Source organism: Chenopodium quinoa, unplaced genomic scaffold (genome assembly GCF_001683475.1).
Source record: "Chenopodium quinoa cultivar QQ74 unplaced genomic scaffold, ASM168347v1, whole genome shotgun sequence".
Classification (NCBI taxonomy): Eukaryota; Viridiplantae; Streptophyta; class Magnoliopsida; order Caryophyllales; family Amaranthaceae; genus Chenopodium; species Chenopodium quinoa.
Genome location: NW_018744845.1, coordinates 45,247 through 189,425, shown reverse-complemented (window position 1 = coordinate 189,425; position 144,179 = coordinate 45,247). Strand labels below are relative to the sequence as shown.

The 144,179-nt window shown below is 38.5% G+C and overlaps 5 protein-coding genes and 1 pseudogene across 8 annotated transcripts; 2 read left to right on the top strand and 4 right to left on the bottom strand.

Annotated features, from left to right (window-relative positions):
• Positions 1–27,547: 27,547 nt before the first annotated feature.
• Positions 27,548–33,555, top strand: LOC110704551 (ankyrin repeat domain-containing protein 13A-like). Its single transcript, XM_021882351.1, has 3 exons — positions 27,548–27,930; positions 28,144–30,057; positions 32,643–33,555. The coding sequence occupies exons 2-3, from the start codon at positions 28,486–28,488 to the stop codon at positions 33,030–33,032; spliced, it is 1,962 nt and encodes a 653-aa protein (XP_021738043.1). The 5' UTR covers positions 27,548–27,930; positions 28,144–28,485; the 3' UTR covers positions 33,033–33,555.
• Positions 33,556–33,955: 400 nt separating this feature from the next.
• LOC110704552 lies at positions 33,956–39,419 on the bottom strand. 2 transcript variants are annotated; one of them, XM_021882353.1, is made up of 8 exons: positions 39,054–39,187; positions 37,805–38,207; positions 36,359–36,717; positions 36,006–36,255; positions 35,514–35,679; positions 35,324–35,426; positions 34,984–35,112; positions 33,956–34,682 (listed from the first exon to the last, which is right to left on the bottom strand). In XM_021882353.1, the coding sequence occupies exons 2-8, from the start codon at positions 38,034–38,036 to the stop codon at positions 34,182–34,184; spliced, it is 1,740 nt and encodes a 579-aa protein (XP_021738045.1). In that variant the 5' UTR covers positions 38,037–38,207; positions 39,054–39,187; the 3' UTR covers positions 33,956–34,181. The 2 variants fall into 2 exon arrangements, with proteins under 2 accessions (XP_021738045.1, XP_021738044.1); XM_021882352.1 differs by lacking the exon at positions 39,054–39,187 and adding an exon at positions 39,264–39,419 and having other exon boundaries at positions 34,182–34,682.
• Positions 39,420–55,689: 16,270 nt separating this feature from the next.
• Positions 55,690–57,846, top strand: LOC110704550 (DNA polymerase alpha catalytic subunit-like). The gene is made up of 4 exons (XM_021882350.1): positions 55,690–56,103; positions 56,213–56,319; positions 56,408–57,437; positions 57,563–57,846. The coding sequence occupies exons 1-4, from the start codon at positions 56,008–56,010 to the stop codon at positions 57,653–57,655; spliced, it is 1,326 nt and encodes a 441-aa protein (XP_021738042.1). The 5' UTR covers positions 55,690–56,007; the 3' UTR covers positions 57,656–57,846.
• A 680-nt stretch (positions 57,847–58,526) lies between these two features.
• On the bottom strand, positions 58,527–66,158 carry LOC110704549 (peroxisome biogenesis protein 12). 2 transcript variants are annotated; one of them, XM_021882349.1, is made up of 10 exons: positions 65,930–66,158; positions 64,390–64,495; positions 63,639–63,787; positions 62,952–63,201; positions 60,974–61,008; positions 60,809–60,883; positions 59,656–59,742; positions 59,441–59,527; positions 59,103–59,240; positions 58,527–58,870 (listed from the first exon to the last, which is right to left on the bottom strand). In XM_021882349.1, exons 1-10 carry the CDS (start codon positions 66,035–66,037, stop codon positions 58,799–58,801), a joined length of 1,107 nt encoding a protein of 368 aa, XP_021738041.1. In that variant the 5' UTR covers positions 66,038–66,158; the 3' UTR covers positions 58,527–58,798. The 2 variants fall into 2 exon arrangements, with proteins under 2 accessions (XP_021738041.1, XP_021738040.1); XM_021882348.1 differs by having other exon boundaries at positions 60,974–61,083; positions 65,930–66,157.
• Positions 66,159–68,032: 1,874 nt separating this feature from the next.
• On the bottom strand, positions 68,033–75,686 carry LOC110704548 (myb family transcription factor PHL13-like). Of its 2 annotated transcripts, XM_021882347.1 has the most exons (9): positions 75,551–75,686; positions 75,384–75,467; positions 73,017–73,808; positions 72,452–72,641; positions 71,844–71,920; positions 71,726–71,765; positions 69,502–69,559; positions 68,748–68,817; positions 68,033–68,505 (listed from the first exon to the last, which is right to left on the bottom strand). In XM_021882347.1, exons 3-9 carry the CDS (start codon positions 73,656–73,658, stop codon positions 68,311–68,313), a joined length of 1,272 nt encoding a protein of 423 aa, XP_021738039.1. In that variant the 5' UTR covers positions 73,659–73,808; positions 75,384–75,467; positions 75,551–75,686; the 3' UTR covers positions 68,033–68,310. The 2 variants fall into 2 exon arrangements, with proteins under 2 accessions (XP_021738039.1, XP_021738038.1); XM_021882346.1 differs by having other exon boundaries at positions 75,384–75,675.
• A 13,246-nt stretch (positions 75,687–88,932) lies between these two features.
• On the bottom strand, positions 88,933–99,711 carry LOC110704546 (annotated as a pseudogene).
• Positions 99,712–144,179: the final 44,468 nt, after the last annotated feature.

The following is a 144,179-nucleotide window of genomic DNA, read 5'->3' as shown; positions in this document are numbered from 1 at the left end:
GTATTCTGTGGTTGTGCCGGCCTAGTCATTTCAACAATGAAGTCGGCAAACGCCTGACCTTTCAATGCCCGCCTAGGTTCAAAAGTTATCTCTAGGCTTTGCATTTCAACAACCCACTTGATCATTCTACCGGATGACTCTATGGTAGTCATTGGACGCTTGAGTGGATGATCAGTATAGACAGTCCGCTTGACTGCTTTGTAAAGAGCCAGCCCAAATTTTTCGATCATTGGGTACCGGAGCTCAGCATTCCCGAGTATATGGCTGATGAAATACACCAGGAGCTGCTTGCCGTCTCTCTCGGCAAGGAGAACGGCACTAAGGGAGTTATTTGAGACGGCTAGGTACATGTAGAGAACTTCCTTAGGTAGGGGGCTCACTAGCCTTGGCAAAGAGTGCAAGTGTTGCTTCAGCCTCTGAAATGCCGCCTCAGCTTCTTCTCCCCATTCAAATCTAGACCTTTTCCTGATTGCTTAAAAGAAGTAAAGGCATGTCAATCACCGCCCGCACCTTTTTCCGGATTGGCCTCTATGCCTCTTTGATCAATCAGAAATCCGAGAAACTTCCCAGACTCAACACCAAAGACACACTTCTTGGGATTAAGCTTGACCTTATGCCGCCTGAGGGTGGTGAAGGTTTCTCGGAGGTCGGTTATGTGATCCGCCTGAAGCTTGGATTTGACTATCATGTCATCAATGTACGCCTCTACATTCCTTCCGATTTAATTGATGAAAACCGTGTTTATCATTCGTTGGAAGGTAGCAGGCGCATTTTTCAACCCAAATGGCATCACCGTGTAGCAGTACAACCCCTGATCAGTGACGAAGGCCATCTTTTCCTGATCCTTCTTCCATAGGGGAATCTGGTGGAAGCCTGAGTAGGCATCCATAAAACTCATCAGGGCATGGCCGGCTGTAGAGTCGACTAGGCTGTCGATCTTTGGAAGGGGATAACTATCCTTCGGACATGCCTTGTTCAGATCTGTGTAATCTACACACATCCGCCAGGTACCATTCGGCTTCTTGACAAGGACAACATTTTCTACCCAATCCGGGTAGTAGCATTGCCGAATGAACCCGACATCCAGGAGCTTTTTGAACTCAGCGGATGCCGCCTTAGACCGCTCTTCACCATGATCCCTCTTCTTTTTCCTAACCGGCTTTATTTTGGGATCAACAGCTAACTTGTGGACAGCTAGATCCGGGCTAACGCCTTGCATCTCTTCCACTTCAAAGGCAAAGATGTCTTTGAATTATTTTAGAAGTTGGAGCAAGTCTGCCCCCAACCTTTCAAAAGCAACCGTCCCAATTTTGACTGTTCTGTCAGGGCGACTGTCATCCAGGACAACGTCAATGCTCTCACCAGCCGGCTGGGGTCGGGAGTCATCCGGCCTTTCCCCGGCTAGTGATTGCTATTTTGTTTTTCTGGCGGGGGCCAATTGGTCCGCCTTTCGCTTTTTACCGGCTGCCTTTATGATAGGCGCGACTTCTTCGTGGTCAGCAGGTTCCTCGTTATGACCAGCTGCAGTAACAGTCAGCTTGACGTCTGAGAGGTAACACTCCCTTGCCGTCTTTTGATCCCCATTCAGGGCACCCACTGAACCGTCATCCCTCTCAAACTTGATCAGCATAAGAGATGGGATGATAACTGCCTTGGACTCGTTGAAGGTAGGACGACCCATTATAAGGTTGTAGGCGGTTAATTCCTTGACTACCAAAAACTTGACGACCATGTGTCGTCCTTCCCCCTTGTCCCCTAGCCGGATGGGTAGGTCAATCCTACCCACCGGATGCACTACTCCTCCTCCAAATCCAACTAGGGGGTGGGGAGCCTTGTGCATGCTGCTAGGCTTGTACTTGAGCTTTGTCAAGCACTGGTAACTGATCAGATCAGATGAGCTCCCGGTATCAATTAGGATCCGGCCAACTTGTTGATTGGAAACTTTGCATTCGATGACAAGGGGGTCATCGTGAGGCCGCCTGACCATGCCCCTATCCTTCTCAGAGATGAAGACCTCAGGGAAGGTGTCTTTCGACGCCTGACCCTCATCTTCTGGGCTGGATAATTTCTGGATGTTATCCTTGGCACCCCGGATAGTAGGACCTCCGCTTGCGAAGCCGCCTGCTATGGTGAAGATATGCTCTTCATCCGTTTCAGAGCTAGCAGCCGGTTTCTTGGACGGTTGTCCCCCACTTGGTTTGGGGTTGCCCTTTGATTTCACCAGATAGGATTCCAGAACCCCCTCATCAGCCAGACAATCCAATAGCCGCCTGAGGCTATAGCAACCATTGGTGTCATGGCCGACGTCCTCATAGAATTGACAATACTTGCTTTTGTCTCTGTTCTTGACAGAGCTTTTCATTGCAGCCGGTCTTTCGATTATCAACCGGTCCTTTATCTCCATGAGGATGGAGGAGTAGTCTTTGTTGAACTCGTACTTGGGGACGTACGGTTCCAACTTCCTTTGCTTCTTCTGGGACGGCTGACCTGAGCGGTCATCTGCCCAGACTTCTTTTCTTTTATTTTCTTTTTTGGCCGGCTGGGTAGGCCGGCTGTCTCTCTTGTCGGACCGCTTGGGTTCCGACGGATGTTTGATGGCGCAGAGCTCAGTTGCCTGTATATAGGCCTCTGCCTCCATCAGCGCCTCTTGGAGGGTGGCTACCCTTTTGCGGACCAGGTCAAATTTGAAAGTTGACCCATCCTTCAGACCCTTGAAGAAGTCTGTATATGCAACTTCGTCAGACAGCCCCTGAATCCGAATTCTCATCAGGTTGAACCGCCTGACATAGGACCGAAGTCCCTCCTTGTCACCCTGCTGGATAGCCCCTAGGTTGAGACTTGTCTTTTTGGCAGGGATGTTCATGGAGAAGTTGGACGCAAACAGGTATGCAAGCGTCTTAAAGTTGTTGATGCACCCAGCCGGCAGGTTGCTAAACCATTGTTGGGCTATGCCCTTCAATGTAGCCGGGAAGCATCTGCACCAGGCGTCATCGTCCAACCCCTGTAGGTACATGAGGTTGGTGTATGCCATTAGGTGGTCTTCCGGGTTGGTGGTACCGTCGTAGGCACCAACCAACACATTTTTAACCTTGGACGACTGTGCCGCCTCGGTTATCTCCCAGGAGAAAGCCGAAGGCTGTTCCCCAAGGTTAAGCAGTCGGAGCTGCCAGTCCATGGGCTAGACCTGGTTGGCCGCCTGTCCCCCAAAAGGAGCCGACTGCATGAATGGAGATCCATACGGGGCGTATGGCTGTTGGGGCACATACGGAGCCTGCTGGATCACATGAGGGCTAGTACGGGCAGATATGCTGCGTGACTAACTCCCCTGTTGCGTCTCCGAATGCTTCATTGAAGCATTTCAAAAACTATCTGAGTAGGTCGACGTTGAGGCCGACTGAGACATGCTCTGATTTCTCTTCTCCTGGATGAACAATCGGGCGTCAGATAAAGTCTTCTTTGACCCATCCGGCTGTGTATGCCGGATGGACTTCCGTTGCCCTGATTCGGGGAAATGAAGTTTTGAGAGGTCGATTAGGGGCCCATCCATCCCCTTGGGTTTGGGATGCGGAGTAGGCACCTGGTCTTTGATTTGCTTCTTCCATGAGGGAGAAATCTTCTTTGCCGACTGACCCTTGCTGGAGCTAGCTGACTTCTTGATTATATCCTTGATTTCCCCCTTGAAACTAGTCATGAGATTCATGAGTTCGTCTCTGGTGACGGGGGGAGCACCCTTCGCCGCCTGGGGTTGTCCCACAGGTTTGCCGCCTGGGTTGCTGGGACCAACTTTATCGTGACCTCGTTCCCTTGTTTCCTTGGAACGGGTGCGCCTAGAACGGAATGACCCGTCTGGGGCCATGTAGGTTTCGACGTCGTAGTCGTCCCCACTGCCACTCTCATGGTCCGTATAGACCTCAAGGTCAGCCGGAGGCCGACTGCCCTCTGCATTCGGTACAGCATCAGATGCCATTTCAGTAGCACTCTCCCCACAGACGGCACCAAATGTTTCGGGTGTTTTTAGTCCCTCGGGAGAGTTACAATACGGAGAATGCGCGCCTGTCTTCTGTACCTGCAAAACCACGAAACTCCGTTTGGGTGGAGTTCCGCCTCCGATGATTAAGTTAGTATGATTTACGGATGGGTAATTGTGCAAAAAATAAATTGGTATTTCTCCCTGATTCAGAGATATTCCGCAATTAATATTGCTCAGGTTTTGTGTATGTATTTATGGATGCCCAATAAATGAGGAGGATTCCTCTATTTATAGCAGATGAGAATCTGCTTTCCCATTGGGGGTTCAATGCCACGTGGAATCCTCTGATAGGATCCCCTTGGGCCTGTATGAGGGTGACACATGTCAGGCACTCATTGGACCACGTGGCAGGGGTAATTTTTACGCCAAACATTTACTGAGTAATATATTTGAGCGCGGTCGTGCATTTTCTGAATTCTCCCTCTTTAAGAGACCATGACACATTCCTAATTAAATAGGTAGACTCGATCCAATCTTGTGGCAACCAATGCTCCCACTCAACTTTTGAAGTAACCAAGAAACGCCCTTTATAGTCCCCTTTTACGGAAAGACGTTTTGATGTAACAGAGTTAAATCAATTATTGAATAAAATCAGTGCTCCACTCATGTCTAAGGTATCCACCAATATATCCGGAAGCTCTATACTTGAATTTTAAAGCAGGTTAATAGTTCGATCATGCATCATTCATCCATATCCATGTGATTGACCAAGCATCTCTATGCCTCTATAGCCCATGAAACTGCACTATCAATCAATCTTACATGCCAGACCATTTATTAAATCATTTATGTCCAATTTAATGATTTCAAACTAGGAACTTAAATAATTTATGAATTTAGTTCACCTGTGGGGTTCCATTCACCAAATCACGTATTTGATGATCCCATAAATTCAAAATTATTTTGGACATTTTATTTAATATTAAACCACAATTAAATAAGAGAAATGAAAAATTCTGATTAAACATAATTCTGCAAGTTAATGTATTACATATGTAATAAGTATTCTCAAAACAAATACAACTTAAATTACATAACTTGATTTAATCCAGAAGCCCTTAAGTGAATCTCATGCTTGGGCTGTGGAAGGGGTTTAGTAAGCGAATCAGTTATATGCTTATCCGTATGAACTTTGCAGATCTTGACATCCTGCCCGCCAACGATCTCTCGAATGAGATGATACTTCCTCTCAACATGTTTGGACTTGTAATGTGACCTTGGCTCCTTTGATTGGGTAATGGCCCCATTGTTGTCACAAAACAACTCAATTACTTCTTGAGCACTTGGTACAATGTCCAGCTCAGTCAGGAACTTCTTGATCCAAAATGTCTCCTTAGCTGCTTCTACCGCAGTCAAATACTCATATTCTGTCGTGGAGTTTGCAACAGTGCTTTACTTCGAACTCTTCAGCTCACTAATCCTCCATTCAGACAGAAAATGTACCCAGATTGAGATCTAAAGTCATCTTTGTCTGTTTGGAAACTCGCTTCCGTATAGCCCTTGACAACTAGTTCACTTTCGTTACCATAAACTAGAAACATTCCTTTAGTCCTTCTCAAGTACTTAAGAATGTTCTTAGTAGCTTTCAAGTTTGCTTCTCCTGGCTTTTCTTGAAACCTGCTACACATGCTCAAGGCATATGCAACATCCGTCCTTATACATATCATGTCATACATAATGGACCCTATTGTAGAGGCATAAGATACATTAGCCATACCCTTTAACTCTTCAAGCTTTTGTGGGTACTAAGTTTTACTGAGCATAATACCATGAGACATGGGAAGAAATCCTCTCTTAAAGTCTCACATTTTGAACCTATCAAGGAACTTATAATTATAAGTCTCTTGAGTTAGTCCAATCATCCTTCAATACCTATCTTGATGGATCTTAATTCCTAACATGTACTTGACATCTCGCAAGTTTTTTATAGGGAAACAACTCTTCAACCATTCCTTGACTGACTCAAGCATTGGTATGTTGTTCCATATGAGCAATATGTCATCTACATACAAGACTAGGAAAACTAGGCTGCTCCCACTAGACTTCTTATATACACAAGGTTCTTCTTCGCTCTTAAGGAAACCAAACTTTTGATTGCCTCGTTGAAACGAATGTTCCAACTCCGTGATGCTTGCTTCAATCCATAAATGGATTTCTGAAGTTTGCAAACCTTTCTAGGATTTTTTGGATCCTCAAAACCCTTAGTTTGTGTCATATTGCAGGCGTCATTCAAAGCGCGCCTACTTAAGCATGTTGTGAATATGCTTGACACTCATAGGAAGTGAAAACTAACATACGATTAGGGACAAAGCAAAGTAGGGAGCCGCCAACAAGTTTTCAAGGAACTTGTAAACCGTTCACAAATCATTATAAGGCAACCACGATAAAGGGAAAATAATAGGCAACAACGATTGACTTGTGAAGGTTATACCCCATTCATAATCCATAAGATTACTAACTCCATATGGTTCGGAACCACAAAAGGAGGATCGGAGATGATGGTACAAAGTGAGTCATGGAGTCACATTCGCCCATATTGGCCTCTACTCGATTCTTATAGTGAAAAGTATTTCCAGCGATCTCAAAGGCATACAAACAAAGATTCAATTTGCTCCAAACTATTATTAAGCTAAATTGGTTGAATGTTAATGCAACATATAATTCTAAATATCGTGATCAATTCCATTAAACAACAAGATTAAAAAGGATCCTAAACCAGTCGTCCAACTTATCTTATTAGGCGTTATATTAAATTACATATTCCCTTTAAATATGCAATATGGTGATCAACAATAAACAATAGAATAATCATCAACATTGGAAGCAATTTAACCATAATAACAACGATTAGTATATGAAAAACATTAACAGGAACAAAAGGAACATGATTCCTTACTTTGATTGCTTTTGCTTGCAACTATAAGATAATAAACACTTTAGTAACTTCAAGGAAAATCAATAATAAAATGGGAATTAACTCAAATGAAAGTAAAGTTGATTTGGGGCCAAGCCCTTAAACAGTTCTACTTTTCATGCCTTGGTTTAAGTATAGAACTTCGGGTAACGTAAGGACTCCATGGATGAATTGTGAGAATAGGGAAGGCAAGTATTTAGGCTAGAGCATAAGAGAGAAAGAAAGAATTATTTGGTATCCCGAAATTGTGAAATCAGCCTCGTATTTATAGAGGAAATGAGAGGAGTGAGGTCCAGAACCCTAGAAATGAGGCGCCGCGAAGGAATAAATTGTCGTGTCACGGCATAATTGCCGAGGCATGGTAGAAATTGTCGTGGCGCTGCACAATTGCTGTGGCATGGCAATGCTGACAAGGCACGGTAGCTAACATTATCACCTTAAAAGTCAAAACACGTTAAAAGATAAAGACGGGTCACATAAATTTCCATGGCACGACAATGCCTACCAGGGCGCGGTATCTTTTGCCGTGGCGCGACAGATTATTTTTCTGGAATTCCGTCTAAATTCATTTTAATATTTTATTTCACATTAAGTGCGGGATAATTAGGCGCCGCTTCAGCTATTCTGGGCTTAATTAGGTTTTATGGTTTTAATATTTATTAATCGGGCTCAATTAATAAATAGAATGAATTGAATTAAAAGGGTTTGAGCTAAAATGAGGATTGGACAGAGTTTGAATAAATAGTTGGACTGAAAATGTGGACTAATTTGTATGTGTGTTTGATTGAAAAAGGATTTTAAGCACCCATGAGATTAAATACTCGTACCGACCAATAATGGCGGTGAAAGGTTGTTCATCATCGGGTTTGGTTTTTGGGAGATATTTTTAGGTGTCTACAGAAGCCCCCACTTTGACTGAATTTGTAGAAATGTAAGTTTCAAAAACAATAGTCAAAGTAGTCGATTGGGATGGAGAATGATTTAAGACGTTCTGTGATCCTAAATCACTCTATATACGCCGATATCTGCAGAAAATGTTAATTCCACAGATAAAAGAGTAAGGGATAGAATGCGTATCTGACACTAGCGCGTCAAGCACAAATATGTCTGGTATCTTTCTTCGCCTCGAGAAATCTACCTGGTGATAGTCTTCCGCGCCTCGGGAATTCTATCGTGAACCACTACGCCTCGAGTGATCCACTAGATAAAAGGTAAAAAGCTTTCGCGCCTCTGGAAACATGTCGTAGACTCCTGCACCTCGAGCAGACTACTGAATGATGATCTTCCGGGTCTCGGGAAGAATGATGAATGATAGTCTTCTGCTTCACGGGAAATCTATCGTGAATCACTGCGCCTTGAGCAATCCACTAGATGAAAGGCGACAAGTTTTCGCGCTTCAGGAAACATGTCATAGACTCCTATGCCTCAAGCAGCCTACTGAATGATGATCTTTCGGGCCTCGGGAAGACCGATGAATGATAGTCTTCTATGCCTCGAGAATCTTATCGTGAATCATTACGCTTCGAGCAATCCACTAGATGAAAGGAGACAAGTTTTTGCGCCTTGGGAAACATGTCGTAGAGTCCTACGCCTCGAGCAGCCTACTGAATGATGATCTTACACGTCTCGGGAAGACTGATATGAGATAGTATTCGCGCCTCGGGAATCCTATCATGAGCTCCTATGCCTCAAGTAATTCACAAACGAAATTCCATACTTCGGAAATTACACTAAGTGTTCGCGCCTCGGGACACAATTGCAGACCTCTACGCCTCGAGAAATATGCAACGATTGACCATTTTCCGCGCCTCAGGAAAGGGTGCCTGATGATGAAAGATTACAAGCCTCTACGCCTCGAGAAACTTGCAACGTGAATCGTCCGCGCCTTGGGACAATCACTGAGTGTTTGATAAATGTCTGAATTGTCCCCGAACAAAGGCTGTAGATAATGATTTGTTCAATTATCCCCGAACAGAGGTTGTACCTGAGACATGCAAAATAGAATTTTCCAAAGGACTAGTATAGACTGTGATTGACTTGACCAACTGACTTGACCAAGCTTGACTTGACACGACATGACATGTGTATGACTTGTGATTGTATATGTATGTGCAAAAATTGAGTATGTGCTTGCAGACACATGCAAAAATTTTCCGTCATTTTTTGTCATGAGTGGAGGGTATCGACTTTCTCCCAAAAAAGAAAGACGTGAAAAATGATGGTTTGAAAAAAAGTTTTCAAACTTCCCCTAACAAAATTAATTTCATAAAAGATTTTCAACTTCCCCAAAATAAAAAATGATGAAAAATGGGAAAAAGTTTTGAGCTTCCTCGTCGAGTATGATAGAGCGAAGCGAGGTGATTCGTATGGACTTTCTTCTTGTCGAATTGAATCGCTCGTCTTGAGAATAATTTATGTATGCATGATGAATTTTCTCAGGCCAGGAGACTAAGGACAATTACATCATGTGACACGATCAATTAATGAATATACTTAGGCTAGGAGGCTAAGCATAGCATAACTATCAATGTATGTTGCTTAGGTTAGGAAGCTCGGCATCATATATAGTGTAAAATGTTGTATGTTGCTTAGCTTTGGAAGCTAAGCACGTATATAGTGGTGATTGATGAGTATTACTTAGGTTAGGGAGCTAAGCACAATATGTAATGTATGAATGTTGCTTGGGTCAGGAAGCTAAGCAAATATTCATTAATGCTTTTGAACGATGATGACGTTTGTTGAATGTTATCGTGAAGCATTCGCGGTGTGGGAACAAGTTTTCATGATAAAGGGTTCCTAAGGGGGATAATGGCAATGTATATGTCAATGAAGTGTGTGAATGTGATACTAAGGTGAGGCTGCAAAGGCTATGGCTAAGAAAATTGATGTAAGAAGAGTCTATGGTGACTCTTAAGGCTGGGTAGGCTAAATAATGTGGGGTCAAGCCCCCAAGTCTAGCTCTAGATGGATATAGGGATGAGCATTAGAAATCCTTTTGACGCGATCATGCATTAATATGAATGTGAATATGAATGTGGTCGCACCTCGATGTGAGGTTGCCTACATATTCGTAAGGAATCAGGCCGAACGTAGCATTAGCCGAACTTTGCACAAGTGTATGTATACCTCAAAGAGGTCTTTTAAGGGTTGTAACGTGGTTAAGCTGATGGTTGAAGAAAAAAGGGTAAAAGGCTCAAAACCCAAGATAAGCCCCCAAGATGTGCAATTGTGTTTTTTAAAATTTGAATTGTGAAAGTTTTATTTTTTCATCTTATTATTTTTATTTTGTACTTCTTTTTAATCAATGTGGGAATCTCGAATCATGCGGTCCATCACTCACTTAGCATTCATGTTTCTCAGGCACGGTACCAAGCATTCGATGAGAGACGCAATTTGAGACGTGTTCATATCAAAGACACTGGAATACTTGCCCTTAGACATCGTTTTATAATTATTTTTTGCTTTTTTCTTTGAACTTGCTTTTGAATATTACACAAATTACACACCTTCCCATCCCAAGGTGAGGTAAATGTAGGTTGAATAAATGAAGGCCAAACGTTATACGAGGCTCAAAGTGGTTAATGAACAAGTGTAATATATGTTTGAATGATTAACAGGAATAATGGGTTGCAAATGTGCCTTAAATCATTGGTATACCTTGTGTTTGGTTCGACAATTGATTTTTTTTTTATTTTATGAATGAAAAGTGATATGATCGAGATGTAAAGGAAAAAATGCTCATTTTATTAATGAAAAAGGTGAACGAAACATATGAAACACATAGAAATTCAGAATGGGAAACCTACGCTAGACAAAATGGGGAAACGGAAAATGAATAAAAAGAAAGAAATCATGAAATCTTGCATGAAGGACTTGATGTGTGCCTTATCTTCATTACTTCTTGCTGCCTGGAGCGACAGGAAGTTTGTTGGCATCAACCAAATCTTGAATAGCATCCTTCAAATTCTAGCATTGCTTAGTTGTGTGGCCCCTTCCTTGATGGAACTTGCAATGAGCATTGGGATTCCACTTGGCACTCCTTTATTCATGCTTTGGCTCTGGGAATGGTCTGATAGGTGTAACAATCCTTGACCGTAGAGGCGATCATAGGCAACATCATAAGTCATTCCCAAACGAGTGTAAGTTCTTCTTTCTTTGGAAGGGGAGCATCAAAAGCTAACACTTCATTGCGATCGTACTGGCTTACATCATTAGTAGTATTTTCGGGCTTAGAAGACGAAGAAGAAGGAAGGTCGTTCTTCTTGTTTTTCCAAGTGTTATTATTGTTACTACTAGCATTCGTTATTAGATCATCCTCAATATTGATGCCAATATCGTAAACAGCTTTAAAAGTGTTCAATGGCAGGAATTTGAGATGTTGCCTGTACTTGTGGGTCATAATTTTAATAAAGAAACGAACCATTTCCTTCTCCTTTGGTGGCTCGACCATTTGCGTAGCTGTTTCTCTCCACCTACTCAAATAGGCAGTGAACCCTTCATTTTTCATTATACTTAAGGATATATAGAAAGATCACGTTCGGAAGTCTTAGTTTGAATGTTACACTTGTAACAATTCATGAAACTTTCAATGACATCTTGCCAAGTTGCAGTGTACTTGACATCTAGAGAATAAAACCATTTTTGGTAAGCATGCTCTAAAGAGAGGGAACACTATAGGGAAGAGTGCCACATCTGATCTCTTGAGAGCCATGATGCAGAGAAGGCCTTCAAATGAAACATTGGATTGTTATTAGGTTTGAACTTTGGTATGTCAGCAGTAGAGAACTTTTCAGGGAGCTTGTCCTTCACAACCAAAGCAGTGGAAGGTTGTTCCACATAGGTGAAATCTTCAGAAATTTTGCTCACTTGTTCTTTTATCTTGTCAACTATAGCAACAATGACATTAGTTTGTTCCATGATAGCGACCTTAGTAGTAAGGGTTTGCATCATGGCAGAAAGTGCCTTGATGGACTTTTGAATGTTCTCAACATCTTCTTTAGTGGCAATTGGAATTAATTGATAGTAATTTGAAGGTGATAAGTGATGTGGAGATGACAGAGCTTTCTTTGGACACCTCTTAGGTTTAAGAGGTGGTTGCAGTTGTAACCCAAGTCGTACTAATCGACCCTTGCTCCTTGATCAAGTACTGTGAAATAAAACAAACTCACTTAATGGTTTGACTCACTGCACAAAATAGGAAACGAAAGGGGAGAGACAGGATTTTGAAAGCAGGTGAGAACAACTACACTCATTTTTTTATTATGACGGAAAAAAGAGACACATGCATGAACCTAGTATACAATCATAAACGACATGGTGCAACACTCGAGTCGAAAAAATAAAGTGTGTGGACTATACTTGACTCGTAAGTGATTAAGTGATGTTACAAGACTCGTGGTATGATCGCATGGCTAGACATGTAAACAATGTCAAAACGACTGACGCGTAGACCAAAATAGCACGAAAGACCAAAATATAGGTTAACTGGACTAAACCTGATTACCGTGGCACGGTAACAAGTGTCGCGGCACGACAAATTGTACCGTGGTGCGGTACAGGTACATTTTGCCGTGACACGACACTGATTTCCGTCGGGGCATGGTGATTAGTTCCAAATTTGTTTGTGCATTTTTTCCAGTTTTTATCAATGTCAGAGTTTGCATTCGTTAGTCGTAAATCAAACAAGTAAACCAACATCATAGATAAAGAACGATCGTTAAGGTTAGGATTAAAACAATCAAGTATGCACACATAAGGCATGTAGTCACAATCATGCATTGAAGTTCACAACCTAAGGTCAAGTTATATGTTCCACTATCAAGTTTACTTGGGTGTCAAAAGGGTACCATGGTTAAGAGTTTGGACGCATTAGCAAGGCAGCCTCCCTTGAGGGTGTATGCAAACAGGCGGCTCTGCAAGTTCGTGATGAAATCGAACTTGACTCCATGGTTTAGGTGGATTTAATAACTAGGATGAACCCTTATTGTCATGAACTTTTTTGGGTCGATAAAGCTTAAATCCCCCTGGGCTAAAACGTATGTAGAACACACACGGTTTTCAGAAAAAACGAAGGAAGCCAAAAATGAGAAAAAAGCAAAACCACTGGAAAGATTTAAGAAGTGTCGTGTCACGACAGGGATTGCCGTGCCATAGTACTGGACACCGTGTCATGGTATTTTGTGTCGTGCCACGGCAATTCTGCCGTTGCGTGGTACTCAAGAAATTTTCGCAGTGCCTTTGTTTTTTCAATCGCAATCAGGTTATTCGATTTTTCCTACGAGGCGAACCTAAATACGATGTTAAAACGCCAATGCATATGCAACAATGCCAAGTTAATCACAAGATTACAATTGAAGAATCTTTCAAGTCTCATCCTCTCATCTTAATTAAATACCGATCACTCAAATCGATAAATAACCAAGAATCCTCCCTAGTGGAGTCACCAAATTATAGGCGTTATTCGAAGTGCGCCTAATTAAGCATGTTGTGAATATTCTTGACACTCATAGGAAGTGGGAATTCGCATACGATTAGGGAAGGGAGATGCTAACAGGTTTTTAAGGAACTTCTAAACCGTTCACGGATCATTATAAGGCAACCACGATAAAGGGACAACGATAGGCAACAACGATTGACCTGTGAAGGTTACACCCCATTCATAATCCATGAGATTACTAACTCCATATGGTTCGGAACCACGAAAGGAGGATCGGAGATGATGGTACGAAGTGAGTCATGGAGTCACATTCGCCCGTATTGACCTCTACTTGATTCTTATAGTGAAAAGTATTTCCTGCAATCTCAAAGGCATACAAACAAAGATTCAATTTGCTCTAAACTATTATTAAGCTAAATTGGTTGAATGTTAATGCAATATATAATTCTAAATATCGTGATCACTTCCATTAAACAACAAGATTAAAAAGAATCCTAAACCGGTCGTCCAAATTATCTTATTAGGCGTTATATTAAATTACTTATTCCCTTTGAACATGCAATACGGTGATCAACAATAAACAATAGAATAATCATCAACATTAGAAGCAATTTAACCATAATAACGACGATTAGTATATGAAAAACATTAACAGGAACGAAAGGAACATGATTCCTTACTTTGATTGCTTATAAAACAATAAACACGTTAGTACCTTCAAAGGAAAATCAATAATAAAATGGAAATTAAATCAAATGAAAGTAAAGATGATTTGGGGCCAAACCCTCAAACAATTCTACCTTTCACGCCTTGGTTTAAGTATAGAACTTCGGGTAAATTACGAACTCCGGGGAGTGCTAAAGGGATGATTTGTGAGAATAGGGAAGGCAAGTATTTAGGTTAGAGCATAAGAGAGAAAGAGAGAATTATTTGGTGTCCCGAAACTGTGAAATCAGCCTCATAGTTATAGAGGAAATGAGAGGGGTAAGGTTCGGAACCCTAGAAATTAGGCACCGCGAAGGAAAAAATTATCGTGTCACGGCAGAAATGTCATGGCATGGTAGAAATTGTCGTGGCACGGCAATGCTGACAAGGCACAGTAGCTAACTTTATCAGTTTAAAAGTCAAAACACGTTAAAAGATAAAGACGGGTCAAAAAAATTGTCATGTCACGGCAATGTTTGCCGTGGCATGGTAATGCCTGCCATGGCACGACAGATTATTTTTCTGGAATTCCGTCTAAATTCATTTTTATCTTTTATTTCACATTAAGTGAGGGATAATTAGGCGTCAATTCAGCTATTCCGGGCTTACTTAGGCTTTAGGGTTTTAATATATATTAATCGGGCTCAATTAATAAATCGAATGAAATGAATTAAAAGGGTTTGGGAGAGAATGAGGAATGGACAAAGTTTGAATAAATACTTGGACTGAAAATATGGACTGGTTTGTATGTTGTGTTTGATTGAAAAAGGATTTTAAGCACTCCGGAGATTAAATACTCGACCCGACCAATAATAGCGGTGAAAGGTTATTTATCATCGGGTTTGGTTTTGGGGAGAAATTTTTAGGTGTCTACACATATACACATCCTCCGTCAAGAACCCATGCAACAAAGCAGTTTTGACATCCAACTGCTAAATTTCGTAATCGAAAAATGCAGCAATCGCTAGAAAAATCCGAATAGACTTAAGCATTGCTACTTGGGAAAATGTTTCATCATAGCCAATACCATGTGTAATACCCCGTATTTTTATACGTATTTTAAATTTAAATAAGTATTTCTTGAAGTATTTAAATAATATGAAATAAATTATTTAGGGTTTCTTCAATAAAAAAAAGAATGATTTTAATTAAAAATATATTTTATTATTTAATAATCTTGAAAATATTGCATTTTATGATTTAAAATATTGGGGCACATTATTTTATATTAAATAATTTAAAAAGACAAGTTTTAAAGAAAGTCAAAACCTAATCCGATTAGGAAAGGGATTATTAAGGGAAGTAAGTAGGAGGGCTAAGAGGGAGTATAAATACTCCTCATGTGCCTAGGGTGAAAATTCACCCAAAGGTATGTTCTCTTTCTCCCCTCTTATTTTATTTTTCCTTAATTTTCCCCTTCCCCTTTTATTAATTTATTTATTTATTGTTTACACCACCACCACCCACACGCCGGCCACCACCACCAACATTTTCCGGTGGCAGAAGCCACCAGGCAGCATGGAAGCGGCGGCCAGGTGGTTGCATATTGTGTATTCTCCGTTCGTAATTTTCTTAATCTCGATGTAATCACGATTAAATTCTAACTCGTCCGATTTTTACAAAAAAATAGTGTTTTTCGTGTGTAAACAATATTCTAAACAAAACTCACTACCTATGGTATTGAGCACCACCCTTTCGTGGCCAAATTCAGCCTCTAAATATGGTTTTCGGGCAGTTTTTGATTTAAACAAAAGATATATGTTGTTTTTCTTATTTTAATTAAATCTACCCTAAATCCAATTGTTGTTTTTGGGTTTTGTGATGATTCTTAGGATGTTTAATAACAAGTATTTTAATTATAATTTTTAGATTTTGGTTTTTAATTAAAAAGCCCCAAGATTGGAAACCCTAGGTTTTTAAATTAATGTTTATGGATAGAATTTGATTGTGGTTGATTGAAATTATTAAATTTAATTTTTTTAAACCAAATTACAGCAATTTTATAAGTTTTAATAATGCTGGAATTTTTATATAATAAGTCTAATTTAAGTCTCTTGAAAAGATCTTTAATTACCCATTTAATTGGGGAATAAAGTCAGGGTTTTAGATAAAAATTCAGATTATTTTAAAGGGGTTTTTGAGTGATTTAAAGAGAGTATATATTGCTGGAATTTTGTGTTAGAAGTGTATTAATACTCCTTTATAATTGTGGTTTGTAGGAGACTTCCAAGTGAGTGACTTTGTGTAATCGTGGCTATTTTGAGATCGTATTCGAGGTACGTTCGTGTACTTGGTAAAGTTTAAGTGTATAAAAGCATGCTAGGCTTTGTTAAATTAATTCCAAGTAGTATCATGATAGGTGTTGGATGAAATTTGTTGATTGGATTAATGTTGGTGAATGATTTGTGATGATGAATTATTTATGGTGATTTGGGGATTGGAATTAATTATATTGGCATGTTGATATTGAACCATACTTTTATTATTGGCATGTTAGAAGGCATGTTTGGTTAAACTGGATGTTTATCTTGGTTTGGATTATGGAAGAGGAATTTTATTATGGTTCATATAATTTTTATTGATGCTATAAGCATGAGGAAAGAGCTATTTAAGTGTCTTAGTACACATGGATAAATTATATTGAGGTGCCTATGTGCACTTAAGGTGTTTCTAACACCGAGGGATAGGATTTGCGGTGCCTTATGCACTTAAGGTGTTATTTAACACCGAGGTAGTTTAAAAAGGATTCCACACTAAATTTATATGGTCACTAAATATTCAAGAATTAAATTGGTTGTTTGATTGCTTGAGTGAATTGAAATGTTTGGTTGTGTTGTGTTTGAGAGTCATCACCAAGTCTATAATTTGTAAATCACGTAAAGTGAAAGAGATTACACACCAAAACTCTTGGAACGTATATACCTTGAGTATGAACATATGGGGGGGGGGAGGGGGTATGCGACTTTATATTTGACCATAACTCCTACTGGGGGTACAGGACGCTGTACTTTCCATTTTTATTATTTATTATGCGCAGGATCCAGTTACTTCGTGTGGCATTTGCCTACCCGGTTAGCTCCCGATGTAGTTTACCTCAATTTATTTGAGGCAGGTAGTTGGTTGGAAACCTGTTCGATGTGTAATCAAAATTAAATAAATATTAATTAGTAGTCGAGTCAAGTGATGATTGTTGTGTGCTTGTAAACAGGTGCATCGAGGTAAGTTGTATGTTGATAGGATGAAAGCATGTTAGTGTGTGTTAATTACGCTATGTACTCAGCTTTGCTGATTGTGTGTATTGTGTGTTTGTTTGGCCTTGTCTTTACCTTGGCCCTACGACGACCCATTTCTAATGGCGAGTAGTGGGGACAAGTAGAGAGAAGCTTTTCAGGTGATGAAGCATAATCATGAAGGGGCATGAGTGAAGAGTGAATCATGCTTAGTTCTTGTTAGAATATGATGTGTTTATTGCTTTAATTTATTATTTAATTATGTTGATTGTGAGACTAACGCAAAGAGGTTTTCAAGTGTTTTGGTTTAAGGGCCTACAATGGTTCCAAGTTGTAGATTGACTTTGTTTGACTTTGTTTGACTTTTACTTTCGTTTGGTTTGACTTTTAAAGTTGACTTGATTTTAAATAGTTTTAATGGTAGTCTTCCGCTGTGTGTCTTTGATAATTGCCTTAGCCGTTTTCACGGTGGCGGTAATGATTTAGATTTTCCTTCGTATTTTGAAAAGGGCAAAATAGGTATTTTAAAAGGGAAGGAATTTCTAGGGTGTTACACTAAGAATTTGTCTGAAGCTGTTTTAAACCAGTCTTGCTTTATAGATGTAGGCATTTCCATCTTTGTCTGTTTTGATCTTGTAGACCCATTTGCAGCCAATTGGTTTGACCCCATCAGGAAAGTCTACTAGGGCCCACACATCATTTTCAGACATGGAGTCCATTTCGGATTTCATGGCCTCAAGCCATTTTTCATAGTCAGGGCTCGCCAAAGCTTGCTTGTAGGTTGTGGGTTCCGCACTTTTAAATAGGAAAATTTCGAAATCCTCAGTTAACGGAACTTCAACAAACTATTTGTTTCTGATTCTGAGTGACCTACGAGGGGTAAGAGCAACAATAGAAATATTCTCTTCAACTCTTTGAAGATTTTCGCATGAATTGGATTCAAGTGGGACGATATCCGACGCATGATTTGTCAAATTAGTTGACTCATGTGCCCTCGAATTTCTTTGAGAACCACTTAACTCCCACTTGGCTTTGTAGAAAGAAATTCCCTTTCTAGAAAGACACCATCACGAGCAACAAACACTTTGTTATCTACACGATTGTAGAAGTAATACCCTTTTGTCTCCTTGGGATAACCCACAAAGAAACATTTATCTGATTTAGGGCCTAGTTTGTCGCCTCGTAAACGTTTTACATAGGCTTCACAACCCCAAATCTTGAGAAAAAACAACTTTGAAACTTTTCCAAGTCCATAACTCATATGACGTCTTCTCAACTGCTTTGGACGGGCTTCTATTCAGTATGTTCACAGTTGTCTCTAATGCATATCCCCAGAATGATATGTGAAGATTAGTAAATTAAAGCTCATCATGGATCAAACCATGTCAAGCATAGTTTGATTCCTCCTTTCTGACACACCGTTTGGGGTGTTCTTGGAGGAGTGAATTGTGAAATAATTCCACAATCCCTAAGATGATCATCAAAATCTTGAGTCAAATATTCACTACCACGATCAGACCGTAGTGCTTTAATTGTTTTCATTCCCTAGATGATTTTGTACTTCATTCTGGAATTCCTTGAACTTTTTAAAGGATTTCGACTTTTGCTTCATTAAGTAAATATAGTCACATCCACTTAAATTTTCAGTAAAAGTAATGAAGTAATTAAATCCAACCTTTAGCTTTTGAGTTCATTGGTCCACACACATCCGTATGTATGAGTCCCAAAAGGTCATTAGCTCTTTCACCCTTTTCGGTAAAAGGTGATTTAGTCATTTTACCTAACAAGCATGACTCGCAGTTCTCAAATGATTCATAATCAAATGAGGATAAGAGTCCATCCTTTTGTAATTTTTGGATGCGCAATTGGTTTATGTGACCTAACCTACAATGCCATAGGTAAGTTGTGTTTGAATCATCTGTTTTTCGCTTCTTGTGATCTAAGTATATCCATGTTATAAAACAAAATTAACTCATAGCTAGCAAATGAAAGCAATTTATTACCTTGTCATAGATCAACACTTGCCCATGACAAGTAAACCAAATCAGTATTATTTTCAACAAAAGTACTGAAAATTGTTTCAACAAAATTGAAAATAACAAATCTAATGTTCATTAAAACTGAAATTAATGTATGAAGCATTCTCTGGCCTCTAGAACACTTCTCGTGCACCTTCAAGCTCCATATCCATTCTAGCTTCACTTCTTTGCAGTTTCTGCACGACATAAACAATGTGAGCACTGCAATTTGGTATCACATACCTTAGTGAAAGTTTAAAATTGATTAACACAACAAGAATATTAGGCAGTTCCTTACCTCACACTTCATCATAGCGAGGACATCCTTGTTGAAGCCCTTGTTCATTCCCCTTTCAAATAATTCTCTGCATGATTTTTGAGTAAATCAACTAATTTGACTGTAGAATCCTCATCATCATGAGACAGTTTCTCAAGGTCAAAACCATCATGTAGTGAATGCAGAATTATATCATGAATCTCATGATCATGGAATGGTCTCCTAAACATATTCATGTAATTTAATAGTTGAACCATCATATCCACATGAATTTGTATTGTCTGTCATGGTATAAGCTTTCTGGTAATAATCTCACCAGTAGTCTTGAAAGTTTCATGCCTAATATTTCCAATCCAAGAGTCGTCGTTTCTGGGAACCATGTTAATGATTTCCTCGACGTTTCCATCCGATTCCCCATCACCATGGGATTTTGCTATTCCATTGCAAATATCACGTAAGTAATTGGATAGGAGATAAGGTTCATAGTCCATAAATCATCCAGCCCAATCCTCTGGAATAAAAGATAGTATGACAGACATGACTCAAATAATCGTAATTAAATTAATTCTCCCTCTTAATTGATTATAAAATTATGAACATTAACTTCAAATAATTGTATTATTATAATCAAGCGTGTTCATGCAAGAGGCTAATTGATACCACTGTAGGGATTTAGGTACTCTAAGCGGAATTTCATGAATCATATTCATACGCACCTAAAACAAGATCGCATGCATAACACACAAGAATCACATAATTATACCTTTGAAGCGTGATTTCCACGTAGTAAATTGATTGACAATTAGGGAGAGAATAGATCCCCAAGCGTTGCTCCTCTACTTACGTCCACGGGATTCGAATGAGCTATCCACCAATGCTATATTGGTTGGATGAAAGGGAAACACCACGATCACCACCTTTGCGGACAACCAGCACCACCACAAACCACCACCACCATACACACACCGGCGCAAGGAGAGGAGAGAGAGCCGTGAGAGAGAGAGAATTTGAGAGGGTTGGGTTTCGTGTTTGCTAATTCGGGTTTAATTAACAATAAACTGTCTTAGGAAAACCCTAGGCACCTAGTCTATTTATAATCATATTATAATTAGACTACGTTAGAAAGCCCAATCCACCTATTCTCCTCCATATGGCCGGCCACCTAGAGGGAGAAGGCCCATCATGGGCCTCTTCCTTCTATGCTCAACCTAAACCCTTTGTGTGACCTTATAGGATCCGTTCAGTTGGGCTTTGGCCTATTTTACTAGCCTAAAGATCGTTAGTACCTCTAGTTATGATAAAACGATGATCCAATGAACGAACTTAATCATCTCCATAATTTGATCCATTATATATCTAGTAATTTCACTTGACGAAGACATAAAACCTTCAGTAGGAACATATACTTTATACTGCGCATTTTCTAGTACGGCTGGCCACACCATGTGGCTACTTGTAAAACTAAAAATAGAGTAACTTATACAACACTTATAGAGTAGTCTTATTATACTGACGGAGTAGCCCTTTATTATACTTATTGATGAACTTTTAAATAACCACGTTACCCTTAGATCATTAACTAAGTAACCCCTATAATACTAATTAAGTAACCTTATAACACTAAACGAGTAACCTCGTGGTGGTTAACCACACAGTGTGGACAACCACATATAAAAGTTAGTGTGCTTTTTATATATTGACTTCATTTTTAATACGTACAACTAGGGCTATTATAAGCTCAATTTTGAAATTAGGCTCATTTAGGCCCAAAAATACATAATTTATGTCACATAACTTACCCAAACTATCCAAGTATAATAGTGGGCTGCTGCTATTGTTCTTATTAACTTATTTACTTAATTTAAATGTAAAAACATATAATATTTATTTTTTAAAAAATATCTTGAGCCGCTCGCGAGCTTTTCGAGCCGAGCTTAGCATGGCTCGTGTATCGTCTCGGTTAGTCTCAACCCGAATCCGAACTCGAGCCGAGCCTAGTCGAGCCGAGCTTTAACCGATAAGAACTCAAATAATTCACAAGCAAGCTCAACTTATTAATAGCCCTAATTACAACACTTCCCTAAAATGAAAATGTTACAATGCTTGCAATACATTATCACTAGGGTTTTTTTTTTTTTTTGTGGTGAAAATATCGTTGTACTATGATCCTTATTCAAGCCCATGTGTAACACCCCCAAATCTCCCTCTACGGAAGTACTAGTATAATACGTATAATTATATCGTAGAGATAGACTTAGGCGTATTACCGTCGCGTGATTACGCAAGGCTACTCAAAATACTTAACTCAATAACAAAACTTGCAGCGGAAACTCAACTTTCTTTTATTAATACTTATAAAAATAGTAAAATAGTTATGAGTACTCAAAATAAAGACAAGACCAACATTCTTAAACTAAGTGAAGCAAATCCTGGGACTCCCATATGCTTATTCATGTCTCCACCTGAAAATAGTCAACACTGCTTACCATTACGGTAAACAAGGAAAACCAAAACAAATAGGAAATACGGATTAGCAAAATATGCTAAGTACGATAAGTGCAAGATAAGTAAGTTCAATTTATTTGCAAACATGTTTTTAAAACCCATTCCAATAATTAATCCAATGAATTCCAAAACTCATGTTTCAAAACCAATTCTCAATAATTCAATAATTCGATAAAACAATTTATAAACCAATTCTAATAATTCAATATTTCAATAATCAATTCAATAAAACCAATTAATCTTTTTAAAACCAATTCCTTTTTTTTTTAAACCAATTCCTCACCCAAGTGTGCACACTCCCCAAGCTAGTCTCCTTATATTGCAAGGCTATTCTTGAGGAAAGTCTCTGTCATACAAAGTCCAAAGTCTTATCAACCAAATCCGCTTAGTGGGATTACTAACAACATGCTTGTAAAGCTTTAATAAATAATTCAATAAAATTCCTCTTTAAGAAAATCAACCTTTATAATAGGTTAACTCAAACTCCTCTTTATTTAATTCAACGTGCTTTCAAAATCAACCTTTTAATAAATACTTGAGAATTAAATCTCATATAAATAACTTTTCAAAATCAATAACTCTTCCTTTGAAAAACCTTTTTAAAAACTCTTCAAAACAATCCAATATACTTTTTTTTAAAACCAAATTCCTTTAAACGTAACAAATAATTTCAAACCATTCAAAACATGAAATTAAAATCAATCCTTTAAAAATACATTTATTAAAACAAATATTAAAATCAATTCCTCCAACCATACTTTATTTCATAAATCATAATTCAAAATAATTTAATTCAATCACCAATAAAATCATATAAAACATGCTATTCAAACCAATCACTTTCGAAGGTATCTAGCCACCTAAACGTACCTTGATTCCAAATATCAATCAACACCTCGCACTTTCAAGGTTCAATCACGAATACACCTTGCAATTAACATAACTATAAGGTTATCACAACATCTTTAGACATAAACCCAAATCTAATGTGCATGGACTGTTAAACTCTTTTAAAAAATAATACTTTAATATAAAATTATAACTTTGAAACAGGTATTTATATTTTAGAAAACTAACCATACAAAAAATAAAGGAATGGGATTAAAGAGAATTGAATTTGCGTTGGAAAGAATAGGCAGAACTTGCAAAGATCATAACCCCTTTGATATAACTCCGAATGGGTGATTCTTGAGCCTAACCTCAAGGATATTTCGAGAGTAACAATTGTTTGTGAAATAGAAAAACCCCAAAACTGACCAAAAGCGTCTGAAAATTGGCTCCAAAGATATATGGGCAGATTTTCTTTAGAAAAGAGGAGAAAAAAAGTAGGAAAAGGTTGAGGGAAAACAAGAGTGAAAGAGAAGAAGAGCATTGAGTTTTGTGTGAAGAATATGAGAGGTATAAGGGGGTATTTATAGGCTAGCTCATGCAAAAATTATGGTAGGAGAATGTAGGAAGAATTATGGTAAAAAAGAATTAAGGAATTACTTAGAGAAGAGAATGAAAGAAATATGGAAAGTTTTGATATTAAGGTGATTAAGAATAATAGAATTAAGGAAATTGTGTTGTCATGAAAAATAATATGGCAAAAGTGATTACTTGGGGAATAATCAAGGGAGATATAAGGTGGGAAAATAAGATGATCAAATATTTAGGAGATGGAGAAATAAAATTAAAGAAAATAAGAGATTTTAAGGAGATAATTAAAAATACAATTTTCAAAAAATAAATCACCCAAAATTTGACCATGAGGGCCGAAAATATTGAGCTTCCATAGCTAAAATTTACGGATCCTATTAGTATATTTAAGAGTTATTTTGCTAGATTTAAGGAATTAAAAATAATCGCGTACGTAAATAATATTTATTGTATAAAATAATTAATTAAAAAGATACCAATTATTCACTAAATGAATTAACCTAGAAAATCATATTTTCCACACTAGGAAAATCCGAAAATCTTAGTCAATAATTAGGAATTTTCGGACCTTATTAATTAAATAATAAAATATAGTTTTTGCTTTAATTAAAATATCCAAAATATATAAATAATCCGGTTTTTAAAATAAAATAAATGGATAATAAATCTTATCCAAAATCCAAAATAATTATTGAGTTTTAAAATGTATTTGGCACCAAAATTCAAATATCATTTTGGCTCCAATATTCAAATAGTATAATAAATTAATAAGATACCCTTTTTAGAAAATATTAATTAATTAGAAAATACGTTTTAAAAATACGGGCTATTACACCAAGGCCTACCAGCTTATACTCCTGACAATTTCTCACCCCATTTTAAATGTATTAAATCAAGTAAGACCTACTTTTCTTAAATACCATGAAAAAAGTGTGTTACAACTTGCAAGTATAAAATCGGAGGTGGATTGCTAAACATCGCCCGCAAATCTCCACATAAAGCCCACAAATCTATATTGAATTTACCTTATTGCCCTAAACCTAAAATAAAAAAATCTAACCCATACCCACACTCTAATCACCCGAAAATACGGCAATGTTGAGGCGGCAAGGCAAGGACTTGGCGGCCACAGCGGCGGAGGGAAGGACGGCTCACGGTGGCAGGGTTTTTTTTTAAAATTTTTTTTTAAAAAAAAAACCAGAAGAGGTGGGGCGCCTGGCCAGGACGCCCAGCCCCTGGTGGTGGCGTCTGCTCCGGCCGCCGGAACCAGGGGGCTGGCGTCTGACCTGGACGCCTAGCCACGGTTGTGGCGTTTTTCAGAGGCGCCACCGCCGTGGCTGGGCGTCCAGGTCAGACGCCAGCCCCCTGGTCCCGGCGGCCGGAGCAGACGCCACCACCAGGGGGCTGGGCGTCCTGGCCAGGCGCCCTACCACTTTTTTTTTTTTTTGTCTAATATTTTTTTTTTGGAAAATCAGAATTCTTTTGTTAATGTTTAATATTTTTGTTTTATGTGTTAATGTTTTTATTTCTAATGTATATATTTTTTTTTAAATCAGAATTTTTTGTGTTAATGTTTAATTAAAAAAACAAAAACTTTAAATAAAATTTAAAAAAAAATACAAAAACTTTAAATAAAATTACAAAAAAAAAGAAAAAAAAAGAAATAAATAAATAACAAATTACAAAAAAAAAAATAAAAAAAATTACAAAAAGTAGGGGTGGCGTCTGGCCAGGACGCCACAACCATGGTGGCGGCGTCTGGCCAGGACGCCGCAGCCATGGTGGCGGCGTCCTGACCAGACGCCATCCCTACTTTTCGTAATTTTTCCCCCGGATTATCTCGCTTTCCGGCGACGATGACGGCTCTTCGGTATCCCTCGGCGATCCACTCCAGCTCCACATTCTTCGTGAGAGTGAATTACGGTTTCGGTAAAAATTAGAAAAAGGGAAAAAGAGTCAAAGTAAAAATATTTGTGGCTTTATGTGGAGATTTGCGGGCGACGTTTAACAAATCCCAATCGGAGAAAGTATATTAGTAAAATAATTACTCCATCCGTTTTGTAATAATCGCAACACTAGATATTGTACAAATATTTAGGAAAATTGTCAATTGCAGCATTCAAAGTTTGTATTTTGCAAATTGTAGACATTTAAAAAATTGCAAATTGTAGCCCAAAAGTACCAATAAATTATAAATTGTCCCCCAATTCAATTTTTTCCTCGATTTGCGTGCTAAAAAATGTTTCGTAAAACTTTTAGGGGTCATTCTAGCCCATAAAAATCCGAATTGAGCTCAAAATTGGCAAAAGAATAATGTAAGTGCCTCGTTTTGCATATTAGAAAATGAATTGATTTGTGTGCAACTTTTTTTTGCCGTGAAAACGAGGAACTTACTTTAATTTTTTGCCAATTTCGAGCACAATTTATGTCCTTAAGGACTAAAATAGCCTCTAAAACCTTGACGAAAATTTTTTTGGCACTCAAATCGATGAAAAAATTGAATTGAGTGGCAATTTACAATTTATTAATATTTTTGGGCTGCAATTTGCAAAATACAAACTTTAAATGGCAGCAATTGGCAAAATTTTCAAATATTTAGGAAAATTATAGAGTAGGGACCAAAATGAAAATTTTATAATATAAAGTTTAGTTAGTGGGGATGTATTTAATTGTTAGTAAGAAAGAGAAATAATTAAAAGTAGTATAAAATAATTAACTTTACTAACCTCTTCTCTCTTCCTCTCTTCTAGGGTTTTCTAAAGTTTTGGTCGTTTAAGCCAAAAACAGTCTAATTTCTTCGGAAATTAGACTATTTCCAACCCTTTTCCCTTAATTTTCTCTAATTTAGCCATTTAGGTTTCAATAAATCTATAATAGTAGTGTAGATGTTCGTTTGTCTCCCTAAGATTTATTCGAGATTGCAACGGTTGTCAAATTTTCAAATGCGTTCAATTTAATGAAAATCTTCCTTACGACTACAATAAATCGTTAGACCGTTTTTTCAAAAAGGCTGTATATTCCAACTATGTGTGCGAGAGATGTACCAAAGTGCAAGATCTATTCAATGATCATAGCTTTGATAAAAAAAAACCTTTATTTAATTCAATTTTATGTATTTGTTAATTTAGATTACATTTGTAGATGTCGTATGGATTTTTATTAATGAATTGATTTGTTTCAAAAAATATATATAATTAAAAGTAGTATAAATGTGATTGGTATGAAAGAGTAATAATAAAATAGTGGTTGATCCTTACTAAATAAGGAAGTGTTGTAGTTATTGTGAAACGGGTGTAAAAGAAAAGTGTTGTGATTATTATGAAACATATGAAGTATACGAATAATGCAAAAATTGTTACAAATATTATGAAACGGAAATAATGTGAAAAAATAAAATAAAAAAATACTCCTTTCATTTTCTATTAATCGCAACAGTTTGACTTTTGCACTATTCATATGTTTACTTTTACTATACTTTTTAGCAATATATAAAAAACATATGTTGCTATGTAAAATATTTTTGGATTAATTTTTATGTATATTTTCATGATATTAACCTTTTACTCTTCTTAATACTTATTGTGAGTGAGTGAATTATTATAGTAAAAGTAAGATGGGACCATGAAAGATAAAGTTTGTGAGAGACGATATATATTTTATTTAAGTGTGGATCATAGAAGAGAGAACAATGATAAAATAATTTGATTGAGGTTTAAAGTAAGAGAGAGAAATGATAAAATATAGTATAAAGTTATCAAATATAGAAGTGATGCATTTAAAAAAAAACAATGTGATGCAAATAAAAAAAAATACGGGGGAAGTAATATATAATTAAATATACTTTATATTAATGGTCAAAGTTATATATTGTCATGTTTCACAAAAAATAAAATAAAAAGTAATATATTGGCATATTTGCTAGTTAAAGTGTTGCGATTATTATGAAATGAGAAAAGAGTAAGTAAAATCGTAGGGTATAGAAAAGCTTAGAAAAAAACAGATGGAATAAGGGTGGTCCGATGATAGACAGAGTCCAGTAGAGAGGTTCACCGTGCTGTCAGCATTAATGGGTCACCTCTGTAATCTTACCAGTTAACGTGAAAGAGAGAGAAAAATACTCCCAAAAAAAAAAAAAAAAAAAAAAAGTGAACTTTTTTAACAAAAAGAAAAGAAATTAACACCCTTTTAATTTTTATTTTTTTTCTTTCAAAAGAAAAGGGAGAGCGTGGGAGAATATAGATCCAAAAATCTCTAAATTTTAGAGAGAGAAAGTGAGTCAATCACAGTCATTCTACTCATTTTTTTTACCAACTCTCACCAACTGTAGTTGGGTTTTTGAGGATTAATTCTCAATTTTTTTTGGGAATATTTCAGCTTTTTTGGTGATTTTTTCCAGGTACTTAATCCTAATTTTGTTCTTTGTTTTTCTTGGGTTTTAGTTTCTTGGATTAATTAGTTAAAGATTTTAATTATTGTTAATTTTTTTTTAATCTAGTTGCTGCTGAATTAAAGGTGTTGTTTAATTTACTGCTGTTTGTGTTCTGGGGTGTAATAGTTTGTTTAATTTGCAGGTTTTTTTTTTTTTTTTTTTTTTTGTACCCATTTGCAGATTTGAGGTCTGTGATTAATTTTCTGGTGAATCTGGTGAAAGTTAGGTAAATAATTGAGGGAATTGTTGTTATTTTGTCATTCAAGGCTGAATTAGTTGTGGGGTTGTTCAGATTTGGCAGTTGATTGAGTATTTGGTTCAGATTTGACTGTTGGTTGAGATTTCTTGTAAAAGTTTTGAAACCCTGGAATTTATATTTTACCATAGTTGAGGAAAAGTATTGAAAAGCTTCGATCTTTAAGTGTATTAGATTAGATGGCTGCTTGGAAATGGAAGAATCAGCAAATTAGGTATTGATATTACTGTTGGAAAGAGGGTGAGAGAGGTTTAGATTGATAATCAATGGAAGATTTATCCAAATATGCTCATAGCCCAGCTCATCTAACTGTTATGCGCCGAGATTATGCGGGTTTAAAGCGTATAATTTCGTCCCTTCCTAGACTAGCTAAGGCAGGAGAGGTTACTACTGAAGATGAGTCTATTGCTGCTGAGCTTCAGGCTGATGAGCTTTCTGCTACGATTGATCGACGTGATGTTCCTGGCCGGGAGACTCCATTGCATCTTGCGGTGCGTTTGAGGGATCCTACATCGGCAGAAATTTTGATGGCTGCTGGTGCTGACTGGAGTTTGCAGAATGAGAATGGATGGAATGCTCTCCAAGAAGCTGTTTGTACTAGAGAAGAGCAGATTGCAATGATAATTGCAAGGCACTACCAGCCTCTTGCTTGGGCTAAATGGTGCCGTAGGCTTCCTCGAATTGTTGCCTCAGCATCTAGGATTCGTGATTTCTACATGGAAATATCATTCCATTTTGAGAGTTCTGTTATTCCTTTCATTGGCCGGATTGCCCCGTCAGATACTTATCGTATTTGGAAACGTGGGTCTAACCTTCGTGCTGACATGACTCTTGCGGGCTTTGATGGGTTCCGTATACAACGTTCTGACCAGACGTTTTTATTCCTTGGAGATGGCTACTCTTCGGAGGATGGGAAGGTGTCTTTGCCTTCAGGCTCATTAATTGTCCTTGCTCACAAGGAGAAAGAAATCACCAATGCATTGGAAGGAGCTGGTGCTCAACCATCAGAATCTGAAGTTGCCCATGAAGTAACGTTGATGTCTCAAACTAACACATATAGACCAGGCATCGATGTCACACAGGCTGAGCTTGTACCTCAAGTGAACTGGAGGCGACAGGAAAGAAGTGAGATGGTTGGAAATTGGAAGGGTAAAGTGTATGACATGCTTCATGTAATGGTGAGTGTGAAATCTAGAAGAGTTCCTGGTGCTATGACTGATGAAGAGCTTTTTGCCGCTGATCCTGAAGATAAGCTTGCTAATGGGGGTGAGCATGATGATTTTGATGACATACTAACTGTTGAAGAAAGAAAACAGCTAGATTCTGCTCTTATGGGAAATTCCGAGGGTAATGGTGAGGATGATGAGCATGGTGATGCTGACTGTCATGAAAGTGGATTAGGGTCTGCTTTTGAAAATGGTGATTCAAATGGTAACGGTAAAGAGAAGAAAGGTTGGTTTGGCTGGAACAAGAAGAACTCCAAAAGTGCCAATGATGATGCTGAGGATGCAAAGACATTGAAGAAATTCTCAAAGCTTGCTCCTGATGGAGGCAGCCTAAAACATATTGATTCTCTAAAGGATGACGCAAGTGATCCAAAGAAAGGAAAAGATAAGAACAACAAGAAGAAAAAGAAGAAAGGGCCAACCAGTGAGTCTAAGCATGAGAGTGAATACAAGAAGGGTTTGAGACCTGTTCTGTGGTTGACCCCAGATTTTCCTTTGACAACCGAGGAGCTTTTGCCATTGCTAGATATACTAGCGAATAAGGTTAAGGCTGTTAGGAGACTTCGAGAACTTTTAACCACTAAGCTACCATCCGGGACATTCCCTGTCAAGGTACTTTCACTTACCTCTTCTATATCATCTTTCAATGCTTTCCTGTGCTATTTTTGTGTTTTTGTATGTTTACGTTGTATTCCTCATTTATTACTTTTATATTTGAGAGTTTGTGAAATTGTTATTACTCCGTCATTTATTGAGTGGTATCTAACATGTACCTGTCCTCTAATGTCCATTTTATACTTTCAATTTCAAAACTTGATTTTTTTTTTTTTTTCGGACATTGTCTTTCATTGGAAGAAACATATTTCTTTAGTTGCTAATCTATCATTCACGATTACTAGAATCTTATGGTAAAATCTTGCATCAGCTGACAATGTCATGTAGAACGGGCCACTGATGCATGTTCCTGTACATGAAACAGATGGTAATTTATAGTTCTTCACGATTTAGTTAGATTAGTCCACTGTTGCACCATTCTATTGTAAAACAGTTTGCACATTCCACCAAAATGTGGTTAGCAGCATAATTCAGTGGATTGGGGTTTGTGTGGATTAGGTAACATCGGATGTGAATTGAGTAAAGATCTGTAGCTCATCTATCAAGCCTCTATCTCTCTGCCTTTCTGCCCCCATGAAGAGATAATTGACAAAAAGTGAGAACAAATAATTAAAAAAAAAATGGAAATCAGTATGAGGTTGTGGTTCAGTGTGCTGCAGATGGGATTGGTTGGTTATACCGTATCGTGATCTAATTTTAGCTGATGCTCTGGTCCCATTATAAGTTGGAAGCTGATTTTACTATTAAAAGAGTCCATGCAACGTTCAGGTGCTGTAAGCTTCCAGCTGTATGTTGAGCTTAAATGTGAAATTTGAGTAGTGCAAAGTCTTATGATATTTGAGTTGGTTTAATAGTCCAGGGTACCCATTTTGTTATTGAGGTTCTATTTTATTTTGTATGCCACCCTTAATTTATGTAAGTTGAGCTTGTTTGCTGTGAAAACTAGGCTAGGTATGCACTTATTATTGTCTTTAACGTAGGGACTTGCATTCATTTAAGGTCAAAACTTAGTTGTAGTGCCTGACTTATTGAAAATATTGATAAATTTTTTGGCACCTTTTGTGACGTCAAGCTACCTTTTGTCACTTCTCATGCTTCTCAACTTTTATTGATTGTAATGTTTAGACATAAGAACACTGCTGGAAGTACCCTTGTGCCCTGATGAGATATCAATTATAAGATTAGTGACCTATTGAAGGAAAATAAAGTTTTTTGTTTTGAATTTTTTTTTTTTTTTTTTTTTTTTTTTTTTTTTTGGGAAGGGGGGGGGGGAGGGGGTGGCGGGGGGGTTGATAGGAAAAGGTACAAAAGATGTTAACTGGCGGTCCACCTGGTTGCAGGACAACTTACGATCAAAATCAAAACTGTGATTCATGCAAAATCTTATTGACAAGATACAGAACATAATATTTGTCAATGCATCCTATATCAATAGTCGAAAGAATATCCAATTCATCATTTTACTATTATTTTTTGTGCTAGCCAAAGGACAACAGACCTGAATGACCCATCGGCAATCCCTTTTGATTCGATCATTTTAGTCCAACTCTAAAACTTTGGTGTGGGAGGAAGGGTTGGATGGAGGGAATGATATTTGTCATTGTGTGGTTATCCAATTTGAAAGCGGGGAGGCAGGGTATGGAAAAAGAGGGGTGGGGGCATTTTGGAGGTATTTTGGCATTCTTAAGTTAATATGTTGGCTTTGGATATAAAAGCTAGCTAATCTATTGAGTCACATATGCATAAGCTTAGATTCATGATCATAGTGGCATGTCGATCATTCATTCTGGGCCATTTTGGAGGTATTTGGCATTCTGAAGTTAATATGTTGGCTTTGGATTTAAAAGCTAGCTAATCTATTGAGTCATATATGCATAGGCTTAGATTCACGACCATAGTGGCATGTCGATCATCTATTCTAGTTGCTGTATTCTGTTGTCATCAAGTGTATTTGGTGTTGTATTATTGTTGCAAATTTATTTCATGATATTAAAGTTTGTGGAATGAAAAATGGTCAATGATGCCCTGAAATTTCAGCTAATCAATGTGAGGGCGATTGTACTCTCCTTCATGCTCTCACACACCCTGACTTCCCCCTTTTTTGTTGATGAGATTCTCCATTAGTGGGTGGGGCCTTAGTTGGGGTTTATTTGGGGGATATTCTTAAATGCAGCCCCCTATTAATTTTAATTATCTGCAACACTTAAATAAAATGCAGTGCATAATCGCTTAATAGAAAATGTAATACAGTTTTCTGATCCATTATGTCTCTTCGAATGTAGAATATGGTAACTAATGAGCCTTTTTTGCTATTTTTTGATCCATTCTCTCTTTGAATGTAGAATATGGTAACCAATGAGCCTTGTTTGGTCTAAAGTGCTGTGAAATTTTGTCTATTGCTCTTTACGCTGATTTGACCTTTTTAGGCTTATACAAAGACATATACTTGATCTATGGCTTGACCTTTTGGGACTAAAGCTTTGTTGTTGTTGGTTGTTGTTGTTGTTGTATACTTGATCTATCTTCAGTGAAAAATTTCCTCTATCTAGCTGTTCTAAGCTCCTACTTTTTTCTTTATGCAGGTCGCCATCCCAATTGTTCCAACAATTAGAGTAGTTGTCACATTCACAAAATTTGAGGAACTCCAGCCTATAGAAGAGTTCTCAACACCTCTTTCTAGTCCAGCTCATTTTCAAGAAGGCTCAAAATCGAAAGACTCAGAGGGGTCTTCTTGGATCTCATGGATGCGAGGAAGTCGTGGTGGGCAATCAAGTGATGGTGAGAGCCAAAGTCATCGCTATAAAGATGAAAATGACCCTTTTAGTATTCCAGCGGACTACAATTGGGTTGATGCCAATGAGAAGAAACGTCGCATGAAAGCTAGGAAAGCTAAGAGCAAGAAAAACCGTAGACCAACAACAGCACCCAAAAATGGGGATATCGGACAACAATTGAGTGAGGAAGTGGAGTAATCTCTGCAAGGAATGATGTCTGTATCAAGTGAAGAGACTCCCGTTCAAGGTAGAGGTATAAATCTCTCCTTGTGCACACTCAACATTAGACCAAGTGATGGAAGGTTTCATGCTGTTGTGAGAGAGATGGAGGGAGGCTGCGGGGCAATACTTGTTGACCCCAAATCGCGCTTCTTCATGCTGTCGTGTTCTGTTAAGTGATGTGAAATTCGTGAAGTAAAAGCTACCATGTTTCTTGATAGCTTTGTTTTTGTTCTAACCTTTGTTTTTCCTCCCTTAGACCAGTGTTATGTATCTATTTATTATTTCTCACCCACAAGGTATTTGTTTGTTTTGTAAGTTTTCATTCATCAATGTTGAAATGATCGTTGTTTGTACTTACTTTGAGGTGTAGTTTAGGGATCACATCAATGTAGCTTGATGGCGATAGATCCGCTGATATGTTACTTCGTTGAAAAGCTTGCTGACTGATCTTTCTTGGTGCTGAATTCCTTTTGCAAGTATTGTGAGCTTACGTTGCCAATTTTGTTAAATTTGTGGGGTTCATTTTGTAATTTAGTGGTGAGATATAGAATTAAGTTCTAACTTCTTGGATTAGCACTTTGCAACTTTGCTCAATGGAGTGTTACATCATTCGACACTACTTTGTTTAATGGGGCATTACATCATCTCACAAAATCGCCACGTGTATTGAAAAGGAGAGAAATCCGAAATTACTATAAATCTAATGACATAAACTTTGTCTACAACTGGTGTATTGTATGCAAGACGCTTCATAGCTACTCAACTACATTTATATTTATATACTTGCATAATAACTTGTAGTATACAAGACTTATTGCTTGCAAAGCTTCTGTATGTGCAATCTTCTCATCTTCTGCTTCCTTTTCAGTGTAATAGTAAAAGATCTGGTTGCAAGAAAATCAACATAAAATGTATATAGCTTTATTTAGAGTATACTATTGAAAATCATTAGAGAGGCAGAATGATACATCTCCTGTGTGGTACATTTATGGCCCTTAAATATACAACAATCTACTCTATATTTACAAGAAAATATGTCACCACATATTTGTACACAAGAAAGCAAAATTGTGATTGATTGTAATCTGATCTACAATATAATTTATAAATACCGATCCTTTCTCTTCACCAAAATCTGTCCTTGTTAACACTCAGATATCCGGCCATAACTTTCCCTCCCGTGTTCCTCATACCATCAATCAGAAAACACCATGTGGAACCTAAGGCGCCGATGAAGAAATCAGCCTCAGTGGCCATCAAGAAATTGACCAAAGGATATTCCGTGCTTGTCTTTCTTCCAAGGCTCGCCTCATAGGTTGCCATAGTTATGTTGCTGACCTGCCTTTTAACATTGGTGAAGTAGAAGTTCCATCCAGATGAAGTGTAAAGCTTTGTTAGGTCGATGACTTGTTGCATCTCGGTGGATAACCAGATGCTCCTTAAGTCCGGGAATTGTTTTCTTATCCTTTCAGCTAGGCGCATGTACTCCTTGAACTCCACTACCTTCATTTCACAAGCTTTGTCTCCCATTCTTACATGCATGCTTAGGAGTGGTCTTGGAATCCATGGTTTGCGGTTGGACCATACATATTTTTCTATCTCAGGTGCAGGGTGGTCTGTTTCGTCCTGTTATGAAGGAAGCATAGCGAATTTGTGATTAAAAATTAGGATACTCATAGTCATTGCATATGTTCAAGAGTGGCACATTAGGAATTCCGATTAGCTCATTATAAAAAATGACTAAAAATCCAATCTAAAATTCTTGATGAGCACAAAATCTTTGTCTCGGGGTGAACTAATTGAATCTAGAATGCCAAACAATATATCTGAAGAAGCACATAAAGAAAGGCTCACTAAGTAAATGGGTGTTAATTCATTTTTCCTAGATGTAAAGCAAAATGGTTTAAGAGTCATGTTGCATGCTTACCTTCAGCCAGTCCCCATTACTATTTGCGAGGACCATTTCTGCAGCCTCCTTTCCAAATGCAGCATGTCGAGCAACATTCATTAGATGGCATGTGTAGTCAGTCGGAAATCTCATTAGATATCGTACAGCCTGACAAATTTTGAACCACAGTTAGTAACATGTGTTGATTTATCATGTACAAAATCAAGGAAACTGAATCAAGAGATTAGCTTTCTATTTTTCAGTGCATATATTTAACTCATTCATGAGACGAAGCAGGAGGTTGCTGTCCTCAAGTCAGATCCAAAAATTAGCCTATCTAAGACGAAGCAGGAGCATAACAAATTCATGAACTAGTTACCTGTGCTCGCCACCATCTTCTGTCCATTTTCCGATGAAATGCCACAAAACTTCCGTTAATTTCTGTTGTTGGTTGCAAATAACTCCAAGGAGCACCCCAGTTTCTGCAGTAATTCAGTACGCAGACGAATATTTCACATCGTCCTCAGAAAATAATGTACGAGTACTCAGCAAAAGTTGCAAGAAATTACCTAGGAGTCCGTCCTGCCCATATCTCTTTAGAAGTATAGTTCTCTTTTTCTTTTATGATTCCCTTGTCCCATGCTTCCTTATGATTCATGAGTTCAAAAGCACGATCCCGGCATTCTTGGGATGTCTCCGGAAGAAAGTAGCAAGACCAACTTGCATGAGATGATCCTGTGAAATCCATCAAAGGCACAATGATTTAATGTTCTGCTTTCAATCCCAATTTTCCTCGACTTAGAGTGCCAAGAATTTGCTCTATTATTTATCATTTCAGAACTTTAGTTTTCTGTCTCTAAGAAACAAACATCAGCATTCTTATGCATAACTCCTCAAAAAAGTATTAAATCAAACTACTGGAAATACTTGTATGAGTTTCCACAGTTAAAAAATATGCCGGAACCTTAGCATCATAGCAAACAAGACCTAAGATCTCAGTTCAGCCAAACCCCCTTGATTCCGAAAAATGATAATGCACAACCATTTAATGTAACTATTACCTTCGCAGCCCTCATGATCAGCACGGTTGTAGTAATTTGTTACAAGCACCCTCTTCTCAGAAATGGCCAGAGCAAGAATTCCACACATTCCAGCAATTTGTGCACCTATACCAAATCCGGGGAGTCTTTCCCAATCAGCCACAAGAAACTTCACTTGAGGGTCATGACAGTTCAACGGATGCTGATGAAGCCATACATCACGCTGCACTTTCCTTGTTAAGGGATAATTTTCTTCATCAGATCCCGAAATCTACCAATGCAAAAAGGATACAGATATTAGATCATAACCAAAGGTGTAATTGATATATATAGTTGAAGATAATTGTTAACATTGTTTTCATATAGAAACATACCCAGGGAGGATAAGCACCTTGAGATATATCCTGATGCCTAAAATCATTCAACTGCTCATCCTCCGAAACCTTAGCGTATACGTCTAATGATCCCTTCCAAAGGGTCCAAGGGGGGAATGTTGCATTACCAACACGCGTATCTAGCCTCTTGTTCATCAGGGCCTTCGACTTGCAGTTCTCTAAATGAGGGGCATTCAGGACACTTGATTTCGTGTTTGTCCATGGGTCTACTGATTCATTTAGTAAGGTACTCCAAGTTGAATATAGCATAGACACCTTATCGTCGTCACAACATAAATTTGTTCCCCTTGGATTCTCTTCCTTCTCCACTGTTCTTGATTTAGAGTCACTGTCTCCTACTGTATCACATACATAAAGCAAATTAAAACTCATACATAAGGAATTGGTGTGGTATATTCATATCATAACATATGAACAGTAAGAATTAACATTATTATTGAAACTCGAACTCATCATAACATATGAACAGAAAAATGAGCCCAACAAAAGAAAAAGTCAGTTACTTTAAGTTACCAAGAAACACTACAAATTTGCCTAATTAAAATCTGGATTACTGATCTTGCAATCAATCACGTTGCATTTATACTATCCAAAAAAGGAAAGTTTCAAGGTCTTTACTCTGTTACTTCCTCATTAGGCCACAATGCCATATTTCTATTTTAAGCCGTCCCAAAATAATAGGTCACTTTCAATAATCGGTAACTTAGGATAATGAAATTCATAGAAAGACAACATTGAATATTTGTATGGCGGAGATGTATAAAACTATGGAATTTTGACTCAATCCCTTAAATGTGTACACCGGTACACAACTTGTTACAAATTACAATATTTAGGCACAGAATTACATTGTGATATGTGTATCATACTAATATCAACCTAAAACAAAATTCGTGAGTACAACTACAAAACTTCAAATAATTGAACATTTACAATTCATAACATACATTTTCTTCTACAAAACTACTTGTAATTTCTTCCTATGAAGTACATTAATCCCCTCTCAAATGTCTAAGGTAATGCACCTCTAACAAGCAAATTATTTCATTGCCATAAAATATACTCCCATCCTCCCACAATCAAGTTATCTACTTTTTTGCACGGAAATTAAGAGGGTGTGAAAAAATGTACTCATACCTTAGAATTAATAGAAGACAACCCTACTTCGGCGTAAAAGATGTTCATTTACGGAAAATGTTAAACGTAGCCCTTACGGGTACATCCCAAAACCATACATATAACAAAAGAAAACAGAGAAACTCTGATTTTTTTTACACCTTATGCAAATGCTAGTCATTTTATCACTACACACATTGATCACCAACCACTCAACATATCATCACTAGCCATTCAACAAAACAAACCCAAATTTCGTCACCAAATTCAAATGTAACAATCATTAACAAATCGAATAACTCGACTTACAAGTAATCTGTGGATTAGAACTCCAGGGTAAGATAGCAGCTGAAATCTGATGAAACTGAATGCCATCGAATTCGAAACGGCCGAAAGAAGTAAGACCAGCAAGGAATAGAGAAGTAAGACAAACTCCACAAAGAAATCCAACTACACAAATTTGACATGGAAATGAACTACTCATTGATAATGCTTTTTGTGACAAAACCCTTTCAAGACCCTTATGATCTTCTGCTTCCATCGAAGTTTTTTTATTTTTTTTTTTTTTTTTTTTTTTCAGTGTTAATTTTGATATATTAGACCAAAATAATTGGGATTATATCAAATCTTTTTTAAAGAAAGTGTCACACCCATCAAATAGCAACCAACTTTTTCAACCACTTTATCACATGAAACAGCTTCTCATCCTTTTCTGTGAACAATATAGTACCAAAAATAAATGTTAGCTAGAAATGAAGCAAATAATTAAATTGCACGGAGTATCTCAAATATTAACCAGAAAAAAAAAAAAAGAGAGAGAGAGAGAGAGAGAGAGAGAAATATTATGTGATCAAAATGACGATGATATATATATATTTTTTATATTTTATTTTACTATATGATATTGAAGTAAAATTGAGAAATTAAGACTTGGAGCGTCAAAATTTAAGGTGGGTGTATCAACCTCGTTACATGCAGCATAAAAAAGGGGGGTGGTTTATAATTATGGTAATGTATTTTTACGTATGTTGCTAAATATGGATTAAACATTAAAAAAAAAATTATGATTTTGTGAAGAAATTATATATTTTAAAAAATAAAATAAAGATGAAAAAGAGTAAAGTTTTATACTCCGTATCATACATTAAAAATGAATACTTTGTTAGGAGCTGGAAATTAATCAGGAAGTGCATGAACTTGAAAACTCTGAAATAAAGGAAAGGATAAACATAAATCCCAAAATTATTCAAGAATTAAAAGAATAAATAAATGTGATAATTCTCAAATGAAAATTCAGTGAAATATCAAAATTAAATACTTTCTTAATTGGGTAAATTCAATAGGGAAAAATAAATAAATAAATAAAATAACAGAGGAGAAAGATTAAAATGGCCATGATCATGCATAAAAAATGATAAGAATTTCCAATTCTCATGTAAAATTCAAGAATAAGAGTAAAAATGAAAACTAAAACTACCCAATTTCCATAACTTCATAAAATTTTGAAATCAAATTAAGAAAATTAAATCAACAAGAAAAGATATTCAGATAAAATTACCAGGAAAATCTTTGTGAAAGAGAAACAGATAATTTAGTTTACTGTTGAACTGAACATTTGTGAGAGAAAAAAAAAGAAGAGAAAAGTAAAAGAATAGTGAAGAAGAAGCAGAGAAACACTTGTATAAACAAACAAAATTGAAGAAAAAAACAAAATGAAAAAATGAAATGGAAAATGAATACGAACAAAGAAGGAAAGAATCAGACTTACATAGCATGCAAATAATGTTAGAATGAAGCTAACAAACTAAAGAAAAATGCAGTAATGTATAGTTATGAGAAAAATGTCTGGTATTTTTTTGTTGGGAATTTGGTTGTAGTATACTAGTATATACGTTGGTCTAAGGATGATATTTGTTGTGGCCTTGTGGGGGGGGGGGGGGTAGGACCGTAGGAGGTTATGTATGTGTATATTATTCCAAAAAGCTTACAAATATTATAAAGCCTTTCTTAGGAAGATAATGTACATTTCAATGACCTTTTCTTCATCTCTTTTGAACATTCTTCAATATTTTATGTGGTTATTAAAAAAAATGTGGTTATTGATGATGATTACTTTAATTTAATCAAATCTCGTTTGCATTATTTGTCATTTTATTTTTCTTTGTAAATGAAAGAAAAAATACGTACTCTGTATGTATAGTAGTGAACGAAACTAATGGTTATGTGCAAGTATAATCGGAGTGAAGATTTTGGATCAATATAGGTTTTTTTTATTTTTTTTTTACAAAATATATAAGTTTGTTTATGGGGTTTTAAAATAATGTACGGAGTAAAACTTTATATAGATGTATAATTTATTTATTTATTTATTTATTTTTGGTGCATATAGATGTATAATATTATAAATGGGTCAAAATAGGTGATCTTTAGGTTGTTCAATGTAGGCTTTCTTTTAAGTAATTTCGGGTTGAGTTTCAAATTGAATTAGGTGTTAAACCTGAATGTTGTTTATATTTAAACATAAGAATTACATTTAACAATAGATAATTATTTTGAATAATAATTTAGAAATGGTTAGAAGTACATAACTTGTAGGAAACCTAAGCTATATCAAAACCCATAAGTTATTATTAATTATATTTGTTAGTAGCTAAGGAAATTAATAATGAAGTTTATTCAAAGGGTTTAATGATTATGACTTTTCATTGTTTAGAGAAATTTCTTTCTGGTTGAGTAAAGTACTAAAAGCAATGAGTGCATGATGAGATAAAGGACGTATACGAGAAATGTTGCAAAGGAAGTAGATTCTATCAACTACAAGTCTACAACTAAGAATATATTCTTATAGTGGAGAAGAGGGGACCCCCCTAAATAGTTCTTTGCCAAAAACACTTACATTGATAATAATTTGATAAATAGTGTAAGCTGGCAATTGTTCATTGCTCTAACTATAATTTTCGATAATGCCAGTCTAAAATGTCATTTTTATCATCAATAATTCACTTCTTGCTAAGCATAAAATGGATTGATTGTCTATTTCAGTCCACATGAAACAATTCATTGTATGGTGATAGTCTATAACTTTCTTCTTTGTTGTTAGTTGACAGAGTTATGTGTATGTACAAGTTGTCCTGAAAAGGATTTTGTCGCGTGTTTTTAAATAATAGTCCACATCTCTATTAAATTAATTTATAATGTTAAATCACGTAAAAACAATTCTAAGGTTTTAGGGGAAAATAAAAAAAAGCTATTGTATATAGAATCAAAAGTGATCAATCAAGAATTAAACAATAGGTTAATCAGTCATTCTCCATTTTTTATTGTATAGTAGTTCACGAAATCTTAATGATTATTTTTTTAATTTTTTGTTTGTTTTTGTGTGTAAAGGGAGTCACAAAGGGCAATAATATAGCCGAAATTTGTTCTCATATATTGAGTAACACTCCTAACACTTTAACCAATTAGTCTAATTACCTTTATGATGTCGTTGCCTAACATTTATAGTAAAAAATGTATTAGTTATGGTATTAATAAGTTTTGAGGGATCAAATATCATACTCAATATTGCTAGACATAATCCACACCACATAATAACTAGTGTGAAGGTTCCACTAATTGTATCTTTATGAGTAAGACTGTAAGAGACTAATTTTGATATATGAATATGTAAGTTATTGAAGATGGAATGAAAACCCTCTGGTTTTACGTTCAATCTTAGAGAAAATTTTTTTTTTTTTTTTTTTTTTTTTGAATAGTAGAGAAATTAATTTAAACCTTCTTGTTAGCATGAAAATATCTTATTTAACTTGCTTGCTATTAAGCATTTTTTTTGGGTTAGCAAACACTTTTATCCGCTGCAAGGATGAATTACGTTGGTCCTCGATCAGAGATAGACCTAGATTTTCTTCCCAAATAATATAAAAATAAAAAAGGCACTTCGTTTTGTAGATGGAGGTGTCGATTTGGGTATTAGTGTCGGGTTTGGTGAGGTGAAAATCATGTCGATTTTATTTCAAAATTGAATCATGCTAAATTATTGTGTCAATACGAGTCGAAATATCTGAATTGGGTTTTTTTGAATTAGGTCTGATCGGGTAAGTTTTTGACACCTCTTGTGTATTTGTATCCACTCCAATCGAGAATATATTCTTGTGATGGAGGGGAGGGAGGGGACCCCGTTGAATAGTTCTTTACCAAAAACTTGTGTTGATCAGCAGGCAGTTTATTCATTGTTCAGCTAAAAGTTTAGATGGTGCCATTCTAAAATGTCAATTTTCTTTTATATCATTAATAATCCATGTTATCAAATTAATGAACAGATAAGATTGGATGATGATAGTCTACAGCTTGCTTTTAGTTGATAGTTTTGTGTCTTGTTGAACTTGAACTCACACATACAATCTTGCTTTGAAATAATAGAGCATATGTCCGACTGTCATGGTCCGATGAGATCGTGCAACACGCTCTTGTCTTTTGACAACAAGAGTGCAAGCCTTGTGTAGAAACGGGGCTTGTGAGCACTACATACACAATACAAGCGAGCGTAAGGGTCTCGAGGGACGTTCCTATCTTTTGGTGGTAGAGTGTAGGTGATCAAGGTTTGTAATCGACGGTTGAGCTAGTCGAGAAGAGCACAATCAGGATCAAATCATGGGTTTCTTGTAGCATCTAGTGAGTGGGGGTGCCAATATGCATGCCACAACACAATATCCACTACTTTCTTTCTCTCACATCCTAACTCCATCTTATTAAATTCTCTAATCTGCATTTCCAAACTTAATTGAAAGCTTATTTGTGGGCTGTGTGAGTATGCATTTCCTAGATGTATCATAATTAGGCTTAAGTAATGCAATTTATCTCAATAAGTATTTTCAAACTATTGACTATTGTAATTTGAGATATTAAAGTTCATATACATTGAAAAGTACTCCATGTAAAAGGATAAAGTTCAGATATCATTGTGAATTAAATGAAGTAATATCAATATTTTATAAAAGAAAAATTGCACGCTACTTATCATCCCCTTAAAACCCTTTTTAATTTTCTATAGAACATAAAAATCTTGTCCGACCATTCATTCGGTTAAATTAATTACTTTCCTCTTATTTTATTTTTTTTCTTTTACTTACTATACATATACTCCCTCTGTGTTTAATAAGTGTTATACTTATCAAATCTGGTTGTGTTTAATTAAGTGTTACACTTCCTATTTTGACAAAAAACTACATTTAAATATTACTAGTTTTGTGTCTCGGGCGATGCCCAGGTTGTTTATTGAATTTTAAGATAAACCTTTTGGCTTGAATGTTAAATACGGTTATATAATCACTTTTGATGATGTAGGATATTTAGACATGCGATATCATACTTAAATTATTTTTATTAAACTGAAAGTATTTTTACCGGTTAAAACTTAATTTTACTAATTCTCTATTATCTAAAATATATTATAAATGGATCTTATTTTAAATAACTTTTTAAAATAAATTTTATGCTGGAAATAGAACCGAATTATTAGATTTTTATTAAAATTTATGATTAATTTTGTATATATGAAATATTAGAAGTATATCGACAATAAAACTCTATACAACAATTTTATCTTAAAAAATCTATCCAAAATTCGCTTACTTAGCATCATACGTGTCACAATAATACTTAGTTTTCGCCTACGTGGTTCGACACTTGGCAAAAAATTGTAATGTCAAACGTCGATGTCTCGTGGCCTAGCTGTGAGACCGTTGTTTATTAGTGATATGATATCTCTCTCCTCTCATGGTCCCCACCTAAATCTACTACAACTTTTTTTTAATTATATCTTTACTCTCACATTTATTATTTTTTAATAAACTATTAACCCTCATTTTTTATAATTTTTTAATACTCCAACTACCCTACCACTTTACCTCTTATTTTAATTAAGTTAATTAAATTGCCTAAAATTATGTGTCACTCAAACTGTAACACTTATTAAAACACGGAGAAAGTACTAAAATCGAATTACATCAAAGCACTTGATTATCCATACATACACTTTTTGTTGTTATATATAATTTGAAATAAATTACTTGAGCAAGAAAAAAAGGGCACTTTAATTGGCAAAGACGCAAAGTAGGAAGATTGAACTAGAAGAACTAAAGAAAGAAAAAAAAGAAGAGGTAGAGTAACAAAATTAAAAAGCTAATTAACATGATTAATGATAATTAGGTGGTTTTTCAACAATCGAGAAGGAATGTCTACAAGAATAAATCACAGCCGTCAAATTGGATGAAAAACAATTGAGATCACGTGATTTATACGCGACAAATTAGGGGACCATTGACGACGGTCCACACACCATTTAGCCAAGTCCAAATTTTGGATTTATTTTAATTTAATTTATTTATGGGTTTGGGGTTTTCCAGTCATGTAAAAAGAATTGCAGGGTCAAGTACTTGTCTAATACTTGTTTTCCTCCTTAGTCCTTATCTTATCACACACCTTTATTTCATTCAACATAAATAAATAAATGCATAAAAATGAAGAAAAATTGACAGGAATATTATGACTTTTGACCGATCTGTCATAAATAAAACCACATTTTGATAATCCCCTAATAAAACAACCTTTGCATATGATCTTCCAAATATAGAATAAAAAACCGGTAATCTGTTTCAAAGGTTAAGGTTGGACACGTGTCACGTTGTGGTTGATTAAGATTTTTTATTTTAATTTTAAATATATCCTTTTAAAAATTAACATGAAATTTTAAAAAACTTAATTAAAAAAAAGAAAAAAAAAAATCCTCCCTCCCTCCCTCCCCTTCTCTGATCTAAGCCTGTTCAACACCCCTCCTTCCCCTGTGTTAGGATCCAACCTCTTCCATCATGTATTTTCCTTTCTTTTGCCCTTATTTTGCTTTCTTATGTCTTTACTTAGTTTATGTTAGACTTTCAATGTATTCTTATAAGTAGTTTAGACGCTAGAGGAGATTATTGTGTTACTGTAATTTCAGTGTTCACTAGTATTTCTCCATGTAATCAAAATAAAGCTCTATATGGAGCGAGTGGTTGAATGAATGAAAGCTCCTATTCGTTTTGCCTTTGCTTTAAGACTTGTGTGTTGATTTAAGCCTTTATAGATATTGTGCTTGCCTTGTTTTAAAGCTCCCCACCAAACCAAGAGACCCTCAAAGACGTCTACATCCTTGTCAGTTCCGCTTGTGCCCGCTTCGAAGTATCGGCCGTCACAAGCCCCGACCCCGCACTCGTTGCTAACGAGTGCCTCATTGAGATACCCTTGGTCCGTGTTGCTGTGTGCCCACGAACCTCTCTCACTCTAGGCTTGCGTTCTTGCTTCCAAAAGATAAGAGCGCGCCGCACGATCCGGTGTCAAACCTTTCGGACCGTGACAGTTGGTATCAGAGCCAACGCTGCATCGTTGCCTAGACTCGTGTTCAAGTAGCACACGAGTGATGGGAGATAATCTCGAATACACCATCGAACAACGGCTGGCCTGACTTGAGGGCAAGTCCGAACAATGGGCCTTCCTAGAGGAAAGGATGCCCAAGCTCGAAGATATTGTGATCAAGCAGGATAATGAAATCAGCAATCTACGTTCCATAGTAGATGGACTGTTGGAGCAACTAAATTGTGTCCAGGGACTAGCTGATGAGGCACTCGACAAGTGTGCCACTATGCATGCTCAACAAGGCTTTGGGGGTAGTGGGGGTGCAAAGATAAAGCCGCCCAAGCCCCAACCCTTCGATGGGGCAAGAGATTCGAAGCAAGTCGACAACTTCATCTTTGACATGGAACAATACTTCCGGATTTGTCAAATAGAGGATCCCTTCAAGGTGGATACTGCCACCATGTATCTAGCAGAGGACGCGAAGTTATGGTGGCGCACCAAATATGCCAACATTCAAGCAAAACGAGTCACGCTTGATGGTTGGGAGGATCTTAAGAAGGAGATCAAGAACCAGTTCTGCCCGGACAACACCGAGTTTGTGGCTCGCACGAAGTTAACCACCCTACACCACAAGAATTCCATTCGAGAATATGTGAAGGAATATTGTGCGTGCATGTTAGAGATCCAAGATATGTCAGAGAAGGATCGGTTGTTCAACTTTGTGCGAGGCTTGAAGGATTGGGCGCAACGAGAGATTTGGCGCCAAAAGATAGACATTCTAGCTGGTGCTATAGCAGCAGTTGAGAAGTTAATGGATTACTCACCCGATAAGGGCCCTAATCAGAAGAAGGGAACAATGGACAAGCAACAAGCGCTCCTAGAAGCTAACACCCCGTCTCCCAAGTTAGCTCAAACAATGTTGGGAGTACGTACAACAAGACTGTGGGGGACGACTCTAGAAGGAGTGGAGCCTCCTCTTCATCAAGTAAAGTAAGCACATCAACCTTCTCAATGGGGAATAGACCCCTAACATGCATCCTCTGTCGGGGCCCTCACAAGTGGTTCGAATGCCGTCATAAGGGAGAAATCGATAATCTCCAAAAGAAGTTATCTACAATGACGGTGGAGTCAAAACAGACCGAAGAAGCATGCGAGGTAGAGCCCGATGAGGAAGAGCCATCAAGGTTGGGCGCGGTGCACATGTTGTACGCCATGGGAAAGGAAGAGCCCGAGGGGAGGTCCAAAAACACTGAGTTGATGTACGTAGAAGCGTTGGTGAATGGGAGGAGGGGCAATGCGATGATTGACACCGGGGCCACCCATAACTTCATATCCTAAGGAGAAGCTCGAAGATTGGGGCTGAAGCCGATTCAAGAAGGGGGTAGTATGAAAGCTGTGAATTCAGTCGCCAAGCCAATTCATGGGGTTGCAAGGAACATTCCAACAAAGCTAGGGGACTGGAGCGGAAACCTGGATTTCAATGTAGCCACCATGGATGACTTTAACCTTGTACTCAGTATGGACTTCCTACGTGCAAGTAAAGATGTCTCGATGCCCCACCTGGGGTCAATATTAGTAGCTGGACAACAACCTTGCCTCCTCAAGACTTGCAAGATGAGAAAAGGGTCTAAAGGCCCCCTCCTTTCGGCAATGCAACTAAAAAAAGGGTTGAAAAGGAACGAACCCACATTCCTTGCTACCATATTAGTGAAATAAGATGAAGCACCTCATGAAATTCCCGCAACCTTAGATGAGCTTCTCACAGAATTTGAGGATCTTCTCCCCAAGGAGCTCCCAAAGGTGCTTCCTCCTAGGAGGGTTGTGGATCACGAGATTGAACTTATTCCTGGTTCGAGGCCCCCTGCTCGAAGCCCTTACCGCATGACCACCCCCCCCCCCCCCCCGAGCTAGCGGAACTTAGAAAGCAACTGGAAGACTTACTAGAGTCAGGTTTCATCCGCCCCTCGAAAGCTCCTTACGGAGCTCCAGTGCTCTTTCAGAAGAAACAAGATGGGAGCCTCCAATTGTGCATATCAACAAGATCACAGTGCGGAATCATTACCCCATTCCGTTGTTGGCGGACTTGTTCGATCAACTAGGGGATGCAGTGTTCTTCACGAAGTTGGATTTGAAATCTGGCTACCACCAGGTTCGCATTGCTCAAGGAGATGAACCGAAGACCGCATGTGTGATGAGATATGGAGCATTTGAGTGGCTAGTTATGCCGTTTGGGTTGACCAATGCCCCCGCAACCTTCTGCACCTTGATGAATCAAGTGTTCCATGAATTTCTCGACAAATTTGTAGTGGTGTACTTGGATGACATTGTAATCTATAGCAAGACCTTCAAAGAACACCTCGACCACTTGAGGAAGGTGTTTGAGAAGCTGCGAAAACATCATTTGTTCGTCAAGCGAGAAAAATGTGCCTTTGCCCAAGAAGAAGTTGGGTTCTTGGGACACTTTGTAGGTAAAGGCCGCTTAAGGATGGATCCAAAGAAGATACAAGCAATTCAGGATTGGAAAGATCCAAGGAACACTTCCGAGCTTCGGTCCTTTCTAGGCTTGGCAAATAATTACCGCAGATTTATCAAGGGATACTCAGAGTTAGCCAGTCCCCTCACTGACCTTTTGCAGAAGGATCGTCGTTGGGAATGGTCAGAGAAACAGCAAAAAGCTTTTCAGAAATTGAAAGATTCAGTAGTGAGAGAGCCAGTCCTCGCTCTCCCTAACCCTAACAAACCCTTTGAAGTAGAGACGGACGCATCCGATTTTGCCTTAGGAGGAGTACTACTCCAAGATGGCCATCCCATTGCATTCGAGAGTCGAAAGTTGAACAGTGCTGAAAGGAAGTACGCAGCACAAGAGAAGGAACTCCTAGCTATTGTGCACTGCCTTAGGGGCTGGAGACATTACTTGTTGGGCTGGAAGTTCACCGTCCGCAACGACAACACTGCTGCAACCCACTTTCTCTCTCAGCCTAAGTTGACGGGAAGACAGGCTCGATGGCAAGAATCCTTAGCTGAGTTCGACGTAGAGTTTGCATACAGAACAGGGGCTAGCAACAGGGTAGCGGATGCGCTGAGCAGGCGAGCAGACCTGGCACCCCTACAAAGATTAGCTCCTTTAACTTCAAGCAACGTCGCTACCTTTGTGCGTGATTAAGTCAAAGCTTACCTAGGAGATGATCCGATGACAGGAACCATCAAGAAACTGATTGAAGAAGGGAAAACTAGACGTTTCTGGATGGAAGATGGGCTCGTCTACACAAAAGGAAATAAACTCTTCATCCCGAGAGCAGGTGGTTTGAGAAAAATGCTCTTAAGGGAATGCCACGACACGCTATGGGCAGGTCATCCTGGTTGGCAAAGGACACTCAGCTTACTGGGCACAGGATACTATTGGCCGGGAATGAAAGAGGACGTGATGAACTACACAAGAACTTGTCTGGTTTGTCAACAAGACAAGGTCGACCGACAGAAGTCCGGTGGGCTCCTAGAACCGTTACCAATCCCTACTCGCCCTTGGGAGAGTGTATCCATGGACTTCATCAGTGGCCTCCCAAAGGTGGACCAGCTCTCCGCAAGAATGGTGGTTGTAGATAGATTCTCAAAATATGCTACCATTGTTCCAATGCAAAAGGCCTGTGGCACCGAAGAAACTGCCTCATTATTTTTCAAGCACGTTGTGAAGTATTGGGGACTCCCTAAGAGTATAGTGAGTGACAGAGACACGAGATTCACAAGCATCTTCTGGTCAGAGTTGTTTCGGATGATGGGGTCAGAACTCAATATGTCATCAAGTCATCATCCACAATCAGATGGGCAGACAGAAAGATTCAATGGGTTACTTGAAGAATATTTGCGCCACTTCGTCAGTGCCAATCAGAAGGATTGGGTGAGACTCCTCGACGTAGCTCAACTTTGTTTCAACGCCCAAAAGAGCTCCTCGTTAAACAAGAGCCCTTTCGAGCTGATCATGGGCCAACAACCTCTCTTGCCTCACACAGTAGCAGACACCGAAGCCGGACGAAGTGCTCAAGCTCGAGAATTCACAAGGGAGTGGGAGCAAAACACAGAGATTGCTCGGGCCTACTTAGAGCGAGCAGCTAGGAGAATGAAGAAGTGGGATGATCAAAATAGAAGACCGTTGGAGTTTGATGTTGGGGATATGGTGATGGTGAAAGTGTTACCCGAACAACTGAAGTTCTTGAGAGGAAGAGATCGAAGGTTGATCAGAAAATACGAAGGCCCCATCCGCATCATAAAACGGATAGGGAAGAATGCGTACAAGGTCGAACCTCCAGCATGGATGGAGATACACCCAGTCTTTCACGCCAGCCGCCTCAAGCCCTACCACCCAGATCAAGAAGACTCAAGCCGCAACATCAGCACCCGAGCCAACATCAGGAGCAGACAGCGCAACACATCTTCAGCAGAGACCTAAGGATCAAGAACCTCTTTACTCTCCTTAGTCCTATTTTGTAAGTCGACAAGGACGTCGACAACTTATGTGGGGGAGGATGTTAGGATCCAACCTCTTCCATCATGTATTTTCCTTTCATTTGCCCTTATTTTGCTTTCTTATGTCTCTACTTAGTTTATGTTAGACTTTCAATGTATTCTTATAAGTAGTTTAGACGCTAGAGGAGATTATTGTGTTACTGTAATTTCAGTGTTCACTAGTATTTCTCCATGTAATCAAAATAAAGCTCTATATGGAGCGAGTGGTTGAATGAATGAAAGCTCCTATTCGTGTTGCCTTTACTTTAAGACTTGTGTGTTGATTTAAGCCTTTATAGATATTGTGCTTGCCTTGTTTTAAAGCTCCCCACCAAACCAAGAGACCCTCAAAGACGTCTACATCCTTGTCGGTTCCGCTTGTGCCCGCTTCGAAGTATCGGCCGTCACAAGCCCCGACCCCGCACTCGTTGCTAACGAGTGCCTCATTGAGATACCCTTGGTTCGTGTTGCTGTGTGCCCACGAACCTCTCTCACTCTAGGCTTGTGTTCTTGCTTCCAAAAGATAACAGCGCGCCGCACGATCCGATGTCAAACCTTTCGGACCGTGACACCCTGCCACGGTGCAACCTGGTCAGCTGCCTCCTTCCCCTCACAACACCGCCGCGCAACCCAGCCCCCTCCCCTTCATTCCCGCAACGCAACAACCCAGCCCCTCCCTTCATTCCCGCAGTGCAACCGCGCAACCAATAAACCCCAATCCTGAGGTACCCAACCCTTGCTAGACCGCTAGACATCCTCGCCCAACGTACGCCTACGCTAAATCGAGGGGTTTTGAGCTGCGAGAATCGTGAAGTAGTTGGAGTTTCACCGCCTTCCCCTCCCAAATCTAACAACCCCACATTCCCCTCCAAAAGCCAAAGGTGGTGGTGGTGAGAAGAGAGAAAGTGAGTTGCGCGGAATGTGGTGGGGGTGAGTGGAGAGTGTGGCAGAGGAAGGAGAGAGAATGTGCCAGCGACGATGGCTAACGGCGTGGAGGATTTCGTCTGATTTCCCATCGGCGGTGGTTGGCGTCGGTGAGTCGTGGGGATAAGGTGGGGAGTTTCACGGGGTAGGGGCTGTGGGGGTGATTTAAAAAAAACAAATTAAAAATAATTTTTTTTTATTATTATTTTTAAAATAAGAAAATTGTTTTAAAAAAATAAAAATAAAAAAAGGCAATTAACCAATTACGAAGGGACACGTATCATATTAACCCATTAAACAGGTTATCATCCGGTTTCGCCCCATTTTTAGAAGATCGTGTGCAAAGGTCGTTTTATTGGGGGATTATCAAAATGTGGTTTTATTTATGGCGGACCGGGCAAAGGCCATAATATTCATGTCAATTTTTCCTAAAATTGAAAAAAAAAGGTTTTTTTTTTTTTTGACTAAATATAATTTGTGTGTATATTTATATACCACTTGTTGGGAATTAATTAATACTCCCTCCGTCGCTTATCTTAATGCCTACTTTTCTTTTTGTGGGTTTCAAAACTACATGCCTATTTCTATTCAAACAATGTACTTTTTGACAATATTCCCTCTTTTTGATGAGTTGTCGTCAATTTTCTTTTTTATTTTTTTATTTTTATTTTTTTACTTTTGACATCATTTTCCAACACTTTATCTCTCTATCGCTTCAATAATTACCAACTACCTTTTATTTCTCTCTATCTCTCTCTAACCCCACATACACATTTGTACTTCCCAATCATGGTTTTAAGAAATCTTTAAGTTCCTTAATTTTCGTGAAAATTGGGAAATCGAATGTAAATAAGGGACGAAGGGAGTAGCTTTATAGAGGTATGTTAATGAGCCTACCTAATCCGTGAACTATTCGAGTTCAGGTTGAAACATTTGAGCTACATTGCGGTCGGGAATGGAGAGTAATGCCATCTTTGATTATGAAATGCTCATCAAATGTGTCATTCAATGCCATAGGGAGATACACTAGTAACTCTTACAAAAGGGTGTTCCTAACATTTTAAAAGTATTTTTTGTTGGATTTTTTTTTTACACAATAAGATACATGGGGTGTCACTCCACCTATGACCTATCACATGAGGGGTGGGGTGATGATCAAAACCCAAGTCACTTTTGGGGGAGATGGAGAATGATCCTCTACCTCTAGTATTTCTTGTTGGATGGGTGATTGATTGTCTTACCAAAAAATAAGGTTAAATTAAAGGAAAAATATACTTTAATAATCCTAATTATGGGCGATTTACTTTTAATAATCTCAACCATGGGGTCAGTTTGCCTCCAATGGTCCCAATGACGGTGACCTGCTAAAAGAGTTTTTTTTAATTTGTTTTAATCGCCACGTGTCAACACATGAATGGTCCAAAATTAAGAAAAAAAAACATAAAAAGAATAAAAATAAAAACCAAAGTTCCAGCCACCCTTTCCCCACCCCTAACCTCGGCGCAACCCTAACCCCGCCCCCTAACCTCGCCGGAAACCGGCCTGCCAATCCCAGAAAACCGACCAACCTTCACAACCGAAAACAGTCGGCCGGCCTCTACCATCCATTCCCGACCCTAGAAACCACCCACCCAGCCCTCCCCGACCAATGTTCCTCACTCACAATCCCAAACCTTAATTCAACTCTCTCAATTTCTCTCTCCTCATCAATAATGGCGACTACGAACATCAATCGGAGTTGCGGCTCCACAACAAGACAAGCTGGAGACTCTAATTCCAACTCCAAATCAAGCCGAAACTCCACAACATTGTCGTCTCACCACCGCCGGTCACAATTGGGGAAAGTTTCGGCTGCTCTGTTGTTGCTGGTGGCTGGAGTAGTGGCTGCCGCTGCTCTGTTGTTGCTGTGATGATGCGGTGGAGCTGATTGATAGCCTAGTTGCGCGAATTGGTGGTTAGAGGTGGAGATGGATAAAGTCGGGGTAGGTCAGATGTAATGGTAGTGGGTCGGCCGACCGGTTTCAGTGGTAGGGGTGATGACGATGTGATTGGAGGTGGTGGTGGTGGTGGTTTGATGTGTGTAGCGGCTGTTGTTGTGGGTGGTGATGGCTGCGAGTGAGGGAGTAGGGTTGTGCTCTGTTAGTGCAGCGTGATGGGCTGTTGCTTGGATTTGGTGGGAGCAAGGATGGTGATGTTGGTCAGTTGGTGCGGTTTAGGTTAGGAGTTAGAGTGGTGGAGGTTATGGCAGACAGCGGTCAGGGTTTTTTTTTAGTATTTTTTTTTTTTTTGGACCAATCACGTGTTAACACATGTCATGGTAACCTCTTATAACAGGTCGTTGACTTGGTGTTGACCGGTTAGGACTATTGGAGGCAAGCACATAGCATAGTTGGGATTATTAGATAATAAACTTTAGTTGAGATTTTTAAAAGTAAATCGCCTATAATTGAGATTATTAAAGTGTATTTTTCCTAAATTAAAAAGAAAAAGGAAATTACAGATAGAGGTATTAATTCCTTGGTATCAGAATAATTGCTACATTTTCATAATTTTATAGGTTTATATTAATTGCTAAATGTCTATTCTTAATACAGTTATTGATTAATACACCTAGATACACAATGCTCACTATGCACCTAATAAATATAAAACCTAATTATACTTGTATATTCTCTTCATATCTCTCCACATCAAATGCTCTATCTTTGTAGGTATCTCTTCAAATCTCCCTGCTATGTCATTATATATGACGCGTCAGGTATGTAACAATTTTTCAAAGAAGGATAAAGTAATAATAACACAAAGTATACTTATGTTGAGTACTTGACCCAAACAATTGGCTAAGGAGTACTTGATTACCCACAGAAAAGAAAAAAAAAAAAAGGGGGACTAATGTAGTAATGTTATAGTCCATCCTAGCAGTTAGCAAGCGTGGGGTGTTGGATGGTGGAAAATGTAGTACGTATAGAGATAGTAGTGTTAGTGCCGTCATGCTAGGATTCAATCATCAATGTGCTTTATCTACCTACCATGGACCATGAGAAATGACCAATGATACTTATAATTTTGGACTTGATTACATTAAATTTTACACTTTATTATAAAAAGAAGAAAAAATTATTTTGTTGATCAAGATATAGGTGTGCATCATACGATTGAAGAAAATTTTGTTGATTACAGAATAGATTGTCGTGTCCTTGTAAAATTGTAAGTAGAAAATGCGAATAATATATTTTAGATTAGGCTATCAAGTTTGTAAAATTTGAACTTTACACCTCTAAAATATCAAGTAAACCCGTTACCAAAATAATGGTATTTGGATATGGGGATCCCCTTGCCTTGCTCCTTACTTCAAAGTTTATGGTCTAAAAAAAAAATCATGAAAGATGATGAGGTCTAATCCATTCTTTTTCTTTACCTTTAAAGAAATCCAGATTAAGTTATGAAAATTTAAAGTATGAGTAGGTGATTTTTGCCCATATTTTATACAACTACCCTTTTTTTTAGTATCCTTAATAGATTAATTCATAAAATGTCATATAAGTGCATTTAATTTGTTTCATTTTGCTCTTAATTCAATCAAAATAAAAACAACAAATGCGACAAAATAAGACTACAAGTTATAATAAAAAAAGTTATTTTGTGAGTTTTGCTGCATGGGACGGATTTAAGCTATTAGAGGATATATATATATATATATATTGAAACATAGAGGATATATATATTGTACTTCATATAAATCGTATATAATTTTTGGATATTAAAAGGAATAAATTTTTTAACATTAATAATGTTTTTGGAAATTTTCTATATGATTTTAGACATATCAATTTTTGTAATTTAGAGACAAAGTATAAGTTTTCGGAAATTACATTACAAGTTCTAACTAAAACACAATCAATTTCTAGAATTTTGATGTAAGATATTGCAATATCTGGGTAGGATCTTATTGAATTCATTTTAATTTGTAGTTTCCAAAATCATAATTTTTATAATCTCTATTAATACAAACTTTCATATATTTAACAATAAACAAACACAAATTTTTATATTATTTATAATTAAAATAAACTTAGTAATAAGTTCTTGGAACAACATATCCTTAGGTTTAGTTATAAACTTATAACTTTTTTTTTTTTTGAAACAAATCAATTTATTAATCAAAAGCCATATGGCATCAATAAATGTAATCTAAATTAACAAATACATAAAATTGAATTAAATAAAGGTTTCTTTCATCAAAGCTACGATCATTGAATAGATCTTGCAATGTGATACATCTCTTCACACATCGTTGGAATATACAACCTTTTCGAAGAGACGGTCTAACGATTTGTTATAGCCGTAAGGATGATTTTCGTCTGATTCACTTGAACGCCTTTGAAAATTTAACAACCGTTGCGATCTCGGACAACTCTTTACCAACGAACTGATAATAGGGCAAAAGATGATTACCTTTTTAATAGACCCTGACACACAAACAAAAAAACCCTAAGCAAAAACAAAAACTAACAAAAATTAACGACTCCACCATAGGGAGACGGACAAATATCTACACTACTCGTGTAGATTTATTGAAAACTAAATTGCAAAACTAAAGAAAAATAAGGGAAAAGGGTCGAAAATAGTCTAATTTTCGAAGAAATTAGACTATTTTCGGCCTAAACGGCCAATAATTTGGAGAAACCCTAGAAGAGAGGAGGAGAGAAGAGGAGAGGCAGAAAGGTTTTAGTTATAAACTTATAACTAATGGCAATTATAATTTATAATTGGTTGTACCTTATCCTACTTGCAATATTGGATCTAAATCCGCAGAGCACTTGTGCAACCCAACACAAAGAATAGAAATAAAAACTTCAATATATACTCACTAAAACCTCTCATTCTCTCTTCAACAAATTTTCTTCTCCTCTAAAATGCCAACAACAATATTAAGCGATTCTCCAATCTTCCTTATTTAAGATTAATGCCCAAAATATGCCACAAAGAAATTGCAATTGCAATTTAATAGAGGGAACTGAGAGCACAGACATGGAATAGAAGCCAACTAGCTTAATTATTAAAATCTTAGGGGTGGTACACAATCAAATCTCATCGACATTATTATTGTCGTGATTCTCTCTACACCCAAAGAAACAAAATATTTATCACTTCTTGAATGCATTTATATTGGTTATCTAATTGTATACCGGCCAAAAATTCTAGCTCCGCCAATAATTATACATCATCCTATGTACTTATGAGTTATGATGGGCCTAGCTCGTTGTATGTCTACTATATCGATGAACATCCAAAAACAAAACCCAAAATTAATAGCCCAAAAAAATACAACACCCCACCAAAAAAAAAAGAAAAAAAAATTACGTGATACTTGTATAATCAGCCAGCAACGGCTCAATAGCTAGCCCCCTACACTTTTCCAACGGTCATATTTCTAAACTCAAGAAAAAGACAATTTAATCCTTCAAACTCACAATTCCGAAAACCTTCATCTCCTCCAAAACCCCAGACATTATTCATCTTCATTCACCTCAATTCCTCAATGAAAAACAATGTAATTCTTCTTCTTTCTTTCTCTGAATCTTAATGCAGATTAACCACTTTTCTGGGTCTTCACCATTTTACCCTTTTAAACACTGATCAAGTTGCAATTCACAAGTTCTCAACTTTATCAGTAGTATCAATCAATTCTGGATAAAATGGGTTGTTTTTCCACCTGCTTTGGCAATTGTAAGCGCTCTCGAAGACGTCGAAGACGAAACGGAAACACCAATCCATCTTCCCTTCTTCATCATGTATGTTCATTTTAAGGGGTTTTTTCATCTTGTATTTTTGATGATTTTGTTTTAGTTTTTTATTTATTTATTTTTTTAATGTATTGGTTCGATGTTTATATTTTATCAGCTGCAGACATATGAATCTGTTGAAGGTTTTCAAGTGCCCCATTTGATTAAAGAGCAAGAAGAAGAAGAAAAGGGTGAAAATCAAATTGAATTTACACCTGATTCAAAGTAAGTTTTTTCATATTTTTCTTGTAATTATTTGTTGGTTTTTAATACCCATAAAATCAAATCATTTATTGGTTGTTGTATTGTTTAGAGAAGAGAAAATCGAGAAGGCGAATTCGAGTGAGCGAAAGAAGGTTACATTTGATTTGAATGTGAAAATCTATGAAGATCTTCGTACAGAGGAAGAATTGGATGTCGGTTTCGAGGGAAACGAAGAGGAAGAGAAAGATGAGAGAGTAGAGATTAAAGAAGAGAAATCTGGTTTTCGTAGTCAATGTAGTTCAGATTCAAGCTCTTCGAGCTTATTTTCTTTTCCAACTGATCATCGGTATCGAAATTGTAGAGATAGTGATGATGAATTTGATGAATTATCATCTGATGAAAGTGAAATTGATGATGATTATACTGATGATGAAGAAGATGATGAAGTTGAGAGTGAAAATCAGTTGAAATGTCAAGAACAGTCATCAGAATCTCTGTTTTCTCTGTCTTTAGATTCCAGAAAACAGGGGTTTGAGTCAGAAACAGGGGATAAAGAAGTGAATAGCCCAATGCCAATCAAGAATTCATCTAATAAAGACTCGAATTCGAGTGAATTCGACGAAAATGCTCATAAATACGTCGATTCAGTATTGAACCCGGTTGAGAATCTCAGTCAGTGGAAGTTTATTAAGGCAAGATCAAAGCTTGCATCAAAGGATCAGTCTCAAGCAAAGGAGAATGTGATTTCATTGGGCCAAGATTTCAGCTTTCCTGTAAAAAAGGCGGTTGTTTCAGAACGAGAAATCGGAGTTGATACAAGCCTTTCTAGCTGGCTAATGTGTTCAGAAGGAACACCCAAGAATAACAGCAGAAGCAGCTCAGTTTCAGTGGGAAATTCACCATCTGGCAGAAAAACATGTTCTTGTTCACCCAATAAATTTGAGGATAGACCTATATTAGGAGTTTTAACTCTTGAGGAGTTAAGGCAGCATTCGGCTACTTCCTCGCCGAGGAAATCACCGAGCAAGAATCCTGATGATATCCCCATCATTGGAACTGTTGGAAGTTACTGGAGTCATACAGAACAGACAACTAATTCTGGGTCAAGCACAAAAAGTACCAAAAGCAGATTCAGAGAGGTTAGTCTGACAATATAACTGTCTTTGTTAAATTCTGTTACTTGTTACAATAATTAGTGGATTTTTTTTTTGTGCTTAATGTCTTTTGATTATGGTATTGCTGTGAATTGGTGATTTGATTGCAGAGCGCCGAAGTGATATGGGATGCAACACCGTTCGAAACGAGGTTGGAGAAAGCACTTGAAAAAGAAGGCAGTGAACAGATTGTAGCAATGTGATGGAAAGAAATGCTGTATAACAGAAAAGAAGAAAAGAAAAAAAATCTCCCCCATCCATCCCCAAATTCTTTATTTCTTTGCTCTATTAGTGTGGTCAATTGACTATATCTAATAGTGTGTGATCTATTGTAACTACTTAAATTTGGTTGTGTGAGTTGCAATAAAATGTGTGTTAATTTTTTTGAAGGTCCTATTATCCTTTCTTTTGATCAAACAGCTGAAACATGATTCTAATTAAACGTGAGAATACGTGCAATTTAGCTTACAAATATCCTATATCAGGGTTAATTTGAGGAATAAAAAGGCATTAAAATTTGAAGAACAATGTGTGACAGAGTGACAGTAAATCAAGATGTAAGACTTTAAGCATTTTGTTTGTGAAGTGTTAAAGGCTTAAGCTACAAAGTTATGAACTATCCAGAATTCTAAATTGTGAAGCATCTTTAGAAACCAACCTAATGAATGGTTCATTTTATGAATCATTATCTTATATATCCCAATAAACACCCTGTTGTGTGTACTCATCCCATTTCCTCTCCGAGTACAGAATTAGGCCGAGCTTGTTTCTTTGTAGTCTTGATTTTAAACCATCTAAATCGATGGCTCTTAGGAGTCGAAGGGGTTGCCTTGGTTATTCTCTTCATGCTAAAGTCCTTAACTGCTTTCATGCATCTGTCAGACAAATGTTGGTGATTGCAATGGTTCCTATTCTTTGATGAAACATTTGCATGGAGCCAGAGATCTCATTGTTGTGGGCATCATCTTCAAAGTGTCAATCATATATGCTCGTGAAGCTGAGCATAATGTTCATAATGTTGGCATTGCAAATTTCATAGAGGCTGTTATTATTGTTTTACGTAGGCTACAGATGTATCAACCCAGCAACAACCATTGCGGTGGTCTCTTTCATTTAAGGTTTAACTTATTAACGACACCATACTTTGCCTCAAACATAATCCAGGACTACAAATACAAAAGGAAAGAGATTTACACCAATCTATATCTTTAGAAAATGTAATATATCAGGACAAAACTATTTACAGCATACTTCTTAATGGACACTGAAACATCTTTCAGGTCAGAAAATAAAAGAAACACGGCCAAGAAAAAAGCACATTGGCATATTCCATGTTTTCACATAGTCTACATGTCATGGAAGAGCCGTCTAATGTCCTCGACTTCAGCAGGGATGAGTGTGACTGGGCACAGCTTATACTGCAAAAACATCAGCCAAAAGGTTAAGCATGGATTGCATAGTCATGATATACAAGTTATACAACAAAAAAAGAAAGCCTAAAAAATCAAGTTCAAATTTTTTTTTAAAAAAAAAAAAAAAACAGGAGCTCTATACTGGAAATTTATTTCAAAACAGCAGACAAAGCCACAAGTCACTGTGTTGAAATAGAATCCTGAAATCTGAGAAGCAATGCAAGGGTTCAAGCCTTACCTGAGAAACATACTTGAATATGCAACCATAACAGAAAACAAATCCTGATACCGTAACAACTGAAGGATTTGCACGTCTTTCCGAACACAAAGGACAAACTGTTCTGTCTGATGGCAGTGGAATACCCTCTTTAGCCGCCTGTATAGAGTAATAAGTAAGCTCCAATATTCAAAATAGAGGAAAAATAAGCAAGTAACTCTAAATTCGGGTAGACAAGCACACACTCTCCTTCCGTGATTTTTAAGGGAGAGGTAAGAGAGAGAGAGAGAGGGGGGAGGGGGGGGGGAGATGAGGAGGAGGGAGAGTGCTTAGGATGTAGGTACGAAGATACTGCTTACTTTTGGGGCTGGAGGTGGTGGTGGTGGGGGATAAATAGTCGGTGCAGACATCCTTTCCTCTGCTGACTGGTACCACCACTCCATCATCTACAATCATGATCATTAGGAATGAAGGACAATGATGATCAGTTATACTCAACAAGGCTAAGCTTCTCTGGAATAGAGCTTCAAAATTGTCAGACCTCAGTCATAACATTTTACAGGAATACATTTACCTTGAATACAAATACGGCAGCAATTAACCCTGTCTGTGAATAATCAAGTGCTGCATACATACAGCTGAGCAATGCTCCTTGCAATTTCTGAAATATCATGCATGCTAAATCATGATCACGTAGTCCGATATGATAAAAAAACTAACACAAAAACTTCACATAATTTTTCAATAGAGCAAAAAAAAATCGAAAACCCATAAGCAAATAACAATAGGTGCCATAAATTATGTTACTCGGACTCTTCATTTCACCTTAAGTACCTTTGTTAGATATGGGAACAAGTACTTGACACTATATTTTAGGATCAACCTTTTCATGAATGAGCGGAATGAGCCAAGTCCAACACTTGCACATGTAACCATATCCAACATAAGTATGAGAATATATTGAGCAACATAAGTGATGAAAAGCAACATAAGGAATATTGTTTTCTTTTCTTTTTATTGATTCAACTCAAATTGAAAAGAGACAGATACAATATGCCCTAGATTCTTGTTGTTTTGACGAAATGGATGGGGTACTTTGTTAGCTGTAGCATGTTGATTTCTCAAGCCTTATTTTGGAAAACATGCCCTCTGACTATTTAGACAATATTTTACAGGCTATATTCATTTTTGCAATAGCTCCAAAACACTTGAGTAAATGACCTGAACTTATATTAGAATTGGCTGTTTAGAATTACTGATTGACACGTGAAAACCAGAAAGTGAATGCTCCTGATGAATGCATAGCTCAAGTTTCTTTTGCTGCCTTTTCTGTAGCTGCTTAAGGAAAGCATAACAATGATTTCAAACAATATGAAATCTCGAGTGGACAGTCAATATAAGGAATTTGTTTGAAACAAATGGTATTCGTTTGCAAAGGGAGAAAGTTACAGAAAGTTGAGTTTTAAAGAGACTTTTTCCCCCTTTTGGGTGACTGGGATTAGCTTTCAGCTACTGTCTTCAATGACTTAAGGAGTTCTGGTAAGCCTTTCTGAAATTTAATAACATTAATACACCTCTCTAGCCATCCAATTCCACACGGACCACAGTCACCACACCCACTGCTCATAAAGTGATATAACAGATACAGAAGATACTTGTGTATGGGTAGCAGGAAATTGTGCTTTTCTCCTCATCTATAACTCTGTAAGTATTGGATAGAGCATTACCTTTAACCATGGAGGACCACGAAGTCTCTCACGTTCACGACTTCTCATCCTTGATATTCTCGAAGAAGCATCCATCTACCTTGACATGAAAAAGGTTAAGCTCAACATAAGAAAATACAGATAATCTGCTTCACTGATACAAAGACTCGTGAACAAAAGTAATACCAGTTCCTGTCCAGTAGCCCGACCGACTTGGATCCCTAAAGCATGCAGTCCAAGAGAATAAAATCCAGTAGCATCCAACAGATACAATGTTTGATAAGCAAATGTTAATCCTGGATGTTGAATATTATTCATTATAATGACTAACCAATCATTAAAGAGACCACAGTACAAAAAGTTCTTCAGAAGTCAAATCAACAGGAAGAATTTCATTGCTCAAACACAGAAACATTGTTACCATGACTATAATACTCACCGAGCAGCATTGCCACTATTATGTAGAAAAAAATTATACATATATATGAGCTTTGCTACTATGAATATAATGAAGAATAGCAGCACACAAATTCATGTGCGCGTGTGCGTGTGCGTGTGCGTGTGTGCGTGTGGGTGTGTATGCGTGTGTGTGTGCATGTGTGTGTGTGTGTGGGTGGGTATGCGTGTGTGTGTACGCGCGTGTGTCTCTGCGCGCGCGTGTGTAGGCTGTAATTTACATGTCTTCAAATTTCAACTGTTTATCAAGAAACAAACATGAAAATGATCAACTCCAACAATTATACACTAGAAAAAGGCATGCAAGTGCAACGAATGTCTTAGGCAGCAAGCACAGCAAGCAAAAGGCCTTGATCACATATACAAGAAGAGGGAAGAAAGGACAGAATGCTATGCAAGGGGAAGGAGAAGGGGAGCAGCAATGGGTAGTGTAGCAGCACACCATTCAGGAGCAGCCAAAGGACTGAATTGCAGAGCTGGCAGCATGTCATATTGTGACAGCTGTTGCCTTCCTAATTTTTGTCTTATTTCCTCTAGGACTGATGATGTACATATAAAAAGGGGAAGCAGGAACTTGCTTAGGTATCTTGAGTATTGTGGTGATTTAGATCTAGAGATTTGTGTCCTAAAGACACTAAGGAGAGTGGTGGCCTCAAGCCTCCTTGTAAGAAAGTTGCTCTTTTTAATGAATGAATAGCTGCCTGACTTTCCTCAATCTCTCTTTCAATCACTTTCCTGATTAGTTTAGCTCTTAAAATCATCTAGTTCGTTACAGCAAGTTGAGGCAACAACATTAATTCAGTATTGTTAAGTCAAGATAACTAAAGTAAGCAGTTAAAATAAAGGGGGTTGTGGAACCAGGAAAGTAAAAATCAAAGGGAATTATTTTCCTGGTTCAATTCGTATGTAGTATTGTGACTGTACTACCTTAGTTAGGTCAACTAAGTAAACCAAAGTAACAATAGGACTTCTAGTTCCCTTTCAAGGGGAATTAGATAAATACAAGCATGGTTATCCATCAAAAGCCACCAAATTTCATCTTCTCCTGCCTTCCCAGCCCCCTTTCCCAACTCACTATCCACCAAGCTCACAAAAACAGATATGTGCATGCACAGCGATAAAATACACTCCAACACAGACACACGCCATGCAGCAGTTCACATCATCATTGACAAGTCTCCCAACCAGTCTACTAGCAACCATGCCCGCAGAGAGAGAAAGAGAAATGGAATAATCGTCGTTCTAAGCTTAATAGCTAAATTCTCCATCATTACCCTCAAATAACAAATTTTACCTCATATTGCACTGATTCGATTCACGTCCTCCAGTAATTTGCTGATCTTCTTCAACTTGCAATCGATGATAAAGGATAAAAAGCAGGTAAAAAAGCCCGATTAGCAATGGCAATGGATGGCTATTGTGGACTCCATTGATGTTCAGGGAGAGAAAGGTGAAAGTAGTTTTTGATGGCTTTGAGGTGGCAAGAGGTGGTGTTCAACGGATACCTTTTCCTAATACAAATAAGCTAAAGGATTATGCATTTACCATAATATAGCAGGACAAACATAGGTGAGCCATAGTGCCACTCAGGCCAACAATAAATCAGATTGACTTTTGTCGGTTTATGATCACATCCTTATCAGAAAATTACAAAGCAAAATGCACCATCAAAAGTTAATAAGCAACTCAGCTCTTAGATATAGAGTACCTTCATGGCCAGTATGTATCCAGGGATAACAAGCAGCTATAATTTTCTTTGCTCCTTGCAAGATTCGTTCTCTTGATGAAAGATCTTGATCTGAAGTTCTAGTCTGGTCAACTGGACTCTCTGCCACATCTAGATAGTCAGCATCATCAAAACTTTCATCACCTGGTCCCCATAAGCTAGCACGCACTGCAGTTTCCCTTTCTCTGCTATATATTGAATGCAATTTTGACTTAAAATATGGTAACACAACCTACAAAGATTTTTAAAAAATGGAGAGAAACAATCACATTTTCAGAGGCAAAGAATGTTCAGTCCTTACAAAAATAAGTTTGTGAGGAACTAAAAAATTTCAAACTAGCTAAAGACCCTCTAAATGGATCAGCTCGTAAAGAATATCAAATTTCAAGGCCAAGTTTTTTCATCTCTTTTTATTTTGCATTTTTTCTTAAATAAGCTATAAGAAAAAAAAAATTATATTTAAATTTCCATATACAACTTAATGGTTACGCCCATTTAAAGTGTCGTGAGCTGTACATCTCAGCACAGAGATCAGAAATTCAAAGAGGATTGCAATATATGACAATTTAACTACTTGTTACAAAAATTAAAACCACTCAGTATTTACAGTCACAGTGATACAGATGATTTAATAAATATATATAAAAGTCAAACATACAGAAAGCATACCAGAAAGACAACAGAAAGGACTCTTTGGTGCTTTTCTATCCCAGAAAGCTGAATCCCATCTGTGGAACTGGAATGGAGAGCATCTTTTTTCAATTTCAATTTTACTGTTCTTCTTCGCAAGCCATATAACGACTCTGAGAAAGATGCATCTGAAAACATACCAAGCAAAAGAAAAACTTCAGGGGATCCTAAGAAAGCAATGAAAAGTATAATAAAAAATAAGACCACAACAGATACTTCATTATTAGGATGATTTTAAGAGGAATGAATGTCAACAAAAATCACTGGAGTAAATGGTTTAATCTTACTAGTTACTACCAATAACATTATGATCACTTTCCTAAGACTCCTAACACACTTTCCTTATCAATCCCCTTTTTAAAAGAACACAATCGCTTGAAATGGATCCGACATTAACATGGCCTGGATTATTCTGAAAGTCTGGAGAGGTCAAGAATTCAAAATGAAGGCAGCCTTGCCCCTAAGGATCTTAAAATTGTGACTCAGCCCTATACATTGGAAAAACAATTGCTAGATCAAGTAAATATTGAAAAACAATCTGACACCAGATCAATGGGTCACTTCAAGACGGGCTCTGCAAGCAATGTACTTCTGGGGATTGCCAGATCAAGTATAAGTTCACACATATTACAACACATTTAAGAGAGCTCCAATATCATTCTAAAATTCCTTTATCATGTGAAAGCACATTGAAAGCAAGGAGAATGCAAAAATGTTATATAAAGATCACCCGTAGTTCTCATGCTATGAGTCTCCAAAACTAGCATCAACAAGGCAAAGAACTCATTCTCATAGTCCAACACTTTATGTAAAATTGGCCTTCTTAGAGCCATTACCTGCAAGATCACATACAATCATACACTTATTCTCAAATAAACAAAGACAAGCAACACACCAACGAGTAACTGGTCATAAACACAGAAGCAACAACAGAACAGTTTCTTCATTAAATCATTATAGAAACACGTCTACAGGATAGAATTTACAGAAGGTGCCATATTACCATGTAAAAAAAATAGCTTGATCACGAATATATTGCAGGGACAAAAAAGAGCATATCATAATATCATGATTGACCCCATTCTTCAGAGCACTATTAATGATGTTAAAAACATTAAAGTAAACCAGAAGTAAGCAAATTTTACAATGATCTATAACATATTTTCAGTAAAGGACCAAATGGAAGAGCATGATTTCCACAAAAACCCATCAATCAAGAAATACATGTCATGGAAGGAATTGCATTTGTACTTCACCATCCTAATCTGACACATAGCACGACTAGCACCAGGTTGGACAGGATGTATCTAAGGAAGGAGGGAGAAGGATCAGTTTCCCATATTGATAGCCCAGAAGTAGAAACAAGGCGAAGGAGTCAAGTAGTCTAATATTATTTGTGCTTACCACTTCAGATTTCTCTGACATGTGTTCTCTAGTAATATTGGCAAACAAAAAGCACATTATTGTAATGATAAACCAACACTTAATCCTTTTTTTTTTTTTTTTTTTGGACGAAACCAACACTTAATCCTAGTGGTACCTCCATAGAAATAATCAAGACATATGAATGGTCTCACCCCCCCCCCCCCCTAAGTAAATCTTCTACTCAGGAGAAGTTAACGGAAAATGAAGTCCTTTAGTGCACCCTCTAGTACCCAATTCCTAAAAATAAGTGACAAAATACTTAAAAAAGCGACCTAACACCACCAGTAAATCATGTATCATAGTCGAAAACACCCCTTATCTTCCTTCTTCGAAATCCTCTAATAAATGCTCTTCCTTTAAGCAAACACCGTTTACGGAATTCTTTGATAGATAGCTACCACCTATCATAAACTCAAAATATCCCACAAAATCGACATTCTTTTGGCCTTAAATATCATATTCGCACATATATATCACAACTAATAAATTGGGTCAATATGTGAGGTTATAGTAAAAGAAGATAGGGTCAATTCACTCACCGAACCAACACAAACATGTTTCACTAATCAAAATTCCAATACAAACTACAAATCACAAGCGCAATCTGTTTCTTCGCCGCAATACTTAATCTGACCAAATCATTAGAAACTCAATCAACATCACTACATACCCAAAATCTAACACATTTGATTAAAACCCATCAAATTTTAAACCAATAGAACATCTCAAAACAACAAAGTCACCAATTTTAACCAAAAATCATCAATTCATAAACCCAGAAACGAGTAATTGAAGTAAACAACTAAGATTAGAGATTATTTAAGCAAGAAATGAAAGAAGCATACGCCAATAGAGTAAGTGAGGGCGGCGCGAAGACTGGAAGGAAGCTGCTGAGCAGCCGCCATCTCGAAGAATGTGGGGCGAGTGCCCTGCCCACCCACCTGAAACAACATCTTCAATCTCCGATGAGTTGGGGTTTCAGTTGCTGAACAAGTTATGGTTGGTTGGAGGAAATTGTAAAATTGGAAATTAAAGCTAAATATAAAAGGCAAAAAGCGATGAATGCCCGGAGGAATGGGATTATAAAGATAAGTAAAGATAGATATATTAAATTACGATAAATATTAATTACACCGATTAATACGTGATTTTGTCATGTATTTTCAAATTAATACCACGGCGTTTGGAATGTGGGAATGAGAGTTTGGGGATTAAAAGGTGGGAATGATAATGAGAATTAATTGTTGGGAATTCATGAAAATATGTCAATAGGGATAGTGGGTGAGAATATATAGGGAATAAATAACAATTTTACAAATATGCCCTTACTAATATTTCATTTTCATTGTTTTCATTAATAACAAAAATGTCATTTTAAGCTTATTCTCATTCTCATCTATTTATTAACTACCTTCCCTAGGTAATAAAATGGTGGGAATTCTCCCCCAAATATTCTTATTCTCAAACCTATTTTTATTCCAATTCTCATCAAACAAACAAGGTTTTTTTCTTGAATTGGGATTAAAACTCTTAATCCCACCCTCAATTCCCACTGTAAACACAAATTTTAAATTTGCAAAATATAGACTCAAAATAAATGAAACAAAATATTGATTTTATTAATTTGATAATTTTGGGTACAATCTCTAATTTATTCCTCTTATTCGATCTCCACTTTGACATGTTCCACAAGCTAACTTTATTCTTGATTAAGGGCCGTCGAGGCTTGATCTCGATCGAAGATAGTTGATGTAGAGCTTTAACTTCTTGTTGATGTAGACCTTTGACTTGTTGTTGATGTAGACCTTTAACTTGTATTCTTAACTGAGGGACGACGAGGCTTGATCTCGATCAATGACTATTTGATGTAGAATTTGAACTGGTGATGTTCTTTATGTTTTGAAGTTCTTCTTTTCCTGTGTTGAGGGCCGTCGAGGCTTAATCTCTTCCACATATGATTTTCTAGAGTAGAACTACACGTCAAATGCTTATTGCTCTTCCTCTAAGTTTGAGAGGTTTTCTTTGGAGAGGTTTAGAGTTTTGAGAGGTCTTCTCTATTTTCTGATGTAGTCTCCTTGTTTTCTCCTCTCCAAATAAAATAGAGAGAGCTCTATTTATAGAGTGCGGTACTTCTAAGGTTAGGGTTTGATGTACATTGGAGTTGGGCTTTCAATATTGGGCTAGACTATTATAACCTTAAAACACTTTAATTAAAATGGGCTAACTTAGTTTATTTCACCCAAATTAATTAATTTAAATAAATAAATAAATAGTCAAGCAACCATCGAGTCAATAATTTGACTTTGACCCGTATATATTCAATGTGGTACATGTATAAATTTTACGTGCCTACACCCACATACCAAACACCCCAAGTTAATATGCTTATCTAACATCCAGGGGCATTCGTTAGCAAGATCCAATGTAAAATACTGTTGTCCCCAAAATATTGTTCTCGACTTCTTGTTGCATTTTTTTCCCTTATTTTTGTCTTTATTTATAGCACTACCCAAAATATGAAATTACCCTCACAATTCTTCTTATTATTTGTGCCCTCACTTACTTTACTTTTTATGTATTTTATCCTCCCATTTCTTAATTACCGTGAATTTTAATAAACGATAACTATATTATGGAGTATGAGAATTTGATCTTAAATATATAACTTTTTTTTGAATGGATCTTAACTTATATTTAAATAAATTTTATCGTCAATATGTTTGAAGTTATATTTTTTACTAATAATATTTTTACTTTTTCAAACGAAAGGAATATGTATATAGTAAAAAAAAATCCAACATGTCTAAATATAGGGACGGATGGAATAACTTTATCTTTATTTTCTTAGCAACCTAACTATTTCGCATTTGTAGTAAAATAATGTGTTTTTTGTTTTTGTCGTATGCTATTCTTATTTAACCAATAATATAGGTATCGACACAATAACATTCAATCAGACAACCTGAATCGGAATCAGTAATATACAGTAATTGAACTAAATTATACAACTTGATCACCATTTATCAGTTTTTATCCAACTCGACAATCTCCCTTCATAGAGGGAACCTACAAAAGAAGACAATTCTGTAGCAGAAATCCAGATCTACTTGCTATAGTTAAGAGATAGAGAGAAAAGAGTACAATTCATCCTAACATCATGGGGACAACTTACAGCCCCTTAACAATGGTCAATCTAAAAAGGGCAAGAGCCCGAAGATAAATCATACTAATGCACTGAATCATCTGTCCTAGAACGCTTCAATGGAGGAGAATCTGAACCGCCAGCTTCACTGGCGGAAGCCTCTGATTTGTCTTTAGGAGGGGATTTCGATTTTTCCTTCTCCGCCTTATTCTGATTCTCAAGCATTTGTAAAAGGTACTTCCCCTGTTCTTCGATTTGCAACTGCAGTTTCCGTTGTATCTGAAACAAAGATGCATGAATTTAAGCATTGCAGTAAAAAATAGGAATGTAAAAAAGTGAAACCGTGTTTTAGTAAGATGGAGCGATTATCAACTGTAGAGAGGGGGGGGGGTGCACCAAGGGCAAAGGCAAGTACTAAGCAAATGGTGTGTTTCATGCTTAAGTGGGGGGTCTAATTATAATAATTAGGCCCTTCTCTCATTCAAGAAGCTGTAGCTGTGTCGAGAAACACTTCAACATACCTCAAGTTGTTCATGGAGCTGCTTCTGAACTTCCATTTGCATTCGCAATGCCTCAGTAATTGTAACGCTCCTGTTATCAAATAGACAAGTCTTCCAAATCAGAAAATATAAAACTCTGGACATCAAAATACTGACAAAGGAAAATCCCAAATATAGGTGACAAGAAATCTGCATCAGAAACGTGTGTGTGTGGGGCGCAGGGGACGGGGTGTGGTTGTGGTGGACATAAGCAGCAACAAAGCGAAAAATTCTAACATGTAAATTTGTTACCATGTTATTATAAAGAGGTTGAGCAGAATCAAGAGGCTCAAATGCTAGAAATGTGACGCCATGATATAAACAGTGTTCAAACACACAGGACAACGAGTAATAGTAGGCAAAGACAGCTCAGAATTAGCAAGCAGGCATACACACTACACAGAGTATAAAGTTAACTCCATGGAAAAACAGGATGTTTGATCTTTGATAGATTCCCAGCATCAGAAACTACAATGATAGCCTCCAGATTCTAAATGTGTTCAGGCATATATGCCCAAATATTCTAAAGTTTTGTAGCTAACATTATGCTTTAATAATCATAAATTCATACTTCGTTATGTGTAAACACTTATGTTTTCAGGTCTACAGATGTAAACTTACGTTTTCAAGTAATTATTAACCAAGCATCTCAAACCATACGTGATACTTTATCATAACTAGATGTAACACCGAAAACAATGAGATAATTTAACCCTTGTTATGTGTAAACACTTACGTTTTCAAGTCTACAGATGACACCTGCTCAGTGGAACCACTTTTCTTCTCTAAATCTCCTGCAAAATACCAAACAGCTTTATGCCACTACCTTACCAAGATAAAAATACGATAAACAAGGAGGCCGTAGATACAACAGATAAGCACTCAAGGTCATTAATTTTCAAACCGCAAATTGTCAATTTGGTGCAATATGAAAAAGTCAATCGCTAACTATAACTGCATGACTCAAGAACAAGTATCAAACAGGGGTACACATCTGAGTGTCCGATACAGCCATTTAAAAATTTTGGTTATGGAGACAAAGACACAATCTAAGGGCTCAGTATAAACATTAAATATATTTCCTAAATTGGTTAAATGTAGGAAAAAATCACACACATCGATTAGTGTTATTAATGTTTGATATATGCTTAAATTACACTTCAGCTCCTTATAAATACCTTACGGGCCACAAATCATTTTCCAAAAAGTAATCAATCAATTAGTATATACAATGCTTATGAATTTTCACATTCTAGCTTTTAGACCACGTGCAAGCAAGCAAAAAGAAATATACAGTTGTAATTAAAACTTCTTTCCTTATGCTGAGGAAATATAGTATAAAAAAAGCCAAAGCAATAAAAGGTCATATAGCAATAAAAGCCCAAAACATTATTATTGTAATTTAAGCTACAGACTACACTAGATCGTATAAATCACTTAAAAATTGTTCCAGCATTACAATTTCTGTATGGAGCAAATTGGGTAATCAATGTTTGGCATCACTCCTCCCAAGCTCCCACTGAGAGAAATTTGTAGGAATCTAGCCCATAATTTGTATATGCATCAGTCAGTACACTGGCAAATATGCCATTCCAAGTAACATATAATGATATTGTTCAAAAGTAAGTTGCTCACGATCTTATGTACTTCTCTAGTTGTGTCTAAATTATTCCTTAGGGTAGGAATAAACATACTAGAAATTAGAAAAAGGAATCATCGCATCAATATTCAACAATTGCTTCTATTACAAACCTTAATTATAGGCTCTTTCTTCTAATTTTCAAAAAATTCGTGGGCAGATGACGCTTTGACAAATTGTAAGTTACAAAGGAGGCAGAATAGCAATCTATTACTATTACTTGCAGATTATCAATTTTGAAAAGGAGGAATATATCGGGTTCAGAATATGAAGAAGAATGGTTTTTACTTGCTACAAACTGATTTAGTAGGTCCAATGGTTTAGTAAAATATTGATTGATTGCTTCTATCACTTTCCAACTTGGTGAAACAGTTTATTTTAATACAGTGTCTAGAATCAAGAGAGCCTGTGTAGCTATCCTCAAATCTGATTCCAAGAGAGCTTTTACAAAGATGCAAAGTCATGAAACAATTCTAATTTACATCATGCATATGATGGTATATGCAAGACTATATACATAGAAAGATCTTTTATTTCTAATTTAAACGATTAAACTATGTCCATAGTGTCCTCACACTTCTTTTCAGTGGTTGAAGAAGTTTACAATGACGTAATGAATGAGAGGTTGAGACTACTTCCTTCTGTATTACCTACCCTTTCTAAGATTAAACAATTTTGGATAATAATAAAAGAGGCATTGAGGCTATGTTCAGTTGAACTTATTAAAGAAAATAATTGCTTAATTCAGAAATTATCAGACTAGACTAGAATCACTAGATCATACCGTTACCAGATCACTAGATCATACCAGATCTTTCTATTTGCATTTGCCTATCGCTACAGAGCTTTAATTCCATGAATAAAAAAAAAATGAAAAGGTAAATATATATATTAAATACAAATCTAACGCCCCTAACGGCATCTCATTTAATAATACTTTTTTAAGAATTAGTGTACAATTAAAGTCAAAGTTTAGTCAACTCATTACAAAAAACAAATCAGATAAGAAAATTTCATATCAGATCAAGTAAACTGAACATAGCCCGAGACCACATACAAAATTCCAAGCTCTTAATTACACACCTTCAATTAAAAGATATTGAGTACCTTTCATTTTTTTGGATTAAGCAGAAGACATTTTTTGATAAGAGCACAGTTTTAAGAAACTAGAAATTATCACTTCAAAACAAGACTGTAAGAATGATGTGGCCAGCCACTGGCTTTAGCCCATTGTCAATTAACATTTCAGACTACACGAGGTCATAAGAGGAGAAGGAAGCTAAGACTATCAGCAAATGAAAGAAAAAATTATTAGACTTACTTTCTGGTGATTCTGGTCTGACCCTTGCAGTCCTATATTTCTGAAATTGAAAAAACACAAATCCTAAGCCATATATCCATGTAATATAACTAGCAAAGAAACAAACATAAAGTCATACCTGCAGGTGGCTTTTCACATGGTAAATAGTTAAGCCTTCAACATTCATGAGCTTGAGGACACCTTTTGGAGTAGCTCCTGAAAATACAAAACACTTGTCAACATAGAGGTGGAAAAACTAGAGGGATGGCTCAGCACTAAACCAAGCCAAATTTTACTGGCCAGGCCAAGTTTAACTCGACTTGTTGATACTAGTGACTCAAGCTAGGAAAAGAGTTTGTGGAACCGTGGATCTGTTCAAGCAAGCCCACAGACTTGGCCCAACACACATGTTGGACAAATTTTGCTTGTAGAGAAGCAGTATGCAGGCTAGTGCTGATTTTTTGGGGTTATTGGCTTATTGCTTCAAGTTTCAGACTGTTAACCTAATTAATGAATTGCATGGTGCAATGTGGACTAGCTCCATTAGTTGATGAAACAACCCAATGGCTGAGCCAGCTCAAAGCATCTTGGCTCGGCCCACATTTGCCATAAACCAAATTGACTCCGTAGCTGGCTCAGCCCAGACTGGGCCACTTCCCACCACAAGGTCTGCACAGCCAGTCTTAATAATCCTTACTAACACTAATAATGCTGTCAAAATTAAATGGCAGAAAGTTAGACACGCACTTTCGCTACCACCAAGCTGATTCACAGCATCAACAAAGGATTCATGAAGTTCTGGTGTCCAGCGCATACGAGCCTTATTTTGTGTACTAGATGTTGGATTAGCAGGAACAGACGCTTCTCTAGAAGGCAATGGATGTTGCTGCTGAGTTTGTGGCTGAGGCACTACTGTATCTGTGGAGGACTGCGGCACCTACAAGTTGAAATCAAAATAAAAGATTCATTATGATTTAATTCTTCACTAGTTCACTGAGCAAGATAGAGCATAGTCACACGTGGGAAAGCAATCACTTTCTAAGAGCAAAGTGAATACAGCAAGAAACAAGAACATGCTAAAAAGAATGTATGTGATTCATACATCATTACGGGGAATGTCCAAGGGCGAGAAAATAGACATAAAAAGCTCCCTTTTTTTTTGTGTGTGCGGAGGGGGGGGGGTAAAAATAAGTGAATATTAGAATCCTTACATATAGACTACATTAGCCACCCAAAGCTAGAGGCTTCCTTTGGACATGTTATAAATGACAACAGTAACAGTACAGCTGTCTACACAAGAGCAAAACCATACCTTTGGTTGCTGGTCTAATGTGTTTGAATCAGCCAAAAGCTCATTCCAGTTTGGCTCAATGGAGTCAGCATAAAGATCCATTTCTCGCCAACCAATTCTTTTTAGATGGTTCTCACTCGACATTACTTCTGTACTATTTCCCACTTGACCATTTACAATGGAAACACCTTCAGGAAGATCAAGTAGATCCTGGAGATGACTACTATTCCAAGAATTGTTGTCATCATCTTTCTGATAGTTGATGAAGCCAGTCGACTGAAAATCAGATGCAGTACCGTGACTTGAAGGATAATTCGCTCCACCACCAACTGACTGAGAAATGAAAGGCGAATTCTGAGGTAGCCTTTCACTAGGTGCGAATGAAGGGAAGTGCAGATCAGCAGGGAATCCGCCTACAAATGGAGAAGCACTACTGGAAGATCCAATATGAGAAACTACCGGGTCAGCCTGCATCTGTAAGGGGCTTGCAATCATTTCCCTTGATGATGACACAAAGAACGGATCAGGTGATTTTGGAAAATCTTCTAAAGGATTAGCCAGGACTGGTAGAGGAGAAGTGTATGATCCAGGAACTTTCAGTTCATTGTAACAATTTCCACTTGATGTCTGCATTGGTAAAGCAGAACGCATATTCATCTCCATCCATAAATCAATAAAACCAGCTCCAAAGGTATTAAGTTCATCAACTATCCCCAAAGAACCGATTTTACAGTTCCAAATGAACAGATCAACTGACTCTCATTGGTATCTCAATTCTCAACTGCCAACATGCATATCAATAAGTTACAGACTCTGCAGGAAAAAGAAACAACAGATAACTTTATTAATATTCTGTATATATCAAGATGAAGTATTTCCAACAAAGTTCAACAGAATATATTAAAATGAGTCATCAAATTGCCCATAGTTCCAAACCAAGTTCAGCAGTAAAAGTTTGTTTGGTGTCTGTGTTGATTTTATTTTTATTTTTTTTATTTTTGGGAAACTGCACATCAAGAGGACAAGATATCCCCACAAAGTAACACAAACACAAAGCTACAAACTAATCGGGGAAGCACTAGCCGCCTTTTAACTCATAAAGAACCTAACAGGGTAACTTTAAGGTCTTTAACCCACAGCATCAGGTATGATATATTGTTTCAATTGGATAGTCTCCGTAACATATAGGGTAAGGTTGTGTACATCCATCCCTCCTTGAATTGGCTAGGGTAGGAAGCTTCTTAGAGGCATTTGGACCATGTTGATGTAAAGAACGATACTTACCCCCTTACTACATGGAATCATAGAACAGCACAAACATCCAGGATTTTTTTTTTAACTTAACTTTTTATGTATGTATCATTCAACAAATCATAAAGATCTATATCCAGAATTAGTTCAAAGATGCTACAAATTCATTTACGATAAGGGGAACGGTTAAAAATTTAAGAAAAGCCTAAATCTCCAGAAAATACGTGAAAAGAGTTCACACTTCAAAATCATACAATCCACCATCTGTCCTACCACAGAACAAGATACTTAGATAGTAAAGTTCACCCAGTTGATCAAATTAACAGACATCTCCAGGCATTTGTGGTCTTGTGGAGGCAAATACAAAAAATGGCCAACTACAACAAAATTCATAAAACTACCTAGTAACCTTAAAACCAAAAACCTTGCATATACGATCAAAACTAACCAAACCCAAATGGGGATCCAATACTATGTATCGAAAATCGCCTCCAATCAACAAAACCCGAAAGATACTACTGAGGCGATATACAAACAGAGGAGCATCATAGAGCTACTTGAAACCTATCAAGCTCTCCATCCATCTTTAAACCAAAGTGAATAAGCAGAACATGGTAATGCAGGTCCCACACTAATCAACCATCTAAAATTATTACCAATCAACTGACTCCATAAAAAACCACTAAGATCATATGCAATCAATAGAACTTCTCAATAATGATCAATCATCCAAAATATCATCTAACACCCTAAATCAAACTCTGGCAAAGTAGGCCCCACATGTATGCCCCAAAATCATCTCCCAAAGAAAATTCACATCCAATTTTTTTTTTTTTTTTTTTTTTAATAATAAATCACTGAACTACCCCCTTTATCAATCACTCAAACAGAATCAATCCAACAGTAAAGGGAATAATTAGATTAAACCCCCAAAAATTCAACCTTTTGAAATGGACAAAAATTGAACTTCAAATATACTCATTAACAACCAATAACAAGACATGATTACATGAAAAAAAAAAAAAAACCCCACGAATAATCAATTGATAGCGTAAACAAATTCATACAGATACAATAAATTTACAACAAAATACCCAACTTTATAAAAAACCCAGATTAAGAAAGTTGGAATCTTACCTGGGAGTTCCCAATTAACAAAAAAATAATTGAGATTCGACTCCAGAAGCTCGAAACCCAATATCCAAAATTCCAATTTTTTTGCTGAAAATTATTATACACAATAATTATTTCAAGAACACCATGAAATATAGAAATTAATTTTCCGTACTGTTATTCTGACTTACAATCGGAAATCTTTTTTGGGCCAAAAAATTGGAGCGAGAAAAAAAAAAAAAAGATAGAAGAAAGAATGGCTCCAGCAAACCAAGAGAGCCGCCTTCTCCTTTTTTTTAGGTTCTTTTAAAAACAATATTTTTTTTATTTTATATTTTATAAATGGGTTTCTGAGTAAGATAGAGAAAAACAAATTCATGAATTTTTAAAATTTTCAATTAATTTTAACCGCTGATTTTCTCTTTAATTTGTCCCCTTGTGAGATATTGATTTATATTTTATTTATTATTTATTTTTTGAGAAAAGAGAAAGTGATTTTTTATTTGGTGCGACCATATAATAATATAAAGTTTTTTTTAGTGAAAGACTTTATATTATACGGATTAATGTTTTGTTGTTATGTCAAATTGCCAAACATAGAAGTATGGGTCCCACATTAGAGGTTTTGTGAAAAAAAAAACACAAAATGCAAATATAAATAAAGTAACTAAATATGATGACCTTTTTTTTAAGCAAAAATATGATGACTTAAGCATACCTGATTTTTTTCTTTTTTTTTTTTTTCTTTGCTTATACCTGAAATTTAAGAAATCAATCATAAGATGATGAATTTTTTTTTATTCTTATTTTTTTAATTGAGAAGAGATGTTGAATGAAGGTTGAGATGGAAGTTGAGTAAAGATATTAGTTTTAGGTCATTATCACTTGTTTGTCTTTTTTTATGTGGAAAGCTAAGCGTTGCCTCCAATTAACGCCCGTAAAATAACCTATAATTACGTATTTATCCTTTATTTCGGGTGTTTTTGGTCCCTCGAGAGAGTTACAATACAGAGTATGCGCGCCTGACTTCTGTACCTGCAAAACCACGAAACTCCGGTTGGGTGGAGTTCCGCCTCCGACGATCAAGTTAGTATGATTTACGAATAGGTAAACGCGCGGAAAGTAAATGGGTATTTCCCCCTGATTCAGAGAGATTCCGCAATTAATATTGCTCGGGTTTTGTGTACGTATTTATGAATGTCAATAAATGAGGATGGTTCCTCTATTTATAGCAGATGAGGATCTGCTCCCCCATTGGGGGTATGATGCCACGTGGCATCCATTGGTTGGATGCCCATGGTGCTATAGGAGGGCAACACGTGTTAGGCCCTCATTGGGCCACGTTTTTAGGGTAATTTTTACCCTAAACATTTGCCCCTCACAGGTGCTGACGTGGTTGTGCCACGTGGCGCCTGTGACATGTGTCAACAGGCAGGAGGGCGACGGTTCGCCTCCTTCCCTCTATTTTTCAAATTTCAAACTATGGGGGAGGAGAAGGTGACGGTTCACCTTTTGAGATTTCCTATAAATAGGGATCTCCCTCCCTTCATTCCTCACTTTGCCATTTTTGAGAGAAATTCCTTGAGAGAAAAAGAGAGATCTCCTGACCCCGCCTGCTTGCTCGTGCAAACAGCCTTCAACCTCAATACATCCGGATACCGTTTGTGTTTCGTTGCCCGTCTCACTAAGGTATCCTCCTGACTTAGTCAGTTATTTGGATGTTTGGTTATGCTGAGCCGGCCTTTGCCGTCTAGAGCTTCTTTAGGCAATATTTAAAATAAATTGCATCCATTTAGAATCTCAGCCGGTTTAAACCGTCTGAGGTATCTTCAAGCAACCTCATTGGTGAGCTGCATTCAATAGACCCTCAGCCAGTTTACACCGTCTGGGGCATCTTCAAGCAATCTCATTGGTGAGTTGCATTCAATAGACCCTCAGTCGATTTACACCATCTGGGGCATCTTCAAGCAATCTCATTGGTGAGTTGCATTCAATAGATCCTCAACCGGTTTACACCGTCTGGGGCATTTTCAAGCAATCTCATTGGTAAGTTGCATTCAATAGACCCTCAGCCGGTTTACACCGTCTGGGGCATCTTTAATAAAACTTTCTTTTGAACTACTTCGATGTTCCCTCAGCCGGTCTCATATCGTCTGGGATACGAGCAAGCAGTTCCCTTCTGAGCTACTTTGTTGGCACCCCAACCGGCCGTATGCCGTCTGGGGTATCCGCGAACAGTCTATGGATTTATTACTTTAACAGATACACAACCGGCCTTCTGCCGCCTGTTGTAGTTCCGTTCAATTCTTTTTGCAAGCTGTCTGTTGATGGGCCTCAGCCGGTTTATACCGTCTAGGTGGTCTTTGGACAACCTTTAATAAAATCTCCAGACTACTTGCTCTTCATATCTACCACAACCGGCTTTTCCCGCCTGTGGTATCTTTGGGCAACATTGGTGATTAACTTTTCTTCTCTTTACCAATTTGCAGTTTGCTCAAAGTGATATCGTCTGGGGTATCGTTGGTCAACAAACTTTCGTCTTCTTTCTCCACACTCTTCTTCAATTTCAAGGTAACGTCTCGGTTTCTTGCCTTTTGAAGGTTCTTTATTTTTAAATCTTCTGGCTGTACATATTTTAGAATAATGACCTCACCCATCACACACACGGCACACCACAATTTAGAGGTCAGCCGGTCTCCTGGTACGACAGAGTCTAGGACTAGGGGTGCCGCTTCTGGGTACGGCGAGTCTCCTTGTTCATCTCCGAAATCGACCGTCTCTGTCTCTGTGCAGGACGCAATGGCTCGTACTAAAAAGACTGCCTTCGATCCAGAGTACAGGGGAGAAAACTCTAGGGAGTTGCCGCCTGACCTTGATCAGGCAGAGATGACAAGGGGGTCATCGCATGGCACCCCAAGCACTCCCAGTGATGGGATTTTGGGAAGGGATCAGGGAGACGGTGAAGATACCGCCTCTCCCTCTAGGGTCGAGCTGGAAAACCCAACAGAGAATGCAAGTGATGGCGAGGCCGCCTCCTCATCCGGCTCATAACAAAGCGGCAGTAGTAGCAGCCTCTTGACACCGGATGCTGATAGTGAGGCGGAAGAAAGGCCTACTTGGAACAATAAAGGCGACCCCTTTCTTATTGCCCTCTCAGCTAAGGATAGGGCCAGCATGGCCAGCAATTTAGCAGACTTTGTAAAGATCCGTCCTCTTGGAGAGGATTGGAGAATAATTATGCCGCCTGAGATGGGCACTATCGTTTGGGAGGACGAGCAGCCCAATGCGGATGGGTACTTCAGCTGCTATGAAGCGGCGCTTTTGGCTGGTCTCTGCTTCCCTCTTCATAATACAATCAAGGTCATCCTCCGAGGGTATGGCCCGGGCATCTGGCAGTTAACCCCTAATTCTTGGGTTAACATCTTGGGATACATAGCCGCCTGCGAGATGCAAGACCTCAACCCCGGCTGGGAGGCCTTTGCTCACATGTATTATTTGAGCAGAAGCCCAGGCGGTTGGAGAGCCTGGTACACATTGACTACCTATCCCCAGTACCTAATGACCCTAGACAAACCGTCTAAGTGGTCGGACTGGAAGAACAGGTTCTACTTGGTCTCTGCTCCCACCCAAGAGGAAAACTGGGAGTATAGGACATACAACCGGAAGCCGGACCTCCTGGGCCATAAATGCAAAAAGCCTCGTATCCCGGATGAGGACTATGAGCGAATAATTGAGTCCAAATTCTTTGAACAGACCACAACTACTCTCTCCAATGGGGAGATAATAAGCGTACCCAGAAATTGGGTGCCAAAGCACGAATTTCTTCGTGACGAGGCGTTTTTGTCCGTCTATAAGCTTAGCACTCAGTTTGATAAACGTAGGTCACATTAGCGATTGACCTTATTTTGTTTGTAATGATTCATCATTTTTTTTACCATTCTTTTAACTGGATGGGTTCTTTTGTGCAGTGCGTGGCCTAGCTATGTTGCCTGCTGACAAGACGCCTGTTAAGTCAGTCGCTGAAATCCGCAAGGCTAATGCGGAGAAAAAGCTTGCTGCCCAGGCAGCAAAGAATAAGGTATCTTGCTTTTCCTTTCTTTTTCCTTTGATTTCCGTTTAACTTCTTTGCCGCCTGACCTTTTTGTGCGCTGTTTCAGGGTGGGAGCAAGGTGCCCCACTCCATCGCAAAATTAATAAGGCCTCGACCTGGCGAGGAGCTGCCAACCCAAAATAAAGCGAGGAAGACTTCCTCATTGACAGTACCCAGCCGTCTGACAGTTGGGGGTAAGTCTGTCAAAAACCTCAGCCTGGGTTTGATCTATCCGCCAGGCAGCCGGATGGCCCCGAAAAGGAGACTGCACCGCCTAGGGAATCTGGCATCTCTGTACCGGCTGAGGGCAGTCGCGACCCTTTGCTAGCATCTCAAGGTACTACTGACCCCTTCAACCCTTCTTTGCTTGGCAAGCCTATGCGGGTCAAGTCGCACTCCCAGCTCCAGCCAGAAGACTCTTCTGGCAGCCGGCAGTCCGTAAGAGGGAAGTATGTTGCCTTCTCACCATCTTTTTCTGGTGCAGATCACTCCCCTCGCTAGCCGGATGTACAACAGTACGCCCGGGCTATGCTGAAGGCCGTACCCAGAGAGGAGAAGTAGGCGATCCCAGGGATCAACACCTTCAATGCCGACCAGGTTATGGCCGGACTGGCTGAGGTATATGCTCTTCCAATTTGTAAAGTTATTATACCGTCTGACCCCTTCTAACACTGCTTGGCCTTTTGCAGTCAATGCTGCGCGTGGAGGGGCTCAAGAAAGCCTACACCCGCAAATGCGAGGAGGTAAGACGGGCTAAACGGGATGCGTCTGAGGCATATAACGTTGCCCAATATTCCATGATTATGCATGAATTAAAAACTAAAAGCATAATCATGCAACAGGCGGATTCCATCAAGTCTCTTCAAAAATCTCTCAATGAAGCCCACACCAAGATTTTCAACCTCCAGGCGGCAAAAGAGAATGCTGAAGCGGAGTTGAAGAAGGTGACGAATTCTTCCAAACTTCTGGACTTGGCTAGGAAGGAGAATACGACGCTCCTGGCTCACAACGTCCGTCTAAAGGAGGAGGCGGCCAAGGCTAGTCAGAACTTCAAATCCACGATGGAGGATGATTAAAGCCGGCTCATTGAAGAGAATGAGCAAGACTGCGCCAACCGAATGCAATTGGCTTGGTCCCTGGTGCACCTGGATACAAAGTACGCCGTCTGGGAACTTGCCTACAAATACGCAGATCTTGCCATTGATGCGCAGGAAACGAACCATCCGGCTCCGGAGCCTTATGAAGAATGGGCCAAGAAGCAGATCGACACCATGCAGGCGGAGATCGACTCAGAGGGGGGAGAGAACCAAGATGAAAATCAAGAGATAGTCCCCCCTGCTCCAGAAACCGCCTCAAAGGATCCGGCTGGGCCTCAGCCTTAAGCTTTATGTCTTCTACTTTTTTCTCTCCGGCTTGCGAGCCGTGTATTTCAATGTATATTTCACCGGACAAGGGGTCCGGTTAACACTTGAACAAATTTGATGTTATTTATATATACATATGCCGACTGAGTCGGTTTTCTTTGCAATATTTGTTCAATGTTCTATTTCCTTCATTTTTGCAACTTATTGAATTTCTGCTATTTTGCATGTTGTTAATATTGTCGGATGTGTTGGCTATGTCTGCCCCTAAACGGGTGGTTGTTTAGTGCCAACACTAAGCAAGTAGTAGACCATAATTATTCGGATCAATATATAACCGGTTCAGGCGGATTAGGGTTAGACACATGCTAGGACACCGATTGCCGCCTGAACTGGTCTAGTGACCATTTGCACGGGGAGTTAGGACCGGCTAGGGTGCCTTTGGGCAAGTACCGGCTGACAGCAAAAGTCTGCCTTACTGCCTTTATTGCCTTGGAGCAATGAGCGGTTGCGAGTTGAAATGTGATCTTCCCGGCTGGGTTTCCTTGGGGTAACAGCCAGTTGAGATTTTTTTGATATTACTTGGAAGTCGATGTTTTGAAGTCAACTAATGGGTGCGGTAGCCGGCTGGGATGCTTTTGGGCAACATCCGGCTGCCCAACAAGATTTAATTTAACTTTTGTATTGCCTTGGGGCAATAACCGGTTCTATCTTGTTTGCAATAGGTCAGTCGTACGGCCATAAACTTAACCAAGGCGGTTAAGACCGTCTGAGTTTTTGACGCTTTAAACAATGTACCACCCGGAAGGGAGATGTTCTCTTCGACAAATTCACCCGGAAGGGCGTTGTCGGATGCCTGCTCATGGGTAGAGCAGGCGGTTTAAATATGTTGGCTCTGTGCCTTTAATCGACTAAGTTAGGTACTTAGCTTTTCGTTTTTAGATTGGGCAAACGGATGCCTGGTTGTGCATTGTACAAGTAGGTTTTAGAAAATACCCAGATGTGTTGTTCACATTGGGACTTTGAAACACAAAAAGAAACTGAAATAAAGTACTATTCTCATTCATTTACTCTTTACAAAAAGTATTTACAATCTCCCTAGAAGCATTACTTTTTCAAGTTGTCTACATTCTAGGTTCTGGCTAACTGCCTGCCATCTGATGTTTCCAGGCGGTAGGTGCCGCCTCTAACTTCTTCAAAAATCCGGTAGGGGCCTTCTCACTTGGGGGTTAGCTTTCCTTGTTCATTTGCCCTACCGGTTGCCTCCATTTTTCGTAATACAAAGTCCCCCACTTTGAGGGGCCGCTTGTGTACTCTTTTGTTGTAGGCCCTCGTCATTCTCAGGTGGTATATCTCATGACGCAAGGCGGCGTTGCCCCTGCGCTCCGGGAGAGAATCCAATGCTAGACGCATGGCCCCCAATTAGCCTCTTCGTCATAGAGCATAACTCGGAGTGTTGGCTCATAAAGTTCAATTGGCAAGACGACTTCAGTGCCGTATGTCATGAGAAACGGGGTTTCACCGGTTGCCCCTTTTTTAGTTGTTTTGATGGCCCAAAGGACGTGAGGTAACTCATCCGCCCAAAGACCACCGGCTCTCTCAATCTTCTTTTTTATGCCGTCTGAGATGAGCTTGTTGAAGGCTTCAACTTGACCGTTTGCTTGGGGTTGGCCAACAGATGCAAAACAATGTGAGATCCCCTGATCTTCCAACCAACTCTTGAGGGTAGGTGTTTCAAACTGAGGACCGTTGTCAAACACCATAGACATAGGAACCCCAAACCGGGTGATGATATTCCCCCAAATGAAGGAGATGACATCCTTTGTCTTGATGCCTTTGACCGCCTCTGCCTCGACCCATTTGGTGAAGTAGTCTACAGCCACCAGAATGTATCTTCTGCCGCCTGTGGCAGGCGTATAAGGACCCAAGATGTCCATGCCCCATTTTGCAAATGGAACCGGGCTGTAGATGGCCGTCAGGTCTGCTGCCGGACGGTGTATAAGCCGGCCAAACCTCTGGCACTTGTCACACTTGTTCACCAACTCCATGGCGTCTACCTCAAGGGTGGGACAAAAGTAACCTTGCCGCCTGGCCCTCTTTGCTAGAGACCCGCCGCCTATATGCGACGCGCAGAAACCCGCATGTAGGTCCTCTAGCACCTCTTTTCCCTTTTCCGGGGTAACACACTTCAGTAACGACTGGAGGTAACCCTTCCTGAAGAGTTCTCCCTTGAACATTTCAAAGCTCAAAGCTCGCTTTTTAAGTGCAGTCGCTTTTGAAGAGGCATCCGGCAGAGTGTCGTATACCAAATAATCCCGGATGGGGTCCATCCAGGTTGAGCTTCGGTCAAGAATTCCGATGGGGTCATGCTCAATACTTCTTTTTTCCATGACCTCCCAGAAGACTGACCTAGGCGTATCACAAGTGGTGGATGAGGCCTATTTGGACATAGCATCCGCCTGATTATTTTCTGACCGAGGCACCTGACTCAAATGAAACTCGTCAAGTGATCTTTGACCGCCCTGGAGGTATTTGATCATTGTCGGATGGGTGGCCTCATAGTCACCATTGAATTGGCTCACAATCAGTTGAGAATCAGAACAGGCGTCAACTTTTCTTGCCCCTGCCACCTTACACATGCGTATACCGGCTAGCAGGGCTTCATACTCAGCTTCATTGTTTGAAGCCTGAAACTTGAACCGTAGTGCATATTCATACGTATCCTCTTCCAGAGACTTGCAAATTACGCTTGCACCACAGCCGTTCAAGGTAGAACTTCCGTCTACGAACAACTTCCAAACCTGATCGGTATTCTCCGGCTGTTCCGGCCTAGTCATTTCCACAATGAATTCGGCAAACGCCTGACCTTTCACTGCCCGCCTAGGTTCGAAAGTTATCTCCAGGCTTTGCATTTCAACAACCCACTTAATCATTCTACCGGATGACTTTATAGTAGTCATTGGACGCTTGTGTGGCTGATCAGTATAGACAGTCACCGGATGGGCCAAGAAGTAGGGCTTCAACCGCTTGACTGCTTTGTAAAGAGCCAGCCCAAATTTCTCAATCAGTGGGTACCGAAGTTCCGCATTTCTGAGTATATGGCTGATGAAATACACCGAGAGCTGTTTTTCGTCTCTCTCAGCAAGGAGAACAACACTAAGGGAGTGATCTGAGACGGCTAGGTACATGTAGAGAACCTCCTTAGGCAGGGGGCTCACTAACCTTGGCAAAGAATGCAAGTGTTGCTTTAGCCTCTGAAACGCCGCCTCAGCTTCTTCTCCCCATTCAAATCTAGACCTTTTCCTGATTGCTTGGAAGAAGTAAAGGCACTTATCACCTGACCGGCTGATGAATCTTCGTAATGCCACCAGGCAACCAGTTAGCTTCTGGGCCTCCTTGACGGTGCGGGGTGACTTCATGTCAATCACCGCCTGCACCTTTTCCGGATTGGCCTCTATGCCTCTTTGATCAATCAGAAATCCGAGAAATTTCCCAGACTCAACACCAATGACACACTTCTTGGGATTAAGCATGACCTTATGCCGCCTGAGGATGGCGAAGGTTTCTCGGAGGTCGGCTAGGTGATCCGCCTGAAGCTTGGATTTGGCTATCATGTCATCAATATACGCCTCTACGTTCCTTTTGATTTGGTTGATGAAAACCGTATTCATCATTCGTTGGAAGGTAGCAGGCGCATTTTTTAACCCAAACGGCATCACCGTGTAGCAGTATAACCCCTGATCCTTCTTCCATAGGGGTATCTGATGGAAGCCTGAGTAGGCGTCCATAAAACTCATCAAGGCATGGCCAGCTGTAGAGTCAACTAGGCTGTCGATCTTTGGAAGGGGACAACTATCCTTCGGACATGCCTTGTTCAGATCTGTGTAATCTACACACATCCACCTGGTCCCATTCGACTTTTTGACAAGAATAACATTTGCTACCCTATCCGGGTAATAGCATTGCTGAATGAACCCAGCATCGAGGAGCTTTTTGACCTCGGCGGATGCCGCCTGAGATCTTTCCTCACCATGATCCCTCTTCTTTTGCCTAATCGGCTTCATTTTGGGGTCAACGGCTAACTTGTGGACGGCTAGATCCGGGCTGACGCCTGTCATCTCTTCCACTTCAAAGGCAAAAATGTCTTTGAACTCTTTCAGAAGTTGGAGCAAGTCTGCCCCCAACTTTTCAAAAGCGACCGTCCCAACCTTGACTGTTCTATTAGGGCGGCTGTCGTCCAGGATGATATCAATGCTCTCACCAGCCGGCTGTGGTCGAGAGTCATCCGGCCTTTCCCCGGCTAGTGATTGCTATTTTGTTTTTCTGGCGGGGGCCAATTGGTCCGCCTTTTGCTTTTTGTCGGCTGCCTTGGGGGCAGGCACGACTTCTTCTTCGAGGTCAGCAGGTTCCTCGTTATGACCGGCTGCAGTAGAAGTTGGCCTGACGTCAGAGAGGTAGCACTCCCTTGCCGTCTTTAGATCCCCGTTCAGGGCACCCACTGATCCATCATCCATCTCAAACTTGATCAACATAAGAAAGGGGATGATGACTGCCTTGGACTCGTGGAGGGTAGGACGGCCCATAATAAGGTTGTAGGCGGTTAATTCCTAGACCACCAAAAACTTGACGACCATGTGCCGTCCTTCCCCCTTGTTCCCTAGCCGGATGGGTAGGTCAATCCTACCCACCGGATGCACTACTCCTCCCTTAAAGCCGACTAGGGGGTGAGGAGCCTTGTGCATACTGCTAGGCTTGTACTTGAGCTTTGTCAAGCACTGGTAGCTGGTTAGTTCAGATGAGCTTCCGATATCGATTAGGATTCGGCCAACTCGTTGATTGGCAACTTTGCATTCGATGAAAATGGGGTCATCGTGAGGTCGCCTAACCATGCCCCTATCCTTCTCAGAGATGAAGACCTGAGGGAAGGTGTCTTGTGACGCCTGGCCCTCATCTTCTGGGTTGGATAATTTCCGGATGTTGTCCTTGGCACCCCGGATGGAGGGACCTCCGCTTGCGAAGCCGCCTGCTATGGTGAAGATGTGCTCTTCATCCGTTTCAGAGCTAGCAGCCGGTTTCTTAGACGGTTGTCCCCCACTTGGTTTGGGGTTGCCCTTGGACTTCACCAAATAGGACTCTAGAGCCCCCTCATCAGCCAGACGGTTCAATAGCCGCTTGAGGCTATAGCAACCATTGGTGTCATGGCCAACGTCCTCATGGAACTGGCAATACTTGTTTTCTGTCTCTGTTCTTGACAGAGCTTTTCATTGCAGCCGGTTTTTTCGATTGTCAATCGGTCCTTTATCTCCACGAGGATGGAGGAGCAGTCTTTTTTGAACTCTTACTTGGGGACGTACGGTTCGAATTTCCTCTTCTTTTGGGACTGCTGACCTGGGCGGTCAGCTGCCCAGACTTCTTTTCTTTTCTTTTCTTCTTTTTTGGCCGGCTGGGTAGGCCGGCTGTCTCTCCTGTCAGACCGCTTGGGTTCCGACGGATGATTGGTGGCGCAGAGCTCAGTTGCTTGTATGTAGGCCTCCGCCTCCATCAGCGCCTCTTGAAGGGGAGTCACCCTCTTTCTGACAAGATAAAATTTGAAAGTTGACCCATCCTTCAAACCCTTGAAGAAGTCTGTATATGCAACTTCGTCAGACAGCCCCTGAATTTGAATTCTCATCAGGTTAAACCGTCTGACATAGGACCGAAGCCCCTCCTTGTCACCCTGCTGGATTGCCCCTAGGTCGAGACTTGTCTTTTTAGCAGGGATATTCATGGAAAAGTTGGACGCAAACAGGTATGCAAGCGTCTTGAAGTTGTTGATGCACCCAGCCGGAAAGTTGCCGAACCATCGTTGGGCTATGCCCTTCAAGGTAGCCGGGAAGCATCTGCACCAAGCGGCGTCATCCAACCCCTGTAAGTACATGAGGTTGGTGTATGCCATTAGGTGGTCTTCCGGGTTGGTGGTACCGTCGTAGGCACCAACCAACACATTTTTAACTTTGTCCGGCTGTGTCGCCTCGGTTATTTCCCGGGAGAAAGTCGAAGGCTGATCCCCTAGGTTTAGCAGCCGGAGTTGCCAGTCCATAGGCTGGACCTGATATGCCGCCTGACCCCCAAAGGGGACCGACTGCATGAATGGAGATCCATATGGGCCGCATTGCTGTTGGGGCACATACGGAGCTTGCTGGATCACGTGAGGGCCAGTACGTGCGGACACGCCACGCGACTGACTCCCTTGCTGTGTCTTCGAGTGCTTCATTGAAGCGTTTCGGAAACTGTCCGAGTAGGTCGACGTTGAGGCCGACTGCGACATACTCTGACTTCTCTTCTCCTGGATAAACAACCGGGCGTCAGAGAAAGTCTTTTTTTGACCCATCCAGCTGTGTATGCCGGATGGCCTTCCGTTGCCCTAATTCAGGGAAACGAATTTTCGAGAGATCGATTAGGGGCATATCTGTCCCTTTAGGTTTGGGGTGTGAAGTAGGCACCCGTTCCCGGAGGGAGAAGGCTTCTTTACCGACTGACCCTGGCTTGAGCCAGCTGACTTTTTTATTATGTCTTTGATTTCCCCCTTGAAACTAGTCATGAGATTCATGAGTTCGTCTCTAGTGATGGGAGCAGCACTTTCCGCCGCCTGGGGTTGTCCAGGATGCTTGCCGCCTGGGTTGTTGGGACAAGCTTTGTCTTGGCCTCGTTCCTTCTTTTCTCTGGAACGGGTGCGCCTAGAGCGGAATGACCCGTCTGGGGCCATATAGGTTTCGACATTGTAGTCGTCACCACTTCCACTTTCATGGTCCGTATGGACCTCAGGGTCAGCCGTAGGCCGACTGCCCTCTGCATTCGGTACAACATTAGATGCCATCTCGGTAGTACTCTCCCCACAGACGGCGCCAAATGTTTCGGGTGTTTTTGGTCCCTCGGGAGAGTTACAATACAGAGTATGCGCGCCTGACTTCCGTACCTACAAAACCACGAAACTCCGGTCGGGTGGAGTTCCGCCTCCGACGATCAAGTTTGTATGATTTACGGATAGGTAAACGTGCGGAAAGTAAATGGGTATTTCCCCCTGATTCAGAGAGATTCCGCAATTAATATTGCTCGGGTTTTGTGTACGTATTTATGAATGTCAATAAATGAGGATGGTTCCTCTATTTATAGCAGATGAGGATCTGCTCCCCCATTGGGGGTACGATGCCACGTGGCATCCATTGGTTGGATGCCCATGGTGCTATAGGAGGGCGACACGTGTCAGACCCTCATTGGGCCACGTGTCTAGGGTAATTTTTACCCTAAACATCCTTAATATAAAAAAAAAAAAAATTCAACTTAAAGTTGGTTTCCGAAAATCCTAGTCAAGTAATTAACATAGCACCTCAGCTAATAACCAGGAGATTGAATTGCTCAACAACAAAACCAGGAATATCGTCTGACATACCCAAGGTAGAAAAATGTTATGAGAAGTTATTTTTATTTTTATTTTTATCATTTTATAATACAAAAGTTCTTTTTATCTTCATATTGCCACGTGAAACTTATCAGGGTTAGGAGTTTGGAATTTCCCGTCGAACTCGCCTGCAGAAATCATATACAGACCATTAGGTACTTTTAAGGACCAAAGACAACAGGTTTGGGGGATTAATCGTGCCTTTTGATATTTTTGAATTAGTTTTAACTTAAACGACATAATTTTTTCAACAGATCTAGGCTGAAACGCCTAGCTTTTTCGAATCACCACCTAGGTGTTCGAAATTTCTGGCGTTTCACCCCAACCACCCAGAAATATTGAACACCTAAACGGTGGTTCGAAATAACTAGGCGTTTTCGCCTTGATGTTTTAGCCCATTCTAGAAAATTGAATAAAAAGAACCTTGTCTCCGGCAACTCCATCGACGACGACCTTCCTTTTGTCTCTTTGCATTTCTGCGCGAAATTGTGTAGATCTAGTAGGAGGTGGCTGGGATCCAAAGTGTGCAGAAGCGAAGGCGATTTTGTCTGGATTAGAGCTTGCGAGGGAGCTAGGATTTTCTGCCGTGCAGGTTGAAAATGTTAATGAAATTGTAATTAAAGATTTGAAGAACCATGCAGTTGGGTGCAGCAGCTATCATGTTCTGTTGGAGGATATTTTTCACTTAGCTGAATCTTTTTCCTTAATTTCTTGGAGCTGGGTTCGCAAGGGGGTAATAAGGTGGCTCATGAGCTTGCTCATGTGCTTCCTTGGGTAGTTGGTAAAGCTTTTTGGCAGGAGCTCTTTCCTTCTAATGTTTGTAAATTGGTTTCAAACGATTTGCTTTTAATTAATGAGTAAGTTTTCCCCGTTGGGGCTTCGTTTCAAAAAAAAAAAAAGAAAAAAAAAGTAGGAGGTGGTGTGGGTAGTAAAATGGAAGAGGTGGTGATGGTGGTTGTGGTGATTAAGAGAGAGAATAGTTTTTAAGAAAGAGAAGAGGGAGTGAGTGTGGTTAAAATATGTTTATGATGGTTAATTTTTTGTTAGGGCGGTGTTTATTGGCAAAATTTTAATACATATATTAATTAACATATCTTAAAGGAAAATTTGATTTAAATAATTCAACCTTTGAGCGATTTATTTTTAATAAGCTAACCTTTTCATTATTCCATAATAATTCAAGTTTTATAGGGTGTTTTCTATATTATTAGGCCAAGCAGGTCACTTAACCTACAACATCAGGTCACCTACCACATGTCGCGTTTTCGTTCGTTTGAATATATTTTTTTAATTACATTTTTTTTTTTTTTTTTTTATGAATTTCCTCCTTCCTCTCTAACTCCATTAATGGAACCCCTTACCCTCCACCTCCATTAATGGAAGCCTCCTTCCCCTCCACGGTCCACCTCCATTTTCCTGCAGTCTCCTTCCCCTCCACCTCCAATTTATGGCAGCTCCCTTCTCCTCAATCTCCAATTGCCGGCAGCCCCTCCTTCCCCTTCCCCTCCCTTTTTCGACCACCCATCCCCCTCCTCCTTCCTCCCCCTTTTCGGTCACCCTCCCCTCTCCCCTTGTAACCGCTGCCCGAAACTCACTCGCAACCCCCACCCTTGCAATTGACAACTCTGAAACCCCCACCTCTGAAACTAGCACCTCCTGAAACAGGCATCTCGAAACCCACCACCCCCTGAAACAAGCATCTCATTTGAATTGGATTATGACGGCTGGGGCGGACGAGGATTATGACGGCTGGTTCGAGGTGTTGGGTGGCGACTGGGGAGAGGGAAGGGAGGTGGCGACAAGGACGACGGGCTGCTGTTGTGCGTGTTTGGTGATGGTTGTGTTGGTCTTGGTGCGGTGTGGTGTTTTATTGGGTGCGGCAGCGGGAGATGGGAGGCGTGGGCCAAGGAGGGGGTGGCAGGGGATGGTGGCCAAGGAAGGGAGGGAGGAAGATGGTGGCTGGTTGTGTTCCTCTTTTTTTTTTTTTTTTTTTTTATATATATATATATATATATATATATATATCTTTTTTTTTTAAAAACATTGAAAATAAAAAAAAAAAAATTACTTGAAGAACAGGTTGCAGGTTACTTTGTCTAAATAGAATAGAATACCCCCTAAAGCTTGGATTATTGTGAAATTATCGAAAGGTCGGATTAATAAAAATAAGACCGTGCAAAGGTTAGATTATTAGAATCAAATTTTTCTATCTTAAATTATATATTATAAACAATTGTTAAAAATTACATATTAAATGTGAACCAAGTTCAACGAGATCTCTCAACTATGTTTTGAAGTGATGAAAATGGAGAGAGTAACATTGTTGCAGATGAATGAAAAAGAAAGGTTGTTAAAGCAACTCTAATGGTTGTAGCTAGGGACTTGCTTGCAGTATTAAATAATTTCTAGCTACTAGCTTAACCATTGGAGCTAGAAAATGCAATTAGCTTGACCAAGCGCTTGGAAAAAAACTTGCTAAAATAAAACAAATTAGAATAAATAAAATGAATTTATCAATGTAAATTAAGGAGGTGTGGTCCATTTAAATAGTAAGCTATTAGCTAACCATTGGAGCTAAAATGACAATTAGGTTAAAAACTTATGTGGCATGGCAAGCTAATTTGACAATTAGCTTGCCATTGGAGTTGCTCTATGAACAAGATTATTGAAGAGGATACTTATATCCTCTCTTTTACTCTCTCTCTTAATCTCCTTTATTTTGACACATCATATTCTCTTTCTTCCACATCATTTCCCATTATCTCCTTCCTCCACCTCATCAATATTATTATTATTATTATTATTATTATTATTAAAACTCTAAGGCAAGGAGTGTCATACCGCCATGTGCCACTTTATATACATACATATATATATATATATATATATATATATATATTCAACCACGTCATATTTCAAAGGAAAAATACACTTTAATAATTCCAACTATGGGCGATTTACTTTTAATAATCCCAACTAAGGTTTATTAATCCCAACTATGCTATGTGTTTGCCTCCAATGGTCCCAATGACTGGTAACCTGCTGAAAGTTTTTTTTTTTTTTAAATAGCCACGTCTCAACACGTGATTGGTTCAAAATTAAAAAAAAATAAAAACATAAAAAACAAAGGAAAAATGAAAATAAATAATCTCACCTTTGCGTGGTCTAACAATAACAATCCCACCTTTTGTTTATTACGAGCCAATCTCACATTTGTAAGTCATCTTCTAATAGCTGAGAAAAAAATTCTTCGTTATTTGAAAGGAACTGATGATTTAGGACTCTTCTATCCTAAAATTGACTCATTTGATTTAATTGGTTATACTGATGTTGACTATGCAGGTGATTTGGTTAATAAAAAAAGCACTTTAGGTATGGAACAGGTTTTAGGACCGTGTTTGGTATCTTTGGGTTCCAAGAAACAAAACACGGTTGCATTATCTATAGCTAAAGCTGAATATGTAGTTGCAGCAGCATGTTGTTCTCAAATTTTATGGATAAAGCACCAAGTTAGAGATTTTGGTATTATTTTTTAGTGTGTTCCTATTTACTGTGATAATACCAGTGCTATATGTATTTCTAAAGATCCAGTTCAACACTTAAAGGTCAAGCATATCCACATTATGCATCACTTCCTAAAGGATAATGTGGAACAAGGGAATATTAAGTTAGAATTTTGTCAAACCAAGAGTCAAATTGCAAATATTCTAACCAAGCCCTTAAACAGAGAAAGATTTGAAAAATTGAGATTGGAACTTGGGATGATTAAGCTGACTTGATTGCTTCTAAAGTTCCAAGATATGGCATATTTGGAAATAATGCGAAACGAGGAAAAAGGACATCTAGCACAACCTTGGTGTGCTAAACATAGTTGAAGTGTCACCGTTGGTGAATTTCTAAAGGTTAGTTCACTAATACTTGAATGCGTGTATGATTAGTATTGTACATTGTATGCGTGTATATAGCGTGTTCTAATTACATCTGAATTTGGAGAATCTTACTTTTGGAAATTAATTGGATTTGGAAAGAAAAGATTTTGTTAAAAAATTCATCCTAGTTAATATTGGAAAATAAGTTAAAGTGGTTTAGTTAAATGACTGAACAGTAACCCATTCATATCCTTACATCGCTTCATTTATTATAAAAGCATCTTTAACCCACCTTCTCACTTCACTGTCAAATCACAAAACCCACTCCAGAAAAAACCATCAAACTCTCCAAAACCCTTAAACCTTCAAACATGGAAATTGAAACTTCCAAAAACTCTACTGAAAAAAATCCCATTCCCACAACATTTCGAACCAGAAGAGACATCACCTCTTGCTATGGTGATGTACGAATCTCCATATAAGGGCGAAGAAATTCCTGAAGCAAATACACCGACTACTTCAACCACAAAGAAAAACCTTAAGGAAAAGGAGAAAATTTTTGGAGGTGCTAAAGAATCCTCTTCGTCTGATGTAATGAAGAAGTTGCAAGCGTGGAAAGAGAAAAAAGCGAAAGAAAAATCTCTGGAGGAGCACATCAAGGAGGTAGAGGAATTTACTGAGGGGAAATTGCAATTGAAGACAGAGGACATCCCTATGGAAGAGGATGATGATCAGGATGACTTGGAAAAGAGTGCTGGAAGGTATGTTGTTGGTCATAGGCTTGATTTAACTTAGTGTAGGAAAGCTAGGTTTATAGAATTTCTTGATTTACTGCAATTTCAAGGTTGGGAACATATACTATCTAAGTCTTCATACAATATCATGTATCCATTAGCTATGAATGAGTTCTGTGTAAATTTTAAAGTGAAAGAAGGGATAGTTTCGAGTAAAATAAATAAAATTGCAATTGAGTTTGATGTTAAGCGATTAGGAACTATTCTGAAAGTTCCTACTGAGGGTTATGATGCTTATATCAAAGGGAAGTCTGCTGTAAAAGTGGGGAATTATTTAGGTGGTGACATTATTGAGTTTCTGGGAGGCAAAAGGGGTGTTAACATCATGAATCATAATAAGTTGAGCCTTATGAACAAATTGTTGTTTTATTTCGATAAAAATACTATCCTGACTATAAATCAAAAGAAAAATGAAGAATGTTTGTAGGATATGACTATGATTTTCTGCTTAGTGAAAAAGATAAAAATCAATTTTCCATCCCTAATGTATCAGCACTTAGCACACTGTGTTCCTAATAAGAATAAAGTGGGCTATATATAGGGCTTTAATGTCAACTGTATTTTAGAGTCTTGGTGTGAAGCTTAAGGGAGTGTATGGGGGATTGAAGGACAAAGCAGAGAATGCCATCAATGAGGAGACTCTGTAGGGGATAAGTCTAGTTGTTGTGAATGGGAAGATTTAAAAGGTTGAGGAAAATAAAACTACAGCTAGTGGGAAGAAGAGATAGGGAGCAACATCTTGTGAGCCTGTGAGGAAGAACAGGAGGCTGACAGCTAGTTCCTTTACTCAAACCAGCATGCAGGAATCTCTAGAACTTGATGAGGATGAAAAAGTTATGGCAGGGTAGATTGCTGAACTTTCTGACAGGGCTGAACTTGTAGAGAAGCAGCTTAAAGAAGCCACATGGAAAGTTAAGAAGCTGGAGAAGAGTGTGTAGGGTCTTGAGAAAAGTCTTAAGGGATAACAAGTTGAGTTGCAGAAGACTATCAAGAGTCTGAAAGCAAAGCTATATACTAGCATTGAAGCATACAAAGAGGACAACAAGAAGATTCTTGCCAATCTCGAATCCTAAACCAACTCACCTCTTGCATCCTTTCCCTAGCCTAGCCTTAGCCATTTTCTTCTTTAACTATTTTTGTCATGAACAATTTTAATTCTGTTTTTGGTATTTTGAAAATTTTGGTATGTATGTGTTAAAATAAGATGATCTTTTGGTTTTTATGCTATTCTGGAACTATGCTTATATGTGTGCATTGTATAGTGTGAAAGTATATGCAGGATTGTGTGAAGGTTCTAGCTAAAGGGAGCTAGTCAACGCTGCCTTCAATTTCCCACACTCGATGAATTGCTTGTGGGGTTGTGTTTAGATGTCTAACAACTGAAATTGCAAGACTTTTTTATAATGCCAAAGGGTGGAAAAGAGGAAGCAAACTTGGAAGTGTAGTTGTTCTAGGTTATAGTAGATAAAGTATCAAAGATTTCTTTGATGGTGTATATAATAGCTTAGTTTGTGTGTGTTTAAGTTTTTGTTCTGTTTATTTTTGCTTTTAGTTTATGTGTGTTTTATTTTCTTGTTAAAAAATCAAAAATACAAAAATACATCCTTCTGTTCTATTTAACTTTCCTGCTCGAAGTTTGCTAAGTTTGTCATCATCAAAAAGGGGAAAATTGTTAAAGCTTAAGAGTTTTGATGACGATGAGTAAAAGCAAACTTCAACTAATGCGTTTTCTCTTAGTATTTAATTAGAACAGGTGAAGTTGACTTTGGAAGTCGAAGAGTAGCCTGCCTATGAAGATCCAAGGAGAATTTAAGGAAAGATGAAGAGAATAGAAGAAGAGTTCCTCATTGGAACTAGCAGTGGTCCCTAACAGGAACACGAAGAAGAAGTTCCCTAACAGGAGCTTGATAGCAAGCTAAGAAGACTAGCTTGGACTGCATTGAAGACAACAAGTTCTATTGGAACTTGGTTTGTGGAGTTCCAGTAAGGACCTGGAAAGTTGAAGACAGCAGGAACTCAGTCCCAGTCTGCGTAGAGCCCAAGTATCCATACAATAAAACAATTCACTAGACGAAAAAGATAAAAAGGCACCGGTTCAAACCACCCCTTTGGCACCGGTTTTGAACCGTTCGGTATTTGAGGGATGCCAAATCTATGAAAATTTGGCAGCGGTTCAAAACCGGTGCCAACTAAAGCATTTAGCACCGGTTAACCGATGCTAACTACATGATTTGGCACCGGTTAACCGGTGCTAACTACCATGGCGCGATTTTTTTTTTTATTATTTTCAATACTATTGCACCGGTTCAAAGCAAGAACGGGTGCAAAAAATCCCACTTTAGGCACCGGCTCTTGCTTTGAACCGGTGCCAAAAGTCTCAAAAAAAAAAAATTTACAAAAAATTTTGGCACCGGTTCTAGTCCAAACCGGTGCCAAAAATACCCCAAAAAAATAAAAATATTTTTTTTTTGCATTTTTTCACTTAAATTGATATAGAAACATTAACATATATATAAAGTTACATATTTTCATTAAAAAAAGGCTGTAATATTACAATTTTCGTCAAAAAAAAATTAAATAATTCAGACTGCTCTGCTATTTCTGTTATGCTGCGCTACTGTACCTCTGCATGTTCATGCTGGCTGGGCATCTGTTTGCTTATGTGGCTGTGTCTCTATTATGTTTAGGCTGGCTGGGTGACTGGTTTGAGTTCTTGAGCTACTGTATTTCTGTTCTGCTTTGGTTAGGCTATGCTGGGTGTTTGCTGCTGCTGCTCTGCTGTAGTGTTGTGTTGCTTGCTGGTCAGGCTGCTGTGTTTGCTGGGTTCTGCTGCGTGGTCCTCTGTGTTGCGGTACTGGTGAGCTGCTGTGGTGCTGTGCTGGTGGCGCTCTGATGTGCTCCTGTTTGCTGGGCTGTCTTGCTCGTTATTGCTCTAATGTCCTAATGCAGTGAAGAAATAAACAATATAGGCAAGCTGATTCTTGTCACAAAGAATATCAACAACTTAAAATACCATGAGAATATAAGATATTGTAAAAATAAAATAAAAAGAGTATACCTTCAGCAATATCATGAACTACTGCCATCTTGATACATTTGTGCAAAGCATTGTCAAAAGATGATAATACAGCTCATCAACAAGGGAAATATCAATATGTCCAAAACAAGAATAATTTGTTAACATCCAACCTCTCCCTGTTCACACCCGGAATGTCCCGAGCAATCAAACCCATCAACGCCATTCGATACATATGATCAGCAATAGATTCACGGCCCTTTATTCGATGATTAATACATCCCTGCTCCACTTGCCCCGGCCCCCTGCTGCACCTCCCCCCTCCCTGCTGCAACTACCCCCTTGTTTTATTAATAATAGAAGTGTACTCGTAATTCCCCAATATCATACTTGTATATAAACACGACACAACAACCACAACTTTGAGCCATAGGGTCAAGTTGTTCACATAATTTCTAAAATCAGAAACATGTAAGATTCCAGAATTAGGATAACAATTAAGCACTATAATATAGTACTAACAAGAAGATGCAGTAGAGCTTTCTGGGACAAATCCATAATTGCTTAACTGATTACAAAACCCATGATAATCCCTAAATTTTTCGGCAGAGCAATTCTGTAAATAAAAATTGTCCAACCAAGTAAACTATAGCCAATTCATCTTCAGAATTTGTTGCTCTTCCTTTGCTGTGCTTAAGCACTCAACAGTTTTGCTAAAGGCAAAACGTACACAAAAAAAAAAGAAAAAAAAAAAGGGATGAAGGGGAGCACATAAGGTTATGGAGCAGACTAAGAAATTTGTTGCAAGTGATGCGACTAGCAATAGAATGGCAGGTGTTATGGAATACGGGTATTTGTCATAAGGGAGTTGTATATAATATTGTAGACGGTTCTTCAAGAATGTATGCTAGATTTGTCAAAAAACAACAACAACAAAAAAGAATTTATTAGTTATTTAGTATAGTTGGTTGTTTGATTGGATTTTGATATAAAATGTAGGAGGAAGCAAGAGCAGTAAGGCTACTGAGAAGTGAGAAAATGGCAAATTTAGTTGGGTGTTGTTGTGAGGGTGATGAGAGATTGCTAGTTGCTGAGTTCATGCCCAATGAAACACTTTCTAAGCATCTATTGCTTCCTTACCCTCACCTTGCTTCCACCCAGGTAAATTATACTCATTCATCATAAAGTTACTTATTTTACAGATGAAGTTCATGATACTTGTTGCTAATTAATTATACTAACAATAGTAGTAGCAATTTAATCCGTTTTTTTTATCCCTTGTAATATAATTGTGTATATATGGTAATTATACTAAAAGAAGTGTTTATGTATGTAATACAGGTGACAAAAAATAGCAAATTATTTGTAGAGAACGCGACAGATAGGCTAAAGCTGTTTGCAAGGCATTTTGTGCTAAAGATGATGTATCTTCTCAAGCATTAATCTCTCAAACAAGGTGTTTGGCTGGTAAGGCCAAGATATTTATCTAGTGCATTAAATAAAAAAAAAACAAATGTCTCAAGAGAGGAATTAAAATTAGGCTCACCTCAGTTTCTTTCTGAAGTGGAGTAAGAGCAGTCACAAGAGATCTGGCATTAGGCCTTTCACGAGCTTCATACTGCAAGCAACGTGATGCTAATCGTACTAATTCAGTTCCATCATCATTTGAAAAATGGCCCTCTAAATTAGAGTCGATCAACATCGAAAAGTTTTTTCCACGTATGAGATCAAGTGCCTGGGAAAATCAAGAGAATTCTAAGTTAAAATCTTTTGTATTGTGTTCCCAAAACATCTGATAACCATTTAGATTGGTGTGCCAAGACCTAAGGCAATTAGAGAGCCAAAGTAAGCTAAAGAGTTTACAAGATATATACTTTTTTGGGACAGAGGGGTAATTGGAAGGGTGGAGAGTGTGATACGATACTTAACATGTTTCATAGTTTGACAAAACTTAATATCCAAATCCAATTTCTAAAGTATTGCAAACTTTAAATCATTCATGGGAATGTAAAAAGCTAAGCCAGCTCCAATAAGAGGACTTACAATTTAGCCCTATAATTATTTCATTAAAGAATTTTGATGTGTCTAATAAAAACAAAATCTCAAGGATATTTGGATACTAATATATGAGTTCTCAAGGATTCTTAGATGCTTGTTTCTTTCTAGTTCAAGTGTAGTTACCGGAGTAGCACACTGAATATAGAGGTTAATGAAGCATTAAGAGGGTAAAACATGACATGACACACTGAAAGTTGTATGAAAATTTGAAGTTTACATGGCTTGGCGGTATATGTTTCCCACTTAGAAAGTCAAGCAGTAAGGTGCCAAAACTGTAGATCATGCTCTCTGGAGAAATTTGACCTGCCAATTAGAAAGCAGGGCATTAGCTTCCTAGAGAAAGCATGCTTTCCAAAATTAGCAGCTCCATTGCAACAGCTTTATAACGTTCTCTGCACACATAAGAGATAGACCTTCATCATTGAATATGCAATCAGCAAGGAGATTAGGACAAGTCAATATTGTCATGTTTACCATTCAGCATAGTCTATATTTACGACAAAATGAATCATTTAGAAAGGGCCAGGTACCTATCCTCATGTACTCATGAGGAGTGAAAGCCAAATTTGTACTATAGCTTTTGCCATCTCGGCTGTTTTTCATGAGGCCAAAGCAAGAGAGCCTGGGATACCATCCTGTTAAAAGCTGAGTCACGACATAGAGTATATGGAGAAAAGGATAGAGACAAGAGCAAAAATACAAGTTCAATTGTACCTGGTCAAATAGAACTCTATAAGAATTAAGGTCGTGGTACAATGATCTTCCTTTACTGCTATAATATTCCAAGGCTTGTGCTAAACACAATGCCACTCTTAACCTCATATCCCATTTCAAAGGCTGATTTTCTTCTGAAGTAAATAAACGATTTGAAACTTAAATCAAAATACAATAGCACCATCAACACAACAACTTCACCCATGAATCAAAGTCAACTATACATGGAAACTCTATCTACAAAAGAGCTTTCCTAACCATTTAAGTCTCATAATGAACGTTGTAGAACTGATGTGCACAAACGTACCAAAACCAATCTTAATCAATTAAAAAAACCTTAAAAAATATTTGATTATATTGACATTGCCCAAACTTCTCCTTGTCTATTTGAGAGTCCTAAGAAGATTACACCACTGATGTGGTGCAACCCTTTATTAAGAATACACTGGTTGTACATTGACTGTTGCTAACTCGGCACAAACAATTTAGATAGAACTTGTTTCCCCTTGTCGAAAACATTATACTTTCTCGAAAATTAATAATAGGCATAAACTCTAGCATCTTCAAGCAACGTACCATGATAATCATACCTCATTGATTATTACATATCGAAAACACAAAAGCAATGCCTAATTCAACACGACACATACAAAGTTCCTTTCATAGAAAAATAACAAATGCATAGTCAAGGTCAAAACATTTCAATCTTAAACAAGAAAGTTATGAATTTAGATGATACTCACAGTGAAAGAGATGCTTAGAAAGTGTTTCATTGGGCATGAACTCAGCAACTAGCAATCTCTCATCACCCTCACAACAACACCCAACTAAATTTGCCATTTTCTCACTTCTCAGCAGCCCTACTGCTCTTGCTTCCTCCTACATTTTATATCAAAATCCAATCAAACAACCAGCTATAAGATCATTTTGTACAATTTTTTCTACTAATAACTAACACATATATAAAACTATAAGAGCACTGGAAAAATAGCCACTAACCTTTGAATTTGAACTCTTTCTTGAGGAGTAAACAAACTAGATCTACAATTCCTACAAATGATAGAATAAAAAATATTAAAATTAAAAAACTTAGGGTTTATGGTTAATAAATTGAAACTAAATTAAAAAAAATAGAAATAAAACCAGAACCCTAAAATTACGAAATTGAAAACCAAATCAACGACAAACCCTAGATTGCGAAGAAATTTAGTAGATTAAGAAGACCACATTACCTCAAAGCTGCTTCAGTGGAGGTGAGGAATAAAACTAGAACCCTAAAACCATAACCCTAAAATTACGAAATTGAAAACCAAATCAACGTCAAACCCTAGATTGCGAAGAAATTCAGTAGATTAAGAAGACCACATTACCTCGAAGCTGCTTCAGTGGAGGTGAGGAATAAAACTAGAACCCTAAAACCAGAACCCTAAAATTACGAAATTGAAAACCAAATCAACGTCAAACCCTAGATTGCGAAGCAATTCAGTAGTTTAAGAAGACCACATTACCTTGAAGCTGCTTCAATGGAGGTGAGAAAGCTCAGAATCGGCTTCAATGGAGAATATAGAGCACGAGTTCAATGGAGGCCAGAGATATGGAGAGAGAAGGAGGTGTTGCTTCAATGGAGTGAGAAAGCTCTTAAACCACTTCAATGGAGAAGGTGAAAATTCAAGGTGGTGGAATAGAAGGCGAGAACTAGAGGGAAAACAGAAGATGGAAAAAACGGGGGGAAAGAAAGAAAGAAAGAAAAGCAGGAGCTCGGTTTTTTTTTTTAATAACTTTTTAATAAGTGGGCACCGGTTTGAACCGGTGCTAATTAAATGATTGACCCCAGTTTTGGTTGGAATCGCTGCCAACACTGATTTTTTCAATCCCGCCCATTTTTTTTGGCACCGGTTTTCAAGAACCGGTGCTAAAGGGGGGGTGCCTATTTCATTTTTTCTACTAGTGATTAAAGAGACAATCCACCAGTAAACTAAAAGTCTTATTATTGAGGTTTTTGTTAAGTTTACTTTTACTAGGATTGTTGTAAATATGTTTGGTTAGTTTATGCATGAAATCTATTAGATGCGTGGAAAAGCTTGGCAAGCTTTTAAATATGGAAAGTTTAATAAAAGATAAGTTTTATTTTAGGAAAAGATCTTTGAGAGATTTTATCATATAAAATCTGGTTTTGCAAAATAATAATCTTTTCTGAATTATATCTTTGTAAGGTTTTCCAAAAGATTAATTTCACAAGGGTTTTATAAAACGGCAGTTTTCTAATATTCTATCTTTGTAAAACCCTACTTTACATACAAGTACTTCTTGTATATAAAGGAGAGATCATAATTGAAACAACTTGTGAGTTTATGCGTGAAAAATCTGAAGAGTGGTTAAGAGTAAGTTTTCCAAGTCTAAGCTTTGTCATATTAGTTTCGGATTTCATTTGTAGCTTTCCAATCACATATTAGAGTCAAGAGTTTGTATTGTTTTGGTTTGAGGTGAGTGATTAGCATATTGCATATAGTTTGTAGGCTTCAAGGTTGAAGCTGATGAGTTGTGAGTACTCCGGGAGTGTTGAGTGTATCTAAGTCTGGGACTTAGGTTGGATAAAATAGGGTTCTACTGCGTAGCAAGTTCAGTCTGGAACTTGTGAGAAAGGTCTGATTGTAATAGGCTGTAACTAAGAGTATTTGGCCTATTATATTGGATTGGTTTGGTGTTTGAAATCCCTTGGAGAGTCGAGCTTTTACTTCCAGTTGGGCCCTGAAAGGTTTCCTCTTAAAATCCTGTGTGCATTGCAAGTTCCTCTAATATTCTGTTTTATAATTCCGCAAAAGTAGTCATTAGGAACTCACTACAATTCAGTAATTCACCCCCCTCTTGTAGAAGTTCGTCTCGACTAACAGTATCCTTAAAACAAAAAGTTAGTATAGTAGCCGTGAGTCAGTATATTACAGATTTTATATATTTATATTATAGTTGATATAGTTTTAATAACCATTGTTATAGCCATTAACAAATGTGCATATAGAATCTAAATTAAATTATGAATCTGAGTTTGGCAAACTAATTATATTTATTGGTAAAAAAAATTATTAAAAGGAAAAAATGTCAAAAATAATATAATCTTTAAGCGATCCACCAAAAACAAGGCAACCTTTTGATTATTTATGAATAATACAATTATTATTATTATTATTATTATTATTATTATTGTTATTATTATTATTATTATTATTATTATTATTATTATTATTATTATTATTATTATTATTATATCTCAAAAACAAACAAAGTCATACAACCTACAATAAATTAGTGGGAAGCCCAGATACAATCTGGGCCCCTACTCCTCTAGCTATAGCAAAGCCTATCCTAGTGAAGATATGAGCTGCAGCATGAGCCCCAATGTCTTGTGTCGCCGAGAACCTCTGAACCCGCTTCAGCAACGCAACAGCCTCCTTCTCTAATTCCCCAAGCGAAGAAAAAGAGAAGGGAATGAAACCATATCTAATCAGCCGACAACTAGCTTCATACTTCACCCGCTTCCGATGAGCCGCATCAGCCACAACCCATCCAGGAACAAAGTCAGATAACCTTGTTTGTGTTAGAGGAAAAGACCTTGTTAAGTCCACACATACATCGAGACCACGATCCCATGAATAAAGTAACACATCTGCAGGTCTGAGGGCCCCGTCATGTCCTCCAGACAACCCTATGTCAACCTTCTTTCTTGCTAAAATCCCAGATCTGTAGCAAATATCAACAAGGGTATGCCGGAAAACAATGTGCCGATGTTTAGTACCCACAGTACCAGCACACGACACCGCGTGATCACCGAAAATATCCCCAGTAAAAGCCCGAGAACAAGCAGAGCACGACGTCAAGATAGAGAACAATGGAACACCCAGCTGGTAACACAACACACATCGGTAGGTCTTTGCGTTCATCGTCTGACCCAACCCAGAAAGAGGGACCGCCCGAAGCCAAGAAGAGATGTGATCTCCCAGCTGCAATTTTCACAATGCAGATTGTCGAGGAGTTAAAGAAAAGGCGGATTCTACAGAAGCGGTAACCCTTATGAAATATATATCTGCCAATTTCTTCATGAGTTTAGGGGAAGCGACCTCACTAGGAGTATTCAAAATGTCAGACTCCACCGTTCTATTGAACAAGCTCAACGGCTCGACCAAGGCCAACAATGCCAGTATGTCGTAGAAGCTTGTCTGCAACCCAGCAGACTGTAACCGCGAAGCAAGAAAAGCATAATGACGGACATCACCTGCGGAATAAACACCAACGCCGCCATACGCAAAAGGCAAGGTGGCAAGCCGCCACTGCCAATCACCAAACCTAGGCCCTGAAGCAGTAGCAATACGCTCCAAGGAAGATCGAAGAGCCCCATCGAATGTGCGCTGAGCCGTCTCAAAAGTACTAGGAGGACAAGTACGCAATGCAAAGTAGAGTTTAGAAACTCTGGTACAAGCCCTAAGCAACAACAGCTCGCACCGAGGATCATCAAGCTTAGCAACCCTATCCATAAGCGTAATGGTTTTGGTCACCCTCTGCAGCACAAGCTCACCTCCAAAATCAGAATCAGAACTAGCGGGACCACCAAGCAACTTAAAACCACGCAAGGGTCGAGCAATATTAGGTGGAAAGACACCCACAAGCCTGCTTCGAGGGTCTTTTAAAGGCTAGAAAACTTTAGTTTTTTCCACATTAAGATGTAACCCAAGACAAGGCCCTTTATCCATAATCATCTGCAGAACCTTCCCCACCACCAACGTGTCACCAATAACAATGCTGTCATCCAAATCCCAAACCTGAAGACATACATCAAAAGTGTCTCTGATTTTACACACCAGGGGTTGTAAAACCAAAGAAAAAAGCAAAGGACCAAGGGGATCACCCTACTGCACCCCCTGAGACGACCATAAGGTGTGGTCCCCGTAATAAAATCTAGCTGGATTAGAGTAGCAGAACTCAACCTATCGCGAAAGGCACGAACAACGATGACGAACTTCACGTAACATGGCCGCACGATCAACTAGATTGAAGGCATTTTGAAAATCCACCAATAACATGGAAAGGCCAACATCGGAACCACGATCCTCAATCAACCGATTCACAGCATGAAGAATCGTCTCACCTCCCAAAGAAACCCCAACACCAAATTGGAGACCATCAAAGTAACTTCCTAAAGACTAGTCAACCATAACAGCACCGACCTTCGGAACCAGACGGCGCCAAACAGTACCCAAAGCTATAAGAAGAATACCACCACCAGGCTTGACAAGTGGTGTAAGAGGAGCACTAGCAACATGCTCTCCTAGTTCCATAGGACACTTTCCAGCTAGAAAGAGATTAACCACCTCGGTAATAGAGCCAACTAACTCATCTGATACAGCCACCGCAGCACCACTCAAGCAATCCATAAGGTGCTGATAACGTAAACCGTCCCTACCACATGATGTGCCACGCGGAAAACTCTTAATCCGATCCAAAACAGCAGCAGAAGTAGTAATGAGATGTAGGCCATCAACGGGTATGCCGGGAAAGGATGGAGCTGGAGAAGTAGGGTGTTTAGACTGTAAATCCGCGAGAGTGGCGTCATTATAAGGAGCAACGCCTGAAGAAGAAAGAACTCGGACTGCAGCAGTGTAATGGCCATCACAAATCTTCCTACGACATTGCTTGATATTACGCTCCTCCAAATCAAGGTCCTCATCACCAACCACTGATAAAGTAGAAGAATCCTCTGCCAAAGTATCCCTCACAAGCTGCAAATTACCACCTGGCGCACTCCAAGAATAAATAGCACGAGAAATACTCTCTTCTTAATGCCGACGTTTTGCTGAAGACCTAAACTCAAACCTGCTCCGCGGGCGAAAGGTTTTAAGGGTGCAAAGAGGTAAAACCAACAAAGAGACCCAACTAGAAATGTCATCAGGCCTAGATATGACCTTATCAAGGGCACCTTTGAGAACCCGAGAAAACCCCAAACGACACTTGGGAGGTATAGACTTCACAGTACGAAACCCCTTGGAGAACAAACAATCAAGAAGAGCCACATCAATAACACAATGTTGATCTTGCACCAAACCCCCTATGCGCCCAAGCTGAGCCGAAGAAGAGGGAGCTTGCGGCTTGGAGAAACCATGAAGCACAAAACGAACAATACCATCTCCTTCATCCATGGGTGACACAATCTCACTCGGACTATGAAGACACTTAGTACGATGTGTATGCGTTTTGTAACAAACCCCACATAACACAATCCCCATACGCGAAAAAGTAACTTCAGCCTCAGTATAAATTGCCAAATTAGAAGTAAGAGAATGCCGTGTGATATCCCGCGCACCTCTAAGACCCACAAAGGGATAATGTAACTTCAGCCTCAGTACAAAGATGCTTGATCAAAGAACCTCTAGTAAAGCCATTTCCACCCCCATCTTGACAACCACTAAGACCCACAAAGGGATAATGAAACCTCACGGACATAGCTTCACCACCACCACAGCCAAAAGCACCTAAAACACCAACAAAACCTATACAAAACCACCAAGAATTGCACCAAAAATAGAAGGTATAAGAAGACGCTGCAAACACAAATCCACAACACTACACCATAATTGCACCAAAAGAGAACCTAAAAATGCTCACCAAAATTGCACACCAAAATTACTCACCAAAATTGCAGTAGAAGACCTTGGAAATTGAACACCGATTGAAATAATGATCACCAACAGATATAGTGATCACCGAAATTGAACACCGACAGAAATAGTGAACACCGACAGATGATCACCGAAGATTGATCATCGCTGAAACCACTAGAAAAACCAAAAATCCTTCCCGTAACTGATCAATAATTTGCTGCCAAACACCCTACATACTGACAAAAAAACACGCCTGAAACACACCAGAAACGTTGCCTGAAAACAAACCCAAGTCGCGCCGGAGAACAGCCTGAAAACCGCCTGTAATTGCACCCAAAATCGCGCCCAAAAAGGAGCCTGAAAGTCGCCTGAAAACGCCTGAAATACACCAGAAACGTAGCCTGAAAACAAACCCAATTCGCGCTGAAGAACGGCCTGAAAATCGCCTGTAATTGCACCCAAAAACGCGCCCGAAAAGGAGCCTGAAAGTCGCCTGAAATTGTACTGGCCTGAACCGTACGATGCCGCCGAGATTCCACCGGGCTTTCTGACGCCGGAAAACCCACCGGAAAATGAAATTACCTAAACCGTACCCTTATCGCCTATAAACGGCAAAATTTTTGAGAGAATTTTCTTATTATTATTATTATTATTATTATTATTCTTTAAAAAAAAAAACCACCCCCACCCACCTCCCCTACTAGCCACTGTTGCCACCCTATTCTCCTTCCTGGCGCCCTACCAGCAGCCCCCTTCCCTTTCCTTCGGCACCGGCCGTGCCCAGACCCCCCCTTCCCCCGTCACACGTCGCCCCTTTTCCCCCTAAACCACACCAACCCCCTCCCTCCCCCACAAAACCCCGTAAAATTCATCCCCCACCTAGTACATATGATCTCATATTATATTTTTGTATACATAATATGAGATCATATGTACTAGGTGAAGCAATCATTATCTTGGAAAACTTGATCAACTTTCAACGACTCGAAGGGAACAATTGTAATGCAGCATAATAAAGTGCATTGCCACCGTAGCCTTGATGAGTTTGCTTCGTTCCTAGGCATTGTCTTGTTGATATTGATCAAGAAATGGTTCGACTACATAGAGTGGGAGGCAATATCGCAGAGAAGAAAATATGACAATTAGAACGTCTTGTGGTCCATGAGTGCCCCTATTGACAACGGTGATTTGTGATCGGGTGCCTAGGTGTCGTGGGTCTAGGAACCTAGTCAAATTATACCCTAACCTTTACACTAAAGAGTAGTATAATGGAGTAGGGATTGTATCCACAAGGAAGTAAGTGAAAAGAATTGGCTAAAGTCAAATTCGTTTATCGAGGGTTCTATTATTTTTAGGTTTTGGGTATAAAAGACAACTACAACCTATAAACTAGCAAACAAAACACTAAAGAAGAAATTAAAACAAGAAGTAAAGGCACTAGGGAAAGGGGATCAAGGGAAGTAACGAGATGAGCAGAAACATAATAATGAAAATGGGCATTCTCAATCAATTAGAGGGGGTGTTTACTAACTATCTAGGTCTCTCCCAAGCACACTACACAATCAAGCACTCAACCCCGGCCAAAGGTCGTGATCAACTCAAGGAGGCTTACGTCTACCTAATTAGCTCTTTTCCAAGCAACCAAATAGAGTAGCAATTAGATCATGCATTCAATTAGCCGAAAAGAAAGCAAGCAATAAGCACACCACAATGAGTACATCCAATTGACCAAGAAATACCAAAATACACCATTACATAAGCAGTAATCAATCGCAAACAAACGAACATCAATATTCTAATTGATCAAGTCAATAGAATGGAGAAAATGTCCAATAACCTAGGTCACTCCCGCACACCCAAGATAGTCAATTTCTCAACCCCGCCATTAAGGTCGTGGTCAACTATGCGATAAAATTCTTCTACTAAGCTAGCTCACTTACACACAACTAGCTTAATAGCAATCAAGTCAAGAAATCAATTGGCTAGAAAGAAATCGAGCATTAAAACCATCATCGTTAGTTTAATTGATCAACAATCTCAATTAAATCATCAATAATTATTCATTTTACATCATTAATCACCCATCAACCCTAACCCTAACTATTAATCTACTTAATCATAATTAAATTAACAAAATAAATACAAAATAAAGAGAAAAAACTAAATCACAAAATAATACCAATAAACCAAAACTAATCTAAGAAAATACAACAAAAATAATTAATCTAAGTAAAGCAATTAGAGAAAGCAATAAAAAGCAGCAATAAATGAGGCAATAAATAGAGGGAAGAAAGTAAGAAATCCTCATTAATAGTTGATTCAATCTTCAAATTATTTTGTCACTAAATAATTATCTAAAAGATTCAAACTTTTCCTCATTTTCTCTCTCTAAAAATAAAAATCCTTAGCTAAACTAAACCTAAAACTAAGAGAGAGAAAAATAAAAGAGAGGCCTAATCTAATTCATCGGGAATTAAAAGTTGTTGAGAAAGTATTAACCCAAAGGGGTATTAACCCAAAGAAAATAGAAAAATAAAGGAGATAAAGAAAGAAAGAAAAAAGAAATATAAAGGGAAATCAAACAAAATAAAAATAATAAGAAAACAAAACCCACTAACTCCCCAAACAATCAGACCCCTTCCTTCTCCTTTCGTGGCTGCTCTGATCATCACCATCAACTCGCTTCATCATCATCATCAAGCGCAATCACCAATTCAATCACCTTCATCGAGATCTCAGCCGTTGATTTCAAGGTGCTTAAGGATTCACGAGAAAATCACGTGACTTTTAATGGACAAGAGGAGCGACCGCGCAACCCATCAGAGCGGCCGCTCCAAGCTTCCGGCCTCGAGTATAAAAAATGAACAAAGTCAGAGCAGAATTGGGAGCAGGGAGCTGCTGTTGTTGCGCTACTTCTTGCGGTGGTTGGTGCGGCTGTGCTCGCAGGTGGTTGCGGGTATTAATTTGCGGCTGGCGATGTTGACAGAGGTGGTGTGTGGACTGGTGCGAGGTGGAGTTGGGAAGTTGTTGGCGTTGTTGGGTGTTGTTGCGGTGGAAAGAAAAGGCAAACAGGGGAGTTAGGTGTGGCGTAGGGGAGTTTTGGGTGTGGAGATGCTGCTGTTTTGGTGTGGTGGAGGATAGGTGAGGGAGTGGTGTAGGCTAAGGTGGCAGCAGGGACAGCAAATCAGACCATTGAAACATATATCCCCAAACTTTCAACGCGCACCTACACAAGCTAATGAAACAAGGGAGAAGTCGAGACAAAGACTAAAATAATAAAATCAAGAGAATAACTAAATAAAATAAAATGAAATAACATAAACTACAAACAAAATAAAAGTAAAATATGAGAATAGAAAAGTGAGAAAATTATTCATTAGCTATAAAACTAAGAGATTAAACCATAATTCTAAGAAATATAAAATAAATTATGAAATAAGCTAAAAATTACCAAATAACTAAAATTAAGAGACAAACTAAGAAAATAAGATAAACAAGGTCAAAATTAGATAAATTATTAGAAAAAAGACTAGAAAAGACTCTAAAATGACCACTAAATGTGACATAAATGTCACTTATCAATTTGGTGCTCAAAGCTTTCTATAAATCGATCTCAAGAGGCTGCTAGAAGCCTTCTTCAGTGTTCAACTGTTCATGTTTAACATTTCGAGTTTCTCTGATGTGGCGCTTTGAAGCTTTCTTCAAATCCCTTGAAGAATTTGATGGAGCATTAGTGCTTGACAAAAGAATGGTGGGCCATTGATGCTTAGAAGCTTTCTCTAATATACCTTTTTTTTTTTGGCAGAGTTCTCTGGTGCTTTGGTGGCTTTCTCTAAATCTTCAAATTTGTTGGTGAAGTATTGGTGCTTGACAACTTTCTCCAATCTTCGTGTTGAAAGTTTTGAGTTAATCTCCGGTGCTTGGCAGCTTTCTCCAAACTCAAGAACTTTGGTGGACCGGTGTTGGGTAACTTTCTCCGATGTCCATGTTGAACACTTTGAGTTGATCGTCGGTGCTTGGAAGCTTTCCCGTGGTCTAAATTCAAATACTTTGGTGGATTGGTGCTTGTTAGCTTTCTCCGATGTCCATGTTCAACTTGATTTTTTAATCTATGATGCTTGCAGCTTTATCCTGATCTTCAAGTAAATTTGGTGAAGTATTGATGCTAGAAAGCTTTCTCCAATTTTCAAATAAATGACATCATTCGACTTTGTGAGAACAAATTGAAATTTGCCCCCATCTTGTAGTTTATCATTATTTTTTTAATGGCTGCCCTTAAATAAATTTTTTTACATATCCAAGATGCCTACATACCAATAAGTAATTGAAATATACTTTTTAGATCAAGCCAAACGTAGTTCCATTTGCATGGTGATGATTTTTTTTGTTTTTTTGTTATGCAATTTAGGCTCATGCCCAGGAGCTTTGAGGACCGCTTTTGCATCTTTTTTCCCTTTTTGGAGGTTGATGATCGTCTAATCAAATTTATCTTCACGATTGGCTATCGGAAACTCCATATCATGAGATCAAATCGCCAAGTCTTGGAATGTTTTGGGTTTAATTCCTTGTAAGATGTAAGCAAGATCCCAATGCATACCTTGGGTGCACATCTTGACCGCAGAAGTTTCAGACAAGTGATCTTTACATTTAGACTTAATCCTCACCATCGATTGATGTGGTCCATGATTGGTTCATCTTCCAAATGGTTGGTTTGTGTCAACTTAGTCATGTTAATAAAGCGTCGTGTGCTGAAGAAGCGATTAAGGAACATTTCTTCCATTTGCTCCGAACTATCAATGGATTGTCGAGGTAGATCAGCATACCAATCGAAAGCGATGCTTTTTAGAGAACGAACAAATTGCTTGACAAGCAAATCTCCCAAAGTCCCAACATTGTTGCATGTCTCTATGAAGTGTGCAATATGTTGCTTGGGGTTGCCCGTCCCATCAAATTGCTGGAATTTTAGAGGTTGATAACTGCTTGGCATTCTCATCTTATCAATCTTCTTGGTATAAGGTTTGTTGTAGCGACCATTTTTGTTGACGTCTCTACCGAGCTGTTGTTTAATAGCATTGGCTATCATCTCTTAGATTGCTTGGAAGCTGAATAAATAACCATGGGGCCTTTCACTTTTTGAACTAAGCTTTGTCTTAGTGCTAAGTTCTGACTCGCTTCTATCATATTCACTTTCTTCGATTGGATGCTTCTCGAGTCTTCTTTCGAGTGCAACAATTTTTTTTGCTGTGGAATTGTTTACTTTGTTTGCCATGACATTGACGACATCGTCTTGTGCATCGTCCTTCGTCATCATTTCTTCTAAGTGTTGAAGGTGCTTCATCATTCCAATTTCTGGAGAAAGAGATGAGAGGTAGAAATCATCCCACCGAGCGTGCCAAATTTGTAAACACAAATTTAAAATCTACAAAATATAGACTCAAAATAGATGAAACAAAATGTTAATTTTATTAATTTGATAATTTTGGGTACAATCTATAATTTGCTCCTCTGATTCGATCCCCACTTTAGCTTTGACTTGTTTCATGGGTTGACTTGATTCTCGATTGAGGGCTAACGAGGCTTGATCTCTATCGAAGATATTTGATGTAGAACTTTGTCTTGGGTTTTTTAATTGAGGGTCAATCGATGAGGCTTGATCTAGATCAAAGATTATTGTTGATGTAGACCTTTGACTTGAATTCTTGATTAAGGGTCGACGAGGTTTGATCTCTATCGAAGAAATTTGATGTAGAGGCACAAACTTATGATGTACTTGATGATTTGAAGTTCTTCTTTCCTCCGTGTTGAGGGCCGTCGAGGCTTGATCTCTTCCACGGATGCTCTTCTAGAGTAGAACGACACGTCAAATGCTTATTGTTCTTCTTGGTTTTGAGAGATTTTCTTTGGAGAGATTTAGAGGTTTTCTTTATTTTCTGATGTAGTGTCCTTGTTTCCTCCTCTGCAAATGAAGTAGAGAGCCTCTATTTATAGAGACACCCTAGGGTTACTTAGGGTTTGATATGTACGTATTCCACTTTTAACTTGGTTAATCATAACTCATTTACAATAGCTTAACCCATTTTAGTAGGTTTTCACTATTAACTAAACAATTTAATTAAAATGGGCTAATTTAATTTATTTAACCCAAAATAATTAAATTTAAATAATAGTCAAATAAACATGAGTCAATACTTCGACTTTTGGCCCGTATAATATCCGATATGGAACTTATATAAAGTTTTCGTGCCTACACACATACATCCCCTTAATTCAAATTTAAGATTGATTTGTTAAGTCATCTAATATTTGTTACATAGGAAAACATATCTAACGAAGATGACGAATTACTTATTTTCTATTTTTACCTCATCTTTGCTCTTTTACTATATTAACACTTAAAATTACATAAACTAATCATACGAAGTACAACATCTAGAATCGGTCCACGTAAATGTACATCATGATCACGCCCTCAAATACATAAATTAAAATCCTTCTTTTTATTTTCTTAACAAGTAGAAATGGTCAGTTAGACCTTAGGGAAATTGTACCTTAATTCATTACAAATACAGACTTTGCTCTTGTTAACCAATTCAGAGATCAGTACATTTAGCTTATCATGTATGTAAAGGTTATTTGACTATGTTTTCTGAAAATTGGGTTGAATCTTGAAGTTCATTATGTGAGCAAATTAAAAGTGATCCATAAATTAAATATGCTATATTATGATCATGTATAAATTTGGAATTCATGTATGTTTGGTTCAAATTTTGGCGAAATTTATATTCATTTGTAACTAATTTTTCAACATCGGCTAATTTTAATTTTGTTTTTACTTATGTCCATCTGTTATAATTTCTTTATTTCTATTTCCCCTTCTCTTTTTGTCAATCCTCTTAAAACTACGTAAAGCAAGAATTAGAGCTCATAACTAAGGCCTTGTTTAGTTCAACTTATTTTTACTTATTTCAGAAAAAATAAGTTCAGATCATATCATCGTTTTATGTGCAATTTTTTTATCGCTAAATATCTTTAATTTCGTAATGAAAAAAATTATGAAAATTACATATTAATAAAATACACATTATTACGAATCTAACAAGATCTCACTTGATATATTTTTTTTCTTACAGTACACTTAAGGTCAAAGTTTGGTCAAATCAGACAATAAGATAAGATCAGATCAGATAAGATAAGATTAGATAAGATCAGAACAGAGTAGATCAGATAAGTTCAGATAAGCAAAAATAAGGTGAACTAAATAGGGCCTAAATGCTTTCAATCAATATAGATGATGTCATGAACTCGTGAAAATTGAATTATTGTCATTAGTTATAGTTCTTTCTGTAATTGGAAGGCCAGGTTTTGGAGTTGTTAAAATTGGCTCACCATTTCTTTTTGAAATTATATCATTAGTTTAATGTTTGACCGTTGATTTTATGAATCTAACTCAAGCAACTTGAGCTTTTACAATAATTCATGATTTTCAACATTTTGATTTAGCTCTAGCATTTTTTAACTGAGTTTTGATTTGAATCCAGTCACGCTTTAAAGCTTGAGTTGAGCATCAATATTCAATTAAGATCATAAATTCATGAACTCAAGTCAAATGATTGGATCTTGATCACAAGCTACAAGTTTAAAAGTTGGTCGACATATGTACAAAACAGTAAACACTAATCAAAGATGGAGGGATGGTTAGTCCCTCTATCTCTCCCCCCATGTGATGGGGGTTTGATTCTTCATAGCCTCTCATTCGTATGATAGGGTGGGAGGCCCGCCCGTAGTTTACCGTTAAAAAAAAAAAAAAAAAAAAAAAAACCAAAGTAATGGAATTATCAGTGATAATATATACTCCGTAGTTGGACGTCAATATCTTTAATTTTTATTTAAGTAATTGTAAACTAGAAATCAAAGAGAAAATACAGAAAATTTCAGAGTGAAAACTAACAACTAATGGTGAGAGTTTTTAAGCTCATTTAATTTTTATTGATTGAATTTTGACTTTTGAGAAAATAATGAATCAGTTGTTTACAATTGCTACTGACTGCGTTGTTAACAAACACTCCTTAAAACCAGGAAATTCGTTACAAGAGGGAATTCTGTTTTTACATTTATGTTTTGAAAAAAGATATAATATATGTAATTAGTTGTCATGTAATTAAATATTAAAAATGTGATGTAGTATTTTATCACCTTTTAAAGTAAGATCAATGTTTTACTTATATTTTTAATAAAATATATTTGCAGCGCTGTTAAGGCTTATTGTACTGGTTGACACGCACAATATTCAAGTTGCAAATACAATGAGAATAACCTCCGCCTTAGTAGGGCCTAGACCTGGTTATTGGACGGGTCGGGTCAGGGTCGGTGCGGGTCAGTTGTGGGTCAGGGTCAAAGAGGGTCACATTTTATAGGGTCAATATAGGGTTGGGACAATGCGGGTCGTGGGTCGATAATGGGCGGGCCTGCAAAATATCAATTAAAATAAATATTGGACAAAGCCATTATTAAATACATATGTATACAAATTAATCTATATAATTATTTTTACATTATGTATTTTCTTTATCAACTAAATTAGAAAAACATGTTAGCCCTATATTGACCCTACCCAATAAGGACCCTGTCCATTAATAGCCCTGTCCATTAAAAGCCCTATAAGCTTCGCCCTGACCCTATTATCATTGGGCTACCCTGTCCAATAACCACCTCTCCGGCCCCATGTGGTATTACCCTCATCATTCACTAGTAGCACAAGATTTATGATGCAAAACTACCAAGATGCAATGACTATTTGTCGATGAATCCGGGCACCTAACTGATTTGTTACATTCACGTGTAATCCAACATGGAGTGAGATAAGAGAATCTTCAACTATAATTTCAAGGCAACGACCGAAAGATTGTCCAAGACAAGAAGATCCATAACTGTTAAATATCACAAATTCTACAAATGCAATTGCCGCCACAACATCAAATACATTCAAAGACAATGGAAAGGAAAGGTAAAGAAACACAATGTAAGTATATTTTACTAATCAAGGCCCCCTTAAAAAAAATCCATTCCTAAACGGCTAACATAGTAATTGTTTCGGTTGAAAACAATGGGACCTTGCCGAAGGTCCACTGAAATGGAGAAGACTGGATTCGATCCAAGCTGTGTTGGGCCGAAGGTTTCCTGCACAGTGAACACACGTAAACTAGCCTCGGAGGTGTTTCCGAGGAAGGCCCCTCCGATGCTAAAGTCAGTACAATGTGTAAAAAGGAAGACACTATGCAAGAGAGTTTGTAGCTTGAGGCTTTTGTGGAGTATTTCTCAATGCAAGAATGAGCATATGAATTGGAATAATCAGTGTATGTGATAATGTATGTGATCTCTTCTTGAATGTGTTAATATGAGGGCTTTTATACCTCATCATACTTGGAGAGGTTGGGCTTTAGCCCAATTGGCTTACTTTGTGGGCTGACTTTTGACTTTTGAGCAATTGGAGAGTTGAACCTTGACCTTGGGCTTTTAATTGGATCATTTAGTGCTCAGGCCCAATTTTGACTAAATTGGACCCAAACAACTTGCCCCCCAGACCCGATTTGGAAGAATGACGGGTCGGGTTTGATTTAACTCAGAAAAGGAGGGAAGTAAATGATTTAATTGATCCAAAAATTTGAATTTAAACCGTAATTAATGAGATAACAACGGTTAATGATTTGCGGAAGTTGGACGGATAATGGGCGGTTTAATCACAAGACATGTGTTTAATGGTTACTTAGTGGGTACTTAAGAGAAATTAAAGCACAGACTCTTCGTATCCCGTACCTGGAGATATAAACAGAGGCGCGTCATTCTCCTCACTTATTCACCAACACAAACCCAGAATTCTCCGAGAGAGAAACCAAGAACCCGCATCAAAACTTCGCAAATTCCCCCGAGCATTGAGCTTAGAAACTGAGACTTGCCACTACGAACTCGTAAATCGGCAACTTTCGCTTCAGATTAAGTTAAATTCCTTTGATTTCAGTTTATTTTTCTTCGAATTCGAACTCCTTCCCCTTTTCTTTCGACTTTTCTCTTCGAAATAATCCATGGCAAGAGGAGTTAGAGGTAGAGCCCGTGCTCCAAGAAGAGCAAGGCCGATTCCCGATCCTAGGAATAGGATTGGGACCTGGAATGGTCAAAGGCCGGAGTCTGACCCTGCTGAAGGGATTAGGGCGACTCCCCTTTCCTCGGCTCCTCCTCAAAGAACGGATGAGCCGAGTGCTTCTGGACGGGACGATGAAATTCCCGCTGTCCTTTGGGATATCCTCCCTGGGTTTTCAGAGTGGGAGAATGCCGAAGTCGCTTCGGCCATGATAAAGAACCGCCCCTACTCATGGTGGGTAGAGAACGCCGATCAATATCGATTTGCTGAGCAAATTGAGTTGCACTACGGCATTTTTGAAGCTGATGGATATTGGTGCCGAATGCCCTCAGCATCCGATAGAATCCATCGTCCGCCCCCGGGGTATGTGGGGGTGTACACGAGACAGCTTCAGTATGGGCTGAGGTTCCCTTTGGACGTTTTCGTCCGAGACTTGCTGATCCATTACAACATTTCCCTATGTCAGCTAACCCCCACCAGCATCCGAAGGGTGATGACATACTTATGGGTCTGCAAGTTCTTCAAATACGTGCCGAACCTGCACTGCTTCAGAAAGCTCCATCGGCTAGTGCCAAATATTCAGAGTGGGCACGGAAGCCATGGTTCTGGGTGGTATCGGATTGAGTCCCGGCCCCAATACTTGACCATGTGGCCAAATGACTCTTCAGACAAGGACTGGAGAGGTCAATGGATTTGGGTTAGGGCACCCATAGATCCGGGCCACCCTTGCGTCTTCAGCGCTCCCCGGTACTTAGCTGAGCCTGATCCCGAAATGGGAAGTCTAGGTCCCCCCGCAGATAACGGGGCGGATCCGAACCTGGATCAGCAACATATCTTCGGCAAGCTGCCGAACCCGGGGGGGAGTGGTCGAATGCAGCATATCCCGGAGACTTGGCTCCCCGATACGCATTACGTTTTCCAAGAGAATATGCTAGCAGCTGTTGGCCTCAGCCGAAAGTTTAAGGATGGTAAGCTTCTTCGGCTGGGGCCGAGGCTTTTTAACTACCTCTTTTTCTTCTCTCGCTTTGCTTTTTTATGCTGTGCCAACATATCTGAGCTAAACTTTTTCCCTTTCCTTTTTTCAGAGCGGGACGAGACCAACGTTGGTATTAACTACGCTCGTCTTGGTGTTAACCGAGAGCGAGTTGTAACTGAACGGGCCCCGTCTATCACTGAGCCGAGGCATAGGGAAGTTCATCTGGACTCTTCCCACTTCCAAATTGAGGTTGTTGCTCTGTATCAGAGGCAGAAGCCTTGGTGGAAGAAGAGAGACCCTTGGTTTCAGCTGCTGAACGAAGAAGCTGAAGCTGCCCGCACAGCCGAAGAGGTTGCACGGGTACTTGAGGCTTGTGAAGGAGGAGAAGGGTCCTCCAGAGCTGCTGAAGCCGAAGCTGCAGCTAGAGCAGCTGAAGAAGACGAGGCTTTGCTGAAAACCTCGGTGAGTTTTTTTTTTTTTTTTTTTTTTTTTTTTTTTTTTTTTTTTTTACTCACACTCTTCTTCCCCCCTGTCTGTTACAGTCTGAAGAGAGTAACAGACACAGAGAAGGCAAAGCTCCTGTTCGTCCCGAAGATCAAATACAAGAGTCTTCAGACTCAGATATGGACGAGCAGCCCCTTCTGAAAAGGCGCCGAAGGATGGCCATCATCGGCCCTCATGATTTTCAGCAGAGGCCGATGACCATCGGCGTCGCAATTAGGGAACCTGAGGAAGGCAATGGATCGCCGAGGGTTCCCCAGCCAACACCCCAATCTCCTCAAAAGACCCCTCCGCCACCTCCTGAGATGGAGGTGGATCAGAGAACTCCCGAACCTAAGGGAGGGGTCCAAGAAGAAATCAAGGAGAGTGCTGCTGAGCACGAAAATAAAGATGCCGTGATGTCAAGTGCTGAAGGCTTCACGGCAGATATCGCAAGAGAGGTTGAGGCTTTCGTCCTCACCCCTGAAGAAGAGGAGGTCATAGTACTTGACTCCTCTGAGAAGGATGATGCTGAGACAACCAAAGCTAATCAAGCTCCATCGTCGTCCTTCCCTTCTTTCCAGACTCTGCATTCTGGAGAAATGGGTTTCTCGGCCCCCCGAATTCCAATCCCAGATCACATCTGGGACCTCATATGGGGTCAAAACCGAGAAGGAGCTGAAGCCTACTTCGGCAGTTTTGCTGGCATGTCCGAAGTAGACAGGGCAAGGATCTGGTCGCTGAAGGCCACTGCTGGGATGGGCGAATCCAGTAGATCAGTTCCTGACCCAGCCAGGTCTAACCAACTGCTGATGATGCAGGTAATTTTCCTTCATTTCCTCCGAAATTCAGCTCTATTTTTTTTTCTTATTACTTATTTTTTTTTGTCTTCCTGTTTTCAGTTCGTGCACAATCAGACTCTCACTGTAGAGCTGATTGATACCCTACAAGATAGGGTAGACGCTGCTGTGCACGAAAGGAAGGTGGCTGAAGAGGAAGTTAAGCTTGCTAAGCTGAAGCAAGCAGCAGCTGAAGAGAAGCAGCAGGAGGTTGAGGAGTACGGTAAAAAAGCTGCCGAAGCTCTGAAAACCTTCTGCGATGCTATGGAGATGGAGGTTTTTCCCCCACTGATGGAAGGGGAAAAATTCCTCCAGGAGCATATGGGAGTGGACGTCTCCAAATTCAAGGCTGCTATTGAGAGCCGAATTCAAGAAGGAACTGCTGCACAAGCTGAAGTGCAGCGGCGTCTAGAGGCTCTTGAAGCCAGCCGAATGGCTGCTGAAGAATTGCTCCTGGCCAAAGACGTCCAACTCTCAGAGGCTGCTGCTGCTGCTGAAGCTCAAAGAGCTAAATTCCAAAAGGCTGAGGATCAATTGCTGATCCAGAAAGTTGAAGTGGCCCAAGCTCAGACAAAGGCTTTCCAAATTCAGCAAGAGCTGAATGAGCTGAAGGGTTCCTCCTCCAAAGTCGCTGATGAGCTGAAGAAATCCAAGGAAGACTTGGAGGAGACCCAGAAGAAGCTGGCTGACGCTGAGGCTTTACTCAAGGTCCATGTTTATACCCAAGAGGAATATGAGATGGGTTTCAGAAACGGATTCCGAGTATGCCGAAGAGTCTGCCTTCATGCTGAGCCGAAACTGGACTGGTCTAAATGTGCTGAGTGGGTCCAGAATCCCGAAGACCCTCACATGAAGTATGCAACTCCAGCTGAAGCTGAAATTCTTAAGGCTGAGGAAGCCGAAGAGGAAGCTGAAAGACTGGAGTTGGAAGCTGAGCAGAGGGAAAGGGAGGCTCGGCAAAGTGCAAAGCCCGCCTCTTCTGCTGCTGGGGCTGAGGCCACCATGGGACTCAACGCTGATCAGTCTGATCCGCCGGCTGAAGCATAGGAACTCGGGCAGTCGTCTTCAGAATCTTGCGGTTCATCATGTGCTTAACTTTAGACTTGCCGCTTTCTGAGTTTTTTGCCTTGTTTTTTGCTTCAGCTTGCCTTGTCGTACAGCAGTTTTATTTTTTTGCTTATGTACGTATTTCGGCAGCTGTTATTTTCCGCTTGTGGGCGGCTGCCGATACTGAATTATTGAACTTATAGCTCAATTTTTTTTCTTCAGTTGCTTTATTTTTGAATGCTTTACTGTTTCTTTTCTTCAACTCTGCCGAACATAGCTGCACTGCGTGCTTCTTGCCCCCACAGAAATTGAAGTATGACTTTAGTTGAATAAGCAATTTCTGAACTTCTTCAAAATGGATATCCGAAACACAGGGCCAACTGAAGGCAATGCTTCTGGGATACAAGTCTTACTGAAGATTGACTGTCTGAAAGTTGGATATCCGAAACACAGGGCCAACTGAAGGCAATGCTTGGGATATTAGCTTTCTGGGACTAACCTCTTTAGAACAAGTCTTACTGAAATTTGACTTCAGCTGAAAGACCAGCGTTCTTAAAGAAGACGCATATCCGAAACACAGGGCCAACTTAAGGCAATGTTTCGGATAATGGCTCTCTGGGATACAAGGCTCAGTTAAGGCAATATCCCAGGATTGTCCATGGACTCATGTCTTTGGAGAACAGGTCTTACTGATGTTTGATTTCAGCTGAAAGACCAGTGTTCTTTAAAAAGACTGAGTTTTGTAAGCCATCTGAAACCCAGTTACCCGAAGGCGAAGGTTTCAGACGAGGCTGATTTAAAAAGGCTGTTATCCTTGATTTTCTGTCTATCTTTGAAAAATGGATACCCGAAACACAGGGCCAACTTAAGGCAATGTTTCGGATAATGGCTCTCTGGGATACAAGGCTCAGTTAAGGCAATATCCCAGAATTGTCCATGGACTCATGTCTTTGGAGAACAAGTCTTACTGAAGTTTGACTTCAGCTGAAAGACCAGTGTTCTTTAAAAAGACTGAGTTTTGTAAGCCATCTGAAACCCAGTTACCCGAAGGCGAAGGTTTCAGACGAGGCTGATTTAAAAATTTTCAACTGTTGCTGTTATCCTTGATTTCTGTCTATCTTTGAAAAATGGATACCCGAAACACAGGGCCAACTTAAGGCAATGTTTCGGATAATGGCTCTCTGGGATACAAGGCTCAGTTAAGGCAATATCCCAGAATTGTCCATGGACTCATGTCTTTGGAGAACAAGTCTTACTGAAGTTTGACTTCAGCTGAAAGACCGGTGTTCTTTAAAAAGACAGGTTTTGTCAGCAATCTGAAACCCAGTTACCCGAAGGCGAAGGCTTCAGACGAGGCTGAATAAAAAACCCTCAAAGAGTAGATAGAACAAAGAAAATTTTGAAAGGATAAAAAGTTGTAAATTTTATATAAATGGCGGCTCCAAGGCCTGTCATTAGTTCAAAATGTACTTACAAAGATTGTTCTGCCCCGAAGGGTTTACACATGGTATTTTTTCAGTACATCAGCATTCCAGTGATTCTTCAACTCAGTTCCATCCAACTGTCGAAGTCGGTATGTCCCTGGCTGAAGCTCATCATAAATTTCATAAGGTCCCTCCCATGTAGCTGAGAGCTTCCCATGGATTCGGCCTTTCTGAACTGCAGCAGCATTCCGAAGGACAAGATCCCCAATTTTGAGAGGCCTTGCATGGACCCTTCGGTTATGGGAGATGAGGTCTGAACTTATCCCGGGCATATCAGCTGCCGAGAAAGCAAACACATCTCTGTTATCCCGCAGGAGCTGAATAAGTTCACAACGGGTGTTAGGATCAAGGTCCATCCCGATTGTTACACATTTCTCAGCATCTCCTTCGGCCAACTCTGCTGTTTCAGTCTGTTGGTCCATGTCCATTGCCGATGGACTGGACTCTTCAGAATCTGGTCTGCTGCCAATGTCAGCAGGTGTCCCAGTCTTTGTGTTCTTCGGCTGGCTCTCTGAGTCTTGCGGCTCAGCTGAAGAGTCAACCTTTTCCCTTTCGGGACCTTTTTCTCTGGGCACTGATCCTTGGGCCGAAGCACTTAGGCCTTTCGGCTTTTTTGTGCTTGGCTCTCTTTCTTTTTCTTTCTCCTCCTCATCCTTGTCGTTATCTGGGCGACTACTGGATGGCTTGAGGTAGTTGCACCTTCGGGCGTCCTTCTGGTTGCCCTGTATCCTTTCGGGGAAGCCGGCGTCTGAGACATAAATCATCAGCTGATGATAAGTTGAGACGACCCCTTGGATCTCGTGAATTATGGGTCTCCCCAAAATCACGTTGTACACTGAAGGAGCGTCGATGACCAAAAACTCAATCATGACGTTCCGGGCTGCCTCATCGCAACCGATGGTGACAGGAAGTGTCACCTTCCCATCTGGATAAGTTGAAGCCCCATTGAACCCGGATACCGGATAGGGTACCGGCGTAAGGTGCTTGGGCTTCAGCTTAATTTGGTTGTAGGCCTTTCGGAACAGAATGTTTGCTCCGCTGCCACCGTCAACAAGGACCTTACTGACGTCGTGGTTGGCCACCGTGGCGATGATCACCAACGGATCCTCGTGAGGGAACGTAATCCCCCGGCAGTCGGCGGCTGTGAACGTCATGTTCGGCACCGGCGACTGGGGAGATTGAATGTCAGCGTTGTTCACCTGGTGAGTCAAAGCTCTAAGGTGACGCTTGTGCTCCCTCCGAGAGTATATTCCTCCCGAGATAACATTGATCGGAGGGAATTTCCCCTCCGGTTTTTTACTGTTTTTCCGGGGGAAATCAAGGTCCTGCCGAGGGTCCTTTGCTAGCCTCTCGGATTCTTTTTTCTCGCGGTGATCCGCGATGTATTTTTTCAAGTATCCCTTCCGGACCATGTCCTCTATCTGGTCCTTCAGCTGGATACACTCTTCAGTGTTGTGGCCCGAAGACTCGTGGAACTCACACCACTGATTTTTATTTTTTCGCTGATACCACTCTGGGAGTGGTCTCGGCTTTCGGTAACTCTGCTCCTCCTTCGTCACACTGTAAATTTTGGCGCGTGGAAGAGAGAGCGGAGTGTAGGACTCGTATCTGCCTGTGTATGAGGCAAACCTGTCCTTCTTTAGGTCGCTGGCCGAAGATGGCTCCGAGGCCTTTGATTTTCCCTTTGCCTTATGGCCTTGGCCTTCAGACAAGGGTATTTGCCTCTGTTTCCCTCCCCCGGATTGAGGTTGGGTTTTTGCTTTATTCCATTCTTCGGCTCGGATGAACTTATCCGAAGCACTAAGAGCTTCCTCCAAGGTCTGCGGGGTATGCATGACCATGAAGTCTAGGAATTTTCCTGGCTGAAGGCCATTCTGCATTGCAAAAACAGCTAGCCCCTGGTCCAGCTGAGAGACGCTTGATGACTCGTTACTGAAACGGGTCAGGTAGTCTCGGAGGCTTTCGGTTTCCCCCTGTTGCAGACCCATGAGCTCTGCGGTAGTCTTCTCTCGGCGGTTTGCCGTGGAAAACTTGCTCCTGAACTTGGAGGACAGATCATCCCAACCTGTTATGGAGCCTTGCCTTACTCCCTTGGAGATCCACGCTTGCGCGACCCCCTTGAGAGTGGTTGGGAAATATTTGCACCAAGTCGCCTCGGATCTGGGGCAAAGATGCATATGAGTCTCATACGAGGCCACGTGGTCCTTCGGATCCGTGGTCCCGTCATATGTGATATGCGACGGTATTTTAACCGTGGGTACGCGCTCTTCCAGTATCCATTGCTCGAATGGTGAACTAGCGGGAAGCATAATGGCCTTGCCCTTGTTCCTGGCCGAAGGGACCGCGCTCCGCCCTCTTAGAGAGGTAGGAGTGGTTTTCGTCCCTGGCTGGGAAGTCTGGGCCTCGGCTGCAGGGAACGAGAGGCGACTACGCACGCTCGGTTCCTGGCCGCCGAGTCGGTCAAGGACGCTTCTGCGAGCAGTCTCGGGTTCCCGGCGAGTAGATTCTGGCCGAGAAGCTGAGCTGCTGCTCTTATGCGCTGCTGGTCTTGAGGATGAGGATCCTTTAAATAATTGAGAGTTCTTCTTCCTCTGTTTTTCATTTTTCCAAGAATCCTCCTCCCACTCTTCCAGTTCCCGGAAGGAAGGAAGCTTCCCACCGTCATGGTCTAACTTCCTCCGCTGATGCCGGGTATGCGGAGGAGTTCGATCACGAGGCGGTGGCATATTCTGTGCCCTCATTGCCTCCATGAGTACTGCCAGCGCTCTTGCCACCTCTTCCGAACTGGGCCCCGTCAAAGGGGTCCCCGGCCGAGTGTGGGCATGAGGCCGTGCAGCCGATGGTTGGCTTCGGGACACTGAATATGTCCTATGATCAGACTGACCCCTGCTAGACCGAGAGTGGTCCGGCCTATATTGAGAGTCATGCATTATAGGAGATAGGGAATCCTCCTTGTGTGATCCTCCCCCCGAGCCGGCACCCTTGGGAGAGTTCCGGTCCGGCGTGGGCGATGGTGTAGGGGTTTTAGGCTTTTCGCCCGCTCCTTGACGGAGGCTTTTGCTCTTGCGGTTCTTAGCCATGGCTGCTAAGATAATTGCAAGATGATCTTGGTTAGGAATTTGGCTTAAAGATTTTTGAAAGTCTTCCCCACAGACGGCGCCAAATTGTTTCGGTTGAAAACAATGGGACCTTGCCGAAGGTCCACTGAAATGGAGAAGACTGGATTCGATCCAAGCTGTGTTGGGCCGAAGGTTTCCTGCACAGTGAACACACGTAAACTAGCCTCGGGGGTGTTTCCGAGGAAGGCCCCTCCGATGCTAAAGTCAGTACAATGTGTAAAAAGGAAGACACTATGCAAGAGAGTTTGTAGCTTGAGGCTTTTGTGGAGTATTTCTCAATGCAAGAATGAGCATATGAATTGGAATAATCAGTGTATGTGATAATGTATGTGATCTCTTCTTGAATGTGTTAATATGAGGGCTTTTATACCTCATCATACTTGGAGAGGTTGGGCTTTAGCCCAATTGGCTTACTTTGTGGGCTGACTTTTGACTTTTGAGCAATTGGAGAGTTGAACCTTGACCTTGGGCTTTTAATTGGATCATTTAGTGCTCAGGCCCAATTTTGACTAAATTGGACCCAAACAGTAATATTAATTTGTACAAGGAAGCTCAACATAAGAAATTCTTGATTATGGAGATAAACCCAATCCAAAGAGAAAATGCACAAGACCAATAAATTGATGCAAATGAGGAAACAACATGGCAGGAAAAAAAAGAAAAAGGCCATGCATAGGATTCTTAAAGTGATTTATTTATACTACAGAAATTATTCTATGAATATTTAAACTTTAATTTTTAGATGTGAAGATGAAGAATTGTTGTATCAACATAAATCTATATTAAGTGATAAAAGCCTAAGTTCTACTTAACTGATACTAGCTTAGACCCAGTGTTATGCACGGTAAGTCTAATTTTTTAAAAAAATTAATTATACCTAACAATTAAAATTTGATACTCCCTCTGTTTTTAAATACTTGTTCCATTTCTCCTGGACACGTATGTCGATATTAATCTTTGATCGATAATATCTTTAATTATCAATAAGTATAAATTTTAACAATTGAAAATTAATATATAATCTATTCATTGAGACGATTCCAACAAGTATGCATAAAACTATATTTTTTTCATATGTATGAATCACAAATATTAGTCAAAGTAGGACAAATAAATAGTGCAAAAAGTATACACATCAAATATAGAGAAATTATATTGTCATAATCTATATTGAAAGGTCGTTTTAAAGTAATTTTATATATGAATCAGTTTTATTATTACTTTTTTAGCAAAATCAATAATAATCCGTTTAAAAGATAATTAAAAAAGAGTTAGAATAATATTTTAGGTAAATGTTTATGGAAGAGAAATAAGAACACCAAATAAATAGGAATATATTTATTATAAAGATATAAAAGGTTTGAAGTATTGTTATTATAGCTGTATTATACAAATATATTCGAAAAAAAAGTTGTCTAAAAAGAGAAGGTGGGTTTTGGAGGGAAAAACAGCACCAGGATATATCATGTATCACTCCCGGTGTCTGATTTAGTATTAAGTTATTGATGATTATTGATATATATCCAGTCAATCCCGGTAAACCAAGTCAATGGGTTGAAATCGAGGTCAGGTGTGTTTTTGCCAAAAAAAAAAAAAAAAAAAAAAAAAAACTGGTTTTAGGTGTGTTTATACAAAAAAAAAATTTATAAGGTGGTTTTTCACAACAAAAGTTTTTTAAAAGGTGTTATCTGACAAAATTTCCTAAATTAAAGAAAAGAATTAAATTGAGTTTATATTGAAATCCTCAGGATTTATGATCAACCTTTCACGCCATGGACCGCTAATAGAGTTTCGGGTGAAGTATTGATTTCTAGTATCACTTGAAGGAGAAATTTTGAAATGTTTAGAAAAGAAGGGAAATTAAGAGAATAAGAGTATTAAGAAGAAGATGAGCAGAAAACGGTGTCCGTAACCCACGAAAGGCCACTATATTTATAGAAAAATAAACGGAAAAAAGATAAAGAAATTAAATCATCTAAATCAGAAAGACCATCGCGCCATGAAAGGCTTCCCTCATCATCGGGTTTCATTCGGGGAGACATTTTTAGATGTCTACAATAATATATATAGATTTTATACACATGTATACAACAATCTATAATAACAAAAGTGATCTCATCTCTTTCATATGCTCATACATACAACACTATTGTTATTTGAAATATGTAACCCAAATATATGTTGCACTTTTTATGCTAATTTTTATCACATATGTCAATTTAAAAGAGTTTCTTATAACAATTGAAGAACAAAATAAACTAATAATATCTAGGATACTCAATATTAGATGATGAATTTTAATGTTTAATAAAGTTTGAAAAAAAAATTAATAGTACAAGTTCTATTATAAAAATATATATTATTATTTCGCCTAATTATCATAAAAATTAGTTTAAATATATTCATATTGATCCGGGGCATCACCCGGATAAAAAACTAGTTTTTATTTTCATTTGCTCACTTATGCATTATGCCTAGTTATAGAAGAGAATTTTTTTTGAATTTTCTAATTTATACGAAGTAAATTGTTACTAGATTGCTCATCGGGTGACTTTTATAATCATACATTTATTACTTCCTTCGTTCTTTTTTTATCGCATCACTTACTGCATTAGGAAGTTTACTTATTATTGCATCATTTCCTTTTTAGGATAAAAAATATTTATGTTCACACTGCAAATACCCAACATACCCTTACTTTTTCACACTTACTTTTTTATTTTATCTTACATTACATGGACAATTTTGTATTTTTACGTTTCTCTCTCTTACTTTTTCCCACTACCAAATTTTGCCTCCAAAACCCCTATGATGCAATAAAAAAAAGTGGAGGAAGTATATAAATTGCAAATAATGAATGATTTATTTACAATTTGATGTAACAAAATTTAACGTACCATATCCTTGCATACATAAACTGATAAGAATTTTTCAATCAGAAGAAAATTTAAGAGAAAAAAGAGGAGAGCTATTGATAAGTGGTAACACATAAGGCAATATGGCAAACACTCCTTTCATCTAGGAGCTACCAATGAAGTAAGCCTTCTACATATAGTTCGCTTAACTAAACGAACATTCATCTCTACATTTTCAAACTTTTATCATAGAGCTAGAAAACACAGATTGCGAGGGAGATAAAGGAGTTAGAGAAACAAATATAATGGGGGAAGGGTCAAAAGACGTAGCAATCGAAACAGTAGCCCAAATGGCGCCTGTCACATCAGAGAGGCCAATCAAAACTGATTTAGAAACAAAACTTCCCAAACCTTGTAAGTGCCTCTTTTAAAGTCTCCACGCTTAGGAATGTGCACCGGCACGAAATTGGACCGGACCGAAACCAAAATTGTGAATTTTGGGGACCGGGGATCGAATCGGAATATTCTGTTCCAAAACGGGTTGGACTTGAAAATTTCGATCCAGTCCGATTCTAAACCGGATAGATTAGTTTTAAGGTTATGTTGTTTTAATTATTAAAATAAAGTTGTTGTAGCTTGCTACCCTACCTATATTGGCTATATGATGTTACTACAAAAAACATATATTTGCTATATATACGCATGTAAAATATAAAATCCCCTCTAGAGCTTTTACATTTGCTACCTTTCTGTATCCTGCCCTCTATTTGTCCTCCATTAAAGCACTTAAAGCCCTTCACAGAATATCATGCTTGCTGCCCATCCTTCTCTTTTTCAGGGATTAGCTTTCAAAATCTTTGACTTCCTTTAGAATAATCAGGTCGATCTCACTTATCCGGTGATACATGTGGGTCATTGCTTGCTGTTGGTGAGGGAAATTGATAAGTTGAGTGTGAGAAGTAAGAAATGAAAAGCATCTATGCTTTTATTTAGGGAGGCTTGTCTAGATTAGACTGGGTTAATTATATACCGAGGATATATATACCAAGGACATAAGCCGAGTTTCCGGTCCAAACCGAAATATTTCGGATTTTACTCGAGCCAGATCCGAAACCAAAATCGAATTATTCTTTGGACATGAGACCAGATCTAAATTTGTTGGTCTGGAATAGTCTGGTCCATTTAGGTCTGGTTTTAGTTTTGCATGCCCCTGTATACCCCCTTCCACCCCACCCCACCTCACCATATGTTTCTTTTCCCTTGATGTATGTGTATTATTGGTATATTGTATATATACACACACACCGAATTGATTAGTTTGCCCTCAACTGCCAAGCAAATTAATACAACTATTGTGCTCTAAATTCTTGAGATATCTTTTCACATTTTTTATATCCATATGATTTATTTTTTTCAAATTGGATATACTATGTAGTAAATGATAATGAATTTTGTACAAATAATCTGGGTAAGCATGGAATTAAAGTACTAATAAAAAAAAATTAAAACCTAATAAAATCATGATGTCTCATTAAGGTCTTGAGGGAATTCTTTATTTATAAGAAAATATAGATAAGTAATGTAAAGTAAATCTATACTTATCTATCTATGCTAAGTATATTAAAACACAAACCAATCCATCACATGTCCTCCTCTCCTTTTAATTCTCTATACAATCCTTTTTCATTTCTTGATTCATTAATTTCTGTAACTCAGCAAATTCAATTCTCTTAATGTTATCCCGGCCTCTCTCTCTCTCTCTCCCTCTCTCTCTCTCTCTCTCTCTCTCTCATTTTCAATTTAATTGAATGTGTCATTCATTCATTTTCCCCTTATCATCTTCTCCGATCCTAGTCGTTCTCCATCCTAATATAAAATTTTAATAATTATTATCCATATCACCTAAACTCCAACAAAAAAAAAAAAACACATAGATCGATGAATAAAATATCTCTAAAAAAATGCAATGGTAAATATAATGAATGATAAGGAGAGAAATTGAAGCGGCAAATAAGGAAGACATGAATGACCAAAAAAAAAAAGGTTTGGTGTATGAACTTAGAAATTACTTACATGTCATAGAAATCGTTTTCAAGATATTAAGTGTGCAAGATAAATATATTTATAAAGAGAAACTTCGTAATTTCATATGTTGATGTACAAATGTAATATTATGACAAGGGATTGGTCTTCAATTATTTTATACAAGTATTATTTAACTATCGTGCAATTAGAGAATTCAATATGAATGTTTTTAATATATAAATAATAAATTATACACAGCTCGTGCGTAGAATGGGTCCAAAAGCTAATTGACTGTTTGTCAAAAGTGTTTCAAAGGAAGTATATGTCCCTTACAATGCTCTCCATCATTCATTGTGTTTTCAATCAAGATTCAAACATGCAACCTCAAGTTTTAACACCAAATGCTCTACCACTAATTTGTGCCATGTTTCTTGTTTTCTCTTGCAAACAAATGATTTCAGAATGTATTCAATGACAAAATGAAATATAGTATTTAAGAAGATTGAGTCATGAAACAAAAGTACGATCATTAGTTATATATGGGGCATTGCCCAAGCTATAATACCAGTTGAAGTTTAAAAAACATTTCTCTTAGAGCACTTACAATGATGGGCAAAATAAAATGCTCATGGGCATTTTTGTGGGCATTTTGGTAGAAGTAGTCTTGCAATGGTGAGCAAAAGTGAAGATGCCCATGAGCATTTGTTATTTTGCCCATGAGATGAGCAAAATAAAGGATGAATAGTGCTATGGTGGGCCCCACAATTTGCAATGGTTATATATTTTGTAATGCAAATTCTGAAATAAATATTTATTAAAAAAAAAATTAAAATTACCAACGGTCATAAAATTTAATTCTCTATAAATAGACATGCATTTTGGTATATTTTGGTATAATTTCAGAAATACCATAAATCCTCCATATTCTTTATTTTAACGATAAAAACGTCACAAATAAAAAAAAAATAAGTTACACAAATTTAGACTAGTTTTTATTTATTTGGAGTAATATTGTTAAAATATAAATGAAATTAATAAATAAAGAAGTGTTGTGTAGGAGAGAAAAAGTAATGGTGGGGTATTGAAAAAGTAAGATAGAGAGAGTAGTGGGCAAGCATTTTTTTTGCTCACCATTGGGAGAGAAATTGTGAAAAAAATTTGCCCATGGGCAAAACAAATTTGTTGAGAGAGAAAGTGGGTAGGCATTTTTTTTGCTCATCATTGAGAGTGGTCTTACAAAACGCATCAATTGTCACCAAAAACAAAAATGGTTATTACTTAACTATATATGACTACTCAAGAGGGATATTCGCTACCTAAAATTAGGTAATCGCAACTCTAAAATTGTTGTTCCTCGGTTCTTTTTACCATCTACCCTTGATTTTTTTGTTTATTCACCATATACTCCTGAACTTTTTTAAGTTCATCATATACCCCCGAGTTTTCACAAAAATACACCATATACCCTTGATGACTAATGATTGTTATTTTCGTCAGTCGTTAGGGTTAATTATGACCCAAAACCACCCTAATTACATTCCCTACCCTCGAAACCACCCACATTCCTCTTTTTCACCCCCAAACCACTCAAAATTTCCTTTTCTCATCCTCAAAACCAATCATACGAATATGTTATGGAGATTTGGAGTGGTTTCAGGGGTTGGAGAAAGGAGAGGAGTGGTTTCGAGGATGGGGGAGAGAGATCTAAGGTGGTTTCGATGCATAACTAACCAAATTCCATTCATCTTGTTGTCATCAGGGGTATATGGTATTTTTGTAACAACTCAGAAGTACATGATGAATTTGAAATTTTTCAAGGGTACATGGAGAATAAACAAAAAACTCAGCAATATATGGTGAAAAAACCGTTGTTTCTTTGCCTCATCACTCGAGTGTTCACCTCTACTCTATAGCATCGAGTATCTTCTTATTCAAAAATGTATTTAACATATTCCAAATAATATTCATGTAAGATACCCTAAAAAAAACTTTAATGTCATGCTTAGTTCCAGAATATCTTTTGACCTTTTGAAAATTCAAAACAATTCAATATTTGAGCTTTCTCTCAAGCCTTTAAGACTAAGTGACTCAATATTTTAAGGAGATGGATTTGAAAGGATCTAAGACTAATAATCCAAAATAATTAATTTCCTATGACATATACTCACCATAAGAAACTAGACATAATATCGAAGCAGTGACTTTTAGGTGAGTGCATCGTGAATTTTTTATTTCTTCTTTTTCTTCTATAATCCATAACCGGTGCATGTATGTAATTTTTCATTTTTTAAATTTACATTTTACCTCCTTTTTCAATGAAACCATCACTTTAACTTTTTACTCTATTGTATACTACTACAGTAATTTAATTACTCCATATGTTTTTAACATTGTTGCGTAATCAATATATTAATTACTTCATTTTTTTTGTTCCACTCACTTTTCATTTTAGGACGTTTTTTTTTATTCTACTCACTTTATTCTATTCTATTTCTGGCATATTATTTTTATAATCGTATCTATTCAACATCCACAATAATTATACTTTTTCATATTCTCTTTTACTTTTTATATACTTTTTTCTTACACAAACACATCTTTTTAAATTATCTCTCTTACTTTATCTTACACTTGCTCACATTGTTCTTTATTTTTTCTTAATTAAATTTTCTATAGTATTTGAGTAGAACATAAAAGAACGGAAGAAATATATTGATGGTCAAAGTTAAGATTTAAATAGTGTATGTATGTAAAAAAATAAATAAAGGAAGTATTTCAACATTTTCTTATATGGAATATAAAACTCTCCATCTCTAATTTAGCATTTTTCTTAATGAGTTTTAATGAGATTGAATGTTCTCCATATCTTAATTCTTACTAGTAAGATTTTTAAGACTTCCATTATACATGAAATCTAAAACTGTAGATATATGCACACATATAAATTCTTAATTCCCTTTGTTTTCTCTCTCTACCTTTAATTTATTAGCATAACTAGATATATATATAATATTTTATATATCAAGAGTCTAATCTTAACCTTTCTTTCTACCCCAAGAATTTGCAAATAATCTATAATTAATTATGTAAATTAGATGTGGCTCGAGCAATAATTGCCCCAGATAAGAACGATGTAAATGGCACTACGAGTCATAAACATCAAAATATGTCGGTGCTACAACAACATGTTGCCTTCTTTGATGAAAATGGTGATGGAATTATTTACCCCATTGAAACTTTCAAAGGTATTATTCACTATCCTTTAGAGCGTAAATATTACCAATACATTTATTTAGATTCTTATCATATGCTCTACATGACAAATTCAACATTTATATATATATAGGATTTCGCAGTCTTGGATTTAATCTTTTGGCTTCAATTTTCTTTATGATACTTGTTCATTTAACCATGAGTTATGCTACATCTCCGTAAGTTCTCTTATTAAGTTCAGTCCCCCTTCATGATACTTGTTCATTTAACCATGAGTTATGCAGGTAGGGTATTTCTGACGGATTAATTTCGTTGGAAGTCGAGCTGTTTTCTTGTACTTAAGTTATGTTAATATGGAATGTGGAAATTTTATATGTATGTGTGTTCCTTTATACATCAATTTCATATTATTTATCATAGGAATTCAGATAGAAATCTAGTCAAAATCTCAATCCTGAATCTTTGATTAGGGTTTTGACTTCTTTAGATCACTCTTAGTAGCCCTAATTAAATTCTGAATTAAATTTAAAGGTTTGAATATCATTACTGCTAACACTTGAATAAAATTCACAAGAAATATTTTTTGTGTCAATTCTCTCTAACACTTGACTAAGGTTAGACATCTTTAATTCATATACTACCTCCGTTTTTTTTAATTGACACATTTTGACTTTAGCACTATTCACACACTCTCCTCCGACCGTATTTTGTGCTTTATACGTAATGAAAAATATAGTCATGTGGGATCTTGTTAGATTCGATGATATATATTTTCAAAATATCAACTTTTCATAATTTTTGTTTATAGGTAATTAAAGATTTTAATGGTTGAATTTGTATATTGGCAAACGTGACTAAACAAACGTGTCAACTAAAAAAAACAAAGAAAGTATATACTAATAAATACTACCTCGTTAATGCTTATGTCCAACTTTGGGGATCGACACAAACTCTAATGCAAATTTTCATAATTGGATTAATAAATTAATGGGGTATGTAATTAAGGTGAAGAGAGAGAAAGAAGAACTAACACCAAGACCAACCACCCACCGTCGCCACCAAGACCAAGCAACACCACTCACACTTCTCTTCTCTTTCTCTTATGACTTCTCTTGAGTTCACTCAAAATCCCCAAACCCCAATTACAACTCTTATTAAGAAATACTCTAATGAAAGAAAATCAGAAAGTTATCAACTAAAGTAGAAAACGACTCTTGACTCTTTGAAAACTAAGAAGATAGAAAATATGATTGAGCAAGGTTATGTTCTCCACAAAACAACTTCTATATTTATAGGAAACCATAGCTTGAATAAAATGCCACACTTACGCCACTACTGCTGCACATCAACGCCACTATCCTCCACCACTTCCAGTGCTTCAATCATGTCCTAAAACTCAAGACACGTTAAACCAACAAGAAGCAGTTTCCTCGTTCAGTGGAGAAGACTTAATCAAACACCAGTAGCTTAAGGATGTTAGTTGCAAATACTTTGAAAGATATTTTTTTCGAAAATAAAAGATATTCTTTTAAACAAGAAATCAAAATAAGATATTTTATATAACTAAGTCTCCTATAAATAAGCAACCTTTAAATTCTATCTTTTAATTAAATATTTTGTGCATTCTACTAAAGTATCAAACTTCAAATAACTTTCACTTACATAAAACCTAAAATAAAAAATACTTTAGACTTTATTAATTCTCTTAATAAGTCTCTGCTCTGAGTTTTCATTCTCCAGCTTATGTTCCCGCAAAGGAACACTGCAAACAGTCTTTGCTTTTTGAGCTGCAGTTCTTTTGTCTCGAATAACTCTGTAACTTGAACTTAGGCCACACAATCAAGGAAAACATTAGTTCCCAAATGTAATTTTGACTTGTGTAATCATCAAACATCAAGGGCAACAATATTCCCCCTTTTTGATGATGACAAATAAGGCAAACTATAAAAGCAAAAGACTGCTATAATATTTAACTACTGTAAAAACAATGAGGAAAAAAAAGAAAAAGATTTTGTTTTTATACCTGAATGACTGAGATCTAGAGTGACACAAAACTTCGAGAAGAGATGGAGGTGATTAGTGTGTAGTATGATTTACAGCACAGTTTCTTGTGCTGCGAGGACGTGACGGTCATAAATCATTTGCACAGGTACAGTTTGGAACTGTACTGGATAAGACCTATGAGAGTACTTTAAGAAAATTTAAATTTTGTCATAAGTACGTTTCTCATTATGACTATCGGAACTCGTTTCCTCGACCATGAGTATTGTGAAGTTTTCTTGTTTGAGTACTAGACTCTTTGATGTTTCCAAACGTCTGCCGTAACTGGGGATCATAACGGGAACACTCGGGAGACTATGTCCTCTTAGTAAGAAGAACTTACAATACAAGACTGGGATTGTCCCCTTACTAACAATAGGGAAAATGTTTTGTTGTTTACAAGGCCGCTCGAAGAGGGAGACTGTGAAAATGCATGGCCGTGCTCAGATGGATTTTAGAAATCATCTGCTTATTGACAGTCGAACTCGAAGATCGAGAAACACTTCTGAACGTAATAAGGATGACAAGGAATCTTACCTTATAGTTCACGAAGAAACATTAAGTGACATAGGAAATGAGCTATACACTATATGCACACTTGTTCGGAAGGACAAGTGTGAGATTGAAAGGAATGGTGTCCTTCCAACAAGTGTATTCTTCCGATAGAGGGTTCAGAATTATTACAGGGCTAATTCTTCAGTAAGGTTAAGTGATCGGAATGCCTAGGTGGAGGCCGGTTCCGATCAGTAATATCAATGTGCAATTGATGTTACAACTTAATCTTAACTGAACCCTTCGGGTCGAACCCAATCGAATCACCGATCCGAGACGACGAATTAATCCAAAAGGATTTAATGAGTCGACAGAGTTTTACGAATACAGACGTCGAAAATCGAGCCTAGGGCGTCGAGACCGAACGTCGCAAAATCACAAGCAACAAGTATGACTGTAGCCGTAGCTAGGCTAGGCTAGCTCATCGCAAGCCTAGGCGCACCATGTGTGTGCTAGGCGCACCATGGTGTGCTAGGCACTATCGCAGCCTAGGCGTGCCCTAGCAGCCCATCGTAAGCTAGCAGCATGCTAGCATGGGTGCCTGGGTGCGCATGGCAGCTATCGCAAGCCCCACAAGCACCAGGCAGCCCATCGCAGCTAGCAGCGTGCTAGCCTGGGTGCCTGGGTGCGCATGGGCACTATCGCAGCCCCTAGCACCACGCACAGCACCATCGCAGTGCTAGGCACATGCGTGTGTGCGTGTGCATGTGCATGTGCACCATAACACAGCAAGCTAGCAGGCAGCGCTGGCCTTGCGTGAGTGCTAGGCACCATCGCAGGCCACGCACCAAGCACAGCTAGCTGGCAGGCAGCGCTGGTCTTGCGTGAGTGCTAGGCACCATCGCAAGCCACGCACCAAGCACAACGCTAGTGCGTGCTGGCCTGGATGCACGTAGCTGTGCGAGCATGGGCGAGTGGTGCTGGCGTGCTAGGTGCCATGCGTATGCTGGTCATGGTTATGCTAGCTGTGCGAGTGCCACGCATACATGTGCGTGTGCCTGCGATAGCAAGGCAGCAGCACCACACATGCGTGTGTGTGTGCCTGCGATAGCATGGCAGCAGCGCCCAGCACAAGGCGTGGCTAGCTAGCAGCACGCAAGTGCTGGGCTGGGTGATGCGTGGTGCGCCAGCCAGGCATGCTAGGTGGCTGTGCGTGCTGGCAGCACCAGGTGGCAGCCAGCCTAGCTGCCTTGTAAGTGGCGGTTTAAGGAGAGGTGGGGACCAAAGCCATTAAGCTTCCCTTGGGGAGCAAGGCAATGGTCCCCCCATGGGATATGGTCCTCACCTAACCCATTCTCTCCTTTTGCCACTTGTTGGCTTGTGATTGCTTTTGCCTAATTATTTATTTTGGAATTAAATAAATTATTGCAATTTCACATGATCCCACATTGATCATGAAAAGGGGTTTCAAGTCCCCATTCTCTATAAATACCCACTTGGTTGGGATTTTGAGAATACAACCTTGAGTGGAATTAAAAAGGCAACTCTAAGAAAAGAGTAAACCTTTGATTCGTAAAACTCATAGTTATTTTGTCCGGGTCTTGACTAACCTTCAAGACTTAGGACGCTCGGGTCGGGTCGAGGGTACGATCCGTCGGAGATCTTGTCTTTTCGGGATTTTGAAGTAAGAGCTCTTTGGGAGCGAAGCACGCGTCAAAGGTATAATTATTGTTCTTAATCTTGTTTTATTAAGTTTATTATGCTTGTTTAATTGCTTTAATTAAGGGGCGGGTCTTGGTGGGTTTTCTTCCGCGTAGTGTCGGGTCACTACGAAACCCTACAAAGGGATCACTTCAACAAAATTAGATGAATATTGAATGTATTCATCAGATAAACCGTGTTTAATGAGATAAATACAGAAAAGTTTAAAAATTAATTCAAACAAGATTTTTTGTTGAAAAGATAAACTTGTGAACATGCAAATTGATATACAGAATAAGTCAACATAGCTCATGCCATCAGTCAAGGATTTAAAGAATTATCATTTTATTTGTGTACAACTTTGAGACAATATATGCTTAATTCTCATGCCATATCTATGTAATTAAACATATCATTTTGTGTGAGATAAAATGAACATTAGGTTTAGAGATCATACCTGAGGGAACATCAAGGCTTTCCTCAACATAACTTAATCATTCCTAGCTCCATTCTCATCATCTCATGTCTTTCTCTGTTTAAGGGCTTAGTCAAAATATCAACAATTTGATTAGTAGTTTCACAAAATTCTAATTTTATTAAGCCCTTCTCAGCATTATCCTTTAGGAAATTATGTCTAATATGAATATGCTTAACACGAGAATGATGAACTGGATCTTTAGAGATACAAATAGCACTTGTGTTATCACTGAAAATGGGAAAGCAATCAAGTTTCATACCAAAGTCTCTTAGTTGTTGTTTAATCCAAAGTACTTGAGAACAACATGTGGCTGCAGAAACATACTCTGCTTCAGCCATAGACAAAGCTATAGTGTTTTGTTTCTTTGATCCCCAAGAGACTAAACATGGCCCAAGGAACTCGACCATACCAAATGTACTTTTTCGATTGACTAAGTCTCCAGCATAATCTGCATCTGCAAAACCTTTTAGCTCAAAAAAATCACTTCTAGGATAGAAGATACGCAAATCATCAGTTCCCTTCAAGTATCTTAGAATCCTCTTTACAACAGTTAGGTGAGATTCCTTAGAATTTGATTGAAACCTGGCACTTAATCCAACACTGAAAGCAATGTCAGGTCTATAAGCAGTTAAGTATAATAAGGAACCTATCATACCTCTGTACATCTTTTGATCCACACTAGTTCCTGTTGGATCATCATCCAGTCTTGTGCCTGTTCCCATAGGAGTATGGATTGCTTTAGCCTGATCAAGGTTATACTTTTTTAGCAGTTCCTTGACATACTTTTGTTGATGAATTGAGATTCCTTTCTCGGTCTGCTTGATTTGTAGCCCGAGGAAGAAGTTCAATTCTCCCATCATGCTCATTTCAAACTCACTATTCATGAGTTCAGCAAAGTACTTGCACAAGACATCGTTAGTCGCACCAAAGATTATATAATCCACATAGATCTATACAACTAAAAGATCAGCTCCTTGAGATTTTAAAAACAAAGTTTTTTCCACTTTTCCTCGTTTAAAATTGTATTGTAAAGGGAATTTGGAGAGCCTTTCATACCAGGCTTTTGGTGCTTGCTTAAGTCCATAAAGGGCTTTGTTAAGCTTGAAAACATGATTAGGAAATTTTGGATTTTCAAAACCTAGAGGTTGTTCCACAAACACATCTTCCAATAAGTAACCATTTAGAAAAGCACATTTCACATCCATTTGATAAAGTTTGAAACCCATGAACGAAGCAAAAGCAATAAGAATTCTAATAGCTTCTAATCTAGCTACAGGAGCAAAGGTTTCCTCGAAATCAATACCTTCCTATTGATTGTAGCCTTTCACAATCAAACGAGCCTTGTTTCTTATGATTGTTCCTTACTCGTCTAGCTTGTTCCTAAACACTCATTGGAGTCCAATAACCTTATTATTTTTCGGCTTAGGCTCAAGATGTCAGACCTTGTTTCTCTCAAACTCGTTTAGTTCCTCTTGTATGGCTACGATCCAGTCAGCATCTTCCAGAGCTTCTTGATGGTTCCGAGGCTCCATGATGGAGAGAAATGCATGGAACGCACAGAAATTCCTCATTGAGCTTGTTTGAGTTCCTCTAGAGATATCATTAATGATGAGATCAGTAGGATGTGAACCTTGATATTTGAATGGATTAGGTTGAAATTCCCTTGTTGGAACTTCTATTTGAGGAGCTCTGTTCCTTCTGCTTATTCTTCAATTGTAGGCTCCTCATTGATCTGATCTTCTAGTAGTGTTTCTGGTTGAGGAACTTCAGCATTTTCTTGTTGATTCTGCACTGAAGCATTTTTCTCTTCTCTTGTTTGCTTTTAGTCTTCATCCTCTTCTTCCCTGTTCCTTATAAATCCAATTTCGAAATCATTATTTTCTTATTCCTACACATTCATAAATGAGTTAGATTCATCAAAAATAATATGAATGCTTTCTTCCACACACAATAAGTTCTTATTATAAACTCTATAAGCCTTGCTGTTTGAGGCATATCCAAGGAATATTGCCTCTTCACTTCTCTCATCAAACTTTCCTAGGTTTTTCTTACCGTTGTTATGAACAAAGCATTTACACCGGAAGGACCTGAGGTGAGAGATATTTGGTTTCCTTCCCTTGAATAGCTCATAGGGAGTCTTATTAGTTATAGCTCTGATGGTTACTCTATTGATAATATAGCATGCTGTGTTGACTGTAGGGAGCTTGCAATCAACATTGTTCTTGCCATGTCTTTCAGCGTTCGATTCTTCCTTTCGACCACTCCATTTTATTAAGGTGTTCTTGGAGTAGAGAAATTATGATTCATGCCCTGTTCCTTGCAAAACTCATCAAACTTTGAATTTTTGAAATATGTACCATGGTCAGATCTCAAGTAAATTATAGAGAATCCACTTGTTTTCTGTACATGCTTGGCAAATCCCAGAAATTCATAAAATGTTTCATCCTTACTTGTTAGAAAAATCACCCAAGTATATCTAGAGTAATCATCAACAATAACTAAAAAGCCACTCCTACTCTAGACTCTCATGGGACCACATAAATCCATATGAATTAATTCTAATGGTTTTGTTGTGCTCACCATCTTTTTAGATTTGAAAGAGTTGTGGACATGCTTTCCTTTTACGCAGGCATCACAAATTTTATCATTCAGGAACTTGATAGAGGGAAGTCCTACTACTAAGTCCTTTGACCTGAGTTTATCAATTAAAGAATAGCTAGCATGTCCAAAACATTTGTGCCAGAGTAGAGAGTCATCTTCAATAACACTCAAGCATGTAAGGCTACTCATTGGGATTGAGTCAAGGTCAATTGTATAAGTATTTCCTTTTCTCGTTCCTTGTAGAATAACCTTTCTTGATTTGTTATTGAAGATGTGGCACTTATCTGAAGTAAAGCTTACCGATTTCCTTTATCACTGAATTGCGATATACTGAGCAGATTGTGCATCAAACTCTCGACCAGGAACACATTTTCTATTGCATGGGAGGTGGACTTTCCAATTTTTCCTTTAGCAATGATTTCTCCTTTCATGTTGTCTCTGAAAGTTACAGTTCCTCTTGGATAGGCCTCTAGTAAAAGGAATTTGATTTGTCTCCTATCGTATCCTTTGAACACCCATTGTCTAGGTACCATAGGTTGTTCCCCCTCACTAGGACCTGCAAGAAAACTCAAGCGTTAGTTCCAGGAACCCCGAGATCCTTATGTTCCTTTAAAGTTGAAGTATTATCAGTTTTTTTTACCCACACTTTCTTAACATTACTTTTATCATGTTCTATTTTCTTTCTACATTCAACATGCAAATGTCCAGTTTTCCCACAAAAAGTACAAACTTTGCTGCTAGGTAAATCCACATATTTTTTCTATTTTCCTTTCTTTTTGGATTCATAGCCAAGTCCTTCAGTTCTTTTGACTTGGATATCTTTGATCCATTTAGGAGTGATAGTAGGATCAATACTTCTATTTTTTCTGTCTTGCAGTTCCTTTTCAAGACAATCTTTATGAGTTTTCAAATTATCAAGATCTATCTTGAGTTTTTCAAAATCAGCATTAAATTTTTGCATAGGATCGTTAGAGAAACTGCTACAGCTAATATCAGTATTGATAAGTTTGTACTTAGGAAAGCTCTACATTTAACATGACATTTTCCTTTTTCACACTTTCAAGCATTTAAGTCATTAGGAGATGTTTATCATATAGCTCTCTAAATCCGGTTTGAATATCATTGCGTGCTATTTCCAACCAGGCATTGTGATCTTTCCAGGTTGTTAGAACATTTTGATATTCATCTTTATGGATGCATTCATTGTTCAAATTTTCTTCCATTTCGATCAATAAATCAATTAGCACATCTTTAGACAAAGTTCTAAGCTGAGTAGGATTTAATTTAACATCACATACCTCCTTTTCGAGTTCCTTGAGATAGGCTCTATTGTCATCTAATTTGACCATCAAGCATAAGTTTGTAATCTCCTCTTCTGGCTGATCCTCATCTTCTTCACTCTTAGAGTCACCCCAAGCAGCGATCATTGCTTTCTTGACATCAGTCTTTGAGAAGGGAGTTTAGTACTTCTCTTTCCCTTATTCCTTAGCCTTGCCTTTTCCCTACTCAATATCTCACAGGGGACAATCTCTGATGAAGTGGTCTGTAGATCCACACTTGCGACAACCATAGTCAGGTTTGGTGTTGGAAGTCTTCTTCAGGAAGATCCTTGAGTTCTGATTGTTTCCGTTGAACATCCTCTTGAATCTTCTGACCAGCATTGCGGCTTCTTCTTCGTACAGTTCAGAATCTTTTTGGTCAGCCTTCAGTGCCAACCCCTTGTTCTTAATTCCTTCTCTATTACTAGTTCCCAAATGTAATTCATGAGTCATAAGGAAACTAGCAAGCTGTTTAATATTGAACTTCGTGAAGTCCTTGGTTTCTTGAAAGGCTGTCACCTTGGCTCTCCATCGCTCATCTTGAGGCAAACTTCTAAGCACCTTTCTCACTTGTTCATCTGTAGGAATTTTTCTACCAAGAGATATTAGCTCATTGATAATGTTAGTAAATTTAGTAAGCATTTCCTGTATAGACTCTTTAGGTTGCATCTCAAAACGTTCATACTTCACTAGTAGAAAAAATGAAAAAGGCACCCCCCTTTTCGCATCGGTTCTTAAAAACCGGTGGGAAAAATAATGGGCCTGATTTTAGATAATTACTTTTTGCACCGGTTCCTTATAAACCGGTGCCAAAAGCTTAGTTTTCAAACCGGTTCAACACAAACAGGTGGGAAAAGCCTTTTTAGAACCGGTTCGAACCGATGCCCAATTAAAAAAAAAACCGCCTTTTATATCTTCTTCTTCCTTCAGTTCGTTTAATTATTTCGCATTCCCCTAATCCCCTGCTTTCCCAATTGCTGTTCTTCTCGCCTCCTATACGACCCAAACTGCAACTTCATCAATTATTCTTCCTCTCTCGTTCTCGCCTACATACGACCCTTTCCATTGCTCTCCTTCGCTGTCCTCCATTGAAGCGCATTCTGGGTTTCTCACCTCCATTGCCGCGCAACTCTTCTCTTTCTCTCCATAACTCTCTTCCATTGAAGCGCATTTTGTCGAGCTTTCTTACCTCCATTGAAGCGCATTCTGAGCTTTCCAACTGCATTGTAGCAGCTTCGAGGTATTATTTATTCGTGGTCTGGATAATCTATTGAATAATTTCGCAATCTAGGGTTAGTCGTTGATTTAGGGTTTTCTGTTCTTTGTGGTTTGCTTTAATTTCTGTTCTTTAATTTCGAGTTGTGCATATTCAACAATATAGTTCATTGTTTTAGGGTTTTATGTTCTTTAAAAATTGAAGGCTTAAATGTCCTACCAACTAACAACAAAACGAAAAACAAATTTACACACAACATCAACCCAGAAAAAGATATGACATAAACATAATCAAGTAATAAAAGTAGGTAGTAACAGTTGAGAAAATGAAACCTGTTTCCATGGAAATCTGCGAGAAGTTGCAAAAGCAATGGTAACAACAGGGTTAAAATGGGCACCAGAAATATGTCCAACTGAATAAACCATTACCATAACTACTAATCCCCATGTTATTGCAATTCCTGGTAATGTTACCACTTTTTCACCATCTAAATTTATTGTTACCGCCGCACATCCTGCGAATATTACGAAGTATGTTCCTAACACTTCTGCTATCATCTGTAGTAATCATCACATTTTTATTACATCAGCATATATGTCAGTTATATTGTCATTTATGAAAAATAATGGATTTTATTATATGATCAAGTTAAATATGGTACGCAATTTCATTTTGACCCAAATAGTATGATAATCAAAATGGTTACTATTCAACAAAACCCAAACAAATTTTTCTCCATTCTTTGTTAATCCCCTTTCCTACAATTCTTGGTATTTCTAAGGCCATGTCCACATTACATTTTCTGCTAAGATATTTTACAAGTGAAGATGGTGCGTAAAAAATGTTACATTTTGGGTAATAAATAGCTAACAATCAGAAGAAAGGTAGCCATAAGGAAATTCTAGTGGTACCCTTCAAATTCACTTTATTTTATCTTATAATACTTGCTGACATTATTTAAGAGAATCTGAAGAATAGTCCACCTTCCAGAAACAAGCAGGAATTTATCACTGCTATCTGTTCTTATGATCGATTATAAGAGCATCATAAAACCCTAAGAGAACCTAGCTATACATGCTAATTTCTTTACACATATATAAATATGTACATAAAGTGATAAATCCCTATTCCTCCACTAAAAAATGCCCTGTTCTCCACCTCATTTTTTGGGTGTTGCTTGCTCTGCCAAATAATCTCAAAAGTATCTTATAATGTGGTCTTGGCTGTGATTCTCTTACTTTACCTGCATTTGATATCTTGCTTTTTTCCCCTGCCTTACCCCTTGAAAAGGGAGAACGATAGTAGGGTGGAATATAGCCAAATCAGGTTTCTTGACTTGAAATGTGTTTCTTAAGGAGCCATTGTTTTATGGACATGATATATAACTATTTAGTTCCTGCTACTTCTGCGCGTGCTGCTGTTGTTTGTGCTGCTAGTTAATGTTGTTGTCGCTACCTGCTGCTGTTGTTTGTGCTGCTAGTTTATTTCCCTTCCATTTTCTAGAACTCACAACTCGGTTCTTTTTTTTTTTTTTTTGTGTTTTGTGTTTTGTGTGTATCTCTTAGTGGCTTCTCATTTATTGTAAATCTTCATATTATTACATATCTGGGGTGTTTGAACATATTCAACAGTGTCAATGGAGAAATGAGGTTCTCAAAATTTTACCTTTTAGCCATATATATTGCTAGATGAAAGCCATAAGCACTTTTAAAAGTTGAAGCGCAAATTTGCTTTACTGTTTTTAATTTCTTTTTTTTTTTAGCTCAATGTTTTTTAAATGATTCTTTTTGACATGCTTCAACATAAACAGCCCTGTTGATTATTGCCAGAATGTGTTGGGTGCTGATTAGAGACCATGAGAACATGTTTAGTATTGCTTTAGGGAAACAGAAGAATTTGTAGTGGGTTATGCCTTGTGGTCAAGTTTTTTCTTGGACATTTGTGCTTGAAATACTCTTTTAGAGTTTTAGGCCAGTAAGGCATAAGCTTGATAGTGCTGGTTAGTTAAGGGTAAATATTCAATGGGCACTGGTTAATTAAGGGTAAATATTTGTACATATGAACCTCGAAGGTTTCTTTGTTCAATTTCTTAATATTATGTTTGTGTGAATTTCAATCAGTGTCTTACCGTCTTTGAGGAGATGAGCCCTCTCTCTCTGCATGGTAGTATTATTTCTGAATTTTCTTACTGACAATTACAGGGAAACTTATCCGGACAGAGACAGGGACCCTATCTTCTAGTATTGGAAACTTGACTCGACTTCGCTCAATGTAAGTTCCTTGTTATTGGTTAAGGACAAATATATAATTAGGCAATAATATTGACAGTTATGCCTCTCACTTGATTGAAGAATGAGGAGCTGTTGTTTATGAGTTGTTTTACTTCATGAATGCTTCTGTACTTTTTGTTTTGGATTAGTATTGTGATTATTTACATTTTCTGAAATTTTTGGTACATTATCTAAGACCAGCCCCTTCACGAGAATAAGTAGATTTTAATGAACCAACAGTCTTTACCACCATAAGACAGTAGTTCTGCATGTGATTAAGTAGATTTTCCGTTACCAAATACTCAACCTTATAAAAGTGTTAAGTAGTTTGTAATAGATAGAAGATTAGTATTGGGGAAGACAAAAAATTTGGGGATATGTTTTAATAATAATTTATTGCAAATAAATCTTCAAATTCAGCATAAAATCCAAGGCCTTCTAGTGGCTGGACACTCTCAACAACATGATTCCTATGTTTGGTGAGATTGAAGAAGTAAGTACATTCATGATTCTTATGTTTGCAATTTAATTCACTCTGTATAT

Excerpts from the sequence above, each read along its gene's own strand:
- LOC110704551 (XM_021882351.1), top strand. The coding sequence starts at position 28,486 with ATGGAAGATTTATCCAAATATGCTCATAGCCCAGCTCATCTAACTGTT. Across the intron at positions 30,058-32,642 it reads CCGGGACATTCCCTGTCAAG|GTCGCCATCCCAATTGTTCC; the intron begins GTACTTTCACTT and ends TTCTTTATGCAG.
- LOC110704552 (XM_021882352.1), bottom strand. The coding sequence starts at position 38,036 with ATGGAAGCAGAAGATCATAAGGGTCTTGAAAGGGTTTTGTCACAAAAA. Across the intron at positions 35,427-35,513 it reads TGGGCAGGACGGACTCCTAG|AAACTGGGGTGCTCCTTGGA; the intron begins GTAATTTCTTGC and ends GAATTACTGCAG. Across the intron at positions 35,113-35,323 it reads GAAGATGGTGGCGAGCACAG|GCTGTACGATATCTAATGAG; the intron begins GTAACTAGTTCA and ends AAAATTTGTCAG.
- LOC110704550 (XM_021882350.1), top strand. The coding sequence starts at position 56,008 with ATGGGTTGTTTTTCCACCTGCTTTGGCAATTGTAAGCGCTCTCGAAGA. Across the intron at positions 56,320-56,407 it reads GAATTTACACCTGATTCAAA|AGAAGAGAAAATCGAGAAGG; the intron begins GTAAGTTTTTTC and ends TGTATTGTTTAG. Across the intron at positions 57,438-57,562 it reads CCAAAAGCAGATTCAGAGAG|AGCGCCGAAGTGATATGGGA; the intron begins GTTAGTCTGACA and ends ATTTGATTGCAG.
- LOC110704549 (XM_021882348.1), bottom strand. The coding sequence starts at position 66,037 with ATGTTGTTTCAGGTGGGTGGGCAGGGCACTCGCCCCACATTCTTCGAG. Across the intron at positions 59,528-59,655 it reads CTGCCGTATTTGTATTCAAG|ATGATGGAGTGGTGGTACCA; the intron begins GTAAATGTATTC and ends TCATGATTGTAG. Across the intron at positions 59,241-59,440 it reads CACCACCTCCAGCCCCAAAA|GCGGCTAAAGAGGGTATTCC; the intron begins GTAAGCAGTATC and ends TACTCTATACAG.
- LOC110704548 (XM_021882347.1), bottom strand. The coding sequence starts at position 73,658 with ATGGAGATGAATATGCGTTCTGCTTTACCAATGCAGACATCAAGTGGA. Across the intron at positions 71,921-72,451 it reads TCAGCTTGGTGGTAGCGAAA|GAGCTACTCCAAAAGGTGTC; the intron begins GTGCGTGTCTAA and ends TTGTATTTTCAG. Across the intron at positions 71,766-71,843 it reads ATGTGAAAAGCCACCTGCAG|AAATATAGGACTGCAAGGGT; the intron begins GTATGACTTTAT and ends TTTCAATTTCAG.